A 144179-nucleotide genomic window follows, 5' to 3' on the forward strand; every position below is an offset into this window, starting at 1 on the left:
ATATAAAAAGAATAATACACCATGATCTAGTTTGATTTATTCCAGGGATGCAAGGATGGTTCAATATTTGCAAATCAATCAATGAGATACACCACATTAACAAGAGGAGAAATAAAAAAATCACACGATCATCTCAATAAACACAGAAAAGGCTTTTGACAAAATTCAATATTCATTCATGACAAAAACTCTTACCAAAGTTGGTACAGAGGAAACATATCTCAACATGATAAAGTCCTTTTATGACAAACCCACAGCTAACAACATACTCAATGATGAAAACCTGAAAGCCTTTCCTCTAAAATTAGGAACAAGACAAGGAAGGCCACTCTTGCCACTTCTATTTAACATAGTATTGGAAGTTCTAGCTACAGAAATCAGACAAGAAAAAGAAACAAAAGGCATCCAAATTGGAAGGGAAAAAATAAACCTATCACTCTGCAGATGACTTGATACTATATATAGAAAATTTGAAAGTCTGCATCAAAAAAACAATTAGAACTAATGAATGAATTCAGTAAAGTTTCAGGATACAAGATTAGTATACAGAAATCTGTTGCTTTTCTATATACTAGTAATGAAGTATCAGAAATTGAAATCAAGGTAACAATTTCAACAAGGAATAAAATACCTAGGAATAACTTAACCAGGGAAGTGAAAGACCTATACCTTGAAAACTGTAAAACATTGATGAAGGAATTTGAAAATGATACAAAGAAATGGAGCGATCTCATGTGTTCTTGGATTGTAAGAATTAATGAATATTGTAACAAGAATTAATATTGTTAAAATGTCCATAGTACCCAAAGCAATATACAGATTGAATGCAACCCCTATCAAAATATCCATGACATTTTCACAGAACCAGAACAAATAATCCTAATATTGATATGATACCACAAAAGCAATTGCCACAGCAATCTTGAGAAAAACGATTAGAGGCATCATGTTCCCTGACTTCAGACAATATTACAAAGTTACAGTAATCAAAACAGTATGATACTGGCACAAAAAAGACCTATAAATCAATGGAACAGAACAGATAGCCTAGAAATAAACCATGTGCTCATGGTCAATTAATCTTTGACAAAGGAGGCAAGAATATACAATGGGGAAAAGACAATCTCTTCAATAAGTGGTGCTGGGAAAACTAGACAGATACATGTAAAATAATGAGATTAGAATATTACCTCACACCATATACAAAAATAAGCTCAAAATGTATTAAAGACCTAAATGCAAGACCTGAAACCATAAAACTTCTAGAAGAGAACATAGGCAGAACACTCTTTCACACAAATCATAGCAGTATTTTTTTGACATGTCTCCTAAGGCAAAAGAAACAAAAGCAAAAATAGATAAATGGGACCTAATTTAACTTAAAAGCCCTCGCACAGCCAAAAAAAAATGTCAAAATGAAAAGACAACCTGCTGAATGGTAGAAAATATTTTCAAATGATATGACAGATAAGGAATTAATATTCAAAATATATAAACAGCTCATACAACTCAATATCAAAAAAACCCAAACAATCCAATCAAAAAATGGGCAGAAGATCTGAATAGACAGTTTTTCAAAGAAGAATACAGATGGCTAACACACATTTGAAAAAAATACTCAAAATTATTAATTGTCAGAGAAATGCAAATCAAAACCAGGATATCACCTCACACCTGTCAAGATGGCTGTCATCAAAAAGTTTACAAATAACAGATGTTGTTGAGGATGTGGAGAAAAGGGAACCCTAGTAAATTGTTGGTGGGACTCTAAATTGGTACAGCCACTATAGAAAACTGTATGGAGGCTCCTCAAAAAACTGATAATCGATTCATTTTTAGATACTGAACCAATATTACATACCTGGAATAAACCCAACTTGACCATGTTTGCAATTATCTGTATGCATTGCTGGATGCAATTTGCTAATATTTTGTTGGGGATTTTTACACTTAATTTCATGAGAGATAATGGTCTATCATTTCCCTTTTTCGTACTGATTAGTTTTGATATCAGAGAACTGTTGGCTTCACCTGCTATACACACACTACATTTATCCATTTTAAGAATGATGGACATTTGAGAGTTTTAGCTATTACAAAATAATGTTACTTTGTCTGTTGGTGAATATGTGAAGGCATTTCTGTTGGAATAATCACCAGAGTGAGACTACTAGGTAATGGATAATACGTATGTTTAGCTTTAATAGATACTGTCAAACAGTTTTCTAAAGTAGTGGTAACAATTTATCAATACCATGAGTTCTATTTTTTCCACCATCCTCAGCACTTGATATTTACTGTTTGTCTTTTTAATGTTAGCCATTCTTGTGAGATTTTAAATATTCCCTGTTGAATGATGTTTAGATTATTTTCTTATATTTATTTTCTTTTACAAAGTGTCTACACAATTTTTTTGCCTACTTTTCTATAGCATTATCTAAATATGTTACTGATTGCAAGTAATGAACACACACACATACACATAAGTATGCATGTATGTGTATACATATATATATACATACATATACAGTTGCCCTCAGTATCTACAGGGGATGGGTACCAGCACCCCTGTCAATACCGAAGTCCATGGATGCTCACAATCCTTATATAAAATGTCACATTACAGTCAGCCCTCCATGTCTGCAAACGTGGAGCAGATACAGAAGCCTGACTCATAAACATATACATTTATATGAAAGATACGCTTTTTGTCAAATGTTATGTATTGCAAAAATCTTCTCTCCATAGGTATCTTGTTTCTTATTCTGTAAGTGGAGTTCTTAGATGAACAGTTTTTTACTTTTAATAAAGTCCAAACTTATAAATATTTATTACATAAAGCTTTTTGTGTTCATTCAAGAATTCTTCATCTAGTTCAAGGTCATGGATAATCTGCTAATTCTTTTTCCTTACATAATTTACAAATTTACACCCCATCCCTTTATTAAAGAAATTTTTTGCCCACAGAGTACAGATTGAGAAATGTCACTTTAAATTTCAGAGTTCTTTCCCTGTAATATATATTCAACAGGGCCTTACAAACCCTTCCATGACAGATGGATTTATGGGTTTCCCTTTTCTTGCAATTAGCACAGATTCAGATGATTACACTATCCAAGTAGTTCTCTTATTTGTGAAACAATATCTATGTATAGAATAATCCCAATGCTTTGAGCAAAGGTATCGGTATAATATCTTAATTGAATCAGAATTCTGATTCTGTTTAAACCTCATTCTGGACTCTTTGTAATAATTTTTTAAAACCTGTGATTTTCATTTACGTCATTTTGGCCTACACTTAGACCATGTTATCATGAATGAAAGAGGGTACAAAAATATACATGGGCTTAAAGCTCTGAGACATAGTTTGGCATCATCTACAGAAGCTCTTGTGCTGGGCCTCCTGCTGCTCGGGGTGCCCACACAAAAAAACCAAACCAATTATCACAGTAGAGCTCAACTTCTGTTAGTATACTTTTTCTTAGAAATGAAACTAATTTAGAGAGATATAAGGGGGAAAAAGACATTCTTGATTTTAAAAAAAGCAGACAAACACAACATATGCATACATTCGTGATTACAGTTAATATACAAAAAGTGCTTGAATTTTATACATTGAGTGTGAATATTATTTGTCAAAAAATTCAGGCTGTGCATTTAAACCTCTCATCTTAAAACTCTCATTACTTCAGAGTGTCTTATTTTCTATTTCCTAAATGTAATTTTGGCAAGGTTTGAGGTATGTTTGGAGAGGGTGAAGCAATTTCAAGAATAGTGATTTCATGAATAGTGATAATCGAAACTTTTCAGTTACCCTATACATGTTACAGAAGAACAATTATAAATATACCCCTTCATTCAACTCTCCAACTATAAAAACAAATGGGAAGGCTTAGACCTACTGTAGCAGAGAGCACTCTGCAGAACAAATGGCGCTTATGACGATCTAATTGTTCAGAAAATCATTGTAAAAATTGCATAAACCATCTATCTCCAGCACTTTTATAGAGAGCTTCTGAGACAAAGAGTTTTCCCTATCTCTTGTTTATTTCACTTAACAAAATAGTTGAGATCTTCATCTTGTTTCTCCTCCTTTCTGTTCTCTAAACACTTTCACCAGTTATTTCTTTAAAAGTATATTCAGAATTATCAAGAATCTTAACTTACTAACCTAGCCTCATAGTTTCCACCAGAACTGTCCTTTCATATGTGCAGAGATTACTTTTGGGGAAGTACAGTGATTGTTTTGAACATACCAATGAAGGAAAACTAAACTTTAGGAGAGACTAATACTAGAAAACCTGACATTGGATCTGTTGCTTGTTCCAAAGTCACATTTTAGTGATCACTTTAAAAAAAAAAAAATACTGCATTTGCTTGAACAGACTTTTATTATGTATGCCTTTGGATTATAATTTAATTATGTGCTACAGACAGATGATGTTTCTATTACATTTTATTAATTTAGGGAAGTACCTAATTCTTTATTGTCTCTGAAAGCTTAAAACTTATTTCAACTGGTGTATTATTTACACAGATGGTCAAGAAGTATTTCAAGTTGCTTTCTAAGAAAATTGTTTTCTAGTTCCTTTGAATTATTGAGAAAAGTTTCAATTATTCAAACATTTATGATCACCCCTTGCAAATCTCTGATTATTCCAGTTCCATGGCATAAATAAAATGCCAATATACTTATTTAAAGTTGGCTACAAGCCATTCTCCAGGCAGTCAATAAATGTTGAATACTTTTATAAAATAAGTTTATGTGACTTATTGAGTCAAACCACAAACCACTTTCTAAAGAATTTATGATTTGTATCAGGAGAACAAATGGAAATAAATTTAGATATATGAAACATAATATACAGAAATATAGTTGGAAGAAATTTAATAGGAAAGAATTTCTTGAGAAACTGTCATCTGATCAGCTTTTTAAAAATCTTACAGAGAGTATGTAGTTAGAAGTTCCTGGGGCAGGAGGAAGGCAGATCAGTCTGCCAGATTCACCCTGAGGATGGAGTGAATGACCACAATTGGATATGCTGAAGGAGGCTTCACTAAGCTGACACTTTTTCTATCATATTCTTTAACTACCAAATACCAAGAAGATTCAGAAAATTGTGTGCCTTCACCCCGGCTTCTGAGTTGGCAGGACATTGTTTAGACACATTACACATCTCTAGCAAAATAAAAGTAAAATTAGCATAGCTACTGCTCTATGCTTCACACGTTCCCTTTACCTTTCCATTCCACGAAAAACTCCACTCTAGGATGTCTTGATATCCAAGTAATAACATAGAGTATACCCACTGCCTTAGTAAAATGGCACTTCGCAAGATTGCTGTTGTTTAATTGATTGCTGCCTGTGCACTGAGCACTGTGCTTTATATTTATCAGCTATTTAAACTTCATAATAACTCTAGAAGTTAAGTACTAGGCAACAAATCTCAGATTTAAACTGAGGCTTGCTATCTAGCACCCTGTGTTCCACTTAATAAGTGTTAATTTGACAAATTCATAACATGTATAAAACCCCTTCAACTTGTAAAACACTATTCATTTGTCAGATTACTGAAATTTTAAATAATAGGGAAAATAAAAAATGAAAAACATCACTAGAGCAAAACTCTAAATGATGCAATAGAGAAAAACTCCAAAAGTGCTACAGTAGGATCTTTAACTTTCTGATTCACAGGCAACCTGTTACATATAGTGAAACAAACAAACAAAAAACCTGACGTAATAAGTGGGTTCCAATTCTGATTCAATTGCTCAGTAACAAGCTGGCTTTGGCAAGTTACTTAGTCTCTGTGGTCTTCAATTTTCACATGTTTGATTGGCTTAATAGTAACTAAAATTTTGAGGACTGGCCATAATCTAAATACAGGGATTGGCATAGAGTAGCTCTCCCATAAAGAATAGAAAATACAATTTAAAAAATATTTCCATATTCTCAAGAGAGATGAAACAAAATACTTTTCTCCAAGAGTTATGTGAATGAAAATAAAGACCCATGTAATATATGCATATAGATAGATAGATAGATATAGATATAAACATTGATGATATAGATATAGATATTGGGAGCAAATTGCAATAAAATATAAAAATAATAGGAAAAGAAAAAATGACATATAAATAAAAATCAATCACATAATCAAAATGAAAAAAGTTAAATGGGAAAAATATTATTTTAATTTTTAAATAAGAACCAGGATTAGAGTCAGAGAATGTTAAAGCTATAATTTAAAATGTAAAGTCAAATAAATTAAAGCATTATGTTGCTTGGAATATAAACAAAGTAAATGAATTTTAGAGACAATTTAAAAAATTTACTGAAGCAGAATTTAGAGATGAAATGTAGAAAAGCACAGTGAAATATTTTGAGACTACAGAAAAATGGAAAGCATGGCTGCCCTTAAGATGAAAAATAAAGAGAAGGACTTACCCCAAAGCAACCCAAATGTTTATCTTTCTGGCTTGGCAAAAGTTGCCATATTGCTATATTAGATGGGAAGAAAAATAAAAGACTGAATTTCATTTCTTATGAATAAAAGAAAATATGTGAGGTATTGACTCCCGAACTTCCTTACCCCAAAAAGGCATTTGACTTCCTTCTTTGAATTTTGATATCTTTATGATTTTAACCTGGTCCAAGATAAATACTATTATATCATTAAAATGTCAAAGACCTTTGAAATTACTAGCCAATTTCTCACACAGTCAACTCTACTGACCATGTCTATATTATAATGCTCATATTTTTTACTTTGATTTAAAACTGAAATTCCTGTTAATGAAATTGAATGCCCCTGCCCTATTTTCCCTGTGCTAGTTTAAAAAGTTGTAGTTTGTTTATTTTAACTATATCCATCATGTTTTTACTTCTTTAGCTCGGACGTGTTGAATTCTTCTTCTTTTCACATAGTTTCATCTCGTATGGAGATTATGGGTTCTTGTTTTTTCAGCTTGATATTGGCCCATGGTCACTATTTTTTCATCATTGATTCATCCAATCTACTTTTAAAGCACCAGTATATTTACTTGGTTAGAATGTAGTTAGTACAGTAGTGAGAATGTAAAAATAAAATTCAGATAAAACTCTAAATCTGGTTTAGGGCTCATAATGATTTCAAAGTAATAGATCCTTTTGTTAATGAACTACATTTTTCATAATATTCATGGGATAAACAAAGCATTTTAACTATCTAATGACTTCAATAGCACTTACTTAGTATAGTAAGGAATTTAAATTTACACAATTACTATTCCTATTTTTTTGCTTCTAAACAATAAATGAAAAGTTTGGATATCTCAAATTTTATTTATGTCAGTCTAAGTTGTTGCTATATTTATCTTTTCCTTTACAAAACATTTTTGTATAAGTGACTCTTCTATAATGTTTATAACCAGTTTATGAGGTAAAGAGTTACTTCTGTTTTAAAGTGATAAAAACTGAAGCACGGGAAATTTAAATGGCTTGATAACATTCATGTATCTAGAATCAACTGGTGAGAATAAAAAAAATATCTCTATATATTTGCCTCTAAAAACTATTTAGCTGATTCTCACAAGTTCATATATGCCACACATTCATTACCACTCAGTTTAAAACATTTTCTAATTTCTATTGTGATATCATTTAATAATAATGGGTTATTTAGAAATGTATTGTTTCATTTGCTAATACTTTGGGATTTTTAAATTATCTTTTTTTATATTGATTTTTCACCCAATTCCACTGAGGTCAAATAAAATGCTCTCTATCAGTCCAGTTATTTGAAATGTGTTTAGACTTTCTCTATTTTCTAATATATAGTCAGTATTTGTAATTATTATTTGTACTTCTTGAAAACAATGGTATTGTACAGTTACTGAATGGCTGTTATATAAAGTTTGTTAAATTATGTTGTTTAAATCTTCCTCTGCTCATCAAAAGATATCCTTAAGAGAGTAAAGAGGGAAGCCACACAGTGAAAAAAATGTACAATAAATATGTTTAATGAAGAAATATTAGAGCTTTCCTTTAATACTGGGATAAAGACATTACTATGTAAACTAGTATTCAGACAATGCTGTTAGATATGAGGTATTAGTAAAATAAGAGTAAGACATAAGAAGTGTAAGTTAGGAATTGAGTGATAATACTACCATTCATTATATGTGACTATCATCTGTACAGAAAGAAGATCAGGAAATTAATAGCTACATAGTGTGGAAAAATAATGAGAATCCATAAAGAGTATTATTAAAATGGATTAGATATTTGGGAAAAGGTAAATTTAGATTTGTATCTCACATCTTGTACCAGAATAAATACAGATGCAGATTTAAATGTAAATTAGAAGGCTAGTGAGAGAGAGAGAGAGAGAGAGAGAGAGAGAAAGATAAACATAAAAAATAGTAGGAGGAGAAAATAAAAGATGTAGTTGTTGTGATTTAAATCTGTGAGTGTGCATGACCTTTTTTAAGTGTGACACCCCCCCCAAACCTAGAACACATAGAAAAGAAGATGGGTATATCTAACAAATTAAAGATATTTAAAATTTTTTGATAAAGTTTCTAAACTTAGGATTAGTTTCCCTGTGTCCTCTCTGTCAATTAGAAAACATAATAGAAAATAAAACACCAAAATTATAAAGTGTTCCAGATGTCTGTTTTCCCTAATAAACTTCTGAATTCCATGCAATTACACCTGTTATAGGAAATTGACTAAATAAATCTTATTTTTAAGGAGACAAAATAAAGACATAAAAATTGCTCAGGTAACTTTGAAAATGAATACCAAAGAAGTGAGATTTGCTCTGCAATTCATTGAGATATACTGTAATATTTCAAGATTTAAAAAAATATGCTAATACTTCTGGAAAAGACAAAATACAAATGGGATTAAGGGAGAGTTTAGATAGATTCATGCTATAATATAATCGCATATTATCAAAGAGAAATATATAAACTGAATAAAAACTGGTATTTAAAAACCTGACTTTCTATACTGGGAAAAATAAATTTTGTATCATTTATTTATCCAATCTGCAAATATATATTGGACACCTTATTGTAGTTGAGTTGTGTTTAGCACACATTAGGAACAGGAAGGAGGCACATGAACCTGGAGTGAGAGGACAGAAGGCACAAGGGTATAGAAGAGCCGCTCAAACTCATGGTTATCAGAGAAATGCAATGAGTTAGCATGTAAATAGCAGACGCGTGCACACACACACACACACACACACACACACACACACACAGTTTGTCTTCTAAAAAGTCTTTTTCCTTTGTTCAGCATTTAATCATATTCTAATGTTTCATTTTTCCTGTGGTCTAAATTGCTGATGTTTATTGCTATTCCAATTTATATCAAATCCTTGGAATACTGAATCTTCAAACCCTCAATTTTCTATTTCTAACACATTTTTATTTCAAGAAAAAAAGATTACAGAACATGCACTAACACAAATGTATTTTTTTAATGCTTAACACCTCAATTTTAACACCTTAGACAATTTCAAAGGCATTAATTTATGTCAAATCCTGGTAATCCTTTAAGTAAAATGATACATTTCCTAGTACTTTTATTCAATATTCATTTCATTTTAAATAAATCTAGAGAAAGCCAACAAAAGTTCATGAGTCAATAACTGGCTTAAGCCACATATATTATTTATGTGGAATAAGTCAGATTTACATAAATAAGTCCAAATTTCTGGCTCAGAATTGTATTCTATTAAACGGAACACTGCATATTGAAATGAGCAATTTTTAAATAGGATTTTTGGTGAATCTTCTAAGACTCTGTCACTAATGGTTTTTACTACATCAGCCCATGTGGTAGCTGAGATAAGTAGGTTTTATTTGGACTTGTTTTACATTCATCTGCAATTTAGTCCCTTTGAAGACCATGAAAAAGACAACAAGTTTAATGTTCTTAGGCTGAATACCACCTTGATGAGAATTCTATAAGACAAATGTTGTTCCTCATCCCTCTGCCTGACATTAGGTCATTTATGAAATAAGATATAAGGTCATGAATCCACACTTCAGTAGGCAAGCTTTGGTTAACCTTTTGATATCTGGCAAGCAATATGAGGCATGTTCTCAATAACAGGAATAATAAACAACGTTTCAAATATATAGATAATACATTAATGCATTCTCATCATAAAACTAAAAAACTAGAAATAATACTGAAGTACTTCTTGAACTCTACTAATCCTCAAAGTCCCTATCAAGGCTAACCTATGTTATCAGTTTTTTTATACTTCTAGACATTATTTTATGTATTTGCATACAATATAAATATCTGGCAGATATATAATCAAGTATATACATATCTGGTTGATTTGGAACTACATGTCAATCTGGTATGAGTATGAACTGACAATTATTTCAAGTTTCTTTCACTTTTTAAGGCTACTTTAAATATATTTTCTGCCTTTTACATCTATACAGGCAGTCTATCTAAAATAGGGAAGTTACAAAGCAGATGCAAAGACAATATACTATAGGCTTACTATTTTGTGTGAGTCTAAAATTTAAGTTTATTATATCTTCTTAATTTTAAAAGTAATGCCAAAATCAAATATCATGTTCCTTATGCATGCTTGTGCTCTGTGAGAACAAGTTTCATTTCTGTTCATCAATGTAAAACTAGCACTGAGCGCATTAACTGTCATACTAGTATGAACACAAAAGTTGCTGCATGTTTGAATGAATGCCCTGCAAAAAATTGTTATAAATCAAATGATGTGGAAATTTAGTTAGAATATCTTGAAAGTTAAACTTACACTGGTGAAGTAATGCCAAAAGTGTACCTGTAGGAAAACATCTATTGATTCATAGCTCAAAATAGATTGACAACTCTAATGAAGTATAATTTTCTTCCACTTAGGATAGAGTCGGCCAGGGTGCCAGAATCATCACTGAGACAAAGGATATCCTATTTACATCATCATCACATCATCATTAGTAGTAGTACTATTATTTTTATTTCTGCCTGCTCTTGCATTACCTTGGTTCAGTTTTTCAGTCATATTTGCTTTAGGACCTCGATTCCCTAACCCATGTATAATTTCCACTCTATTATTTAAATAGCCATTTTGGAAACACAAAAATTCCAAAAGTAAAAATAGTTAACCAGTGTTATTATTCACAAATAAGATAGCACTAATTTAAACAACTTGTAATGAAAAGTGATTAGTATATTGTTCAATATATTAATGTACTTTTCTCTTTTGCATTTGTATGTGTATTTTTTCCATACTCTCAGCAACTCTCACACCCCAAAATGAAACAGCAATCATAATACATTCAACATTGAAAATGAAGCTTCTTTATCTTCCTATTTCAATCTGATCCTTCTTACAAGCCACTATCCCATAATCATTTTTTTTTTTTTTTCCTTTGGTAAAGCTACATTGCATTCAATCCCTGTTGACAACTACATTCCCAGTCTTTGGCAAACATAGGTGGTTTTAATCCCAAACCCCAAGATACTCTGCTGTAATTCAGTCAAGGCTCCTTAAGGCCTCTACACAGCATTCAATCTGCCATCAAGTATTCAAGTTAAATATATAGTTTGGTTAGGTTGCATGGGCCAAGAGTGAGAATTGCTTGCATTGCAGTGTAGACCAGCTAGAGACTCTTTGCTCTTGACTCATTTCAAAGCTGTCAGCCTTTCAGTTATCCAAGCAATTATATCAAATCCTAGCCAAATGAGGTAGATATTTCCTACAAAGTCCAAAAGCCAAAAAAATGTATGATGCTTTTTGACGTCAACTTTTCTTTTAGTATTGAAGGGATAATCCAATATACCCCAGACTTCCACTGGCCCAGGAAGTTCAATAAATTGACAAGCCCCTTTATTTTTGTAGGATTTTTCCCCCATTGTCTAGGCATGTGTTTTACCAAATCTCTTATGATACCTGCAATTTTTACCTCCAATTTTTTTTAATATCTTTATTGGAGTATAATTGCTTTACAATGGTGTGTTAGTTTCTACTTTATAACAAAGTGAATCAGTTATACATATACATATGTTCCCATATCTCTTCCCTCTTGCATCTACCTCCCTCCCGCTCTCCCTATCCCACACCTCTAGGTGGTCACAAAGCACAGAGCTGATCTCCCTGTGCTATGCGGTTGCTTCCCACTAACTATCTATTTTATGTTTGGTAGTGTATATATGTCCATGACACTCTCTCTCTTTGTCACATCTTACCCTTCCCCCTCTCCATATCCTGAAGTCCATTCTCTAGTAGGTCTGTGTCTTTATTCCCATCTTGCCACTAGGTTCTTCATGACCTTTTTTTTTTTCCTTAGGTTCCATATATATGTGTTAGCATACTGTATTTGTTTTTCTCTTTCTGACTTACTTCACTCTGTATGACAGACTCTAACTCCATCCAACTCACTACAAATAACTCCATTTCGTTTCTTTTTATGGCTGAGTAATATTCCATTGTATATATGTGCCACATCTTCTTTATCCATTCATCCGATGATGGACACTTAGGTTGCTTCCATATCCTGGCTATTGTAAATAGAGCTGCAATGAACATTTTGGTACATGACTTTTTTTGAAGTACGGTTTTCTCAGGGTATATGCCCAGTAGTGGGATTGCTGGGTCGTATGGTAGTTCTATTTTTAGTTTTTTAAGGAACCTCCATACTGTTCTCCATAGTGGCTGTATCAATTTTCCTCCAATTTTTATTAGCATGTCAGACTGCTGTCCTTTGGGACAGTGGCAGAATAAGGTTTCTATTGATTAAATCATGTCTAAAATAAGATATTGGACCATTGAATAGCCCCAAATTGACAAATACCCATTACAATTTCTTTTTGTTTCCCTTCTTCATCATTTTAATTTCCCTTCCATACCCCCCTGCCACCTTGATTTGTCCAGGAAGAAAATTATGTATCCATAAATGCTAATTCAAAATTAATATTAATATATTTCAGTTCGCCACTTTACACAGAGACTTTCCTTTTACTTTTAGTGTTCTTCCCACAGTTACCTGCATTTATCTAATTCGATCCCTGATTTTGTTGAGGTCTCAGCTCAAATTGTCCCCTTATCCAAGAAACCTTCTCTGGCAACCCTATGTGAAACAGCGCTTACCTTCATTCTGAAATTTTCTATCTAGCAGTGCTATTGTTGGCCTTTGTATAAACATAACTTTAGTTTTAAAAACATGCATGTAATTATAGTTGTTTTTGTATATTTTAACCTTTTCTAGTGTTTTCAATAATATTTAATCACATCATTATGAAATGTATTTATGAAAGATGATTACTTATAGTGTATCAGTGAAATATGCTAATAATTAAGAACTGATAATCATTAATTAAAATATCTATATAGCACCTAAGTACTGTTCCAATAACTAAGAAGAAGCATCTTTATAAAATACCTTAAAGTCCATATATTCTAAATATTCCCGTTCATAAGTGTTTCTAACTTCCCTCTCCTTGTCAAAGAATTATCATTTTAAAAAAAATTCATTTTAACAAAATATTCATGAGTTTTGTATGTTTTGAACTTTATCAAATGGCATTATGTTAACCACAATGAGATATCACCTCACACCTGTCAGGTGGCTATTACCAAAAAGACAACAAATAACAAATGTTGGCAAGAATGTGGAGAAAAAGGAACCCTCTTGCAATGTTGTAGAGAATGTAAATTGGTGCGGCCACTGTGGAAAAAAGGAAAGAGGGTTCCTCAAAAAATTAAAAATAAAACTACCATAAGATCCAGAAATTCCATTTCTGGGTATTTTTTCAGAACAAAAAAACAAAAACAGTAATTTAAAAAGATACACTCATCCCTATGTTCATAGCAGCATTATTCACAAAAGCCATGATATGGAATCAACCTAAGTGCCCATGGATAGATGAATGGATAAAGAAAATGTTATATATATGTATACACACACACACACACACACACACACACACATAATGAAATATTAGCCATAAAGGAATAAAATCTTGCCATTTGTAACAACATGGATGAACCTAGAGGGTATTATGCTGTGTGAAATAAGTCAGACAGAGAAAGACGAATACCGTATGATTTCATTTATATGTGGAATCTAAAAACAAAACAAATAAACAAACATAACAAGACAGAAATAGAGTCAATGGATACAGAGAACTAACAGATAGTTACCAGAAGGGAGGGGAGTGGGTGATGAGTGAAACAAGTGACAGAAATTAAGAGGTACAAACTTCCAGTTACAAAATAACTGAGTCATGGAGATGAAATGTATAGCATGGGGAATATATTCAGTAATAATGTAATATCTCTGTATTGTGGTCAATGGTAACTAGAATTATAGTGATCATTTTGTAATGCATAGAAATGTTGAATCACTATGCTGTGTGCCAGGAACTAACATAGTGTTGTAGGTCAATTATGTTTCAGAAAACAAACAAACAAACAAACAAATTCATAGAAAAAGAGATCAGATTTGTGGTTACTAGAGGTAGGGTGTGAGGGGAGGGGGAATTGGATGTGATATGAAAGCTCAAAATACATCTTTAGTTGCCTAAAAGTACAGACTTCCAGTTATAAGATAAAGAAGTACTAATGATGTAATATAATTATCAAAGCTGTATGTTATATATGAAAGTTGTTAACAGAAGAAATTCTAAGAGCTCTCATTACAAGGAAAACATCTTTTTTCTTTGTCTTTTATTTTGTATTTATATGATATGATGATGATCACTAAACTTATTGTGATAATCATTTCATGATGTAAATAAAATCATGCTGTACACCTGAAACTTACACAGTGCTGTATGTCAATTATATCTCAATAAAACTGGAAGAAAAAACACAAAAACAAAAATGCATATTGTATGCATTCGTATGATTTGATTTATACTTAATATTATGTGGCTGAAATTCATGATTCTTGACACATGTACCAGTAGGTCACAGTTTTCCAATTGTTGTTTAGAAATGAATGACTTATATCACAGTTTATTCTCCCACTTTCCTGTGGATGGACACTATTGGTTTTCAAGTAAAATAGCATTCCACTATTGCAAAGAGTGTTGATGTGAGTATTCTTACACCTGTCTGCCAGTATAAGTATACAAGAGTATATCTAGGTATTATAACATTTTTAGCTGATTTTTCTAGTTGATTTTTCAGTTAATTTTTGGTGGTATTGTTGTTTTTCTACTTTTATTGCAGCCAACGTGATGCCTCTTGCTCCCATTCTCTGTTACAGCTAAGACAGTTAGTGTGTCCTATTTTTCTTTGATGGAGTTTATCCCTCTGGAATTCAGGTTATGCATTGCTTGCAAATTCAATTCTCTGATGGGTTCAAGAGAAGTTATGAATTGTTGTTTATTTGGCTTTTTCTCACTGTTAGAGAGGTAACAACATTCTTTTCAGTTTTATACATTCTGAGCAAAAGCAGAAGCTCTACATTAGATTTTAATAAACAAAATAAAAATATTAGAGAGAGAATTTTAAGATAAAGGTATTAACAAACAATGACGTGATGAACTTAGAATTTGGGATCGTGATGTTTTGGGGTTTTTTGTTTGTTTGTTTTTGTCTTATTTATTTATTTTTAACTGAGACTAAAAAATCTTTAAAGGACACCTGAGTTATACTCCCAGTGTTATATCTCTAACTTGGTGGTGGGTCCAAATCTTCTAACAGTGTTATTTTCTATATTTTTAAATTCATCCAAGTTTGTATATCTGCAATGGCTCTACCTCAAAATAAATAGAAATAAAAATTATTTATATTTGCTAATTAGATGATCACAGACTTAATCTAATTGTGCCTTAATTAGTTAATCTGCGTTTTTATTACCATTTTAGACTGTGAGCCACAAGGAGGCAAATTTTGTGCATTACTAATTATTATACCCCCATAGCAGTGTCTTTAGAATGTTTCTTGATATATTAATAAACTAAAAGTCAATTATATATGGTATATTTTTTAAACTTTTCCAGACAAGGCAATCTTCTTTTTTTTTTTTTTTTTTTTTTTTTAGAACTAGGAAAATTCTAGCTCTAGAAAACCTTCCACTCTTATGCCATTATAAGTCTGCTTAGAATTACAGTGTCAGTGACTTACCTGTACACTCTGTCCCTATAAACTGTCAAATTGCTATGGTTATTCTATTAATTATTATTATGTCCTGGTGTGATCCCCCTGAGAAATGTACTTTCGAATATTTTAATCCCTTAACTTTCTGATGGAAACATTTAGACTGCTGGAAATGGAAAATTACCAAATACTACCTTAGTAGTTCCAAGCTGTTAATTATTATTTTGCATAAAAGCATTTATTATCAGAAAGTAGTTTATCACACATGGGATCGTCACCATCAATTGCTCTTTCACAGGGTTTCTAACTTCGTAAGGAAAATATATTTTAGAAGGGTATGAGTAAGAGCTATCATTGGATTTGATATCAAAGCTTGAAAGATGTGCTTAGTTGTAGGTAAAGAGAAGTTCAAGATGAAGTTCAGTGGAGGTAATGTCAGTGATGCTAATGTTCTCAGGGATGTTGATGATTTTGCCACTAGTGTAAGAAATATATACTAGACAATATTATTATAAGGAAACTAGACATGAAGGCAATATACTCAGATATTTAAGATTTAATACTTGGTTTCCTTATAAACCTGAGCTTATAATTTCTTTCCAAGTAAATAAATAATAATAACAATAAGTAAAATTCAAAAAGATTCCTGTCCCTATTCAGGGATTGGAAGACTCACTACTGTCAAGACATCACTTCTTCCAAACTAATTTCAATGCCATACCAATAAAATCTCAGCAAGTTATTTGTGGATATCAACAAAGTATCCTAAAGTTAGACGGAGGGTCAAAAGATCCAGAATAGCCAACACAGTAGTAAAGGATAAGAACTAAGTTGGAAGACTGATATTCTGCTACTTCAACACTTACTATAAAGCTACAGTAATCAAATGGTGTGATATTGGCAGAAGAATAGACAAACAGATCAATGGAATAGAACAGAGAGGCCAGAAATAGAACCCCATAAATAAAGTCAACAGATCTTTGACAAAGGAGCTAAGACAATAAAATGGAGCAACAATAGTCCTCAGATGGTGCCTGAACAATCGGACAAAATGAATGAAATGAAAGAATCTACACACAAGTCTTACACCCTTCACAAAAATTAACTCAAACTACACCACAGGCTTAAATGTAAAATGCAAAACTATAAAACTCCTGAAAGATAAAATAGGGGAAAATCTAGATGACCTTGAATTTGGAGATGACTTTTTAGCTGCAATACCAAAGGCATGATCCATAAAAAAAGAATTGATAAGCTGGACTTCATTCAATTTTAAAATTTCTACTTTACAAAAGTGTCAAGAGAAAGAAAAGCAAGCCACAGACTGTGAGAAAATACTTGCAAAAGACAGATCTGAAAAAGGACTGTTTTCCAAAATATAAAAAGAACTCTTAGAACACAAAGAAAACAAACAATACAACTAAAAAATGGGCCGGATTCATTAACAGACCCCTCACAATAAAAGATATACAGATGGCAAATAAGCATGTGAAAAGATGTTCCATGTCATATGTCATTAGGGAAATGCAAATTAAAACAACAATGAGATACCAGTGTGTATAGGATGGCCAGAATCCGAAACAGTGACATCACCAAATGCTGGTGAGGATGTGGAGCAATGGGAACTCTCATTCATTGTTAGTAGGAATGCAAAATGGTACAGCTACTTTGGAAGACAATTTGGTGGGTTCTCACCAAACTAAACATATTTTACTATATTATCCAGGAATTGCACTCCTTAATATTTACCCAAAGGACTTGAAAACTTATGTTCACACAAAAAGCTGCACATGGATATTTATAGCAGCTTTATTATAATTGCCAAAACCTAGAAGCAACCAAGATGTACTTCAGTAGGTGAATGGATAAATAAACTCTGGTACAGCTTGGCCATAAAATATTGATCAGTACTAAAAAGAAATGGGTGATCAGTCCATCAGAAGATATGGAGAAAACTTAGATGCATGTTAGTAATATCCTCATATTACTCATTGACTACATGTTAAGTAAATGTAAACAGTTTCTAATAACTCTTAGCTAAGTGAAAGAAGCCAATCTGAAAAGGCTATATAATATGTGTTTCCAAACACACGACATTCTGGAAAAGGTAAAACTATAGAGACTGTAAAAGATCAGCAGTTGCCAGGTTTAAGGGGGTGAGAGGGATGAATAGAGCACAGATTTTTAGGGTAATGAAACTGCTCTGTATGATACTATGATGGTGGACACATGTCATTATAAATTCATCCAAACCCATAGAATGTACAACACTGAGAGTGAACCATAATGGGAACTGTGAACTTTGGGTAATTATGATGTGTCAGTGTGGGTTTATTGATTTTAACATATGTGCCTGCACCCCAATGTTCATTGCAGTGATGTTTACAATAGCCAAGACATGGAAACAACCTAAATGTCCATTGACAGAAGGATGGATAAAGAAGATGTGGTACATATATACAATGGAATGTTGCTCAGCCATTAATAAGAATGAAATAATGCCATTTGCAGCAACATGGATGGACCTAGAGATTGTCATAGTGAGTGAAGTAAGTCAGACAGAGAAAGAGAAATATCATATGATATTGCTTATATGTGGAATCTAAAAAAAAAAGATACAAATGAACTTATTTATGAAACAGAAACAGACTCACACACTTAGAGAATGAACTTATGGTTACCAGCGGGGAGGGGTAAGGGGGAGGGATAGTTAGGGAGTTTGGGAATGACATGTGTACACTGCTATATTTAAAATGGGTAACCAACAAGGACCTACTATATAGCACAGGGAACTCTACTCAGTATTCTGTAACAACCTAATTAGGAAAAGAATTTAAAATGAATAAATACATGTATATGTATAACTGAATCATTGTTATACAACTGAAACTAATACAACACTGTTAATCAACTATACTCTAGTATAAAATAAAAAGTTTAAAAAAATTATAGCAAATGTGCCCTCTGCCGGAGGATCTTGATAATGGGGGAGGCTATGCAGGTGTGAGGCGGGATATAGGAAATCTCTGTACTTTCCTCTCAATTGTGCTGTGAACCTAAAACTGCTGTAAAATATAAAGTCTATTAAAAATAGATTCCTGCAGCCATATACGCATAAAATCAATCTGATGCCTGGTTTTAAACCATTTTTACACATTGGTTTATACTCTAGATATTTCAGCAAACTGTGGAATAAAGGGGGATCAGGATAACAGGATGTTTTCATATACAGCCATCCCTCAGTGTCCATGGGGGATTGGTTCCAGTAGTCCCAGTGTACATCAAAATCTGCAGATGCTCAAGTCCTTTATATAAAATGGCACAGTACAGTTGGCCCTCCATATCCATGGGTTTCAGGTTTTACATCCACTGGACCCAACCAATTTGGGATGGAAATTTTTATTGGTGTCTGGTTGAAACCATGGATGTGAAACCTGCCAAAAAAGAGGACTGACTGTATATTTATTGAAAAAAATCCATGTATAAGGGTACCAACACAATTCAAATCCATGTAGGTCAAGGGTCAACTGTACCTATAATTCCCCTTGGCTACAAAAACAGAGCTAAAGTGGATATAAAATGGAAAAAAATCTATAAAATTTACTACTGGTATCACATACAAAATAAATATTATCTGTGATTAGGAAATGAATTGAAAATACAAAATTACAGGCAGACCTGGAGCTACTGGATTGGATTGATAAGCCCTGGGACTGCTTTCAGTCAGCATTCAAGCAGAATAAACATCAGAAGTAATTTGCCAAGGAGGATGGGGAAATAGATCAGGCCTCAAAGTTTGAAGGCAATATCAGAAGGAGAATTAGCCTTGCTTAAGGAAGATACTAAAAATACAACTACAAAAGCTGGAAAACAAAATCAATATCAAATAGTTCTGGAAGAACTTCAGCGTATTGAGGGAGATAGGGGAAGAGACAGACTTTTTCTCAGAACCAAGATCTAAGCTAAAATCTCTAATGGCTCTTGACTGTATCAGAGAAAGCCCTCAGCAAAAGAGCAGTCACTTCAAATTGCCATTCAGAAGCAGACACACACACACACACACACACACACACACACACACACACACACACAGATTATGAAAAGGGGGTGAGTAAAATGTTCCTAAACCAAGCGTTGTTGCTGTTGTTAATATGAAAGGTAAATCAAGTCATTTAAAAAGGTTTGACTACCCTGTAAAGAAAGTCCTGTTAAAGTAAGAATTTTTTATCAGTTCCTCAAGCTACTAAATTCACTCTGTTAATTTCATCAATTGATTACTATAGTCTACAGAAAACAAAATAGTTTAGTCCATATCCTATTAGGCAAAGGGTGAATAAAATATTTAGATTTTGTTTTGAAGGTATTGTAGAAAATGTGTAAAGTTAGTAAAATTCAAAATGAAGGCTCATAATCTCTGGATATTTGAAGCTTCTGGTGACTACACATTGTTACGCACTGTTCTAGGTTTTTCCCCTTACCTTTCTATTTTCTACTTCTGCATTTTTGTTTTCTCAAGTCATTTTCTCTTTTCTGCTCTTCTTAGGGAGAAAAACAGTATCCTCCCATAAAAAGTTGAATAGCAATTAGGCTGTGGACCCCACCTTCCTTTTCCAGCTGCCTAAATGATCTTCAACCTCTTATCTACTTTCTACCTCTACTGTCAATAGACAGAGATCTCTACAATCTTAAAAAATTAAATGAAATGAAAACTTTTATTGTCTTTAGACACTCTGCTTTTTGAGAAAAAACATTCTTTCGAAATGTTTCAAAATAATAATCTAAACGCATCGTCTTCAGATCCTCACCTCAGACTCTCAACCTGGTAATAGTTTACATATCTTAGAATCTTTGATGTGCTTCTGCAAACTTGGCCCGATACTGGAAACATGAGGCTGCAGAAGCACCATCCCTTATAGCTGTTGAAGTTTCATATTGGGTCATATCAATGTAATTCTGTGCCACTTCTGGATAAAATACCTGCTTCCATCATCTTTTCATATTATAATGTCAATTTAGGTGCATATCTATCAACGTACTAACATACTTTCACTAAGAACAATTTAGAATTACTGTGGAACACTTTGTGACATGAAGAAAATTATTTGAAAGGCACAACCGAACAAAAAGAAAATAACATCTTGATTATCCAATGGTCTACATTTTCAAAATACTATGAGACTTTTGAATGTGATGTGAAATCTAGAATCACCTCCCTCAAACTCTCTAGATAAAACTATTTAAAATGTGAGAAACGTAATATTTCCTTAGTGTGGAAATAATATTTCCAAAGCTCATTACACACGTTATTTTTTTCCCTCTTTACATTTCCCTTCTGTTCCTTCCCCTAAAGTGTTCATACTACTTCGATATCCCTTAAAACTATCATCTTCTAATCAAAAGGACCCACATGTTTCCTAATTTAAAAACTTTAAACCCTAATTGTGCTTAATTCTCCATACTATGGTTAAGGACTTCCTAAGTCTCAGGGTGGAAAAGGAAATTTTGTTGAAGAATTCAGTCCTGTCCTGGACATATACACTCCAGGCCTCCTTTATCTCTTCAAATCAATCACTTTTTTTTGGTCTAGGTAGAAAAACTTGTCAGTATTTTATATATAAGAAGGTCACCAGAAGTGTCATTGTTCCATTCTATCCAAAAAGACAAAAGGAACTGGAAGCCTCTGACAGATTATGAAAAGGCTTCAAGGGGTACAGTGACACTCAATTTTCAATGGTATCTGTAAAACTGCAAGGAGAACTAGTGACAACAATCTTTAGTAATAGAAGCTCAGAAACAATCTTTCAATAGAACAGGGCCTATTAGTCCAATATAATTCCTTCCATGGTCCCTTTACTACTCCCTCAGAATTATAACTAACACCCCTCAGACCTTCCTGCTGACTGAACCACTGATTATAACATTCTTTCTATCTGGCCATAGGCAGCTCTCATTTATATTCTTTTTGGCCCTTTTCTTACTGTTTCTCTCATTCTTGGAAAACTTTGGAGATGAATTCACCAAAAGCCTTTTTCTCTCATTATGTGTGTACTCAAGTTATATCTTGTCCAGGTCTAATACAACATAAACTTTGACAGAAAGAGCAAAAGTTAAACTTCAATGATTAACATATGTTGGCGCCTTGTTTTATCTTGCCAAAAGCTGCAGCTTAAAGAAAAACAAAGTTTTCACTGAGAGTTTCATAATGACTTCTATTACTGGCTTTAAAAAAAAGAACTGTTTGGCTTTCAAAGCTGTGGAATAATATTTTTTAATTTTAACAATTTGGTTTATAATTACATAGATTTATAGACTGTATTAGAAAAGAAGCCCATGTGATTTTCCTGATAAATAGATAACTCCCCAGACAAATTAGAATGAATTAATAACTTTGACTTTAAAACCATATATATGGTGAAGTAAGCTTCTACTGGAGCACCTCTCTCACAGTAGACAACTGTGAGCTCCAGAGAGCACACAGAAGTTTGCTTCTAAATGCACTGAAGAGAGACCAGAAGCAGATGATTCTGGGGCCAATATTTGGAGGAGGATAGTGGCAGCGGGTGTATTTCACATTTCTGCCTTCTGGACTGAAGCCAGGCTCCTTTTGGATTAAGGCCAGACCCCAGTTGGATAATGAGAGACTGCTGAAACTCTAAATGGCCTGAGGAAGTAAACACAATACTAGACAACCAAACTTCTTGTAGAGGTAGGGAGAATCATAAAAAGACGAGAACTAAAGAGAAGGTGTTCAAAATCTGTATATAAACTCTTCCTTAATCTCCAAGCAAACCAGAGTCATACATTAGTAGGTAATACTCTAAGCAGCCCAGTTAGAGATGGAACAGAATTGAGATTTAAGCTAATACCCACATGCTTGAGTTTACAGTTTGAGTCCAACTAATTTAATGCCTGCCTACTGAAATAAATAAGTCAACACTCTTCCAAAGAATACAACAGAATCCAGAGTCTTCACAGCATAACATTTACATTACCTTTCTGTATAATTAAAAATATCTTCTTCCCCAAGAACCCTGATTTTTGTCTATTGACTAATAAGTGTACAGTCCATCTTGATTTACTAATACATATTAATGAGGTATGTTCACAAACAAAGCTTTAACTCAAAGGTAGATTTTATTATTTAAACAGTGGAAGATTCAGAGAGGAAAGCAGTGGACATTATTTTGAGGATGGGCAGAGTCCTCTATGTTTAAAAACTTCTTTCAAAAATGACATAGATTTAGCTTTTGCCCATGAAAAGATTTGGCCATCTTTATTTTCTATAAAATGTGTGTGATTCTCCTTTCCAGAAATATATATATATCTTAACTTAAAGGACTGCAACTGTTCAGGATTTTAATATTATTTTCTCAAAATTGATCTCTCATAAAGTACCACAGATTATGTTCCTTTTCGTACTAACTTACATCTTAAACTGTGATAAAAATAATAATCCAACAGGAAAATTTTTCAACAAGTAGAGAATTTTTGTAATACCATGAAAGACTGGGTTCTCTTATTTCTGTCTGACACAAATAATTTGTCTTATTAGCTATAGCTGATTCTAAGTAATAATTCATTGAAAATTATGCATTCTTTGTGGGTGGAAAAAAAAAGTACAATCAATACTGTATCTTGGTAAGAGCATTCCAGAAGTGAAATATATTTTATCTTTCTGATGTTGGAATTTCAACAGATTAAACAGTAATTAAAAATCAAAAATAATGTTTAAATCCAGAGAGAGTCATATATTATAATTATTGTCTATTTTGCAAATAGAATTTGTGACAAGCTTATTCTGGTATATTTGGTATATTTGGGTGTAGACTAAGGTTTAAAAGTGGTCAGTAAAAGAATCCAGAATATAAGATTTCTGACAGAGATATGAAGAAGCTGAATGGGGAAGACTTGAACTATGAGGAGACTGAAAGGTAACATGAACAGAAATTTATGAATTGTTGACAAAAATATTTAAACTTACTAGAGAGCTAAAACAATAAGTACATTTGTTAAGTGCCATATCTAGCAGTTCAGTAATGGACATTATCACTCCAGTTGAGTTAATTCAGTACAAAGAGACCTGAAAATATCAATTAGTTATTTACAGATCTGATGCGGACACAAACTTATATTTCACTAAGGTACTTGAAAGCTCAACTATTAAAAAATTTATTAATTCTCCATTTAATAATTAACGACCTTCTCCTGTTGATCAAGGTAGGCACTCTGTTTGGTGCTGGGGATACAAAGGTGAACAAACTGACATATTCCGTACATTCACTCACAGGGCTTTTAATGGGGATGGAGGCTAAGGAAAAGGCAGGCACATGATTTCAGTAGTGAATGTATTACTACAAATTAAGGAAAGCAATGCCATTTGTAGGAAGCAAACGTGAAACACAGGAACAAGAATCAGTCAGGGGGAGTCAGGGAAGGCAACCCTGAGACAAAGACAGGAGCTGAGACCTGGTGGATGATGAGCAGTTACCTAAAGAAAAAGACAGGAAAGAGATGGCAGGAATTTAAGGATCCCAGATATCTTTCCAAGCACAGCAATTGCCACTGCTATATGGAAACCCTCCCTGTTATAACTGATAAAGTTAATCATTCCCTTTAGTTGTGTAACAGCTGATCCATTTCTACTGCTTCACTTTTCACACTATATAATAATGATGTTTGGCATGCTTTTTACCTCACTGAACTATGAGCTCTTTAAAGGCAGAGTCCATATGAAGGAACTTTATTTGCAAGTTTACAGAAACAAATCACTACATTTTAAAATTTGCAAGAGGTTAACTAGCAGTTTGGGAGATAGCACTGTGCCTTTTGTAGTATAATTATTACCTTTCTTGATGCTTGATTTATAACAGATGATCAATATATATTAGTTTTGCATGATTTATACGTATTTATGTCTATTTTATGAAGATTGCTATGATATGCAATAAACACTAGAAATGCACTCTTGGACAAACATACACACACATATGCACAATCACATGCACACAAGGACAGGCAAAGACACACACACCTTGGCATGGTAATTCCCGTGATAATTCTTGACCTAGAACAAACTCTGATTTGCAAATGAACACTTCTATTATGTTTGAGTAAATACTAACATCGATCTAAGTCAACCACATCCAAAACATATCATTTCATTCCATAATTAGCATTATGTTAACAGTTACATAATGTTACATATAACATTATGTAACTGTTAACATAATGTTAATTATGTAAGATTATCCAGAAATATTCTGGATTCTTTTATTGACCATTTTTAAAGCTTAATTAATTAACATAATTAACAGTTACCATCTGGTTTTGAGAAAACTTCATTTTCCTTACTGCAGTTAACTCCTTACTATTCTTCCTATTTTTACCCACTTCCCTCCTACAGACTATTTTCAAGATCAAATATACACAAACTGCTACTTCCTATTTCTGTCTTCATTGTCTCTGTCCACACTCAAAGCATCACAGTATATGTTAAGAGTTACATAGAAGGAAATGAGGCTCATGTAGAATACATAAAGCATTTTAAAAAGCAGTAATTTGTACAGTCATGCTAAGATGCTTTTAAACAAAAAAACAATTCTGGCTTACCCAGTCAGCCTCCCTGACTCTACCTATACTGAATTCATTAAGAAATTAAAGTGTATTTTAGATGAAGAGTTAGTCAACATATTGGGAGTGCTGACTTTTCTGCCCTGTTCAGAGAACAACGTCCTGAGGGAACTGGGCAAAGCATGTGTGATTTTTCATGGGAGTGGGGGTGTCTAGGGAATGAAATATTTACTTCTCAGGCTATGGACTTAGGAATGTTGGTGATGAGGACCAGGCCCAGAAACAGAGTCTGGATCTACATGTCTTCTTACACGGAACAAACTATGATGGCAGATTTTTAAAACACTGAATGAATCCAAATGTATGTTATTTATACCATATTTATTCCTAACATTTCAGCACCTTCAGTTCCCTGGGTCATAAAAATGTCCTTAAAATAAGGCCCCACCTTTCAGCATTCTAAAACTTATGACTCTCCATAATCACTTCAGTAACAACATCATTTCATTGCAGTCATAAAACAAACCACCCAAGGATAGGTTGTAATAGAAAGTAGAATATTTCATCTTACTTAACTGCATACACACTGAACTCTGAGAAAGTACATGTCAAAAAAATAGAGATGATTTATTGAAGTCCACCTGAAGTGGCTATCAAAAAGCAATATGCAACAGAAATGTGAGATTCCACAAAAAATATGTTTACCTTATGTAACATATAATGATTAATAAAATATTGAAAACTGCATAGCTTTATATCAGGCAGGTCCAGGGAGGAGAAACGTTACTGGGGCCCTGAGGACTTTGTAAATCCTCAGTTAGCCCAAGGGGGTCCTGTCCATTAGAACAGAGGAAGAAATACCTCCGCCTGTTCCATTTAACTTTGCCTCCATCATCATGGGTATCTGCCTCAAATGTTTTGGGAACTTTACAAATCAAAGCTCGGAACTATTCCTCACTCCTCTTTTAAACAAAGAGACCTCTCTTCATTATCCCAGCATCTCATATTTAAGTGATTCTCTAATTTCAGAGAGATATTGATAAATCAATTAACATATTTGAACAAAATGGGAACTAACTGCCATAGGTAGTTTCTTGCAACCAGTCAAATATTCACTTAGACTGTAAGACGACATGTATGAATCAACCAGGCACTGTGAGGTGAGCACAGCCTGCTCAAAGCCATCTGCCTCTCCCTCTGACTATCCCTGCACTGAGCAGGCAGTGAAGACTCCCCAAGGGGAGAAGAAAGTAAAGAGGCCTCAAAACCAGGTATCTGCCATTCCCCTGCTCAAAATCATCCACGGGCTTCCTACCCCATTCAGGAAATAATCCTTACCCCTTTCTAAGTTAGATGGTCTTGCAAAGTATCAACTCTAACCACATCTGCCTTCTTAGCTTTCTTGACACAGGATATCTCCAAGCTCAGTCCCTCCCCGGAACTTTGCACTTCCTCCTACCCCTGCCTGGGGGAAGGTTTTTCCTTTAGATTTCTTTATGTGTCTCCCTCATTTCAATCATGTGTATACTCAAATACTGCTTTCTCAGAGAAGCCTTCCCTGACCCTCTTCTCTACAGTAGTCTCTCACTCCCCACCACTGTGACTTTCTATTTCCTATTGCTTTACCTACCTTTAACTTTAGTCAAGGCAATTATCACTCATTAATATTATAGTCACATACAGTTGTCTGTTGTTTATCCTTGACGTAGAATATGAATCTAGGGCAAGGGTTCCTGTTGATGGCATATCCCAAATCCCAGGCACTAAGAACAATGTCTGGCACATAGTAGATATTTAATAATATTTCTGAATTAACTAATAGTTGAAAGATATGCTGAAAAGTATGAGGGTATTTGTTTTTCCATTTACCTTATAGTACTATATTTAGACTAACCTGTTTTAAATTTCATATTCTATGAGATGTGACTGTTTTCTGAAATTTCCATCTGTTTACAAAATATTATGTGGGAGAACAGACACATCTATCCATTATTAGCCCAGGGCCATCTTGCTCTGGATATGATTTCCTATTAAAAAATCAGTTCCGATTTACAGGAGATTGGTTCAAGATGGCGGAGTAGAAGGACATGTGCTCACTCCCTCTAGCAAGAGCACTGGAATCACAGCTAACTGCTGAACAATCATTGACAGGAAGACACTGGAACTCAACAAAAATATACTCCACATCCAAAGACAAAGGAGAAGCCACAATGAGACAGTAGGAGGGGCACAATCACAATAAAATCAAATCCAATAACCACTGGGTGAGTGACTGACAAACTTGAGAACAATCATACCACAGAAGTCCACCCACTGGAGTGAAGGTTCTGAGTCCCACATCAGGCTTCCCAACCTGGGGGTCCGGCAGTGGGAGGAAGAATTTCCAGAGAATCAGACTTTGAAGGCTAGTGGCATTTGACTGCAGGACTTTGATAGGACTGGGGGAAACAGAGACTCCACTCTTGGAGGGCACACAAAAAGTAGTGTGCAAATCAGGACCCAGGGGGAAGGAGCAGTGACCCCATAGGAGAGTGAACCAGATCAGACCTACTTGCTAGTACTGGAAGATCTCCTGAAGAGTCAGGGGGTGGCTGTGGCTCACTGTGGGGAAAAGGACACTGGCAGCAGAAGTTCTGGGACATACTCCTTGGTGTGAGCCTTCCTGAAGTCTGTCATTAGCCCCACCAAACAGCCGGTAGGCTCCAGTGCTGGGTCGCCTCAGGCCAAACAACCAACAGGGAGGGAACTCAGCCTCACCCATCAGCAGAAAAGTGGATTAAAGTTTTCTGAGCTTGGCCCACCAGAGCAACACCCAGCTCTACCCACCACCAGTCCCTCCCATCAGGAAGCTTGCACAAGCCTATTAGATAGCCTCATCCACCAGAGGGCAGACAGCAGAAGCAAGAAGAACTACAATCCTGCAGCTTGTGGAATGAAGTCCACATTCACAGAAAGACAGACAAAATGAAAAGGCAGAGGACTAAGTACCAGATGAAGGAACAAGATAAAACCCCAGAAAAACAACTAAATGAAGTGGAGATAGGGAACCTTCCAGAAAAAGAATTCAGAATAACGATAGTGAAGATGATCCAGGACCTCAGTAAAAGAAGGGAGGCAAAGATTCAGAAGATGCAAGAACTATTTAATAAAGACCTAGAAGAATTAAAGAACAAACAGAGATGAACAATACAATAACTGAAATGAAAAATACACTAGAAGGAATCAATAGCAGAATAACTCAGGCAGAAGAACAGATAAGTGACCTGGAAGACAGAATGGTGGAATTCACTGCTGTGGAACAGAAAAAAGAAAAAAGAATGAAAAGAAATGAAGATAGCCTAAGAGACCTCTGGGACAACATTAAACACACCTACAGTCACATTATAGGGGTCCCAGAGGAGAAGACAGAGAGAAAGGACCCAAAAACATATTTGAAGATATTATAGTTGAAAATTTCCCTAATGTGGGAAAGGTAATAGCCACCCAAGTCCAGGAATCACAGAGTCCCAGGCAGGATAAACCCAAGGAGAAACATGCTGAGACCATTGGATTCAAATTGACAAAAATTAAAGACAAAGAAAAATTATCAAAAGCAAAAAGGGAAAAACTACAAATAATTTACAAGGGAACTCCCATAAGGTTAACAGCTGATAAACAACTCTATGCCAATAAAATGGACAACCTGGAAGAAACGGACAAATTCTTAGAAAGGAATAACCTTCCAAGACTGAACCAGGAAGAAATAGAAAATATGAACAGACGAGTCACAAGTGGTGAAATTGAAACTGTAATTTAAAATCTTCCAAAAAACAAAAGCCCAGGACCAGATGGCTTCACAGGTGAATTCTATCAAACATTTAGAGAAGAGCTAACCCTCATCCTTCTCAAACTCTTCCAAAAACTGGAGAGGAAGGAACATTCTCAACCTCATTCTATGAGGCCACCGTCACACTGATACCAAAACCAGACAAAGATACTACAAAAAAGAAAATTACAGACCAATAGCACTGATGAATACAGATGCAAAAATCCTCAACAAAATATTAGCAAACAGAATCCAACAACACATTAAAAGGATCATACACTATGATCAAGTGGGATTTATCCCAGGGATGCAAGGATTCTTCAATATATGCAAATCAATCAATGTGATACACCATATTAACAAATTGAAGAAGAAAAGCCATATGAGCATCTCAATAGATGCAGAAAAAGCTTTTGACAAAATTCAACACCGATTCATGATAAAAACTCTCCAGAAAGTGGGCACAGAGGGAACCTACCTCAACATAATAAAGGCCATATATGACAAACCCACAGCAAACATCATTTTCAATGGTGAAAAACTGAAAGCATTTCCTCAAAGATCAGGAACAAGACAAGGATGTCCCCTCTCACCACTATTATTCAACATAGTTTTGGAAGTCCTAGCCATGGCAATCAGAGAAGAATAAGAAATAAGAGGAATACGAATTGGAAGAGAAGAAGTAAAACTGTCACTGTTTGCAGATGACATGATACTATACATAGAAAATCCTAAAGATGCCACCAGAAAACTACTAGAGCTTATCAATAAATTTGGTAAAGTTGCAGGACACAAAATTAATACACAGAAATATCTTGCATTCCTATAAACTAAATACGAAAGATCAGAAAGAGAAATTAAGGAAACAATCCCATTCACCACTGCAACAAACAGAATAAAATACCTAGGAATAAACATACCTAGGAGACAAAAGACCTGTATACAGAAAACTACAAGATATCGATGAAAGAAAACAAAGATGATACAAACAGATGGAGAGATATACCATGTTCGTGGATTGGAAGAATCAATATTGTGAAAATGACTATACTACCCAAAGCAATCTACAGTTTCCATGCAATCCCTGTCAAATTACCAATGGCATTTTTTTACAGAACTAGAACAAAAAATCTTAAAATTTGTATGGAGACACAAAAGACCCCGAATAGCCAAAGCAATCTTGAGAAAGAAAAATGGAGCTGGAGGAATCAGGCTTCCTGACTTCAAACTATACTACAAAGCTGCAGTCATCAAGACAGCATAGTACTGGCACAAAAACAGAAATATAGATCAATGGTATAGGATAAGAAGCCCAGAGATAAACCCACGCCCATATGGTCACCTAATTTATGACAAAGGAGGAAAGAACATACAATGGAGAAAACACAGGCTCTTCAATAAGTGGTGCTGGGAAAACTGGACAGCTACATGTAAAAGAATGAAATTAGAACACTCCTTAACACCATACACAAAAATAAACTCAAAATGGATTAGAGACCTAAATGTAAGACCAGACACTATAAAACTCTTAGAGGAAAACATAGGAAGAACACTCTTTGATATAAATCACAGCAAGATCTTTTTTGACCCACCTCCTAGAGTAATGGGATTTAAAACAAAAATAAACAAATGGAACCTAATGAAACTTAAAAGCTTTTGCACAGCAAAGGAAACTGTAAACAAGATGAAAAGACAACCCTCAGAATGGGAGAAAATATTTACAAATGAATCAATGGACAAAGGATTAATCTCCAAAATATATAAACAACTCATGCAGCTCAATATTAAAAAAAAAAAACCCAATCAAAAAATGGGCAGAAGACCTAAATAGACATTTCTCCAAAAAAGATATACAGATGGCCAAGAGGCACATGAAAAGCTGCTCAACATCACTAATTATTAGAGAAATGCAAATCAAAACTATTATGAGGTATCACCTCATACCAGTTAGAATGGGCATCATCAGAAAATCTACAAACAACAAATGCTGGAGAGGGTGTGGATTAAAGGGAACCCTCTTGCACTGTTGGTGGGAATGTAAATTGATACAGCCACTATGGAGAACAGTATGCAGGTTCCTTTAAAAAGTAAAAATAGAACTACCATGTGACCCAGCAATCCCACTCCTGGGATATACCCATAGAAAACCATAATTCAAAAAGACACATGCACCCCAATGTTCACTGCAGCACTGTTTACAATAGCCAGATCATGGAAGCAACCTAAATGCCCATCGACAGATGAATGGATAAAGAAGATGTGGTACATATATAAAATATTACTCAGCCTTAATAAGGAATGAAATTGGGTCATTTGTAGAGACATGGATGGACTTAGAGACTGACATACAGAGTGAAGTAAGTCAGAAAGAGAAAAACAAATATCGTATATTAACGCATATATGTGGAATCTAGAAAAATGTTAGAGATGAACTGGTTTCCAAGGCAGAAGTAGAGATACAGATGTAGAGAACAAACATATGGACATCAAAGGGAAAGCGGGGGGAGGGGGGGTTGTGGTGGTGGGATGAATTGGGAAATTGGTATTGACATATATGCACTAACAGATATAAAATAGATAACTAATAAGAGCCTGCTGTATAAAAAAAATAAATTAAAAAAAGTCAGTTCCAATAAAAGGTACTACAACTTCTCAAATTATTTTTTGATAGTTTTGCAAAATGAAATGTTAGAATTACAGAGAGGAATGCAGAGAATAAAGTAAACTACAAACAATTTTGGATGACAATGAAATAGACAATAACCTGATATACCAATTATTAGCACAGCGAGTCTTTAAATTGCTATTTTTAAGATACTACCTGGTTATCATAATCAACAGATAGTTACCTACTTAGTGTTTTTACGCTTAAGATACACTACTAGACACTGTGTCAAGGACAAAAGAGCTTAACAGTTTGCAATTAAATTGTGAATATAAGACATATATGAAGGTATTGAAAATACAGAAATTTCAAACATACATGATAATTGGAAAAAAATATACCAGAATGGGGTCAAGAGACAGAAAATCTAAACTATTGGCTGTGATGGTCAATGGGAAGTGGAATAAGAAGCAAACTGAAAACCATCCATGATTTAGGAAATAGATGAAAGAAGAGTAATTCATTGAGGGGAAAAAGGGAGGGAAGATCATGTACAGTTCAGAAAACAGCAAGTATGCACAGCCCTGTAACAAAGGGAAGTGTTTCTGCAGCATGAGAGGAAGAGATACATCTTCACAAGAAAGTTTGGCCACACTGCTAAAGTGGCCAGTATAAAGTTATGCATCAGAAAACATTTTTCAAAAATGTTCTAAAAGTGAAACTGTAAGTAGTATTTAACCTTGCATAAAAAGAAACAAATTCCTTTATAGATTTTCTTATAAAATTAACTTTATTTAGATAGTTTTCATAGCATTTGAATATATATTTGTCACCTCTGATAGGACCTTTTCTCCTTAATAATAATACTTAACATATTTAAAGAAAACTTTTGTGCTTTTCTTATCATGGACTTTCAGTTTCAGGCAAAAGTAGCATTAAAAAGCTAGAAATGATTTATGAACTACTTTGTCTTAGTCATAACTTAGAAAATTTTTTACATTTTAATATGAGTATAAAAATATTTCCAAAAACTTTCCAAAGCTATCATGTCTTCAGCAAGGAGAAGAAAATTTTCCTTGTAGTGTAAAATATCCTTGGCATAGTATGTTATTTGCAGTTTGAGACATACTATTGTTCTCTGACATCAAACACAACAACATTCCAGAGGCAGAATTCTGTTCCCCTATCTTCAGCATCAAACTGAAATCTAATCCCATAACTGAACGCCAGGTCAAGACTTGGCTACCATTCCTAAAACCTAGTGGTTTAGTCTCCACACTTTGCTGAATTCATATACTCAGTTGATGTAGATTGGGGCATAACCCTAAAATACATGACACAAATCTACTACTTTATCATATTGGATTTTAAAAGATCTGTTTTAAAATTTATCGTGTCAGTAAACTTCAACTATTGTCTTACACAAAAAAGAAAAAAATAATAATTCTGACATTCAGAATACTAGTTAGTAGTATTGAGACTGGAATTTCTTATTAGAAGAACAGCCAACCACCCTTGGAACGTGCATTCTTAATGAGAATGCTTGCAGTACCTAGATTATAGTTTAAACAGTAAAACATACACCATATATTACACTCTTTGCTGACATATTTTAAAGTAAATTATAGGTATCAGTATAAAAATTATACATATCTTTCAGAGTAAATACCAGAGCCTATACTCACAGGTACATATTAAATAGTGATAATTATTCTAGTAAAAAAATTTGTCCATTTCTAGATGCAAACACTAGAAAGGCTAGGATGGTCCCATCTTCCCTTTGTAAAGTGCTTATTTCTTAGGATAAAGACTAAACAATTTTATAAATGAGTATATTTCAAAGTTATATGGGAATAGAGATTTGGAGATTTAGAAGCTGAGGTGATGGAGAGACAGATTCATGGAACAGTGGAATTTAGGTGTATTTAGAAGAAAGAGCAGGCAGAGATGAAGGGTAAAAGTAATTTTTTTTTTTTTAACACAGAGAGAATGAAAGCAAAGAATAAAGTCACAGAGAATAGATCATTCATTCACTTGCTTATTCAAATATTTCTGAGTGCCATGCGCTATGTGCCAGCAACAATGATGTGAAGAGAAGAATCTCTACACTTTGTAGTTTATGGTGGAGAAAACAGTTAAAATACAGTCACAAATATAAATTAAAATATGTATTTGAAAATTCATAATTATCACTAAAACAAAAAAAATTAAGAGAGAGAGAGAATAATGTGGAACAGAGGCTAGTTTTGAGTTGGGTGATAATTTAAAATCTCTTTCAGGAAATGGCATACAAACTATGACCTGAAGGAGATATAGGATGCAACCTTGCAAAAGGGCAGGAAAAGGGTCCTTCACAGAGAGAGTAATTTCATAAAGGGGTCAATTCCTAAAGAGGATATAAGAATCCTTAATGTTAACGTATCTAATAAAAGAGCTTTAAGATTCATGATACAAATATTTAAGACGATAAACTGATAGAAATGCAAAGAGAATTAAACAAATCCATAATTATAATGAGATCTCAACATCCCTCCCTAAATAATTGCTGGAGAAAAAAGAAAATACTAAGAACATAAAACCTTGAGCAACATTATCAAACAATTTGTTTAACTGATAATTATAGAATACTCAACAATAGCACCGTATATTATTTTTTATGTGAACACAAACGATTTACCAAAATGGATCATATTCTAGTCCATAAAAAGGTCACAATAAATATAAAAAGATACACATATGCAAAGGATACTCATTGTACACAATGGAATTAAATTAGAAATCAATAACATAAAGATAAGCTAGAAATTCCCAAATAATTGCAAAGTAAATGATACACTTCTAGATAACCAGTGGGACAAAGAAGATATATAAAGGGAAGGTAGAAAGTATTTTAAACTGAATGAAAAAGGAAACTAAGCACATCAAAATCTGTGGGATGTAACTAAAGCAGTACTAAGTAGGAAATTGATAGCACTGTATTATAAAAGAAGGTCTAAAATCCATGACCTCAGTTTCTATCTTTAAAAAAAAAATTGGAAGAAGACCCCAGAAATACAAAGAAAGCAATTAAAATCAAACAATAATTATCTGAGTGGAAATTAATGAATAGAAAAAAGAAAAATAGAGAATAGTCAATGAGACAAAAAGATGGCTCTTAGATCAATAAATTGATGTACCTTTACTCAAGCTGACTGGAAATAAAAACAGAAAAAACAAAGTACCATTAACAGGAACAAGAAAGATGACATCAAGACACTCTACCAATATTACAGAATAATAAAAAATGTTTTGAATGATTTAACTGGCAAATTTGATATCTTAACTATATAAATAATGTTGATAAAGATATTCCTTAAAAGTCTCAAACTACCAAAGCTCAAGAAGAAATAATTTGAGTAGCCTTACAACTACCAAAATCTTCCCAAAAAGAAAACACCAGATAATAATAATGACTTTATTAGTGAATTAGTCCAAAAATTTAAGAAAGATATGATTCTATACAAACTCTTCTTGAAAATTAAGAGTTTATTTTCTCTTATCTGTGAGTAAAGAGAGTTTTCATAATCCCCAACTAATTCTTTAGGCCAGCCTTACCGTAGTACCAAAACCAGACACAGATATACTCAAAGAAAGGAAAACTCATAGACTGATATCCCTCAGAAATATAGATGCAAAAATTCTTAACTGGAATGTAAGTATGTTTTAACATTTAAAATCAATCAATGTTATTCACCATATTAGCAAACTGAAAAGGTAAAACAAATGGTCATCTCAACAGATACAGAAATAGTATTAGAAAAGATCTGATATCCATTTCTGATTAAAAAATAACAAACTCTCACTAAACTATAAATAGAAGGGGATTTCCTAAACCTCATCCATGGCATACCTACAGTCACAGTGATAATTAATGGTGAAAGACAATGTTTTTTCATATAAAATTGAGAAGAAAACAAGGATGTTTATTCTCCCTATTCTGCTCAACATCATTCTGGAGGTTCTGCACAACACAGTAGGCAAGAAAAAGAAGTAAAAGTCACCTAAATTGGAAAGTATAAAAGAAAAACTCTCATTACTCACAGATGGCATGACTGTCTATGTAGAAAATCCTATGAAATCTATGAAAAGCAACTAGAACAAGTAAGTACACTCTGCAAGTTTGCAAGATACAGGAACAATATAAGAACTCAATTCTATTTCTATATGTTACTGATGAGACATCAGAAATCGAAATAAAAATACCATTTACAATAACATCAAATGTGAAATAAATACAATTATTTTAAGCATAACTAAAACTCTGAATTTTAAGAATATGTTTAGTTAAATACAAAAGAGGTGGTGATGAGATAGTTTGAATGTTTCCAGAATTTCCATTTAGAATCTCCAGTTGACTTAAGTGGTTGCTGCCTTCTATCAGCCTTAGAGCTCTCATTTTTTATTCCTATTTCTAAAATTTGAGCCATATTTTTTTCATGTACGTTCATAGAGCTCTATTTCTAACTCTATCCAGCTATTTATCAGTTATACTAAGGGTTCAAATTTGATTTGTAAATGAATGAAAATGGACAGAGGCAAAGGTGAATTCCCTACATAATTTTACTAAGAGTTGAAGAGGATAAATCCTTGAATTAAATACCTGTACTTTTCAGTGAAAAGGTAGATCTGAGCAGAAATACACAGTAAGAAGAGAATTTGGATCACAGACCCAAGGACCGACCTTCAGGTAGCCCTATTGCATAGGGCTGGCTCAAGTGTTATCTGGAGTAACACTGAGAGCAAGTTGTGGAGAAATAAAAGACAATACTCAATCAGTTATTATTATCTGTTAGACATCTCCAGACGGTTCGTAACTCAAGTAGTGGCTGACTTATATTTATTTATTTTATACAGGCTCACTTATATGTACTAAGACTCTTTTGTCTTATAGTATGGATACTACAGAACTAAGTTAAGAAAAATAAATAATAAATAATAAATTTCCATACCTAGATATTTAATTTTACTTCTGTAAAACAGAGTATTCTACATCATGAATTATAAATCTTAACAGATGTCATAGAGGCCTAACTTTTTATGCCTTTTTTGTAATTACTAAAATTAGTATTTCCAAAGTGATATTATCTAAAATACATCTTATAAATGACTGTGTTGTTTTTTAACATTGATTCAGTAGCTTAAGGTGCATTACAAAGCTGCACCTGTGTAGGTGAACTTAAAATGCATATTATTCAAGAAAAGATTGTTGTAGCTTTTTCATAAAATTAGAGTTCAAAATGAAATTGTGTTTTATAAATGCACAAAAATCAAATGTGATTATTATAATAGAGAAGGAGAAAGATGCAAACTCAGTACTGTTTATCTCAGTGCTGAGATATTTTGCTGTTTGACATTAAATAATTTGTTATATAAATTGAGGTTAAATCTAATAATAAATAACTACCTGTCGGCTCTATCGTGCTTACAGCTTAATTTTAAATAACATTAATTGCTTTAATTTATATTACAAGAACATACTGAATGCTCAATTTTATTTCAGGTATACAAAAATGTACTGCTTATACTTCTCTAGTTCATAAGTCATAAAGTGTTTATGCTATTTCTAAATGTGTTTAATGTTGTTCCTCTCCTGAGCTACATTGATTACAGTGTAGAGATAAGAGTAGTTATCTCTGACATGCAGAAGATTCTCCTCTGCTTCTTTTTAGGGGTGTGGAGGAAGCAGACAGTTATACATCACCGTTATGTCTACACTAGCAGTAAAATATCTCTTATGTGAATATGATATAGTATTTTACAATCAGACCAGCAGGAATTATTTTATGTTTTTACAAAGACAATAGTCCTTATTTCAAAAGACAATAATTTCTTGCTTCAGCTGTGTTTAGCAGTTTAAATTTGACATCACTCTTTCCTTCATTTAAGTTCTGCTATATGTATATATTTTTTCAGGGTAAATTTTACTCTGTACTTACTCCTAGAGTAGTAAATAGAGTTGGCCCTAGATGTGTGCTTTAGCAGACAGTGTTTCAGATCATCTTCAGACACAGCAGATAATTTCCCTCTGACCCTATCCTAAGGGTAAATGATACCACTTTTTAGAGTGGCTGTTGTTCACCAGAACTGTTGTTTATTTAGTAAATAATTTGCCTACTTCCATTCATGCCTATTATACTATAGGAAAAGAAAAAGATGTTTTCCCTATCTGGCCACCACCCATCCCCCATCCTGTCCAATTGCACGTTATAAACACGGAAAGAGGAGAAACCGTTGTCATGGAAATCCATCCAGAGTTTCATTAACTTGCCTTTTACAAGGTATCATTTTTAACCTGTGTTGAATTTGTATGTTGCCTTAAAGATACTAAGAATTGGAATGGAAACAGGAGTAGACCTTGACTGAGCAGGCACACTTACAAGAAGAATTATGCTATGTGCTTTTCTACAGTAATAGAAATAACATGTAAATATTTTCCAAACCAAGAAATAATGCCTGAATTCAGTATTTATCCATACCAAAATATTTGCATTTCTATAATCACTGGGCCACCTGGTTATTCTTTGTACATTGTTCCTCTATTTGAATGGAATTCACTGTATGTTCTCATGGCAAATTCCTGTTAATTACTTGAGACGCAGGTCAAACATTTTTTACTCTGGGAAACTTCCTTGCCTTTTTCTTCCTGAAGAAAAGTTGGTCAATTTTTTTTTTTTTATTATTATACCACGACAGTAGTTCCATTACATTTGCCAAACTCTAAATATCTGCCCTGCCTCTTAGCACATAAGCAACTACTGGACAGGGAATATTTGTTATTCATCTTTGCTTCACTAATACCCAACAGGAACCCAGAACATGGTGGATGCTCCATCTTGTTAATGAATAAATGAATGAATGAATGAATGAATGAATTCAGCATCACTCTGAGATAAGAGAACTGGATATTAAGTCAGAATTCCATAAACACTATGAATACTCACTAAATTATGTATTATAAGCCAGAGAAATTTTATTCAATATGTAATGAATAATAATTAATAATAATAAATATGCCCTATTACATGCCTGGCTCAGTGCTAACTAAATGCATTATGTCACCTCATTACCAAACCTCATAAAGTAAATATTAAATTAACTTCCATTTTATATATGAAGATATGCAGACTGAGAGGTTAAATAACTTAAGATATTTATGTAAAGAAAAAAAAGATATTTATGTAAAGGCAACAAAATCAAAAATAGACAAGTGGGAGGACTACGTTAAACTAAAACCTTCTGTACGGCAAAGGAAACTATCACCAAATGAAAAGGCAACCTACCAAATGGGAGAAAATATTTGCAAATCATTTATCTGATAAGGGGTTAATGTATAAAATATACAAAGAACTCACACTATCCAATAACAAAAAGAAAAAAAAAATCTAATTGAAAAATGGGCAGAGGATTTGAATAGAAATTTTTCAAAAGAAGATATACAGATGACCAACAGGCACATGAGAAGAAGCGCAGCATCACTAATCATCAGGGAAATGCAAATCAAAACAACAATGAGGGCTTCCCTGGTTGCGCAGTGGTTGAGAGTCCGCCTGCCAGTGCAGGGGACACGGGTTCGAGCCCTGGTCTGGGAAGATCCCACGTGCCGCGGAGCAACTAAGCCCGTGTGCCACGACTACTGAGCCTGCGCGTCTGGAGCCTGTGCTCCGCAACGAGAGGCCGCGACAGTGAGAGGCCTGCGCACCGCGATGAGGAGTGGCCCCCCCTTGCCGCAACTAGAGAAAGCCCTCGCACAGAAACAAAGACCCAACACAGCCGTAAATAAATAAATAAATAAATAAACTCCAAAAAAAAAAAAAAAAACCAACAACACAACAATGAGATGTCACCTCACACGTGTTAGAATGGCTATTATCAAAAAGACAATAAATAACAAGTATTGACAAGGATGTAGAAAAAAGGGAATGCTGGTACCCTGTTGGTGGTAATATAAGTTGGTGCAGCCACTATGAAAACAACATGGAATTTTCTCAAAAAATTAAAAATAGAACTACCATATGATCCAACAATTCCACTTCTGGGTATTTATTCAAACAATACAAAAACACTAAGTCAAAAAGATATATGTACGCCTATTTCATTGCAGCATTATTTACAATAGCCAAGATGTGGAAACAACCTAAGTGCCCATCAGTGGATGAATGAATACACACACACACACACACACACACACACATGAATATTATTCAGTCATAAAAAGAAGGAAATATTGCCATTTGCAACAACATGAATGGATCTCGAGGGCATTATGCTAGTGAAATAAGTCAGGCAGAGAAGGACAAATACTGTATGATCTCACTTATACATGAAATATAAAGAACAAAAAACAAAAAAAAAGAAAAGAAAATGAGTTTACAGAGATTCAGAGAACTGACTGGTAGTTGCAAGAGGTGGGAGATGGGGGTTGGCCAAAATGGGTGAAGGGAGTCAAAAGGTATAAAACTTCCAGTTATAAAACGTTAGTCCTGAGGATGTAATATATAGCATTGTAACTGTAGTTAATAGCACTGTATTGCATATTTGAAAGTTGCTATGAGAGTAGATCTTATAAGTTCTCATCACAAAAAGAAATTTGTAACTATGTATGCTGATGGATGTTAACTAAACTTATTGTAGTGACCATTTTACAATGTATACAAATATCATTATGTTCTATAACTGAAGTTAGAATAATATATGCCAAGTATACCTCAAATATTCATATATATGATACACAGTAGGATATATAGCTCTTATATCATATATATACACATATATATAATTTCCTACTCTATGTACGTATGTATGTATGTATGTATCTATCTATCTACTTCTAAATTGAGCCCAGTCTGACTCCAAAGCCATTATCTAAAAACAGCAGACCAGAGTAAATGGGAATTGCATAGGACTAGCACTTTAAAATGGTTTAGGCTTGTGTAGGTTTGCATAACTTGGAAGTTATAATATTTTACGTTAACTATTATAGATATAGCCATAATATAGAGATATTGAAAGCTATAGCGTTTAATTCACATTAATAAATTAATCATGTTTTTCATCATTGATTAAAAGTCAGGTCACATGGAATATGAGCATAGCCTGAAGTAGAATCTCTCATTAGTACTAAACTAATCAATTGAGTGATTTTACTAAGCTCTTACCATACATTCTCTATTGTGCCTGGATTTAGGTATGGAGGATATGGAAGAGAATTAGGGAGAGTATCGCTACTTTATAGGCGAGTAATAATCCCACTGGTTCATTACAAGCTATTCAAATGAAACAATTAGGAATAATATAATATTTTTATATGCTTTGGACTTTTCATTCACTTCTCCCCAACCTGTCAGTTCCTAGATCTTTTATTCTGGTTATCTCTTCTTCTCTTTTAGATCTAATAGTAACTGTAACTTCTTTCAGGATATCTTAATTCTTAACGTAGGTTAGGATATATTAATATGTTTTTTTCCATAGCAATAATGTCTATAACCTAATGGTATGCTACTACGCTATAATCCTCCCTCATTTCTCTGTTTTTTCATTAAATCAGAAGTTCCATATGGAAAGGAGTAATTTGTTCAACATTGTATCCATAGTACTGAGAAAATTCTTTTAGTAAGGGAGTTTTGCATTACAGATTCATGTAGAAAATAAAAGCTATGGGAAGGGGCAAAGGAAAATATGTTTCAAGGAAAATCAGGAGTCTTGTGCAATAAAACCATGAGTCTGTTTGGGTACCTGGGAAATACAGGACTGGATTATAAAGGGTAGTGAAAGGTAGGGTTTAAACTTAGTGAGAGAGACTCTCATTGTAGAGTGTATAGTGTAGAAGTAAACAATAAATGTTCTGTTTAAATAAGAATAATCCGGTAGCCTAAAAGAAGAGTTGATGGGAGCCAAGAAAGCCTGAAGTTAGCCAGAGAAATTAGGACAAAAGGTAGGAGACACTCAGGCAATAGATGCCATCATAATTATCACAGCTGATATTTATTGAGAGCTCACTGTGTGCTACAGGTTTTACTAAGGTCAATTCATTCACTGTAAGACTAGAATTATTAGTCTAATTCTACATGCAAAGAAACGTGACACAAGCTAAATGTGGTTAGGACATTCTAAAATAACTTCAGTGATCCCTCCCTCCTAATATTCACCCCCTTCTGTAATCCCTCTCCTTGAGTTTGGGTTAGATTTGCTGACTTTCTTCTAACGATGTCAATAACAAAAATTCATGGCAGAAGTAGTTGGATGTCTGTCATTCCAGAGACTAGAATATATAGCTGTAGTTTCTGTTTTGCAAGCCCCCTTCTCTCTTTGGATTATTTACTCTTGGGAAAATCAGCTGCTATGTCATGAGGCAGCCCTGTGGAAAGGGCCATGTGAGTGACCTCGGAAGCAGATACTTTCCCCAATCCAGAGAAGCCTAAAAAAAACCGCAGCGCTAGTCAATATTACTAACTACTGACTTCTGACATATCTTGAACCAAAAACATCCAGCTAAACTGTTTCCAAATTCCTGATCCACAGAAAAACTGAGATAATACATGTTTTTTTCTGTTTTAAGTACTGGAGTGAATTGTTACACGACAATTGATAACTGACATAGTAAATGAGAAAGGATTTAAACCCAGACTCCTGAGTTTGAACTTTTCACTGTCTACCAAGATGACATTGAAATAGAATTCCTCAAGATGAGGATGTTAATTTTTTTATTTCAAAAGTTGAAATGTGAAGAAATATACATAGGATAATAAAAGAAGTGTGCCCTCTGTATAAAATTAATAAATATACGTATTTTTATTTTATTTAGATAATTTTTAAAATTAGAGAAATGCAATATCACCAATAAGTTATGCTGAGTTTACTATATACTGCCTTTATGGTATTTCCAACACAGCAGTTACAACTTCAGTATTCTCTACCTTCAGCAGAACAAGAGGAAGAATGAGAATGCTGACACTTTCAGGGTCATATTAGTGATACGGGAATTGAATAGAAAACAAAGAACTTGTTCCTTGAAATGAATCGTTAATAAAGAAAATTCTTTAGCAACTGCTACAATGTGACTACCCAAACTCTTTTAAAAGGCAGATTTTTGTCCACAGTGCAAGACCTGATGACTCAACCAAATCTTGCCTTATTTGTTTGACTCGAGCCACACATATTGACTTTGAGTGAATTGTACAGGCGGTGTACGCAATGTGTTTGTGTGTCCATGTATTTGTTGTGTAGGATTGTGGTAATCTGAAAATATATGTAGATACTGCTTGCATTCAAATTACCCAGTCTAACTAACCTACAGAGGCTTCTTGACAACCTCATTTTCCTGACATGGACAATTCCCTTTTTTTTTTATGAAAAGCAAGTGTCTTAGATCTCACTTAGGTGTGTATATCTTTATTTGTTATAGTTATATTCCTCTTATTTAAATGCCTTCTTTAAATGTCATCATATGTAAATTATATTAGTTTATGATATGATTACCATATTATGTTTATGTGCATAAATATTTTTATCTTCATAATTACATGTTAGTTATCAAAACAGAAATGGGTTTTTAGAAGCTAGACAGCTGCTTTAGTTTGTAAAACAAGCGAAACTTGACAATAAACTATGTGCTTTAATTTCCTTGGTTTGCAGTCCTGTTTACTAGGGCCGCAGCACTGTTCTTCTTTACTTATGTTTATTTTTTTATTGTGGTAAAAGATACATACCAATAGACCTATCCTCTTAACAAATTTTTAAGTGTACAGTACAGAATTGTCAACTATAAGCACAATGTTGAACAGCAGATCTCTAGATCCTTTTCGTTTTGCTTGACTGAGGCTCTGTACAAATTGAATTATAGCCCTTCAGTTCCATCTCCCCTCAGCCCTAGGCAACCACCATTCTACTTTCCATTTCTATGAGTTTGACTACATTAGATACTTCATTTAAGTGGATGAATCTTGAGGACATTATGCTAAGTGAAATTAGCCAGTAACATAAGTACAAATCCTTCAAGATTATCATCATCTTTGAATCAACAAATTCCTTCTAATATTTTACTATAAACACAAAGTGGCACATACATTCTGAAACCAAACACTCATACACAGGCAAACTTTAAAGAGCCCCTGTTTATTATCTTATACCAAGCACTGAAAAAGTCAGGATAAAAGCAGCATCAAGCCTTTCTATGTGACAGCTGTGTACCTACAATCTGAATGAATTAATTTAGATTGTCCAGTCATTGTATATTTTTTAAAGGTCTGATTCAGACCCATTTCAGAGTTCACCACTCCTCATTTTACTGATTAACCAAACAGCTAAGCCCGCACTGTTCCATCCTGTCTTACAGCTCAGTAGAGATGAAGGCCTGAACTGGCATTGGATGGACAGGTACCCTTAGGCATTTCAATAATATACTGAAGAATATCAATGTAACTTCAGAAATATTTATTTGAAAATTGAATGGAACAGAGATCCAAAGCTTTATTTTATTATAACTTAAGCTACTAAAACACTAAACAAAGGGCAGAGGCTAGAGAAAAGATACAAATGCTACTGCACACTTGAAACCTACACAGTTAGACAGTACCCCTCCCCTCCCGTGCAGCATTGCACCCAGTTAATAAAAATAAAATCAAGCTGGCACAAAAGCAACCCAAAATGCACCACTGTCTGTCGTTTCTAACCTTTGCTACTGCATGGTATTTTTCCAACTGCTAGAAGGACATACTAAAAACTAATTTTAAGACACATATACAAATAAGAAAAACACAGCTGTTTCCTTACCTTGCTAGGTCCTCTGGTCTGTATATTCTCCTTTTCTCCAAAACCTATCACCAATCGCACATCTAGAAAAAGAGAAAAAGAAAGAAAAAAATGGGCAAAGCCTCAGAAGCTTTTTATTCTTTCTAAAGAAAGTATTATGAAAAATTTTGTTTGTTTGTTCTCTTTAATACACTCAAGCATGCAAGCACAAAATTAGTTTCAGAAGATTGACTATTTGAAAAACTGACTGCTATGGACTGAACTGTGTCCTCCCAAATTCATACATTGAAGGCTTCCCTCTCAAGGTGATGGTATTTGGAGATGGAGCCTTTGGGAGATAATCAGGTTTAGATGAGACCATGAGGGTAGGGCCCACTCAAGGGAATCACTATCTTTTTAAGAAGAGGAAGAGACACTAGAGTTCTACCTCTTCACCAGATGAAGACAGTGAAAATGCCACACCATCTCCAAGCCAGGAAGAGAGTCCTCACCAGGAGCCAAACTGGCTAGAACTTTGGACCTCCAGCCTCCAGAACTGTGAGAAATAGATGTGTATTGTTTAAGCCACACAGTTCATGGTATTTTATTATAATGTCAGAGCTGACTTAGAAATTGCCGCATACTTTAGTGAAAAACGTAGATTAGAGCATTACCCCAAAGTAACTTACGTAGTTTACCATCTTTTGGTAAAGCTTAATTTTAGTGTATTTAGTCAGAAAACAAAATGAAAACACCTATGATAGTACCCGTGTTCTAGGTTCAATAGTTTTATTGTTATAATTTCTTCCATACTACCAAAATTAAAAGTAAAAAACATATTCATTAAAACATCATCTTCTGTTTTCCTTACTTTATTCAATTTCCCAGTAAAAATCGAATCAGTTAAGTAGCAGAAACAATTACATAAGAATATTTTCCCCATCTCATTTATTCAAAATAAAATAAAAATAATTTTGTTCAAATCTTTCTAATTATCTCAAATAGAATAGTTTATCATTGTTCTAAAATTCAACAGTACTAACATAATAAAGACTATGACTTAACACAATTAACTGATACCTGGAAATAGAAATAATGCCAATTTCCATTTTTTCTAGGAAATAATGTATAATAGTATTTTTACTTCATGGTATCAATAGCTAACTATATTTTATTACAATTCTGACTTGTGATTTCTCGAGTCTAAATTTTTCTCTACTTAAATTCTTAATCTCCTTAGTTTTTTATATTAAAATATTGTTATCCTCTTTCATAACTTTGGTACAAATAATTTAGGTGATGTTTTAATTCTTTCCATAATTTTATATTTATTGTCTTTGCCAAATGCAAAGATGATCACTCCAAATAAAACTTAATATCTCATATACTTATTTTGGATGAATCAAATAAATTATTATAAAACCATGGAAATAAAAGATCATTGAAATTTATCATATGATTCATAATATAAGTGGTAAGTATTCAGATCAGTTCTAATAAGAATAGCTGAAATTTCCAATAATATAAATACTGATCACCATTTCCTCTAATCTTTCTGCTTTTTGCTTTTTCCTTTTTGTTTCTTTGTTCCTTCTTTTCTCCAAGAAAGACGGATCACATTAATCCTAGCAGAAGGTCCTGGACAAATCTATCCACCAAGTCATTAGTTCAACTACAAAACAGTCAGGGTAAATGATGCCTTCACAGGGGCATTTGTTACAAAGTCAGTTAGCTACATTGATTAGCAAAGCACAGACAGGGACATTCTCATAAAATTCCAGCAGAAAATAGAACAACAGAAGGACATCTGGTATGATATTTTTAAAACTTGCTTCTCTATTTGTACAGGGAGAGAACCTTAAAAATTACTTCAGTTATTTGAGACATTAATGTTAATCATGGCTCACAGTGAATGATTTTAAGCTTGAACATATACTTATTCAAGTGTGAACATATCTATGTACATAGATATCACATGTCATCAAAAGATATTTTCTGTCAAAAATTACTTTCCATTAATCTTTATTACAAACATGATATATCAGTATCGCTTTAAAAATGGGCAACCTGAATGTTTGGCAGAAGGATAAATCCTTAAGTGCAAATACTTTCTGTATGTTTTAATTATCATAACTTTGATAACCTGAAATACATATTAATTATAAAATACTTGACGATTTTTACCTACACTACTTAAGTAGTAGTTAAATGTTGCTCATGTTCCTTCTTCTGGCTTTGGAGGCAACAGTGTCAAACCCAGAAGGCGATAATTTTTGAAATCCAAACACTAAAAGACACGCCTTTGTATGTATCTAAGATAGAATGTCATGTGGAAAGCAAAAGAGGGAAAGACAGGGTGGAAATTGAACTGCTTTCTAGTCTTTATGAACAAAATGTACACATTGTGACTATTAGATTGGATTTAAATTAACGTTCAAAGAACCAAATGCCTATTCAAACATAACCTTATAAACATTCAGAAGGCTCTTTCAGACTGCTTAGAGACAATAATAGCCACAGACTTAAAAATGAATGAATTTTGTTAGGTCTCCACTCTATACAAGTTTGAGTTATTAAAAGTAGATTTTAAGACATGCTTACATGTGGAAGAAATTTGTTGGAGATGGGAGCAGGAGAGAGCTTTCAAACCATGATGCAAGTCTGACACCTACAGAAGGAAAGAGAGAAGAAAGAGGAGCGAATAGAAAAAATTTTCAGACTGCAGAAACCAAGTTTCAAGAAATTTTTGGCTAATGCAATGAGTTTTCTTCCCAGAGTTAGCTACTGGAGGAGTCCACATCTTGCTGTAATGAGCCTGCTTAATACCTCTGTCATGTTCAGTCATGGCTTGTGAGCTGCCTGGGGAATGTGTGTCCACAGTGTGAAGGCAACAATGGACTCAGAGGTGTGCAGGTAGGGTGAGTAAATTATGCTCCCCACTAGGAGATTGGAGGAACACATTGCCATGGTCATCATAAGGCCCGACATATTATTAATCACCTATTGTTTCAAAATATTGTCTATAATATGCCAGCCCTATTGTAATACTTTGCTCTTTTGCTCATTCTCTGTAACTGGGAAAATATTCCAAGAAATAGTGAGATGAATAAAACATCATTTCTCCTGAAATTATTCTGCAATTTTACTGCAGTTGTAATCAAAGACCTATCCAGATATTTTAGTGATAGCAATCAGATTATTCTAAAATGTATTAGGAGAAAAGAATGTGCAAAAGATTCATGAATATTATGGGAAAATATAGAAAATACAAAAAGTAAATACAAAATGCTGCATGAATATGTACAATAAAAAGGTTAGTGACAAATTGTCTAGTATTACTAAGTATTAAACAAGTATGTTAATGTAAAATTTAAAAGTACAAAATTTGTATTTAGAATATAAGAAAAGTTGGCATTTCAAATTTGTGTGAAAAGAATGTGCAAGATAACTAGTGGTATCACATATCCCAATAGTACACTTGGAATAAAATTGATGTATTGAATCTAAAAATCAATTCATACCTGATTGAAGCATTTAGTATAATTAGCTAGAAATACATTACAGAAAAAAAAGATAATACATATGTATAAGTAAGGGGTTGTGAAAATCTTCTTGAACATGACACAAAACAACAAACCCTGCTCTTTCCTATGAAAAATATTACTACATCAAAATTAATAGCTTATTTGTAAAAAAAAAAAAAATTGTCTTCCTACAAGAGTTTTTTTGTTTTTTGTTTTATTTATGGCTGTGTTGGGTCTTCGTTTCTGTGCGAGGGGTTTCTCCAGTTGCGGCAAGTGGGGGCCACTCTTCATCGCGGTGCGCGGGCCTCTCACTATCACGGCCTCTCTTGTTGTGGAGCACAGGCTCCACACGCGCAGGCTCAGTAATCGTGGCTCACGGGCCCAGTTGCTGCGCGGCATGTGGGATCCTCCCAGACTAGGGCTCGAACCCGTGTCCCCTGCATCGGCAGGCAGACTCTCAACCACTGCGCCACCAGGGAAGCCACCTACAAGAGTTTTAAAGACCTCTCCCCATTGCAATTTTCCCTGGAGAAGCAATGCACCTCTCTATCCACTGATATCAGGCTTAGCCATGCAACTGGCTTTAACCACTGCATCTGAGCAGTAGTAATGTATGTCTCAACAAAGCAAGAGATGCATGCAGTAGTTGGAGGCTTTGTTTTCAGTCTGGCTCCTGGAATAGGAAACATACACACACAGAAAGAGCTGCAGAAAACTCACCCTGTATAGCTAAGCAGAAAGATGAGGAAGAAATAAATGTTTATTTTTGTAAGCTACCATTTTGGGTTTGTTTGTACTATGTTACAAAGCAAAAGAATTCTGGTGCTTATGGTATGGAAGAGATAATCCTATCCGTACAGTTTCTCAAGACAAAATTATCTCTTCCTTATGACTCAGAATTCTTTTGTCTCAATCAGATGGTTGATAAAGAGTGCCTGAACACAAAGATCTAAAAAATTTTTGAAAAATTTAAAAGTTTGATGGCCTGGCAACTCCATAATCTTGGCTCTTAAGGGAATAAACTGGTGAGATTACAAAACTAGCACATTTCTTTGTATTTTAAAAAGCATAATATTTATCTGGTAACTAAAGGATCTGGAACACAACTTAATTAACAATACAGAGCATTCATATTTGGGCCACAACCATGACTTTATTGTAATTTAGCATTTAGGGAAAAATCATAATGAATATGATGCTAAATTTCTAGGTTCCCTATGTTCTACCACAGCTTTAAATTAGATCTTTACTTTCCAAAGTAGATTCCCAAAAGTCGCTCCATGATACATGTTGTAGGATCAAATCATCTTGGAAAATACTTCACACCACAATTACCTCCTGATAATTTAAGCATCTGCTATCACAACTAAAGATCTGATCACCATGAAGTAAATAAAGCTATTTAGTTTGACTCAGAATTTCCAAGCTTATTTATCTTGGAATGTTTCTTAACTGATAACCCCTTTTATCCTTCTGCTAAATTGGGTTTCCTGTAGCACATTTTAGAAAATGTGGAATTAGATGGTCTAAAGACATAAGATGAGGTCATGTAATCTTAACTTCCCCAGAACTAGCTTCTCTGATTTTTATCTTGGACTCTCAATTTTTACATCTAGACAAAAAGTAAACACATATTTTAATAATACATCTTTTGGCAAAATTACAGTAGATGCCTTTTTTTATGTTCTCAATGTTCTCCCTATAAATAATAAAACAAAAATAATAAAATACTCCTGTAATTTAATATTAGAAATATTTTTCTATGCGTAAGCTTGTATAATTTCTTTTAACATAAGTGTGTTGTTTAGCATTCAGAAAACTGAAAACCTAAGTAAATGCAGTTTTTCAGTAATATCCCTGGCAGTTTATATATATATATTTTCTAAATAATAACTGCTCACTTAGAGCTGTGTCTTTATATACTCAATGATTAAAAAAAATTCTATTATATAAAGTTAAGAACAACTTGGACTGTTCTGTCAAGAGAACGAAATTCTAGATATAAAAATAATTTGTATGTAACTTTAAAATTTTCTTTTAACAGAAAATAGCCTCTAATTCCTCACTTGCAAAACTGCAGTAATAATGAGACCTAATTATTACTACTCATAAGTAGTAATAATTAAAGAACACAAACTGATATCATTGTCAGTGCACCCCAGTTCCCAGTTTTCCTGTCAACAAGAAAACATATACTTTCTTCTTTCTTTCTTATACCCTGTTATAATGTTCAACTCTGGCAAAATGTCATGATATAATCAACAAATTTAATTTAAAATTTTTTCTCAATTCTCTTTTTTTGTTGTTATTAATTCTCCTAACACCTTTTGTTGCTGCTATTGTTAGAAGATTGGATGGGTATGGGCAATCTATAAATGAAGGAATGAAAATAATAATAGAAACTTTAAGTCAATAAACTATGCCAATTTTAGTAATCATACTGAAACAGGAGGGAAGGGAGCAGGGCACAACCTTTAAAAGAATGACATAGCCCAAGGACATGACATAAACTGATTAGAACCAAATAGGTCCAAGATGGCAGATGAGTCAACTTCCACTAGACCTTGAGCCTCAGTATACACTCATTGTAAACATCAGCAAGCTAAATGACACACTCACAGGTGCCGTGACAGTTCCAAGGCAGACCATAAGGGTCTAAAAGTAGGTGTTGACCCAATTCCTGGAAATCCCTACCCCTTCCCCCAAATAGCTGGAATACTCCTTTCACTCATTATCCTATGAAATTACCCACCCCTATAAAAATTGGCAACCCTGGTGTCACTCTTGCCTTCTGAGATGGCCCACACTCCTTGGAGAATGTTTCTCTCTAAATAAACCCACTTCTTACCTATCACTTTGTCTCTCACTGAATTCTTTCTGTGATGAGACATCAAGAACCTGAGCTTCATTAAGTCCAGAGACCAGGTGTGTGATCTCAGTTACAAGACGGTGGGTTCAAGTCCCAAACTGGGTTTTGGCTGGGTTCAAGTCCTGGTGCATGGGTTCAAGTCCCAATCTGCATTACACAGTTTCAATACCTTTCCTAATGTATTTTCAGACTCTTGTGTTCAAAGTTCTGTTTTCCTCACTCCTTTAGATGACAGTCCCAGAGATCTAAATTTACATACCATTCATACTATTATGAGTCAGTGACTTTTTACATAAGAAACTAAAACCTACTTCCCTCACCACTGTTCTCCTGTCCACTTAGTGGAAGATATCCAATTCTCAATCCTGCCTTTCTGGAAGGAATAAAAAGGGCACAGAATCATTAAAGAACGTGCAGAAATGACCTTTTAAGTCAAAAGAAGGATCAAGAATGGAGTCCAAAGCTCCTGAAATCCATTGCTTTCTCAACCTGCCTATTTTTCAGAGAAATTTTTCTGGTTTGGCTAAGCTGAAGTACAATGAGGCTTAAGGGAGTCACTGCTTATGATTTCTCCTAACTGTTCTAATATGCATCTGGCATATTTGGAAACTTTTTAGAATCTCTTCCCTTTGAGTGCTATTACTTATTAAAGTGAAAATCTTGCCAACTAGACATCCTTAGTAGTTTATTTACCCCTGAGACACATGGTTGATGAGGCTGTATGTGGCAAAGCCTGTGTTCCACTTAAAAAGAATAGAGAATTTACATGGTTGGGATACATAACTCTTTCTGAGCATATAAACCCCCTGTTTCTATGTGTGGAAGCTCATAAAGAACATGTGGAAATTGAGCGAATTGGACCCAATGGTGCTCTGTTGCTCTGTCATGCATAGTAATACAACATCATTTTTCTTGGTTGTTCCTTACAACGGAAGCAATATATTTAAGAGACACATGGGGATACAAAAAGAAATTAGATTTATGTTTGCATGTGTTTGGAATACTGACAATTAAAAGCTAAACTGAGGAAAATAAATCTTGGGAATTTTTAAAGGCAAATATTATTCTTCCTAATAAGCTATTAAAATAATACATACTTTTATTGTTTTAAAAATATATTATTGAGGGAAAACTATGTGAATTTAGAGGGCTATACCCACAAATTAAAAACATAAAAATTACTTGTTAAGAATGTACTTTGAGCAAAAACTCTTTCCAATGGCATTCTTTGGAACACAGAGATAATCCTGATATATTTATGATCATCAAGGACTTCATACTCTAACAGAAGACATGAGATATGTAGATAACAACTATGACCCAAGACAGAGTGTGATAAGCGTTTTATTCAAAATTTAAATATGAGAGGGATTGAAGAGGAGAGGATTCTGATAAGGCCATTTTTATTTAATTTTACCAGTTTTCTTAGGTTTATTTGACACAAACTTGATTTGCAAATAGTCAGTCTAAATTTGAGAGAGTAACGAGGGAACATAGTCAACACCATAAGTGCTCACAAGTCCCAGGCACAACATCAGCCAAGCTCATAATTACTGTGCTCTTTGATTCTTGCAACAAACCTTTGAAGACGTTATTACTGGCTGCATTTTACAGATGAGGAAACATTCACAGTAATCAAGCAGTTGGTCCATGATTACTAAATGACAACATTTAAAAAAGTAAGCCAGGATTCTTGGACCTGAAATCTTTTTCACTGTCTTGCCTCCTTACCATGGATTTTTATTTAGGAAAAATAGAACAATTTTATATTTTTCCTCCAAAGATTGACAGTTTCTGTTAAAGGAGCCCACATTTAGAGTGAAGATGCTGTCAAAGTTAATTATAAGGAAATGCAAAATTTTATTGTATTCATAAAAAAATTATGAAATCAATAAGCCCAAAAGAAGCAACAGAAAGTAACTGACATATGTATGGAAGATAGATTCTTAATCTTTTCTTAGTTTTTTCATAGGAAACATATATACATATATGTGTATATATATATATGTGTGTGTGTATATATACAGATATAGATACATAATTTTCTTTCCTTAATGGAAACAAGAATTTTAGTTCATTTGGTTCACTAGTGTAGCCAAATTACTAGACTGACACAAGATAGACACTTTGTTGAAAGAAATAGCAAAATAGCAATTGGCAAATGCAGGTGAACAGTACATGGCCCCTGCCTTTCTTGTTAGTTGTACAATACATCAATGTTCTAAATATTTCTGAAAATTGTATGCAATATTTATTTAAAGTAAAACTAAAACTTATATACCTATTTAAAATGAGTACATCTGGAGAACCACAATTTTACACAGTGAATTAATGGAATTTAAGACAGAAAGAGAAAGAGCAAGCAAGCAAAAGATATCTATACCATCATAAATAAAGTATTACAGAACCCAGCTGAAACCTCAACTAGAAATCAGACATGTCTGAGTATGGTCAAGAAAACGTATGGGTTTTTCAGTCAGAAATCTGTGTGCATGAGCATCTAAATGGGACTCTCGGAATGAACTCATCCCAAAAGAAGAGAGAGCCAGATGTGACAAGCATAACACACTCAGAAAGCCTCAAGGATAGACAGAGAAGAGAAATGCTGAGAAGGGCAGTCAATATAATGTGCATTCCATCATGGACTTTTCTGTGGGTCCTAATGAGAAGAACCACTAACAAATATGGATAAAATTTTTACTCACAACTCTGGAACACATAAAAGCACATGCCACAAAAGGTTCATAATCTTCTAAAAATAATTTTATGCAAAAAGAAGAACAAGAATCACAAATCCCAGTTCATTAGAAATATCACCTTGAGAGTATTAGTACATTATTATCAAGCCCTGGTTAAGACCACACTGCCTGGGTGTAATAGTAGGGGTACGCAGCAGATGTTGAATAGCCTGGAATGTGCAGTAAAATCCAGCTGAGGTGAAAGTATAATCAATGGCAGAAGTTGTGTAAAAAAAACTGATAAGATGGCTGACCAGACTTGTACATGAGCACATCTGAGACAATGCTGAACTTTTCCAAAAGTACATAGTACGGAGAGTACCAATAAAAGAGAGGTAAAGAGTCATGAAATGTGATCTCATTTGTAACTACTGGCTAATTTGGCATGGGGAGTTGGGAAACTACAGTAAATAATATAGGAGAGAAAAGGTCATTTTATATATTTTCTACTGTGAACACATTATTACATAACTTTAAATATAAAAGTGTGAAGTAATAGTGTAGCTATTTTTTAATTTGCATTGGGAATTTTAGGATTATGATGGTTCTTACAACTTTAATTGTTTTAGAGAGCAATTTCAAAGGAGAATCATAAAAGTGTGTCCTGTCTTGCTCTGCTTTTCAATGAACTGTCAAATTGAAAACAGAGAGATAGTAAAAATATTAGTTTAGTCCAGTTCCTGAGAAGATATGTTTTTCTACTGATCTGGCAATGCATACATTTCAAACTTAATACTGTGAAGGTGTCCAGAAAATTTCACGCTCAACAACTCTGGTAATATTTTGTGCCCAAGACAGCCTTAATCTTCCTCTCAGCTTGACTAAACTTTAGACAGTCTTCTTCCTGACTCTAGACCCCTGACCTCCCTTTTCTTAGAAAATTTACTTTAGAAAACATTTAATTGTAAAACCTTTCAGTGCACCTCTAGATGTAAATCGTTTTTTTAAGATTTCTTGCAAGTTTTACAACCCAGACATGTCTTTCTCAAGGACCTGGGAGCCCTTTCTTTAAAATGTAATCATCAAGAAACATAAGAACTCCTACCTCCCAGTTTCTGTGGGAAGATTGGGAGCCTAACTTTGGCAGAATGACTTGCTCCAAGTTGTAAAATTACCTCCTGTCACGAAAATAAGAGAGAGTTTACTTTTCTTCTAAGCAAAGCCAATTATCAAAAAGCGATGTCCTATGATATCCCAACCTAGCTTTTAAAAACTCTGCAGTCCTACATTTTAAGTAGAGTTGAGCTCAGACTGAGTTCTGGCCTCTCCACCCTACTGCAGTAACCTTGAATAAAGTCTTCCTTGTTTAACTTTGTCCAGTTTATCTTTAGCAGTTTCTGTTGTGACATCTGTTAAAATATCAACTTTACCTCTTTTCATATTTTTAAATCAGCATTCTTGATCATCTGAAATAATTAGGATCAAATTCCACCTATGGAATTTTGAAAACTTTTGTTTCATTTATCCCATTTCCTAGCTTTCAGCCATGTACAGCACTTATTTTTTCTAAATCCTAGTAGGGAAGCGTAAGAAAGGAGAATAGATACTGCCCACTTTACAAATGATTACCATTTCTTAGAAGATGTTTGTTATGTAAGGAAGTGTAAAGAAAATGTATAAAAGATGTTTTAAAAATAATCTATAAATTTAATTGTGCATGCTATCTTTCCCTACCAGCTGCCAAGTTAAATTAAGAACTGCCTAGTTTTGTAAATACTCAAGGGAAGCACATTAAAAATGAACACAAATAGCCAAAGATAAACTAAATGATGACTTAACTCAAATTTTTAAACCATATTATTTCCCAAGGAGTCTGAAAATAATTGAGAAATTCAATGACTTCAAGTCAGTATATCCAAAATCTGTTTCAGGAAACACTAGCTCTCCAAAGTGCTATAGGAAAATATACTTCATTTGTCAAATAATTGTGAAAAACAATGCATAATATATCACCATATGAAGATTCAAATTGCACATTAGTTTATAAAATCTGAGCATTTTTCAGTAAAATATGAGAATGTGTTTAACGCAATAATTCCCAATATGTTTTCCTAAGGAATTTTCCCAATTGGTTTATGATTCTCTTTCCTGAGTTCACTTAATACAGAGAGCTAAAAGTACATATTAACTATCAAATGTCTATATTGAGTTTTTAGGCTTTTGTTGTTGTTGTTGTTTTTTAAATTATATCTTGGTCATTATGACATTCAGGCCTGGCACAAAGATATGCTGAGCATTCTTTCTACACTAAAACCTGGATTTCATGCTGGGAAGCTACAATATACATGAGTACATCAAGATCCCTGTAGGAACATTAAAAAACCATTAAAACTTCTTTGATCTTTAATATCTCAACTGTGTTTTTTTAAAAGCAGGATTCAGCTCTTTTTTCATTTTAAAAGTGTTTCCCCTAAAGCAAAACCCAGTTACTATACTCAAAATCTTTCCATTCCCCCACTCACCCAAACATTTTCCAGCCACCCAATTAATTCAGGCTTCTCAAAAATAATTCCAATTTGTTTTCATTTATTTTCTTTCTTTACTGTTGCAAACATTGTTTCCTCTGTCTAAAATCTCCTCCCAGTTTCCCCTCCTGGCACATTCCTATTTGTTCTATTAAGGCCCAGTGCCTACATGATGATACTGTCTATGGTGAAATGGTGCCAACCATCCATCCCAACCTCCTTCTAATGGAAAAGCCTCCTCCACAGAGACTGGGAAGGTAAAAACTACATTTTCTAGACTTTTGCAGCCTGGGTTGGCTGAAGAGATCAGCCATATGTGCTCTAAATGTGGAAGTCAGAAGGGAGACAGGGCTTCCCTGGTGGCACAGCGGTTGAGAATCTACCTGCCAATGCAGGGGTCACGGGTTCGAGCCCTGGTCCGGGAAGATCCCACATGCCATGGAGCAACTAGGCCCGTGAGCCACAACTACTGAGCCTGCGCGTCTGGAGCCTGTGCTCCGCAACAAGAGAGGCCGCGATAGTGAGAGGCCCGCGCACTGCGATGAAGAGTGGCCCCCGCTCGCCGCAACTGGAGAAAGCCCGCGCACAGAAACGAAGACCCAACACAGCCAAAAATAAATAAATAAATACATTTAAATAAAAAAAAAAAAGAAGGGAGACAGAGAATTTATTTCTGCTGTTGTCTTCACTGGCAAATAAGGTCTGGGTGGAGTTTCCTGGGGAAATACTAGCAGCAGTTGCCATGTACAGTCACTGGCTTCATGGATATCACAGGTATGGGGCATTTGATCCGCTGGTGAGGATGATGGTATGCATGTAATTGCTCCAATGCAGGCTGCGATAACAGTCAATTCCTGTCTGCTTCTTGACTGCAGAGTGGTGACTTGGTTCTAGCTCCAGATATTGCTGAAACTTTCAGATTGATCAGGCAGATTCATGATCATAAGAGAAGACGCAGTTCCTCAGTAGGTGAGGACTGGAGTGTGGCTTTGGAACCGTTCCTAAAAGCCCACCTTAACTTGTTTCCTCAGCTCTCCTAAAGATTTAGTATGTGACCTAAGTACACGGTAAATAAAGTTCTTGGTGTTTAAACTAGCCAGAGTAGATTCTGTTCTCTGCAACTGAGTCCTGACCTTTAAAAATGTCATATACTCTGTGAATCCTCTCTAATTTCCTGAGCTTTTTACTGTTTTCTCACAGAACCTCATGCACATTAATAGCTTTTATTAAAGTGTACTTTCACACCTCTTCCCAGCAGTGATGTCTTACTGCCTTGTATGACTGCCTCCTCTTCTTCTGTGCTCTCCAAAAGACACATTTTTCTTGTGTCCTGTCCTTTCTCTGAGAGGCCTGCCATCTTTTCAAATGCTCCTGGTTATCTTGTGACTCAGCTCCTTGATGGGCTTTATCAGAGTATGTGTTTTGTTGTTGTTTTGTGGCTGTGCAGCGAGGCTTGTGGGATCTTAATTCTGAGACTAGGGATCAAACCCGGGCCCCTGCAGTGAAAGTACCGAGTCCTAACTACTGGACTGCCAGGGAATTCCCCAGACTATATATTTAAATTCTGTGTCTTTTCCTCGTTGTTAGGATGGAAGCAATTTTCTCCTGTCAACGTCTATATTCTGAATGGGCATAAACTACTTTTGCTTTTGTGATTAGAAAGTTATTTTTCCATAATGATCAGATAAATATTTCCAATGTGCTATTACATTCATTTATAAGTGTATAATCATATGTATAATTTACCTGGAATTTAATATGTGACAGAAAATCATGAATTTTTGTTAAATAAAGCTCTCTCATTGATTTGAGATGCCAAATTTATCATTCACCACAAATGACAACTACCCTGGACATTCTTTTCTGCTCCAATGAGCATCCACTCTTCAGATCTTACCATCTTGTTGTTTTTATTGTAATTTGATAATGTGTTTGATGTCTGAGAGTACATGTTCACCAATCTTATTCTTTTTTTTAAAAAAAAAGTCCCATGTATTCTCAGTTTTTTTTTTTACTTTTTTCAGTTGGATTCTTGAATTCATTTTTTAACAAATCTCATTGGAATTATATTTATTCCTGAAATTAATATCAAGATTATGCCATCACCACATTCAGAGAGTATGTATTAGAAGTCACAAAACAATTTATATGTCTGATATCCTTAAATTTTTCATAATTAGGTCCAAGAAGCAAAATATAAATATATATATATTTCACTTTAAAATACACACTTGTACACAAGCAAAATCAAGTAGTTAACTGAACTGCAAGTTTCTACTTTTCCTTCAATGATTTCTTCATTTCCCTAACTCACAAAATAATAGCTATATTCTGGTTTCAATATATTCATGTAGAAAAAAATAGTAACTATTTTGGATTCTAGATCAGAGTAGTAGTATAGAATTACTTTCAATGATTTATATCAACCACCATTAAACAGTTGAAAAATTACCTTCCATGAATCAAGAACAATTAACAATATTCCGAATTAGACTAACTGTATTTTACTTTAAAAAGAGACAAGAATGCATTTCATATTTTTTAAGAGGCTTTGGTATCAAATAGTGGTGGACTGGAGTCTCAACTTCCTGCTTATTATCTATGTAATTCTGTGAAATTTACTTAATCTCTGGTGCCCCTTAAAAGGGTTAACTATAGTTGCTACCTCATGGAGTTGCTGTGAAGAGTTACATAATTAGTGAACAAAAACATTTATCATAGTGCCTGGTGTAGATTGTCACTCAATAAATGTAAACTGAAGATTGGATGCCTATTTTGGCTGATTTATACTTTTAAATACAGTTGACCCATGAACTGAGCAGGCCCACTTACACGTGGAGTTTTTTGATAAATACAGTGGTACAATACCACATGATCCATGGTTGGCTGGATCAAAAACAAAGACATAGGATACGGAGCCAAGGACACAGAGGGCCCACTATAAACTATACATGGATTTTCAACTTGGGGGAGGATCAGTGCACCTAACACCTGTGTTGTTCAAGGGTCAACTGTAGTGAAAATACATCTATGGAGCTATTTGTTATGTATTATATGAAGAGTTGATATTCTAAATATATACAGACCAGAACAGTATGTGTAATAGCTATAGGTACATAACAGTCACCTGACCAATAAGAAGTCCATTATGCCCTACTATAATACTCACTTGTTAAATATCAGTGACATATGAAATGTGAAATTTTAAAACTATTTGCTGAGAGGGAGCTTCATGCATAGATCATTCTGCAGTTGTTCTCATGTTATTGTGTTTTGTGTCCTTACAAATTAAGAAGTACAAGCCTCAACAAATTTAAGAGGATAGAAATTATTTCAAGCATCTTTTCTGACCACAATGGTACGAAACTAGAAATCAACCACAGAAAAAACGGGAAAAGAACAAACACATGGAGACTAAACAATAACCTACTAAAAAAAAAAAAAATCAATGGATCAATGATGAAATCAAAGAAGAAATCAGTAAATACCTTGAGACAAATGAAAATGGACACAACCTCACAAAATCTATTGGATGCAGCAAAAGCAGTTCTAAGAGGGAAGTTCACAGCAACACAGGCCTTTTTCAAGAGATAAGAAAATTTTCAAATAAACAACCTAACCAACCACCTAAAAGAACTAGAAAAAGAACAAAACCCAGAGTCAGCAGCAGAAAGGAAATAAAAAAGATCAGAGAGGAAATAGAAATAAAAAAAAAAAGAAAGAAAGAAAAGATCAATAAAACCAAGAGCTGTTTCTTTTTTAAAGATAAACAAAATCAATAAACCTCTAGCCAGACTCACCAAGAAGAAAAGAGAGAGGACCCAAATAAATAAAATTAGAAATGAAAGAGGAGAAATAACAACTAATACCACAGAAACACAAACAATCATAAGAGAATACTATGAAAAGTTATATGCCAACAAATTAGACAACCTAGAAGAAACTGACAAGTCTCTAGAAACATACAGCCTCCCAAAACTGAGTCAAGAAGAAACAGATAATTTGAACAGACTCATCACTAGAAGTGTAATTGAATCTGTAATAATAATAATAATAAACCAAAACTCCCTGCAAACAAAAGTCTAGGACTGGGCAGCTTCAATGGGGAATTCTACCAAACATACAAAGAAGAACTTATACTTATCCTTTTCAAACTATTCCAAAAATTGAAGAAGAGGGAACATTCCCAAATTCATTCTATGAGGCCACCATTACCCTGATACCAAAACAAGACAAAGACTCTACAGAAAAAGATTACAGGCTAATATCTTTGATGAATATAGCTGCAAAAATCCTCAACAAAATATCAGCAAACTGAATCCAACAATATGTATAAACATCATACATCATGATCAAGTGGGATTTATTCCAGGGTCACAAGAATGGTTCAACATATGCCAGTCAATCAATGTGATATACTACATTAACAAAAGGAAAGACAAAAACCACACGATCATCTCAAAAGACTCAGAAAAAGCATTTGACAAAATTCAACATCTATTCATAATAAAAATTTTCACCAAGTGGGTGTAGAGGGAACATATCTCAATATAATAAAAACAATTTACAACAAACCCACAGCCAACATGATATTCAACAGTGAAAAGCTGAAAGCCTTCCCACTAAATTCAGGAACAAGACAAGGATGCCCATTCTCACCACTTCTACTCTGGGCAAAATATTCTCAGACGTAAATTGTAGCAATATTTTCTTATATCAGTCTCCCTATGTGAAAGAAATAAAAGCAAAATTAGACAAATGGAACCTAATCAAACTTAGAAGCTTTTGCACAGCAAACGAAACCATCAACACAAAGAATGGCAAAATTCAGAATGGGAGAAAATATTTGCAAATGATGTGACTAACAAGTGGTTAATATCCAAAATGTACAAATCGATTATATAGCTCAATATCAAAAACACAAAAAGAAAATCCCATCAAGAAATGGGCAGAAGACCTAAATAGACATTTTTCCAAAGAAGACATACAGATGGTCAATAGGCACATGAAAAGATGTTCAACATTGTTAATTATCAGAGAAATGCAAATCAACCACAGTGAGGTATCACCTCACACTGGCCAGAATGACTATGGCTATCACCAAAAAGTCTACAAATGATTAATGCTGGAGAGGGTGTGGAGAAAAGGGAACCCTCCTACACTGTTGGGAGGATGTAAATTGGTGTATCAATTATGGAAAACTGTATGGGGGGGTTGTTAAAAAACTAAAAATAGAGCTACCATATGGTCAAACAATCCCACTCCTGGGTATATATCCAGAAAAAACGAAGAATCTAATCAAAAAGATACATGCACCTCAATGTTCATAGCAGCACGGTTTACAATAGCCAAGACATGGTAACAACCCAAGTGCCCATCAACAGATAACTGACCTAAGAAGATGTAACAACCCAAGTGGCCATCAACAGATGACTGGCCTAAGAATACATATATATATATATATCTACACACACACACATACACACACACACACAGTGGAATGTTACTCAGCCATAAAAGATAATGAAACATTGCTATTTGCAGCAATATGGATGTGGATGGACCTAGAGAATGTTATAATTAGTGAAGTAAAACAGAGAAAGACAAATATTATATGAGATCACTTATATATGGATTCTAAAAAAATAATACAAATGAATCTATATACCGAACAGAAACAGACTCATAGACATAGAAAACAAACACGGTTACTAAAGGGGAGAGGGAGGGACAATTTATGAGCATAGAATTAACAGATACAAACCACTATTCATAAAATAGATAAGCAACAAGGATTTATTCTATAGCATATACCATAGGGGATTATATTCAATATTTTGTATAACCTATAATGGAAAATAATCTGGAAAATTATATAACTCACTTTGCTGTATACCTGAAATTAACATAATATTGTAAATCGACTATACTTCAATTTAAAAAAAGTGTATGTAAAGAAACAGTACTTTTTTTTGTTTCCTGAGGAAACAAAACACAGTCAGATTTTGAATAAATTACCATATTAAATAGAGCAGGATAAATAAGCCAACACAGAAGTGACTAATTGATAACACAAGTTATTAAATATTATTTTTTTTTAATGTTACTTTGTAATAGTAAAAACTACAAAAGGAAGAAATAATATGATTTTTAAATTAGTTTTTAAGTTGAACTATAGAATTGAGGAAATTATAGTTTAAATTACCCACTATAAGAAAAAAAATTAATATAATTTTATATATTGAGGGCATCTGGCTTTCTGAAAATGTAATGGGTAGGTTTGTTTTCCTTCATTTCTGCACAGTTCTCTACAAATTTTCTGTTATCTCTTGAGTTTAGTGGTTGCATAATTAGGCTTTGACACCAAAAGGATCTAGATACAACTCCTAATTTCGTCAATTACAAATTACCTAGACTTGAATACAGTTCTTAAATGTCGACATTACTGACCTGAAATTTGAATAAAATAATTCATATAAGAAGTTTAGCATAGTTTTTGGGACATATTCCCTTAAATTAATGATGGCAAGTTCTTATTATGTACAAGATGTTTCCCATTTTCTATTTACCTAGAACCAAGGATGTATTATTCAAATCATTGGCTAATTTGTGTTTTGTCTTTCTGTTTGACTGTACAAATACTTAATGGACTGATTATAAGTGTAAAAAATTAAAACAAAATAGAATGAATATTAAAGTCTAACTTGATATTTCTATAACCAGATGCATCTCCCTAGAGGCCAAACCTTCAGTTCTTTTTATCATACATTTGTACAATATCCATTATATTTATGTAAAAGAATACACAATATAATTCTACCACAAAAATCATGCACATAATTGTTTAATGAATATTAGATGATATCATCATTACTTTTATGATTAATGCTACTATTAGCATTAGCAATAAAAGTAATGTTACAATTTATAAAATAATTAGTCCTTAAACATCCTTAGGGGGGGGAGATCCAAGAAGGTCAAACAAGGAAGACTGCAGAAAGAATTCCATGTATTAGGATGTACTTGATTAAATAATATTTATATAAAATTGTAAGTGTAAAGAAAAGTCTAATAAGAGCCTTGTATGACATTGTGAGTCAAAAGAATCTCATTCAATAGATAGTTACTAAGAATTAAACATGTAATATGTTTCACCTACTACGTGCCAGATGCTATGCTCAGCTCTGGATATAAAATCATGAATTCTGGGCTCAGGAAACACCTAAAGGATGTGCACAAGCTGGCCAGATGACTTTGGGGAGGAGAATAAACACAGAATGGGAGTAAAGCTCAGTGCCAAAGGAAGCATAGCAGCTCAAAACCCTGAAAGTTGTTTAGTTGGCTAGAGTAGACAAAGTGAGAGTGAGCACGGAGATAGAGAATCTAAAGAGGTGGGTAGACTACATCAAGCCCTGGAAGCCATGTCCAAGAGGTGTAATTATCCTACATGTATGGAAGTACCACTGAAGGAAGCACTTTAAAGCCAGGGAGTGATAAAATCAGATTTTATTTTACTTCATCTTTTGGGGAGAGTGATGTGTCTGCAGATTATAGGTGAGAGATAAGAGCACATTTTAATATTTAAGGCTGGTATTAGCATGATGATTACAGAAATAGGAAATAAAAACATGGAGTCTAGGGATATTTAGGGGATAAATGATAGGTGGAACAACTGACTGGATATAAGATGATTGGAGCCTGGCTGGGGGTAAAAAGCAGTTAGGAGAGATGCCCAAGATTCTGATTTGGGTTACTAGTTGAATGGTAGGGCCATACACTAAAATAGGGAACACTAGAGTAAAAGCAGTTTGGGAAGAGGGAGGAGAATTTGAAATACTCAAATCAAGGCTCCCCATGAATATTCCAGTGAAAATTTTACCTCACAAGAGGATACATATATATAACTCAAAAGATGTACATATTTAGATTTATCAGTATAGAGGTTGTATTGGAAACTAGATAGTTGAAAAAACTTCCCAGAGGTTGAAAACTTCCCAGAGGTAGAAAAAGGAAGATTCCCTATGACTGATGCATGAGCATGACAGCATTTAAGGGCTGTAAAAAAAAAAAAAAAAAAAAAAAAACCTGAAAAATACCTATTCAGATATTTTGCCCCTATCTATCCATCTATCTATTTTTATTGACTATTTTTAAGAGCAGCTTAAAGTTCATAGCAAAATTAAGGGGAAGGTACAGAAATATCCTGTATATCTTCTGTCTCCAAACATGCATAGCCTTCCCCATTATAAAAAAATCCCCCATCAAAGTGGTATATTTGTTACAATGGATAAACCTACACTGACCCACCATTATCACCCCAAGTCCATAGTTAACTTTATAGTTCACCCTTGGTGTTATACATTCTGTGGGACTGGAAAAATATATAATGATATTTATTCATAATTATGATATCATATAGAGAATTTTCACTGTTTTAAGAATTCTCTATTCTGTACCCATTTATCCCTACTCTACCTTCTCAACCCCTGGCAACCACAGATCTTTTTTACTATCTCCTTAGTTTTGCTTTTTCCAGAATATCATATAGTTGGAATTGTACAGTGCATAGTCTTTTCAGATTATCTTCTTTCACTTAGTAATATGCATTTAAAGTTTCTCCATGTCTTGTTATGGCTTGATAGCACATTTATTTTTAGTGACAAATAATATTCTATTTTCTGGATAGACCACAATTTACTTATTCACTCACCTACCTCTTGGTAGCTCCAAGTTTTGGCAGTTATAAATAAAGCTATTATAAACATCCGTGTGCAGGTTTTTGTGTGGACATAACTTTTCAACTTCCTTATGTCACTACCAAGGAGCACAATTGCTGGATCACATGTTAAGCGTATATTTAGTTTGATAGAAAAAATAAGTTAAATAAAATAAAATTTAAATTTAAAAAACCATCAAACTGTCTGCAAAGTGGCTGTACCATTTTTCATTCCCACCAACAATGAATGGGAGTTCTTGTTGCTCCACATCCTCAACAGCATTTGGTGTTGTCAGATGTTGGTTATCCTAAAACGACTGTAGTGTTCTCATTGTTTACATGTTTGTTTTTTCTGATAACATGGTTTTCATATGTCTATTTGCCATCTGATTTTCTTCTTTGTGAGGTGTTTGTTAAGATTTTTGGACCATTTTTAATTGGCTTGTTTTTTTATTGTTGAATTTTTATAGTTCTTTGTATATTTTTGATAATAGTCCTTTATCAGATGTCTTTTGCAAACATGAGTAAAAGTATAAAGGTTAGAAAGAAAAGGTCATCTCCATGGAGCGGTGAGTAGCTCCATTCAGTTAAGAGGGTGGCAACAAGGACCTACTGTACAGCACAAGGAACTCTGCTCAATATTATGTAACAACCTAAACGGGAAAAGAATTTGAAAAAGAATAGACACATGTATATGTATAACTGAATCACTTTGCTGTACACCTGAAACTAACACAACATTGTTAATTAACTATACTCCAATATAAAATAAAACGTTTAAAAAAAGAATAAACCACATGATACTGGAAAAAAATAAAGTGGCAAGCAAATGAAAAATAATCATTGTTAAGAGTGGAATGGGATGAAGAAGTGTGTATGTATGGGAGAGTTGGGAGGAGGTGTGTGAACTGAACGCCGAACTAAGGACTTAAGATTTTATTCAGCAAGCGACAGAGAGCAAAACAGGTACTCAAGTGGGACAGTGACTCAATTAGAGCTGATTCCACCATTCCATTTAGAAGTACAATTAACTCTTGATTACATTGTGCCTTGTTAACATAATTAAGCTTTTAAACCTGGGTTGCTGAGCTCCAACAATTACATAATTGTTGGAACGACTGCCACAAAAATGTATGTTCCCCAACTTGGGCAGTATCATCAGGAGAAGATCAGCACTGCTCGGAAGTCCTTTATATATCCCTGGTCAACAACTGTTTTTTTTCCCCCCCAAAGGCTATATGAAACCCTCATCATTAAGCTGTAGTCCGTTATACAGAAATTATAGAGCTTCATGTTTTGTTTAACAAAGGTCTAAATTCAGGTAAAATAAAAATAGATTTTATAATAATGCACCTATACAACATCAACTGTACCTTAACAAACCAGTGATCAAAGCAGTTTTGACTACCACCTCAAATATGTTATTTTGAAGTAAAAATTGATCCTAGTGAATATGATATATGAGCAGAGCTGTTGCTTAAGTGCTTTGGCTTTTCTATGTTTTATGTATAAGACCTGTTTCTATTCATCAAGCATCATAAATAAAGGAATTAAAAAATAAAACAGAACAGCAAAACCACTGTTGCCTCCTAGGTCTAGAATCATCAGTTTAAGCAGTGAACTGTCACCAGTGATTTCAATTATGCAGTCTAGGCACCAAATGAATGATGAAGATTTGCTATATCTCCACTATACAGTGGGTGACGCATTATAGCATTTTACTGAATATTATACAATTAGCTAAGCACCTTACAAAACCACAGTGTATTCTCCAATATATACCAACATTGCAAAAATTATCCTGAAGTATTAGCCTAAATAGGTTCATTTTTTATCTTTCCAAGATGAAGAGGCAAAGGCAGGTGACATTTTAACTGTAGATTTGCAGTTTTATCACTGAATGAGATCTAAGCAATGACTAAAGAAATACCCTTCATTTGTAGAAGACATATATACTGCAGTCTTCAAATACTAAAATATTTCAAACTATACAAGAGGCGAAGGAACCTAAAATTCTGGTAAATTCTTGGGAATGTAACTCACTTTTCTTCTTCAGCATCACCTCAGTCAGTCACAGTAGCTTGAATCTTATATGGTGTGATATGATGGGGCCAATTAATACCAGAATATCCTTTGCTCCTGCTTACCTGCAATCAAGTCTATCTTGTTTACAAGAGGAATACTTATTCTACCTAAATCACTATTCCTTTAGAAGCCTTCACTTAAAATATAAGGACCATATTACTTGAAAATGACTCATAAACTGATAAGCATCTACTAATTCATATAATTCAGGAGCTGTCATCTAGTTTAGCAATACTTAAATAACTTGAGAAATAGGACGGGAAATGATTTTTATTAGAACCTACTTCATGGAAGGTGCTTGACATCCTCAGAACTCTCTAAATTAGTATTATTAACCACAGAAGGAGAAGCCTCCCAAGCAGCCCAGCTCCCCTCCTCCACTCAGCAGCTAGAGCACTCACTCATAATCAGCACAAATGTAATAATCCCTCTTCCTCTCAGGATAAAGTGTGTCTTGGTTCTTTTGTATTCCTAGCTGAGAGTAAGACAAATACTAGGACAAAGTGTATGTAACTCGGCCTGTGAAAAGGAAAGAACAAGGAGGGACTAAGGGTGCAAAATTTGCAACCCTAGAATCTCTAGTATTCATCATCTCCAGGTGGGGAAGGGGAAAGATAATAATGTATGGGTTAGAATAAATTCCAGCCCCTAGGAAGCAGTTTGATTCTAATGAGGAAAATTTGGTGATATCTACACTTTGAAAAGTTCTAATTTATTAGGTAACATAATGAAAAAAAAATCATGTGGTTACAAAGTTAGAGCATTTCATATTGGGTAAATATGATACTGATTTATTATATTCCCCAAGTAAGTAATTGTCAAAATATGGAAAATAGAAATTGTGGACTATTAACCACTCAGAAAAAAGTAAACAACAATGAATTACTGAATTCATCATTTCATTTCCAAGGGAATATTTTATCTTTTCTAGTAAGGTTTTCAATCGGTCTGCTAGGAAATGTTTAAGTTGTCTCACAGCTATAAGAACTGCTCTCTCACCAAGGAGGCTTTAAACTTCACTCCATTAAATAGCTAGACAGTCTTTTGAAAGACTCCCTACTAGTGATCTATGTAAATAGTATCACACAGTAGACTTAGGATCACCATGACCATGATAAATAGTGTATGCAACATAATATTTAAATAATTTATTAGTGTTTGAGTCTATTTTGGAAAAACAATGAATATTTTTATATGCAATAAAGATCTTATCAATCAGAGAGGCTATATAAAATTATTTGAGATTTACAATGAATAGCTAGATCCTAGAAGATGAACAGCATTGTCTATACTTAAGATGAAAAACAACGTAACTTCTGCTTAGGCAACACTTTTTCCGGTTTATGTAGTTCAAAATCTTTAAAAAAACCTATGTAACAATTACAAAAGTGGTCAATATTAAAACATATAAAGTAAAATGTCTACCTGAGCATATGTTGTGAAATACATCTTCAGCAAAGAAATCTTCCAAATCAAGTACACAATTATTTGCCAATTTTTGGCCAAAATGTTTGAGTATTTTTTTTTTTTATTAGAACCTGCTAATACTCAATTATCTGAATTTTGCACTAAGTAATAATCCAGTACCAGACAACATAAGATGTAACAACTATATAGAAACCTATATATGCATATATATTATTCATACTTTATTAATATAAAAGATTAATAGATTTAAGGTCTTTATAACTAGAGTTTCTTCTAAATAACTTCTTTGTGTATTAATATTAATTCTTGCTTTGATTTGTATTTCTATTCACCCTTCACATTAGTCTAGATCAATCTGCTGTTGTCTGAAAAATACATTATTCTAATAAATTATTTTTTAAAAATCAGTTTCTGTGCTACTCAAGATGTTTGTTCTCGGAGTCTGGAATTGTAGATCTTTATATACAATGCCACTGGTGATTCTTTAGGATATTATAACCTGGATTGATCACCTGTTTTTGTAAATAGACACAGCTGTAAGGATTAGAAAAAGGTCCATTTAAAATCATTTAGAGGACACCTTCAAGATGGTGGAGGAGTAAGACGTGGAGATCACCTTCCTCCCCACAAATACAACAGAAATACATCTACATGTGGAACAACTCCTACAGGACACCTACTGAATGCTGGCAGAAGACCTCAAACTTCCCAAAAGGCAAGAAACTCCTCACGTACCCGGGTGGGGCAAAAGAAAAAAGGAAAAAAAGAGACAAAAGAATAGGGACGGGATCTGTACCTCAGGGAGGGAGCTGTGAAGGAGGAAAGTTTCCACACACTAGGAAGCCCCTTCATTGGTGGAGATGGCGGGGGGGAAGCTTGTGAGCCATGGAGGAGAGCGCAGCAACATGGGTACAGAGGGCAAAGCAGAGAGATTCTTGCACAGAGGATCAGTGCCGACCAGCACTCACCAGCCCAAGACGCTTGTCTGCTCACCCGCCAGGGCGGGTGGGGGCTGGGAGCTGAGGCTTGGGCTTTGGAGGTCAGATCCCAGGGAGAGGACTGGTGTTGGCTGCATGAACACAGCCTGAAGGGGGGACTAGCATGCCACAGCTAGCTGGGAGGGAATCTGAGAAAAAGTCTGGAACAGCCTAAGAGGAAAGAGACCATTGTTTCAGAGTGCGCGAGGAGAGGGGATTCAGAGCACTCCTTAAACAAGCTCCAGACACGGGTGCGAGCCGCAGCTTTCAGCGCGGACACCAGAGGCTGGCATGAAATGCTAGGCTACTGCTGCAGCCACCAAGGAGCCTGTGGGCAAGCACAGGTCACTATCCACAACTCCCCTCCTGGGAGCCTGTGCAGCCCACCACTGTCAGGGTCCCATGATCCAGGGACAACTTCTCCGGGAAAACACATTGTGCACCTCAGGCTGTTGCAACATCATGCCAGCCTCTGCTGCCGAAGGCTGGTCCCACATTCTGTACCCCTCCCTCTGCCCGGCCTGAGTGAGCCAGAGCCCCCTAATAAGCCGCTCCTTTATCCCCCTCTTATCTGGGTGGGGAAAAGACACCCTCATGTGACCTACACACAGAGGCAGAGCCAAATACAAAGCTGAACCCCAGGAGCTGTGCGAACAAAGAAGAGAAAAGGAAATCCCTCCCAGTACTGTCAGGAGCAGGGGATTAGATCTCCACAATCAAACTGATGTACCCAGCATCTCTGTAATACCTGAATAGACAACGAATCATCCCAAAATTGAGGCGGTGGAACCTGGGAGCAACTGTAGACTTGGGGTTTGCTTTCTGCATCTAATTTGTTTCTGGTTTCATGTTTATCTTACTTTCGTATTTAGAGTTTATTATCATTGGTAGAGTTGTTTATTGATTTGGATACTCTCTTTCTTTTTTCTTTGATATATATATTGTTTTTCCTTTTTCTTTTTTTGTGAGTGTTTATGTATATGCTTCTTTGTGTAATCTGTTTGTATAGCTTTCCTTTTACCATCTGTCCTAGGGTTCTGTCTTCTGCTTCTTTTTTTCAAGTATAGTTTTTAGTGCTTGTTGTCATTGGTGGATCTCTTTTTTGGTTTGGCTGCTCTATTCTTTCTTTCTTTCCTCTTTTTATTACTTTTTAATATTTTTTAATTTTAATTTTAAATTTTTATTGTAAAACTATATTTTATATTATTTTTTTCTTTCTTTGTTTATTTTTTTCTCCCTTAACTTCTGAGCTGTGTGGCTGACAGGGTCTTTGCACTCTGGCTGGGGGTCAGGCTTGTACCTCTGAGGTGGGAGAGGTGAGTTCAGGACATTGGTCCACCAGAGACCTCCTGGTTCCATGTAATATAAAATGGCAAAAGCTCTCCAAGAGATCTCCATCACAACGCTAAAACCCAGCTCCACTCAACGACCAGTAAGCTACAGTGCTGGACACACTATGCCAAACAACTAGCAAGACAGGAACACAACACCATCCATTAGGAGAGACGGCTGCCTAAAATGATAATAAGGTCACAGACACCCCAAAACACACCACCGGACACAGTCCTGCCCACCAGAAAGACAGGATCCAGCCTCATCCACCATAACACAGGCACCAGTCCCCTCCACCAGGAAGCCTACAAAACTCACTGAACCAACCTTAGACACTGGGGGCAGACACCAAAAACAGCAGAAACTACAAACCTGCAGCCTGTGAAAGGAGAGCCAAAACACAGTAAGTTAACCAAAATGAGAAGACAGAAATATGCAGCAGATGAAGGAGCAAGGTAAAAATCCACCAGACCAAACAAATGAAGAGGAAATAGGTGGTCTATCTGAAAAAGAATTCTGAGTAATGATAGTAAAGATGATCCAAAATATGGGAAATAGAATGGAGAAAATACAAGAAACATTTAACAAGGACCTATAAGAACTAAGGAGCAAACAATGATGAACAACACAATAAATGAAATTAATAATTCTCTAGAAGGAAGCAATACAGAATAACTGAGGCAGAAGAACGGATAAGTGAGCTGGAAGATAAAACAGTGGAAATAACTCCCACAGAGCAGAAAAAAGAAAAAAGAATGACAAGAATTGAGGACAGTCTCAGAGACCTCTGGGACAACATTAAATGAACCAACATTCAAATTATAGGGGTCCCAGAAGAAGAAGAGAAGAAGAAGGGTACTGCAAAAATATTTGAAGAGATTATAGTTGAAAACTTCCATAATATGGGAAAGGAAGAGTCAATCAAGTCCAGGAAGTGCAGAGGGTCCCATACAGCATAAAATCAAGGAGAAACACAACAAGAAACATATTAATTAAACTATTAAAAATTAAAAACAAAGAAAAAATATTAAAAGCACCAAGGGAAAAACAACAAATAATATACAAGGGAATCCCCACATAAGGTTAACAGCTGATCTTTCAGCAGAAACTCTGTAAGCCAGAAGGGAGTGGCAGGATATACTTAAAGTGATGAAGGAGAAAAACCTACAACCAAGATTACTCTACCCAGCAAGGATCTCATTCAGATTCGACGGAGAAATAAAAACCTTTACAGACAAGCAAAAGCTAAGAGAATTCAGCACCACCAAACCAGCTTTACAACAAATGCTAAAGAAAGTTCTCTATGCAGGAAACACAACAGAAGGAAAAGACCTACAAAAACAAACCCAAAACAATCAAGAAAATGGTAATAGGAACATACATATCGATAACTACCTTAAATGTAAATGGATTAAATGCTCCAACCACAAGACATAGACTGGCTGAATGGATACAAAAACAAGACCCATATAAATGCTGTCTACAAGAGACACACTTCAGACCTAGGGACACATACAGACTGAAAGTGAGGGGGTGGAAAAAGATATTCCATGCAAATGGAAATCAAAAGAAAGCTGGAATAGCAATTCTCATATCAGACAAAACAGACTTTAAAATAAAGACTATTACAAGAGACAAAGAAGGACACTGAATAATGATCAAAGGATGAATCCAAGAAGAAGATGTAACAACTGTAAATATTTATGCACTCACCAGAGGCGCATATCAATACATAAGACAAACGCTAACAGCCATAAAAAGGGAAATAACAGTAGCACAATAATAGTAGGGGACTTTAACTCTCCACTTTCACCAATGGACAGATCATCCAAAATGAATATAAAGAAGGAAACACAAGCTTTAAATGACACATTAAACAAGATGTACTTAATTGATAGTTATAGGACATTCCATCCAAAAACAACAGAATACACTTTCTTCTCAAGTGCTCATGGAACATCCTCCAGGATAGATCATATCTTTGGTCAAAAATCAAGCCTTGGTAAATTTAAGAAAATTGAAATCATATCAAGTATCTTTTCTGACCAAAATGCTATGGGACTAGATATCAACTACAGGAAAAAAACAGTAAAAAATACAAACACATGGAGGCTAAACAATACACTACTAAATAACCAAGAGATCACTGAAGAAATCAAAGAGGAAATCAAAAACTACATAGAGACAAATGACAGTGAAAACACGATGACCCAAAACCTATGGGATGCAAAAAAACCTGTTCTAAGAGGGAAGTTTATAGCAATACGATCCTACATCAAAAAAACAAGAAACATCTCAAATAAACAACCTAACCTTACACCTAAAGCAATTAGAGAAAGAACAAAAAACCCAACAAAGTTAGCAGAAGGAAAGAAATCATAAAGATCAGATCAGAAATAAAGGAAAAAGAAATGAAGGAAACAACAGCAAAGATCAATAAAACTAAAAGCACGTTCTTTGAGAAGATAAACAAAATAGATAAACCATTAGCCAGACTTATGAAGAAAAAAAGAAAGAAGACTCAAATCAATAGAATTAGAAATGAAAAAGGAGAAGTAACAACTGACACTGCAGAAATACAAAGGATCATGAGAGATTAGTACAAGCAACTCTATGCCAATAAAATGGACAACCTGGAAGAAATGGACAAATTCTTAGAAATGCACAACCTTCCGAGACTGAACCAGGAAGAAATAGAAAATATGAACAGCCCAATCTCAAGCACTGAAATTGAAACTGTGATTAAAAATCTTCCAACAAACTAAAGCCCAGGACCAGATGGCTTCACAGGCGAATTCTATCAAACATTTAGAGAAGAGCTAACACCCATCCTTCTCAAACTCTTCCAAAATATAGCAGAGGGAGGAACACTCCCAAACTCATTCTATGAGGCCACCATCACTCTGATACTAAAACCAGACAAAAATGTCACAAAGAAAGAAATCTACAGGCCAATATCACTGATGAACATAGATGCAAAAATCCTCAACAAAATACTAGCAAACAGAATCCAACAGCACATTAAAAGGATCATACACTATGATCAAGTGGAGTTTATCCCAGAAATGCAAGGATTCTTCAATATACGCAAATCAATCAATGTGATACATCATATTAAGAAATTGAAGGAGAAAAACCATATGATCATCTCAATAGATGCAGAGAAAGCTTTTGAAAAAATTCAACAACCATTTATGATAAAAACCCTCCAGAAAGTAGGCATAGAGGGAACTTTCCTCAACATATTAAAGGCCATATATGACAAACCCACAGCCAACAACATCCTCAATGGTGAAAAACTGAAACCATTTCCACTAAGGTCAGGAACAAGACAAGGTTGCCCACTCTCACCACTGTTATTCAACATAGTTTTGCACGTTTTAGCCACAGCAATCAGAGAAGAAAAAGAAATAAAAGGAATCCAAATCACGAAAGAAGAAGTAAACTGTCACTGTTTGCAGATGACATGATACTATACACAGAGAATCCTAAAGATGCTACCAGAAAACTACTAGAGTTAATCAATGAATTTGGTAAAGTAGCAGGATACAAAATTAATACACAGAAATCTCTTGCATTCCTATACACTAAGGATGAAAAATCTGAAAAAGAAATTAAGGAAACACTCCCATTTACCACTGCAACAAAAAGAATAAAATACCTAGGAATAAACCTACCTAAGGAGACAAAAGACCTGTATGCAGAAAACTATAAGACACTGATGAAAGAAATTAAAGATGATACAAACAGATGGAGAGATATACCATGTTCTTGGATTGGAAGCATCAACATTGTGAAAATGACTCTACTACCCAAAGCAATCTAAAGATTCAACACCATCCCCAGCAAAGTACCACTGGTATTTTTTTACCACTAGAACAAAAAATTTCACAATTTGTATACAAACACAAAAGACCCTGAATAGCCAAGGCAATCCTGAGAAAGAAAAATGGAGCTGGAGGAATCAGGCTCCCCGACTTCAGACTATACTACAAAGCTACAGTAATCAAGACAGTATGGTACTGGCATGAAAACAGAAATATAGATTGATGGAACAGGATAGAAAGCCCAGAGGTAAACTCACACACATAGTCAACTTATTTTTGATAAAGGAGGCAAGAATATACAATGGAGAAAAGACAGCCTCTTCAATAAGTGGTGCTGGGAAAACTGGACAGCTACATGTAAAACAATGAAATTAGAACACTCCCTAACACCATACACAAAAATAAACTCAAAATGGATTAAAGACCTAAATGTAAGGCCAGACACTATAAAACTCTTAGAGGAAAACATAGGCAGAAGACTCTATGACATAAATCACAGGTAGATCCTATTTGACCCACCTCCTACAGAAATGGAAATAAAAACAAAAATAAACAAATGGGACCTAATGAAACTTAAAAGCTTTTGCATAGCAAAGGAGACCATAAACAAGAAGAAAAGACAACCCTCAGAATGGGAGAAAATATTTGCACATGAAGCAACTGACAAAGGCTTGATCTCCAAAATGTACAAGCAGCTCATGTAGCTCAATATCAAAATAACAAACCACCCAATTCAAAAATGGGCAGAAGACCTAAATAGACATTTCTCCAAAGAAGATATACAGATTGTCACAAATATATGAAAGGATGCTCAACATCACTAATCATTAGAGAAATGCAAATCAAAACTACTATGAGGTATCACCTCACACCAGTCGGAATGGCCATCATCAAAAAATCCACTAACAATAAATGCTGGAGAGGGTGTGGAGAAAAGGGAACTCTCTTGCACTCTTGGTGGGAATGTAAATTGATACAGCCACTCACTATGGAGAACAGTATGGAGGTTCGTTAATAAACTAAAAATAGAACTGCCATATGACCCAGCAATCCCACTACTGGGCATATACCCTGAGAAAACCATAACTGAAAAAGAGTCATGTACCACAGTGTTCACTGCAGCTCCATTTACAATACCCAGGACATTGAAGCAACCTAAGCATCCATCGACATATGAATGGATAAAGAAGATGTGGCACATATATACAATGGATTATTACTCAGCCATAAAAAGAAACGAAATTGAGTTATTTGTAGTGAGGTGGATGGACCTAGAGACTGTCACACAGAGTGAAGTAAGTCAGAAAGAGAAAAAAGCATATACACGGAATCTAAAAAAAAAAAAAAGGTTCTGAAGAACCTACGGGCAGGACAGGAATAAACACGCAGACGTAGAGAATGGACATGAGGACACAGGGAGGGGGAAGTGTAAGCTGGGACAAAGTGAGAAAGTGGCATGGACATATATACAGTACCAAATGTAAAATAGATAGCTAGGGGGAAGCAGCTGCATAGCAGATGGAGATCAGCTCGGTTCTTTGTGACCACCTAGAGGGGTGGGATAGGGAGGATGTGAGGGAGACGCAAGAGGGTGGAGATATGGGGATATATGTACATGTACAGCCAACTCACTTTGTTATAAAACAGAAACTAACACACCATTGTAAAGCAATTATACTCCAGTAAAGATGTTAAAAAAAAAATCATTTAGGTAATTGTTTATGCTATCCAGTATGTATGATTATACGTATATAACATAGTAGCTACCTGTCTATCAATTTAACTGTATCTACTTATATATATCAATTTTTGAAATTGTTCCGAGTTTAATTCTGTCATGCAAAACATCGAATGAAAAACATGGTTTAGAAATATTCCCGAGTACATATATAACAGTTGAAAAAGGGAAGTTGCTGATACTTATGAGACTTCAATCTGAAGACTTTCTTCTCTCCCTTGAAACGTAACTAATGGAATAAGAATGAGTTTTTTTTTTTTTAATTTAGCAGCACTGTCCTTTGATTGCATATTTTTTGTAATGCTGTTGAAATTAGGGTGGGACACATGACCAATGGAAATATCACTGTAGTTATAATTTCAGATGCTTTTTACCAATATTTCTAGTTATTAAATTTGGTTCTGAGTTTAAGTCATGCTGAAAAATAAAGATTAATTGGCAAATATATGAACATATGTAGATATGATTATCTTTGATTAAGATAAAAAGAGGAAAAAGCACCAGTGGATTCAATTCTTCATCCCATCTCTCTGTTGTTTACCTCAATTTCACAGAAAATCAAGCACACCACCCTCCCACAGCATACACATACACAAATGAACACACATTTCCATACACAACTCATATGACTTAAAAGTTGTTTGTTCATTAAAACTCGTCCCCCTGTTAAAATAACAATACCCCAGTTCTGACTGTTTCTCATACGATTCAGTTTCTCGGCATAAATCAAAAAGAGTTATATGTATTAAGATTATTAAACTTAGAAAATAAAATTTCTTCAAAATTTAATATTGAGGCAGGAAAAATAAATTATAGTCATCTTTTGATTATTCTAGTGATTAATTTTATAGATAATTTTTGTCACATTAGCTTTAATTGTTCACCATCTTGCTAATACATTAATGGGGAAAAATGAAAGATTCAAAGTAAACTAATATCAATTATGTTTTATATATTCTAGCAACTCTAATAAAAGATTATCATAAAGGATAATATTAAAACCAATAAATGACAAATTTTATTCTTTTTATTCTCTATCTCAATTCCCTGAACTATAGAATGGAAGATACCTGTTTTTTTCCTCAAAAGATAGAGATATTCAACTGCATATAATGCGTGAGAACATATTTCTCTTTGTCCATCCTGGTAAGTTGGCATCTGTTCTTCTTTCAAAATATGTTGTTTCTTTACTATTTATTGTACAATCTTATAAGAAGTGCCTTAGACAAGGAAGACATGAAGTAAAAAAAAAAGAATATAGAAAGTGAAGGAAGGAAAAAAAATGGAGAAAAAATATGTATTCATGTGTTCATTGAGCATTATAAAGTGCTTGCCATGTACCTGTCCCTGTTCTAGGTGTTTGGACACAGGTCTTGAAGAGTAGACTGATTATCAATATTAATTAATATTAATTAGTAAAAATATACACTATTAGGTATTGATAGTATATTTGAAGATGCTTTTCTATTATGTGTTAAGTACTATATTAGGAAGTTTCACATATATTTTATTAAAATATACTAAGATGAAATTTTGTAAGTATTTATGGCAAACCAAAACCTCCCCCCTCAAAAAAAAATGAACACTTTTAGGACCTAAAGGGAAATATAAAATAGCATTCATTTCATGGCTTAAGTGAAAATAGAGGAGAAAAGGGCACATTTTGACCTTCTGACCTTCACATCTGAAGGAGACTCAGATTGTGCTTCATCACCACTTTTTTTCCCATTCTGTTGCAAACTTCAAGCTTGAGCAGTGAAGCCTGCTTCCTCCACCTCTCCGAAGCTCACAGGCTTTACCCCTGCTTAGCTGTGCCCCATTCTTCTCAACTTCACCCTGACGTACAGGTACCCAAGAGGCTGCCCAGTGCACCGTGGGGGAGTTTGCCCATGACTGGAAAACCATGGAGTCTGTATTGTCAGTAGTAATGTATTGGGTTAGCCAAACTGTCCGTTCAGATTTTTCCATAACATCTTAATGGAAAAACCCGAACAAATATTTTGGCCAACACAATACTTATCAATAATCCAAAGAAATTTCTTATTTGGTAAAACCACCACTGCTGTGTCTTGGGAGGAGGAAATTTCCAAGCATCTCCAAGCAGGTGAATGTAGGCATTGATGATTGTTAGATAATAGGCTGTTCCTTCCTGGGACCTATGCTTCTTTAACACAGTAATGAAGAGATGCACAGAGTATAAGATTTTTTCAAAATTGAAAAGAGTATGAACCTCTATTGTTCTAGGCAGTTTCGTAACCAGACTGATCCTGAGGACCCACCTGGCTGTGCTTCTTTCAACCTAAACTCTCTTGCCTCTTGTACTTTTTTCTGGCCTGGTTCTCTACTGTTCTGTAAGAAATCTTATTTAAAGAATTTGTATTTCTGCTTAGCTTGTTGCAATAAACAATCCCAACTAAAGCATTCCTTCTTATCCAGAGAGAGGGGTGAGGGAGAGACCCAGGATGGATGGCTAAGGAAAGAGAGTCAAGTGGTCATGACCTGTTTTTAATGATACATTAAAGTATAAATAGAGTGTATTTGGGAAGACAGATAATCCAACAGTACAAGTAAATAATTACACTACATAAATCCTGACTCATATGGTACAGAGTACATGTAATACAGGTGTACAGAAAAAGGGAACAATTGTCATGAAAAACCTGTTAGCTTTTTTTTCATTCCTAGATTCACCATTCTAATTAAAAAAAAAGAAATTCTATCTCTGTCTCTGTCAGTCTGTCTCTATATGTGTGTGTATGTAATACACATATGTATGTGTATGTGTGTGTATTTATATATGTATGTATATAATTTTGAAAACAGACATATAAATTAAAGCATAAACTATAGCCATGAAGAATAGCTATTATTTGATTCTTAGCCATGGCATAAAAATAAAAGTTAATTATGGAGGTTCCTTAAAAAACTAAAAATAGAACTACCATATGACCCAACAATCCCACTCCTAGGCATATACCCAGAGAAAAACATAATTTGAAAAGATACATGCACCCCAGTGTTCACTGCAGCACTATTTACAATAGCCAGGACATGGAAGCAACCTAAATGTCCATCAACAGAGGAATGGATAAAGAAGATGTGGTACATATATACAATGGAATATTACTCAGCCATGAAAGGAAAAAAAATAATGCCATTTGCAGCAACATGGATGGACCTAGAGACTGTCATACTGAGTGAAGTAAGTCAGACACGGAAAGACAAATATTTTATGATATCGCTTATATGTGGGAATCTTTTTTTTTTAAAAAGGGTACAAATGAACTTATTTACAAAACAGAAGTAGAGTCACAGATGTAGAAAACAAACTTATGGTTACCAGGGGATAAGAGTGGCAGGGATAAATTAGGAGATTGGGATTGACATATACACACACACTGCAGTATATAAAATAAATAACAAATATGAACCTGCTGTATAGCACAGGGAACTCTATTCAGTACTCTGTAATGGCCTATATGGGAAAAGAATCTAAAAAAAAAAAAAAAGAGTGGATACATATATATGTGTAACTGAGTAACTGATCCACTTTACTGTACACGTGAAACTAACACAGCATTGTAAATCAAGTATATGCCAATAAAAATTTAAAATATATATATATATGTATTAGGTAAAAAAAAATAAAAGTTAATTTATTTGGTAGACTTTTAAGTTGAATTTATATTAGATAATAAAAATAATTTCTATTCTGATGTATTAACAAAGCTGATTTTATTCCTCACTATGCCCAGAAACACTGTAGTCTCCCAAGAATCCTATTTTCAGCATGACATTTTCCCATGAAAATATTTTTGACGTGTGGTTGTAAAGACACTGACTGCAACTATTTGCCAAGTAAACAGCATCCCAGAAATATTCTGCGATTTTGTCAGCTGTGCTTACTAAGGACTCCCAAACAGATGTGGGAGACTGTTCAAACAAACTCCCCAGTGAAAACAGTGTGATCCACGGGTTAGAGACTTCATTCTCATTCACTCTTTGGTTATTTACCCTCTTACCATTACCCAGAAGGAAACATGCAACATTAAAATAGACAATAAACACTAAGTTCACCAGAACTAGTAATTTAACACAAAAAACCCACTCAGAAGTAATAGAAGATTGAGTTTGTTGTATGTTAATAAGATGTAGACACTATGAGCTGTAAACAAGCTTTGTTATGTCACCTGCCCTTGGTAGAAGGTTATAATTCAATCCTTTAAAGAAAAATACAGGGATATTGAATAACCATGTATTTTTCAGCATGACTGTCTGGTTTATGAATAAATTGAGGGCTCAGTATCCAGAGGTCCACAGATGTACTTTGAGTCTTTTTTTTTTTTGCTTTAAAGTTTCCAGTACCTAACTACCTAACTTACTTATACAGCTTCTTAGAGAGTGGACCAGACACAAGCCGTCTTAATTTATGCTAGTCTAACACCAAGAGGATGGCTTTTTTAAATAAAGCAATGCTTCTAAGCAGGTAGCTATATCAGAGGAAAAATAGTTTTAATTTCACAAAATACTGTATCTAGAACAACTCACTAATCATGAAAAATTAAAAAATAATATAGAGAAAATGATAAATGATATATTTCATCAAAATTTAAAACATGTGCTTTTTGGAAGAATATTTTATGAAAAAGCAAGCCACAGGCTGGAAGAAAATATTTCCAATACATATATATGACAAAATGTTTATATACAGAAAATATGAAGAATGCTGATAGTTCAATAATAAAAATAAAAAGATTTAAAGAGACTTTACACAAGAAGATATATGAAAGGTAAATAAACACATGAAAAAGTGCTTGATATAGCTAGTTGTATGAAAAATACAAATTAAAGTACAATGTACCAAAACACACTCCTTGGAAAGATTACATGTTAAGTTTGACAATATTAAGTGCTGACAAGGATGTAAAGTGACTGAACTCCCATGAATAACTACTGAGAGTAAAATATTTTATAATTATTTTCAAAAAGGACTTTGCAGTTTCTAATAGTTTAACATATTTTACCATATAACCTCGTAATTTAACTCCTAGTAATTCATTCAACAGTAATAAAAACACGTGGCCACACAAAGACTTATATTGTACAATATGTTTATAGTAGCTTTACTCTTAATGGCCCCAAACTGGACACTACTCAAAAGTCTATAAAAAGATGTACAACAATGTTCATTCTGAGTGAAAGAAGCCAGTTACAAAATGTTACATCCTGTTTTATTTCATTTAAGTTATGGAATAGCTAAAACTATTTAATAGTGACTGAAAGCATATCAGCATCTTCCTGGTTTTGGTGTTGGCTTTGTGAATTTAATACAAAGGGGTACTAGGGAACTCCTGTGATAAAAATGTTATGTATCTTGATTGACATGGTGGTTAAATGAATATATTTGTCAAAATGTATTCAATAGTACATTTTAAATGATTGCATTTTATTTCATGTAATTTATACTACATAAAAGTTGATTATTAAAAGTTAAAGTAATAAATAGTAACAGTATATATTTAAAATTATCCAAGAAATTTAATAAGCTGTCATGCAGCTAGAACTGAATACTCAGTTTTTAAAAGAGCAGCATACTCAAGAGAGTCAAGCAAGATATAACACTGGATCATGAGTGAGGAATAATATTTCTTCTCACCAAAAATGGTTAATGTTAATTATTTATTTTAGAGTAATAACTACTATTGTTTAATTAAAACTTGGTTCATATTCATTTTTAAAAACATTAACTCTAAAAAAATTAACATAAATACTTTTTCTTAGGCCCAAGCTTAAACCAATTAAATTTAAAATATCTGGTAGTGGGGGCTTCACTGGTGGCGCAGTGGTTGGGAGTCTGCCTGCCAATGCAGGGGACACGGGTTCGGGCCCTGGTCTGGGAGGATCCCACATGCCGCGGAGCGACTGGGCCCGTGAGCCACAATTACTGAGCCTGCGCGTCTGGAGCCTGTGCTCCGCAACAAGAGAGGCCGCGATAGTGAGAGGCCCGCGCACCGCGATGAAGAGTGGCCCCCACTTGCCGCAACTAGAGAAAGCCCTCGCACAGAAACGAAGACCCGACACAGCCATAAATAAATAAATAAAAATTGTATAACTTTAAAATATCTGGTAGTAAAGACCGGAATTGAGTTTTTAAAAATTTTAATAGTTGTATTTTGAAACAGTTTTAGATTTATAGAAGAGTTGCAGAGAGTTCTTGTATAACATCTAATATAACTATGCTTTATTTATTGAAACTGACAAATTAACACTGATTTTGATATTAACTCAACCAGACATTTTATTTGGATTCCACCATTTTTTCAACTAACGTCCTTTTCCTGCTCCAGGATCCAATTAAGGCCACTATACTGCATTTAGTCCTCATGATTCCTTAGGCAACTCTAATCCATAAAGTTTCTCAGTCTTTCCCTGTTTTTACTACCTTGGATACTTTTTTGAAGAGTTCTGATTAGAATATCCATCTACCTGTAGACTATCCATCTATTTGGGTTTTTCTGTTTTCTCATAATTAGACTGAGGTTGGAAACTTTTGGAAAGAATATCACAGAAGTGATGTGCCCTTCTCATTGCATTATATCATGGACTATGTGCTATCAATATGACTTATTATTAGTGATGCTAACTTGATACTTGGTTAAGGTGATGCCAGCTGAATTTCTCCTCTGTCAAGTTTTCCTTTTTTATACTGTGTTAGTTAGGACTGATTAAATATGCTCTATTCATATTAAAGAACAGGGAATTAAGATCTACCTCCAAAAGGGAAGAGTATCTGAGAAATTGTGGACATAAGCTAAAACCACCATACTAATTAATAAATGTCTTGGGGGAGATTTTTTGAAACCGCAAATATCCTGTTTCTCCTTAAAGTTTCACCCACTAATTTTAGCAACTTAATTTAGCATTAATCAGCTATTTTTACTGTGGTGTTCTAACGGTGATTTTCTATTTCCTTTTTTTTTTTTTTTTTTTGCATGCTTTATTGGGAAATTTTCTCTCCGTTTATTTACTTATATCAGTATGGATTCATGGATATTTATTTGATTCTTTGGTTATAATCCTTTTTTTTTTTGCCCCAATTTTTCATCTTTGGCCACTAGGGGTGCTTTCAGATTATCTCCTGTCTCCTTTTGAAATACCCTATTTTTTGTTTTTGTACATTATGTGGCACTACAAGATGCAACAGGTTTATTTTACCTTTTCCTGTCTTAGACTTTGAATCAGACATTTCTTCAAGGGCCCAAGCTTCTTTAGGAAACAAGATCTAGATGAATTCATTGCTACTGGGATGGTACTGCTTCTAGGCAACCACAGAGAGAATACATGTATGTATACTAACTCATGTATATGTACATAAGTATACCTATCTCTGTATCTATTAATAAGTATATTAAAATAAATATGCATTCATAGCTATATCTCTGATTGATCCAGCACCACAGATTTCATAACAGCCTTTCTCTTGATTATTTTTAAATTCTCTGGCAGTGGGAAACCTGGCTCCCATTATGTACAATTTACTTGCTTATTTGTTCAATCCTAGTGTGCATGTAAAGTTGTTTCCAGACTGTTAAGCCATACTCTTGTGAAAAACAAATTTACCAACACAAATCAGTGTTTACGTATAGTTATTTTTATACTTAGCCTTACTGTATCTAGACAAGATCCTCTTTCTAGGGATTTAGCTCTGCCCCTTTCTTTTTTATCCTTTTCAGGGAGATTACATCATACATTTGTAATAAAAATAGCTTCGTTTGCTACACTTTACACTCCATTGTGGGCCTCACCTATATGCTTGTTGATATATTTTCAAATGGGTATAGATTAAAAGTTTATCTTTGTGATGTATTCTTCTATGGGTTTTGACAAATGCATGGTCATGTATCCACCATCACAGTGCAATATAGACTAGTTCCATCATCCTAAATATTCCCTTGTGCAAACACCTTAACTCATCATCAAACACAAGGTCACACAAGTTTTTGTCCTAGATTTTTTATAGTTTCCCATTCTACATTTAAGTATATAGTGTGATTTGAGTTAAAATTTGTCTAAGCGTGAGGTTAATTTATTAGCATATGCATATCCTTGCAAAGTCTAGCATTTCTCCATTAAAATGACTTTGAATCATTGTCAAAAAGAGTTGACTATATTTTTTTAAGTCTATAAATGTCAGTTAGGTAAAGTTGGTTGATAGTGCTGTTCAGATCATCTATATCCTAACTCATTTCTATCCTCTTATTCTATCAACTACTGACAGAGATGTGCTCAAGTATGTAAATACAGTTGTATGTTTGGCCTCACGTAATTTTGAAACCCTATTAAGTGCATACACAATTGGTATTGCTTTTTCTTTTTTAATTACACTTCTATTTATATGTCACCTACCTCTTTATTGCTGATAGTGTTCCTTGTTCTGGTATCTACTTGCCAGAAATCAATGTAGCTGCTCTTTTTTTTTTTTTTTCTGGTTATACATTGAAAGTGGTTATTGGTAAGACTGAATTAATATTCTCCTTCTAGACCTTGTCTGTTTGTTCCTTTTGTCATTTTAGCTCTTTTCCATTTGTTCTGTTTGTTGTATATTTATATTTTTTCCACTTTGTATGTTTTCTATGTATTTAATTTTTTGTTTTATATTCCACTTCATCTCCTTTTTTGAATTATTCCACATACCTCTTCAAAAACACTTTTTAGGAGTTTTCAATGTGTTTATAAGACACTTTTAAATAATCTACTACCATCGATTACACTACTTCATGCTTTTGTAAGAACTTTACAAAACATCCCAAATTCCTCTCTCTCATCCTTTCTATTATTGTAAAATATGTTTACATATGCTATAAGTACACAACGAATGCCACTACTTTGCTTTAAATAGTCATCTTTTAGAGCAATACCAAATAAGAGAAAAATTAATTTATCTTTTAAAATTTTTATTTGTAATGCTTTTTATTTCTTTGAGTAGACTCATTTATTGCCTGGGTCTGGGATTCCTATTAAGCATATGTTAAACTTTCTGATATTGTTCCACAATTTTTGAATGCTCTGCTGTCTATTTTGTTTGTTTCCTTTCTTGTTTGTCTTTCACACTTTGCATTCTTTGCATTTCAGTTGGGCTAAGTTCTGTTGACCTATCTTCAAGTTCACTTATTTTTCTTTGCCTGTGTCTTGTCTAATGCTGAGCCCATGAAAAGCATTCTTTACCTCTATTACTCTGTTTTTTACTTAAAGCACTGTGTTTGCTGTGTTTTCTCTTACCTTATATTGCACCAGTTATTTATTGAAAGATGGACAAATTGTATGGGCCAGTGGATACTGAGTTAAATATATTTTATTTTCTAAGTGAGCAAATATTTTCCTCTGTTAAGTCTCTGGTATGAGTGTTTGTGTTACTCTCATCAGGAAATGGGATGAAACTGAGGCTTACTGTTTTTATGGTTACACTCAGTACACCAAATTTCTTTAGTGACATCTTGTTTTTCAGATGGTTCCTCTTAATATCTTACTCCACTCTTTGACCTGAGTTCTCTCCCTGCTCTGTTCCCTGGGGTGATTTGTGGAGGAAAAGCCTGATAGAGTTCAACTCCCCTTGTATCAGTGGCCCCCAGGGCTTCACATTCATGTCAGCCCACACTCAGCCTTTGTTAATGTTTTTTAACTGAGTCTTCTCCATAGCTTAAACCTATCCAGCAACATCTGCCCCAGGTATACAGATGCTTGGGTTTTATTTCTTCCAGCAGGCTCCTTTCTTTTCCCATACTGGAGCTTAGTTTTTGCTCTATGCTCTCCATTCTCTCATGGGTTAAAGAAAAGTCATTTATTTTTCAGTTTTCCCATCTTTTTCTTTGTCTTATCATAAAGGTGGAAGTAATAGTCTTTCCAGCTCTATGTATCTCTGAGCTGAATTTAGACAATGATATTTTTGAAATAATTCAGGTGATAATCTTGTACAGCCCTGATTGAGAACTACATTTACACTATGCATTTCAATCAGCAAAGGGTAAAACTCTGTAGCATGATTTAGATGGTCCTACATAATCTGGGCCCCAGCCATATTTCTTGCATTTTATCTCCTCCCATGTTTATCCGTGCTCTGAGTTTTCTAGTCACACTGAGCACTTCTTTCTGGGAAGACACTATTCATGCTCCAGTCTATGAGCCTTTACTCTGACTATGCATTATACCTGCAGTGCTGGTCCTTAACCTTCTTATGACTTGCCCCCACACTTCTGCAAGAACTGCCTATTCCTTCATTCAAGAGGGTGCAATGAACTCCTCTGTTAAGACACTAATGCTGTACTGAATCATTCTTTAATCTCTCTTTTTTTTTTTTTTTTTTTTCAGAATTTAATGGGAAAGAACTCAGAAGTTTCTAGGTTGTGAGACTGGAAGAAAATACTATTTTAAGACATAGGTTTTAAAATAAGGAAATACAGAAGTATATGACTGATAAATTTTCCATGGTTCTTTTATTTATATCTATTCATTATCGCCACTAGAACTATTTTATCTTCATTTCTTTATGTATCAATTATCTCCACTCATTGGAACTAAAATTTGATGAAGCCAAGGATTTTAGCTTATTTGTTTATGATTCATTGGTTTATCCTTCATTCTTAGAATAGCATCAAGTACATAGCTGGAAGGTGGTATTCACTTAAAATATAAGTGGCGCATTTCATTATTTTTAGATGTGCCTCCTGAATGCCAGATACTATGCCAAGTAAGGACTAATTATTAAAATTCAAGGTACAGTCTGTAACATTAAGTTTAGTGTCTAATTTATAATGTGAATAACATAACTGAATGTATAATCCTAGGCTGGGAGAAATTTGGGTAGAATTTATGAAACTTTCCCTGAAAGGAGTCCTGAGGTGAGCCTAAGGCATTAGTGATCATATGATGGATATTCTTCCTGTGATGTTTCTACACATGCAGATCAGGCTAAAATGACTATGTGAGCAAGATTATAAATCCTAAACCATAGGATTTTATGGTGGGGGCAAGTGTCACTTTCAAAGCACATAGGAAATGGAAATCTAAATTGTTACTCTAGCTCACTGAACAAAGTGAGATTAACCCAATGTAAATTTCATCTCAATAAAACTAAGTAAAATCCCTCACAGACTCCTTCCAAATCCAGAAGTATCATACTCCTCAATTATGAACTTTCTCATTCAGGCACTCTCTCTGTATTATGCTGCTTTCTCGATGACCTCCCCACCTATGACATGAATGCTTGAGAATAACACTCTTGCTTCCTGGTGCCCACTGCCTCAAAACCACCATCCCATAGCACCAGGGGAAGGGAGTCTCTCTTCCAATCTCACAGCTTTGTCAGCTGAATCCTAAGTTCCAAGATTACAATATTTTGTTTTTCTTTCTTCTTGTTTGAAGATCTGTTTCCCCTTTTCCATTCTCTCACCTTGCCTTCAGTCTCTGATTCTGTAGTTCCTTGCTCTATACCCTCACTCTGTTTCAAAATGAGCCCAGACAACAGTCATCTGAGAATTCTCAGAGGAGAGAGCAAAAGTAAAAGTTAATACATGTTTTTGAATTATTTGATAAGACAAGGCATAAGAACATGAACTCAACGTGACAAGCCATTAGGGGATTTTGCTGGTTTACGAGAAAGATTAGCACAGCAAAAGTAGTGTTTTAGGAGGATCAGTCTGGCATCAGAGGGCTCAGTGTGTTAGAGGAGGAAACACTCTATTCACAGAGAGTGCTAAGCAGCTACCATGGATCCCATGGCAGGCAGTGAGGGTAGTGAGACAATCTGATGACAGAGAAAGAACTACAAGGTTTCTATGCCATGAGACTGGAAGGATGAAAACACTGTTTTAAGAAACGCATTTTAGAATAACAAAGTACATGAGTGATACATTTTCCGTTGTTCTTCTACTTATATCTATTTGCTTTCCTCTGTGATAGCAGAGGGTCCCTGTAATGACTTAATTTTTTAATGTTATCTTTAATAAAGCATAACAATAATTATCATGTTAGTGGGATAACTGTAAATGTGTACAGTGTGACGTCTGTTAATTTAAGTGATCCGCAGGCACGTTGGTAGCCATGAGAACAAATATTACTTCTGTTTAACATATTTTGCTATATCCCTAAGATCTACAAGGCTTAATATAAATTTGTTAGACAAGATTGTGAAATCCAGCTTGAGGAGATTAAATATTCAGAGAAATTTCATGGGATACGATATAGCTTATAAGTTACTAGTGATACATTATATGTAATGAAAAGAGCTAATAGTAGGTTAGATGGCTGCTAGATATAAATAAAATTCTGTGAATTACATATTGGTGAAATCTGCCAGGAAAGTAGACATGCTTGTTGTTCTCTGCCCATCCCACCCCAAAATACTTAGATCTCAAAGTTAACCTATTTGCACTATCCAAATAAAGTTTTTAGGTGTCATATTTTTAAAATAATTCCCACTGTAATAAATAATTTAATATCCTGTCAAGTTAGAAATATTTTCTAAAAGTCTCTAATATACCTTAGTGTTTGGAATAATGAAATACTGCAATAATTTTTTAATGATCTGTATTTTTAAAGACATCAAAATAAATTAAAATTCAACAGAAATTCCCTGTATTTTTTCACTTATATATTCTCATCTATCTATACATACATTTTTCTTTATACTATTCAAACTAAGATGATAAATTCAGTCAATGGATTATAAACATTTCATAATGGATATGACAAAAGTAATTATATTTTAAACTTACTATTTGGTAACACTATATACGTGTATGTATTTTTGCATATATGGATAACAAGATATAATAATACATAAAATTATGTATATTATGAAAGAGAGACAAGTATAGTTTAGAAAGATACAATTGGCCCCAGGTTTGTAGTCTGGTCTTAACATGAAGTAGCAGAATATTTTTCTTGTTTTGTGTATATGTATTAGGAGTAGTTGATTGCACTTAAACAAGTGTCCACAGTTGCCTATTTCTTACTCTCTGCTTTGCCTTGGCTAAAGTTTAGTCAGGCTTCTCTCCTCCACGCAGGCCCCTGAACTTTATCTTGCCTCCAAATCTGAGCCAGCACTGAAACGCAGAACACCCTCCCTTACGAGCTCATTCCAAGAATGTGGTCACCTTAGCAAGAAATGTTTCCTATCAAACTCCCTGATCATGCTATCTGGTCAAGACCCCTGCTTCCCCAATTTTCCCTTATAAGTACCTGATAGCTCTGCTTATCCCTTCCTATAAAAGAAAATATATATTTTTTGGTTTGATTTTGAGGTGCTACAGATTCTAAGATCAAAGTGTTCTTCACATTGCAATAGTCTTTTTGAAAAAAAAAAAATCTCTCCTTATCTAATTCCGGATTTGTTTTTATTTGACACACTCAAGCATGCACTCTTAATATTTAAAATCTGTTCATATTTGTACTGTCTCTCATGCTTTTAGACAATTAATGACTATGAATAAACATTGTCTTTATACTACAGTCTGCTGCAACTTTTAAAATATGGTCTATTTACTAATAATGCAGTCAAAGATACAGCTGTTTCTTCTTCTCACATCTTTTTTTCTCTTAATACAATCAAGTAACAAGTTGATTTTAAATGTTACCATTTACAAGGTCAGGCTCCAAAGTGAGAAAAGAACTGTTAAGACTGGCAGGGTGAATAGTGTACCCAGAGTGTTACTGTACCTTGGTAGCAGAAAAATTACTATTAATCAGAATTTTCCTGTAATCCAGGATATGATACACACGGAAAATGAGGCAACCATGAGAAGGTTTCTGCATGATTATCTTACTACTAATTTTTTCCAATATTATAAGATCTCCCCTAGTTTTTCAGTTCCCTAGGGAGGGAGCAGCCATTCTTTCCTTTGAAAATTATTTGTTAAATTTGCATTAATTTTATTCAAATGAAGATTTTCTAATGATTTGAATATTAGGTAATAATTGTATGTATCTCAGATTAGCAATGTATGGCAAATGACTGTGAGCAAAAACTCCTAAATGATTATACCTAGCTTGTTATATCAATACTACTAAAGACAAGAGGATAACACACGAGAGACATTGAAAAGTCAATTTGTAAAGACTGACTAACATAGCTGCACCTTTCCTAAACACATCTTTGGAAACTGGGGCTCAAAAATCTGTGGAGATACAGCACAAAATCATCCACATGAATTGCCCTAGTTTTTATGGATTTGAGAGCTAACGCAAAAAGAAGGCTGCGACTCATCCCTTGTACAATGTTAAGAGGCACGTTTATAAGCTTCTGTTACTCTTCCAATAGTTATCTGATGTAAGCATCCATACACTAACTGAAGCTGTTAGACTGTTCTTGGGATTCAGGATGATGTCGTGTGTCAGAGCAATCTACTCACCCTTATGAAATTCCTATTCAGTAGACCCCAACACGCAGTGTCATCGCGGCCACTATAAGTACAAACTCCCAGAATCCTTATGCCTTAGGAAAGGGCTATCTTTCCACAAATATAATGTTAAGAACCATGTATCATTTATTTCTTAGAAGTAAGAATTCTATCAAAGAAAATCGTTCTGTAAATTTATATAAAATCATATTTAACCATTGAATTTCAAATATGTTCGAACAGCATAATTATATTTAATAAAATTAAACAAAATAACATAAAATTCAACATTTAATCATAATTAGGGACTCGGTTATTTATAATACATAAAATAATTATGTCTTGCTTTTATAGGAGCCAATTCATTATGATATTCTGATGCTTACATTTTCTGATATCTTATTTTCTATGGAAATGGCAACCATATTGGGATGTATTTATTTTGACATTGTGTTCCTCAAATATTTATGAGTAAATTTTAATTTTTAGAAGCTACATTTTCTAATTACAACTATTTTGGATAATATTAAACATATCTTTTAAGCTAAAGAGTAAATCTCAAATGTGTTCATCTATTTATGCTGCAAATATATTACAGTACTTCACTGAGAATCTTATTATATTTTAGGGAAAGAAACAAAGCTACTTACTTTCTTAAATATCTACATCTCATCAATATATCACTCATTGAAATATTGCTTAATTTAAATTTTAGGTTTTTTAGAGTTTGAGTAGTCTTGGCCCTTGTAATTTATTAAATTATATGTGTTGTCTACAACACAAAATGCCTCACAATAATCTTTCACTATGTAACTCTTATTTTAAGTATGACTTTCTTATACTGGATGGATAAGAAAGGTAAATGGCTTTTTAATTTAGATTTAAATTTCAGATAATCTGAACATAGGATTTATAGTCAAAAACAGCCTCCTTGATGTTATTCCAATTTTCTACATTGAAGAACTGGCAACAAATTTCTGGAGACGCTGAAATTTCTTTTCTATCAATAATAAATTTTTCATAGTTATCATCACTTCTGCTTTATTCAAATAAGGTTTCAATCACCTAAACACTGTAAGAACATTGTACATTGTACATACATGAGTTTTTAAATTTTTATTGGAGTATAGTTGCTTTACAATGTTGTGTTAGCACATACATGAGTTTTAATTCCTGAATAATTAATCATATATATTTAGCTAACATGTAAGATAAATGTAAATATAATGATTTAGTTTATAATATTAATGTTTCCTAATAAGTCATACCCAGTTAGTATATAAATCATGTTATTTTTTAATGCCCATTAGATATTTATGTTTATTGATGAACAGTAGATTTACATTGTTGTATTATTTCAGGTGTACAACACAGTGATTGAATATTTTTATAAAGTTATTATAAAAGATTGGTTATATTATCTGTGCTTCACATTACATCCTTGTATCTTATTTTATACTTAAGTTTGTACCTCTTAATTCTCTTCCTCTATCTTGCTCTTCCCCTCACCACTCTCCCATTGATAAACAGTAGTTTGTTCTCTATGAGTCTGTCTCTTTTTTGTTATATTCACTCATTTGTTTTTTTTAGATTCCATCTATAAGTGAAAAAATACAGTATTTGTCTGTCCCTGGTTGACTTACTTCACTAAACATAATACCTTCCAGGCCCATCCATATTTCTGCAATATCTCATTCTTTTTTCTTTTTTTTTTTTAACACCTGAGTGCTATTCCATTGTGTGTGTTTATATATATCACATCTCCTTTAACCATTCATCTGTTAATGGACACTTAGGTTGTTTCCATATATTGGCTACTGTAAATAATGCTGCTATAAACATTGGGGTGCATATATCTTTTTGAATTAGTGTTTTCAGGGTTTTTTTTGGATATATATTCCAGGAGTGGAATTGCTGGATTATATGGTAGTTCTATTTTTAATTTTTGGAGGAACCTTCATACTGTCTTTCATAGTGGTTGTACCAATTTACATTCCCACCAATAGTGAGTGGCTCCCCTTTCCCCATATCCTCGCCAACATTTATTATTTGTTGGCAGAATAACTATCATCAAAAAGACAAGTGTTAGGTAGTATCACATTGTGGTTTCGACTTGCATCTCCCTCATGATCAGTGATATTGAGCATCTTTTCATATGCCTCTTGGCCATCTGTATGTCTTCTTTGGAAAAGTATTGCTATCTATTCAGGTTTTCTGCCCATTTTTTAATTGGGTTGTTTGATTTTGATATTAAGTTGTATGAACTCTTTATATATTTTGAATATTAATCCCTTTTCAGACATATTATTTGCAAAAATTTCTGTTATTCAGTAGGTTGTCTTTTCATTTGTCAATGGTTTCCTTTGTTGTGTAAAAGCATTTAAGTTTAATTAGGTCCTATTTGTTTATTTTTGCTTTTGTTTCCCTTGCCTGAGGAGACAGATTCTTAAAACATTGCTAAGACTTATGTCAGAGGGTGTCCTGCATATATTCTCTTTTAGGAGTTTTACAGTTTCAGGTCTTAAGCATATAGGTCTTTAATCCATTGTGAGTTTATTTTTGAAGATGGTGTGAGAAAATTTTCTAATTTCACTTTTTCTTACATGTAGCTGTTTTCCCAACACTACTTACTGAAGAGACTGTCTTTTCCTCATTGTATACTTTTGCCTCTTTTGTCATAGATTTATTGACCATATGTGTGTGAATTTATTTCTGGACTCTTTATACTGTTCTATTTATTTATGTGTCTATTTCTGTGTCAATACCATATTGTTTTTATAACTGTAGCTCTGTAGTATAGTCCAAGTCAGGGAACACAATACCTCCAGCTTTCTTCTTTTTTCTCAAGATTGCTTTGACTATTCAGGATTTATTGTGGTTCCATACAAATTTTAGAATTATTTGTCCCAGTTTTGTGAAAAAATGTCATGGGTATTTTGATAGGGATTGCATTAAATCTGTAGATTGATTTGGGTAGTATGGACAATTTAACAGTATTAAAAACTATGGGACTCAGCAAAAGCACTTCTAAGAAGGAAGTTTATAGCAATACAGGCATACCTCAAGAAACAAGAAAAATCTCAAATAAACAACCTAACCTACCATCTAAAGGGATTAGAAAAAGATTAACAAGCAAAGACCAAAGTCAGCAGAAGGAAGAAATTAATAGAGATCAGAGAAAAAATAAACAAAATAGAGACTATAAAAAAAACAAATCAATGAAAACCAAGAGGTGATTTTTTGAAAAGATAAACAAAATTGATAAGCCTTTAACCAGGCTCATTAAGAAAAAAAAGAGAACCCAAATAAACAAATTAAAAAATGAAAGAGGACAAATTACAACCGATATCACAGAAATACAAACAATCAAAACAGAATACTATGAACAGTTATATGTCAACCAACTGGACAACGTAGAAGAAATGGACAAATTCCTAGAAACATGCAATCTTACAAGACTGAATCAGGAAGCTATAGATAATCTGAACAGACCAATTACTAGTATTAAAACTGAATCAGTAGTCAAAAAACTCCCTGCAAACAAAAATTCAGGACTGGATGGCTTCACAGAGAAATCCTACCAAAAATATAGGTAGGAATAGGTTAACACCTATTCTTCTCAAACTATTCCAAAAAATTTGAAAAGGAGAGAACACTCTCAAATTCATTCTATGAGAATACCATGATTCAGATACAAAAAATTGGCAAAGACACTACAAAAAAAAAATTACAGTCCAATATCTCTGATGAATATAAACACAAAAATCCTCACCAAAATATCAGCAAACCAAATTCAAAATACATAAAAAATATCATATACTGTGATCACGTGGGATTTGCTCCAGGGATACAAGGAGGGTTCAATATCTACAAATCAATGTGATATACCACATTAACAAAAGGATAAAAATCAGATGATTATCATAGATGCAGAAAAAGCATGACAAAGTTCAACACTCATTCGTGATAAAAACTTTCAGCAAAGTGGATATGGAGGGAACATACTTCAACATAAGTCCATGTATGACAAACCCACAACTAACATCATACTCAATGGTGAAAAACTGAAAGCTTTTTAGTCTAAAATCAGGAATAATACAAGGATGCCCACTCTCACCACTTCTATTTAACACTGTATTGGAAATTCTGGTCATAGTACAAGAAATAAAAGGCATGCAAATTAGAAATGAAAAACTAAACTGTCACTATTTGCAGATGACAGGATACTATATATCAAAAACCCTAAAGTCGCCACCACGAAACTATTAGAACAAATGAATTCAGTAAAGTTGCAGAATGTAAGATTAATATACAGAAATCTGTTGCTTTTCTATCCACTAATTATTAACTATCAAAAAGAGAAAGGAAGAAAACAATCCCATTTACAATTGCATCAAAAAAGAATAAAATACCTAGGAATAAACTTAAGAGAGTGAAAGATCTATACTCTGAAAACTTTAAGACACTGATGAAAAAAAAACAATATGATACAAATAAATGCAAAGTTATTCCATGTTCATATTTTTTATCAATTCTCAGGATCATTTCCATGGCTTTGTCCCTTTCCACATACAGCCTATACTCTATATTGTTATAAAAGGGTTGCTTTATAAAATGCATTATGCATTCATTATAAAATAAAGAATGTTAATTTAAAAGTAAATATTTTTAGAAGTATTATTGGTTTGATTACTAGTATTTATGACTATTTTAAGAGTTTAATTAGACTTATCGTAAGAATTTACTTAGAACTCTATAAAAGTTTACCTAGAATTCCTTTAAGAACATTGAAATTTCCTTCCAACTGAATTTCCCAACTTTTTATACAAATTTGAAAACAATAAAAACTATAGAAATAAAGAAAACAAACACAATTTGGTATTTGGTACCATGTAGCTTTTTTAGGATTTATTCATCTGTATAATCCTTTTTTGCTGATAAATGAGAAAATAACCCACGGATCTTGGGACACTTGACTCCTAAAGATTTCAGCATGAAACTACTAAAAATAAGAATAGTGTTCTGTGTAACTTTTTAAGTTACCATATAAGTTAACAATATTTTTCTAAAGTCACTTACTGCATAGTCTACATTCAAATCTCCACAATTGTCCCTAAATTGTCCTGTGTCATTTCAAAACATGAACCAGAATTCAAACAAGGTTCACATATTGAATTATAATGTATTTGTAGATCCTCCAGATATCCACATAGCTGCATTATAGAGCTTTATAATGCATTATAATCTCTTATGCAAGAGATAAGACAGACTAATAGACCAAAACAGAAATTCAAAAAAAAAAATGCTCATACAAATATTTCATTTATGACAAAAGTACAACAATAGGAAAGGTTTTTTTTTAAATAAGTGTTTCCGGGTCAATTGGGTAGTCATATGCAGACAATCAATCTTGACCTGTATCTCACACTATATACTAACATCAATTTTAGATGAATTATAGATATAAATGGAATGGTGAACAGTAAAGCCGTTGGACTCAAACATAAGAAAATTCCTTACAGTGTTACAGTATACAAGGTTCTATAAGTAAAATCCCAAACAATAACACTACCATACAAAAATTGATAAAATTTACCACATTAAATGTAACAACTTTTATTTACCAAAAGACACCAAGAAGAGAGTCAAGTGTAAAGTGAGAGTAAATATTTGCAATACATATATCTAAATGTAGTAGATTCTGTAGTGTGCAGGCCACCAGCATTCACTTTACCAACTGCTGAGAGTGCTAAATGGTTGACACTGTCCAGCTTAGTCTCCCCTCCTGGCAACTGTCCTAAGCTTAAGACAACAATCTTGTCTAATATCAGACCTCCTCCTAGAGGTAGCATGCATCTAGTGACTTGATACCATGGTGTAAAGTTTTGGCTCACATGTCCCAATTTGTTAATATTCTGCAGAGACATTGCAGTGCCAGCAGTCCAGAGGGATTAGTTGAGGCCTTTTCTGTGACTTCGTCAGAGCACACCTTCCTTTCATTTCTCCTCAATCCTGCTTCCTTCATTCCCCCAAAGTTTTTGATCCTGAGACCATTCCACCATAAATTTCCTCCCTGCACCTCTACCCCAGGGTCTGTTTCCCAAGGAATCAGACTTGTCGCTATGACAAAGGACTTAAAGGATATGTAAAGACTTTGAAATCAGTAAGAAAAAGATCATACTCTAGTAGAAAAATGAGCAATAGACTGGAAAAGGCACTTCATAAAAGGAGATATTCAAACAGCTAAGGAAAATGCCCAGGATTTTTAGTCATCAGAGAAATTCAAATTAAACTTTGATAAGATATTCCTTAAAATACACCAACATGGCTACTATGAAAAAGACAAACAATACAGTATTAGAGAGTCTGTGTAACAAGTGGAGCTCTCATACAGTGCTGGATAGGGTATATAATCGTATAACTATTTTGGAAACTGGTATCATCTACTAAAGCTGTAACCCAGCAATTCTTCTTTTGGAATAAACTCAACAGAACTGTGGGCACTGAAAGAAATGTTCAATGAAAAGAATGTTCCTACCAACATTAAACACAATAGCAAATCCCAGTGATACTCACTGAGAAGAATGGGTAAATAACATAGGGTGTTTCCATATAATACGATACTATACAGCAAGAATAAAAAAATACTGTCACATGTAACAACATGAATGAATTCAGACACAAAATAATAAAGTCTATGTTTCTGTTTATACATAAATTTTAAAAGCATACAGAACTAATCTATAAACTTAGACATCAATAGAAAAAAACTTTATTTGGTATGATCTCATAAATCTAGGAGGAAAATCAGCAGCCTTACTACCAGAGGAGGAAGAATTAATTTGGAGTGGAGAGCGAAACCCACAGCAGCACTGTCAGTATAAACAGCAAATTCATTAGGAAAGGAACGAGGGAAACATGCAACTCTGACATGGGGTCACCACTGAACTTGGGATACAAATGACAAATGGGGTGACACAGCATACAGAATTTTAGTGGGGTTTCCAATAAAGGAGAGAATCTATGAAAGGCAAAGTAAGCCCCTCTCATATACCTTGCTGGGAAACTCTTCACCTATGCAAGGAAGATCTGGGAGGGTCTAGCACAGAGTAAAAGCTAAGACAGATTCAAATATGGCTGAACTCTGGGTTCAGTCTCCAAGCGTCTCAGAGATCCAACAGCAGACTGTGGAATCCTTCCAGGTTCAAAAAATATAAACATAACTTCTACCCAAATAATTGGCTGACCTCTATGATATCCAGACACAGGGCTAACTCCTGAGAAGCTAAGAAAAAAATAAAAGTAATAATTTAAAACATAAAGCATAGACATGAGCAACTGCACACCAAGGAGGAGATAGATTTCATAGAATGAGTCCAGGAAATACACTATAGAAAATTCAGAAAAAAATTCAGAATCCACAATTGCCACAATACATTATCTAAAATGTAGAGTCTTAAACAAAAATTAAAATGTTGTCAGAAAAATTATGACCCATACTCACGGAGTCTCACTAGAGAAATAAAAACTCTCTCATTCTAACAGCGAGAACAAGATACATTACCTACAAAATCCTGTTTATTTTAGGCCCAAAGAGCTGATGTTGTAAAGTAACCTAATAAACTAAAATCCAATAGGTAATATCTCCCCCAGCTGTGATGGACACAAGCTGCTTTCTTCTGATTGATCAGAGAAAGGAGGAGGAAACCATCATAGATGCAGAAAATAAGACGTGATGAAGTTTCAGTGAATTAGAAAAGGCTGAGCTAGAGCTCCCTTGAGAGTTTAAAATCCCCGGGTGCCTCAGATACAAAGCGAATTTGCACCCACTTGCCAACTTTTTTTTTTTTCACAGGCTTCAGTGAAGCTCAAAAATTGTGGGAAGGGGAAGAGAACCAAGAAAGCATCCCTGTGAGGCACAGGTGCACTGGTGAGATATAGCCTGAGGGTGGAACAAGAAAACCAAGCAAATTTTTAAACATTCACGGTATGGCAGATAACTGAGAGAAACCTCCACTGAGAGTCAAACAAACAGCTCCTTTTGTATGTCATGTGAGGGCAGAGCAAGAACATGGAAACACTCCACACTCTATGTCTTACATTTTGTGTGAGGTATCGACAATCTGCAATGAGAAGGGCAACCAGTTTGCGATGTTTGAGTGACAACTGTTTGACATAAGGCCTTTTTGAGCCAAGTTCCCTCACTTCCCAATTCCCTCCATCATTAACTTACATCTCAAATAACCCCACGTATAAGCAATCCTTATGGCATGCTGTAACAAATTTAGAAAAAGAAGTTCCCTTTTTGGCAGACCTTCAAGGGCCAGTTACAGTTCAAATATAACAAATTGGTTGACAACTCATATGCAATGTAATCCCTCCCTAATTAATGTATAAATACTTTCACTTCTGTAGTCCTGCCTTTTCTCCAATTACCCTGTCACCACCAACTTCAGGATGGTGAAGTCCCTCCTCTGGGAGTCTCTGCTGATGTGAAATACTAATACATTTTTATTGTTTATGTTTGGTGTTTGCCATGTCATTAGCACAGTCATCTGGTAAATTCCCAGATTACGAGGGGATAGGTGACTTTGGGGAGGTCCCTTTAGGGTCAATCAAAATACCATCTACCATTGGAGAAAAGGTAGGAGAACAGGGAGTGACACTCCTAAGGTGAAGGTACGGGGTTGGGGGGAGGTGGTTAAAATAGGAATATAGGGCAGAAAATCTGAGACAAAAGTTCTAGCCCTCAGAGCTCAAATGCTGTTAAAAGGGAGCTTATGATCCTACCCTCAAAAATAAACTGAACTGCATAAACTGAATATAACTAAAGCAATAAAAAAATCCAGACCCAGTTAAATTACAGAATGTGACTCAAATCCCCACTCTAATGGTCTGAAAGAAGAATAAGCATGACTTTGGGGCATAAGTATTACTTATCTCACTCCTGTTTTTATTTTCTACACACAATGTCCAATATGTAATCAAAAAGTATAAGACGTGAAAAAAGCAAGAAAATGTGACCCCTTGTTAAGAGAATAAGTAGTCAATGCAAAGAGAATAGTCAACACAACCAGACTCGGAGATGGCCCAGATTTAGAATTATTAGATCAGATTAAAACAGCTCGTGGAAAACGTAGACAATATATGTGAACAGTTGGGAAATTCAGTTAGGATAGAAATCATAAAGAAAAGAACCAAACAGAAATGCTAGATGTGAAATTATGATTATCAGGGATAAAAAGTTCATTCAATGGGCATATAATTATGTTAGACATAAGAGAAAATAGTGACTTTTAGGACATGTGCATAGAAATTACCCAAACTGAAACATAATGTGGAAAAAGTGCAAAAAATTTTAAAAAGTCTGAGATCTGCAAGATAATATCAGACAATCTAACATGGGTTAATGAAGGGCCAACAACAAAAAAATGTGGCAGAAGAAATACTTGAAAAGATAATAAATTAATGCAAGATGTCAACACACATATCTAAGCAGCTCATGGCTCTCCAAGCAGGATAAATGCAAATAACAGCAATAGTAATAACAACAAATTAAAAAAAAAAAAAAAAAAAAAACTCAACACAGCCGAAAATAAATAAATAAATAAATTTATAAAAAAACAAAAAACAAAAAACAAACTATACCTAGCACAGCTTAATCAAACTGCTAAAAAATAAGTAAAATCTTGAGAACAGCCAGAAAGAGAAAGAAAAGCACATTAGATTCAGTGAAAAAAATATATCAGATACAATGAAGGAATCTTAAAAATTATGGCTAAGGCAAGAAGACAAAAGAATTAAAACTTTTAAGTAATGCAAGAAGTATAATGCCTGTCAATCAAGAATTCTATGCTAGCAGAAATTGTCATCAAAAGGAAAATATTTGAAATTATATAAATGCATTCAATAAAGGCATTCAAAAACTTAAAAATACTTGCACTATAAGAAATGCTAAAGAATTTTTTATTGTGTTGGAGGGAAAAAAAACACTAGCTAAAAATCAAGTTTTATGGTAATAAATGGAGAACACAAAAATGAATAGATATGCTGATAAACATAAAAGACTTTTAAAAAACTTCTTTAAACATTACTGATTTTTAACATAAAGATAACAACAATGTCTATATTGGGTTTATAGTGTATGTGGAAGTGAATTATATGATAGCAATAGCACAAAGGGTGAGAGGGTGATAATTTAAGCACCAATATCAATCGAATCGACCTAATTGACATTTATAGAACACTGGACCCAACATCAGAATACATATTATTTTCAAGTACACACAGAACATGCCGGGACTTTTTAGGGTTTAATCTAACCAGATATTTTAAATTCTTCTCTTTAAAATATTCTTAGCTTTAAAAATTGAGTGTGCAGTATTCTTGGGTTAGCTAGCAACATAGAATATCTTCTTTAGCATTTCTTAATATCTCTGTTCCCAGATGTATTAATGTAACACATTTTGGATCATTGGCACTTTTGAAATTCTCATTTGATTTTTCCTAGAAGTTACAAAGGGACATAGGAACACCCTGACACACATAATCACAGAAACATACACATTGCCTTCAATGAACCCTAGAATAGAAATTCACTCTATTGAACATAAATAGCTGAAGACACACCCTGGAAAATCTGCCAACAATTTTTCCAGAGCTTGCATTTCCTTCCCCATCCCCCAGGCATCACTATCAAAATCTTGGAAGGTACAGGAGGTTAATTACATCTCAAAGTGATTATTTCTCTCCTCTTCTGTCTTTCCCTTTGGCTAATGCCTCATGATTCTTTTACAAGACTCTGCTGACATCATGAATGTTAAACAGTCTAGACATCAGTTTGAAACTTCATTAAATGAAGAGTTTAGAATCAAAAGTTATTTTTGAAGTATCCAAAGCTTTTAATGTTTACAAACAAAATTTGTAGAACAATGTGCTGGAGAATAACATCAAGCAGATCAGTTGTTTTAAAATAATTTACAACTTTTTTGAAAATACAAGAACACATTATTTGTACTAAAAGTTGCTGGAATATATGAAAGACATTTACCAAACACAGCAATTTTCAGAGAGCTACATATTTTGTGCTTCATGGCCTATCTTTATATTCACTTGCTTAGGTGAAAAATTGTGCAACCAGTGCCACATTACTGCTAAAACCTTGGAAAGTATTCCCACCAGTGAGAGTGAGAAATGGAAACTAATATAAAAAAATGCACACAGGAAATATGGACACATATTGAGTTGAAAGTAACAGTCTAGATTTTAGCTATCATTATATCCTTTAATGTTCTTAAATAAGGATGCAGCAGTTTTCTATAATTATGCATTTGTTCCTCAGGATACTTATAATAATTGGCAAAACGCACATAACCTTTTTAAGAACATCAGTAATTAATCTCAAGATTGCCATAAAAATCACTGTAATTACTTTACTTTGGATCAGATGGTTCTGAGTTTTCCTCAAAAATCACTGAGCAACTCACAGAAGGATGACCTAACCATTTATTGTATGTTAAGAGTTGACCCACTGCTGATCTTTCTCTGTTGAGGAGGATTAGTACACAGTCTAGGTCATCCATCGTTCAGAAAAAAAGTGAGATGTAAATAAAGAACTAGCACCAGTTAGTGTAGCAATACTAAGTTGATAGCATTGACCTTCCTTAAATATCACAACTGAAAACATCTTTTTCCTTAAAAAAGAGTAAATATACTATGTCATAACATATCTTAAGCCACAGTTATATTTATTCATCAACTAAGCACATATTTATAACATAATTTACCTTTGTCACAAAACTGTAATTTATTCTGCCCTTCAAATATAATACAGAACTTAAATAAAAAATACTGTCAATACAGACAATGTTAAATAATTTCCCAGAATTACAAAAGTAATTTTTGATTTAAGGAGAACTGCATAGTTTTTAGACAACAAAAAAGACATATAGTCTATACTATATAACACAAAAACACAAGTTTTATATATTAAGTCATTCAGTGGGTTAAACGAAACAACGCCAAAATACCAGAAAGTCTTTTCGTGACAACTGGATAGCTAGCTAAGGGACTAAGAATCAGCTTCTGCCAACCACCTACAAATAGAGCAACAACAAAAAAAATGTTTCTGCTCTTTTTAATTTCCCTTTATATTTACTAATAAACATAGTAGCAAATGAATCCTTTAAAGCAGGAGACCACTAATGGGAAATATTTTATACTGGTGATCTAGTTCCCAAAGTAGGGGATTTATGTACAAACAGAGACAAGATGAACCTTGTGTTAGTACATTCCGGCGATTGTAAATTTCCAGTACATCAAGGGATCACAGAAGCAGAAAATAGAAGCAAAAAAGAACCTAGATACTTAGTCCATTAGGGATAGAATAGAGCTTGCTAGACAAAGAACAAGATAATGGAGTGATGGCCAACAGCAAGGTTACATATCTCAATGTTGTATATCTCAAGTAAAAAGTAACACAAGTACCACCCAGCCTAAGGATTCTTTACATATTAACAATCAACAAACTGTTATATTCTTTATCTCATCCAAAGATGAAGGTATTTTAAAAAACAATTTAAAAATCAAGATGCACCAGAAAACATATTACAAGCTAAGCAACAAGAAACATTTTCATGAAGAAGTAAGGATTTTACCTGTTAAAAAACGAGTACTGAAACCGAGCAGGACCCTGTGGGGCTCCTGGGCACAGGGAGATTTTCTGTTCAGCCTCCATGACCTTCCCTGTGCTCCAAAGGGCAGGTTCAAACAGTTGCTAATTAGGGAAGGGAGGGGATGCAGAGACAAGGCAGGAGCAGCCAAGAAACAACAGTGCAGCCTTGGGACAGAATCCTGGTTCTGCCTCAACGGGTACACATAACAATAGTTTTGAGCTCTTCTGAAGAACTAAAACCCCCAACAAGTGGAAGATGGTAACTACTTGATGAAGCATTATTCAGAGAAGATCAGGAGACTACCTGAGGCCAGAGTCAAGGAACCACAGAAGCTCATCAGATGACCTGAGTCCAGATTAAAGGAATGCAAGCCCTTTACACACCTGATCCTTATCAGCAACTCCACCCTTGAACCGCTGCTATAAAACTGCTCACCAGATCCCCCCGTGTTGGGACACACAGTTTTTGAAAAGCACAAGACCACTGTGTCCCACTTACTTAGCAGAGCAATAAAGCTATTCTTTTCTACTTCACCCAAAACTCTGTCTCCAAGATTTGATTCGGCACCAGTGAACAGAGACCAGGTTTACAGCATCAGTTCTACCTCAGTGCAAAACAAACACAAAAGCTATGAAAATATCAGTGAATCACAAACAGAGTGAAATAAGGATATCCTACTTGTTTCTCATAGAAATAGCAACTCTATTTTACACTTGATTGTGAATATAATACTTGGAATATGAAAATATAAATTGTCATATACTTAAGTAAATGTATCATATAATTACAAGTCCTACAGGCATAAAAGTTTTTAGGAAAAAAAAAATATTTAGTATGGATAAACACGCAGCTCAAATACTGCAGTGGAAGTGCCCAGATATGCTGAAGAATCGACTATAAGCCATGAGTTATCAGCGTGTTGTAGGCATTAGTCAGCGTGTTTTATAGAGGAAGTGAGGAATGCCATTTTATCTGATTGGCCTTTTAGAAAAAGCCTACTTAAAAGAGTTTCTCTCTCTCTCGCTCTCTTGCTCTCTCGCTCTCTCACACACACGTTTTATATATACATATATATCTTATATTTATGTTGTACTTGTGTGTTTATTTGTGGCTTATACAGTGGGATAAGAAGTGAGGATAAGAAGAGAGGAAAGGGGCCAGGAGTGGTCTTATGTGACCAGGACTGTGGTAGAATCTCATCACAGAGACCTCTCACCTGTAGTTCCCTAACATGACTCATTATGCTAAATATTGTACCACTTACACCTTCTCCCTAAGTCCCTGAACTATTTCTTACTCTCACCAATATCTTTCTTCTGCCATTTCTTTACCCTTCCAGGCAACCTTCTTATGGAAGGAAAGATGTAATAAAATTCCACAATGGCTCTTAGATCCCCTAGCCCACACGTGGTCTTACCAGATGTATCTTATGCCAGTGCACTAATACCCATCCACAGCTTTAAATGATTTAAAGAGGTGTTCCCATTACTCAGCAAAAATTTTGCATAACCTATTTACCTTGAGAATTGCTGAGTTACTTAGGAGTTTCTTTTTAAAACATATATTTGATCACTTTAGACTACTTTTTCTACTTCAAATTATGTAAGACACCACTAAAATATTCCAAGTTGCAATCTATCTCAGTAACTAGAATAAATTAAAAATTGCAGGATTCTCAAACTTGGTAAAAAAATTTTGCAACTCGACACCAGTAGGTAGGGATTAAATGTAAACCAAAAGTCTGCTTAATCGAGGGCAAAAAAAAAAAAGCAAAATAACTGGAATAAGCATAGTCTTTTTCATTAGTCACATGCATAATGCAGAGTACTTATAAAAAACCAATACTTATAAAAGAGAAAAGACTCTGACAAGGATGATGTTGGGTTATGATTTTGTTTAATGGTAATGAGTAGGCTGTATGAATGAAAGTCATCAAACTAATATACTTCTGGTTACTAAAAGTGTAACCTTATATTTCAACAGTGGATCACCAGCATGTTTTTCAACTTTGTTGAAATATTTTTATCCTCTGTCAGGTCCTGCAGATAGCATTTGTTACACCGGATCCCTGGTCCTCCATTACAAAATCCCATTATTGAAACATTTTTACCATTCCCTCATTTTGTACCCCAAACACCCTCCCGCCAAACTCATCTATATTAACCTACCTTTTTTATCTACCATCCTCATAAAACACTAAATACGCTGCCATAAGAATTATGTGATATATTTAACTAAATTAAGTATATCTGCTTTGGTACATTATCAATCTCATTTATTTATTAAGTTCTGCTTTAAATGTGTGATAAATCGAGGCAATAAATATGAAAGCTGTTTCTCTTACCTGTGTAAAGGAACACTGTGCATTTGGTTCTGGAGGCGTGGATTTCACGGCTACCCCACAGGCAGCCTTTTGACCACAGCCGGCTGACCCCACACGCTGAGATGTATTAAAGGCAACAGGGACGCTGGGAGCTTCTCTCCTTACATTCACCTAGGTCTGCACGAGTCCACGCCCTCTCCGCTCATTTTTCTTAATTGCAGATTCCTGACACCTTACTTCATATGTTGACAGCTGCTTCTGTTGCCTTCACTTTGGGCAAACATTTTCAAATTCTTTTTGGTCTATGATACTTCAGTTTCTCACTCAGCTCTTGACTCAGCTTTCCCTGACTTTGGACTGTCTCCTCATTACAGGTTTTATCTCCAATCTCATCCTCGAGTTCTGTTACAAAGAAAGAAGTTCACCAGACAGGATAGAGAGGGAAAAGTACTCAGAAATGCAGCAAAATTATTGACACTATGCCTCAAATATCCCCCTTTTTTTCCCTTTCAAAGCTCTCTCAGACAACCCCTAGACACACACACACACACACACACAGGACATCTAGTTAACAATGCAACACTGCCTCCTAAACACTCAGCCACTCTGCATTGTAGTTGATTTTTATGTGTTTGCAGGTGGGGGTGGGAGGGCTGCCTCACGAGATCGTGAGTTCCTAAAGGACAGAAGCTTCTTCAGTTTTCGCCCCCGTACAGTATTATCTGCCTAAGTGTTACTATGTATATGTGGAATTCAGTTGAAGAAAAAGTCTGACCTTTTAGGGAGATGGCAGAATCTGTGTTTTCACAAGATATGCCTTCCCACCCAGATAGAACAAACAATTCCCAAAACACAGCTGAATGAATGAAGGATTCCGATACAAAAATACACATCCTTATGGGCCCAAACACACATTCTTGGTGTGCAACCTGTTATCCTATCACTGGTACCAAATCTATTCACTCTTGTGTACTTTTCCTGATTCTACTCACTGAAAAATCTCTGCCTCACTGAGAGTTGGGAATTTTCACTGTTGCTACCACTCTGCAAAGAACAAAATAACATATTTCAGAAACTGTTGCCACATGGCCCCCTTTCCAGTTCACTACTCTTCAGCCTGGTATTGTATGATGCCACATGTATAATACTTCACCTGTCACAGTCGATCCCCACTGGAAATGTTTCACTATATATGAAAAAGTTCAGGAGTGAACTAAATCATTGTAACTGGTGTGTGTGTGTGTCTGTAGTCACCTGGTGCTCATATTTACAAGTGCCCAGGATAGTTTCTAAACATCCTTTTTATAAGAGCACTTCACAGCCCTTAAAAAATCCCATCCCTATCCCATGTATTCTTGGAGCATGATTAACCTTAGTGTTGCATTCGTCCCTACTGTAGGGGCACAGGTGTAATCCAGGCTGGGTCATTTGGAGTCATTCCCATAATGACCAAATTGAAAATGAATGGAAGGTTTCCCATCTTCTTGGAACTTGAATGTAAGATTATAAGGCTCTCACTAGTCATTTCTCACAATGCAGAGAAGCTTAATGTAAAAATGAAATCCAGTAAAAACTAGCAGAGGAAAGAGAAAGCGTTCTGTTAGTACTGCATCCTAGTGTCAATGTCAGAGTTCTCAATTTTGTTTTCTCCTTTGGTTTTGTGAGTGTTTTTTGTGGCTACTGAGAAGCAAGGATGAGCTAGGCAAAAATTTGTTACTCAACAGATAATTAAAGGGCAAAAGAAACTCCAAAATCTTCAAGAGGGTGCAACTATAGTAAGGAGAAAAGAAGGGAAAATCTGAATTTCAAAATGAAGGGATTGAGGTCCAGCCTGAGACGTGTTGGTCTTGGTCTGACATGGGCAGTATGGGTTTTTCCTGCCTGTTTTTTCTCTTACTCAAAAGATGGGCATTCCATAAGTCATACTAATTCTTCTAAATTTCTACCATGTGATTTTGGAAAGTGCCTTTATAAGTCGTTTTTCTTCCTGCTAATTCTGAGCTATCTTTGGAGACCCACATCCCAATAATATTTAAACTGCATATAGGAAAACATTATTTTTTGGTGTATCTGGAACAGAGACCATAAATATACTAGATGTTAAATAAATATGAAATGGAAAACTAGGCAGACATTCCAGGTTTCTTTTCTTCTTTAAAAGAATATTTTTTAAAATATGAACTCTATCTTTTATAAACTTGCTTTTCTTTTCAGAAACATTTGAAATTCTGGAAAAAACAGTTTGTTTAAGAACAATGTGTGAGTATTTTTCTACTTTGTTTTAATGCTGTACTCATGGGAAAAGCACTAGACAAAACTCATTCTCAAAAGCAGACTGAGTTGTAAGCTTAGATTGAATTTAAAAGAGTATGTGAGAGACCTTCAAGATAGCAGAGGAGTAAGATGTGGACATCACCTTCTTCACCACAAATACATCAGAAATACATCTACATGTGGAACAACTCCTACAGAACACCTACTGAACGCTGGCAGAAGACCTCAGACTTCCCAAAAGGCAAGAAACTCCCCCACGTACCTCCGTAGGGCAAAAGAAAAAAGAAAAAACAGAGACAAAAGAATAGGGACAGGACCTGCACCAGTGAGAGGGAGCTGTAAAGGAGGAAAGGTTTCCACGCACTAGGAAGCCCCTTCACGGGCAGAGACTGCGGGTGGCAGAGGGGGGAGCTTCGGAGCCACAGAGGAGAGCGCAGCCACAGGGGTGCGGAGGGCAAAGCAGAGAGATTCCCGCACAGAGGATCGGTGCCGACCAGCACTCACCAGCCTGAGAGGCTTGTCTGCTCACCCGCCGGGGCGGGCGGGGGCTGGGAGCTGAGGCTCGGGCTTCGGAGGTCGGATCCCAGGGAGAGGACTGGGGTTGGCTGTGTGATCACAGCCTGAAGGGGTTAGTGCACCACGGCTAGCCGGGAGGGAGTCCGGGAAAAAGTCTGGACCTGCCGAAGAGGCAAGAGACCATTGTTCCGGGGTGCGCGAGGAGAGGAGATTCAGAGCACTGCCCAAATGAGCTCCAGAGACGGGCGCGAGCCACGGCTATCAGCGCGGACCACAGAGACGGGCATGAGATGCTAAGGCTGCTGCTGCCGCCACCAAGAAGCCTGTGTGCAAGCACAGGTCACTATCCACACCTCCCCTCCCGGGAGCCTGTGCAGCCCACCACTGCCAGGGTCCCGTGATCCAGGGGCAACTTCCCAGGGAGAACACATGGCACACTTCAGGCTCTCGCAACATCACACCAGCCTCTGCCGCCACAGGCTCGCCCGGCATTCCGTACCCCACCCTTCCCCCGGCCTGAATGAGCCGGAGCCCCCGAATCAGCTGGTACTTTAACCCCATCCTGTCTGAGCGGGAACAGACATCCTCAGGCAACCTATGTGCAGAGGCAGGGCCAAATCCAAAGCTGAACCCTGGGAGCTGTGCGAACAAAGAAGAGAAAGGGAAATCTCTCCCAGCAGCTCAGGAGCAGCGGATTAAATCTCCACAATCAACTTGATGTACCCTGCATCTGTGGAATACCTGAAGAGACAACGAATCATCCCAAAATTGAGGCAGTGGACTTTGGGAGCAAATGTAGACTTGGGGTTTGCTTTCTGTATCTAATTTGTTTCTGGTCTTATGTTTATCTTAGTTTAGTATATAGAGTTTATTATCATTGGTAAATTTGTTTATTCATTTGGTTGCTCTCCTTTTTCTCTTTATATATACAGATATATATATATATTTTTCATTTTTCTCTTTTTGTGAGTGTGTATGTATATGCTTCTTTGTGTGATTTTGTCTGTATAGCTTTGCTTTTACCATTTGTCCTAGGGTTCTCTCTGTCTTTTTTTTTTTTTTTTCCTTAGTATGGTTTTTAGTGCTTGTTATCATTGGTGGATTTGTTTTTTGGTTTGGTTGCTCTCTTCTTTCTTTCTTTTTTAATTACATTTTAATTTTTTTTATTTTTAATAATTTTTTATTTTCTATTTTAATAACTTTTATTTTATTTTATTTTTTTCTGCTTTTCTTTTTTTCTACCTTTTCTTCTGAGTGTGTGGCTGACAGGGTATTGGTGCTCTGGCCAAGTGTCAGGCCTGTTCCTTTGAGGTAGGAGAGCCACATTCAGGACATTGGTCCACCAGAGAACTCCTGGCTCCACATAATATCAAATGGTGAAAGCTCTCCCTGAGATCTCCATCTCAACACTAAGACCCAGCTCCACTCAACGACCAGCAAGCTACAGGGCTGGACACCGTATGCCAAACAACTAGCAAGACAGGAACACAACCCCACCAATCTTTGATAGGGGAGGCAAGAATATACAATGGAGAAAAGACAGCCTCTTCAATAAGTGGTGCTGGGAAAACTGGACAGCTACATGTAAAAGAATGAAATTAGAACACTCCCTAACACCATACACAAAAATAAACTCAAAATGGATTAAAGACCTAAATGTAAGGCCAGGCACTATAAAACTCTTAGGGGAAAACATAGGCAGAACACTCTATGACTTAAATCACAGCAAGATCCTTTTGGACGCACCTCCTAGAGAAATGGAAATAAAAACAAAAATAAACAAATGGGACATAATGAAACTTAAAAGCTTTTGCACAGCAAAGGAAACCATAAACAAGACAAAAAGACAACCCTCAGAATGGGAGAAAATTTTTACAAACAAAGCAACTGACAAAGGATTAATCTCCAAACTATACAAGCAGTTCATGCAGCTCAGTATCAAAAAAACAAACAACCCTATGCAAAGATGGGCAGAAAACCTAAATAGACATTTCTCCAAAGAAGATATACAGATTGTTGAAGATATCAACAAACACATGAAAGGATGCTCAACATCACTAATCATTAGGGAAATGCAAATCAAAACTACAATGAGGTATCATGTCACACCAGTCAGAATGTCCATCATCAAAAACTCTACAAACAATAAATGCTGGAGAGGGTGTGGAGAACAGGGAACCATCTTGCACTGTTGGTGGGAATGTAAATTAATACAGCCACTATGGAGAACAGTATGGAGGTTCCTTTAAAAAACTAAAAATAGAACTACCATACGACCCAGCAATCCCACTACTCGGCACATACCCTGAGAAAACCATAATTCAGAAAGGGTCATGTACCACAATGTTCATTGCAGCTCTCTTTACAATAGCCAGGACATGGAAGCAACCTAAGTGTCCATCGACAGATGAATGGATAAAGAAGATGTGGCACATATATACAATGGAATATTACTCAGACATAAAAAGAAACAAAATTGAGTCATTTGTAGTGAGGTGGATGGACCTAGAGTCTGTCATACAGAGTGAAGTAAGTCAGAAAGAAACAAATACCGTATGCTAACACATATATATGGAATCTAAAAAAAAAAAAGAAAAAAAAATGGTTCTGAAGAACCTAGGGGCAGGATGGGAATAAAGACACAGACGTAGAGAATGGACTTGAGGACATGGGGAGGGGGAAGGGTAAGCTGGGACGAAGTGAGAGAGTGGCATGGACATATATATACTACCAAATGTAAAACAGATAGCTAGTGGGAAGCAGCCACATAGCACAGGGAGATGAGCTCGGTGCTTTGTGTCCCGCTAGAGCGGTGGGATATGGAGGGTGGGAGAGAGACGCAAGAGGCAGGAGATATGGGGATATATGTATATGTATAGCTGATTCACTTTGTTATACAGCAGAAACTAAGACACCATTGTAAAGCAATTATACTCCAATAAAGATGTTAAAAAAAAAAGTTATAGTTATTTCAGTACTTGGATCTATTTCAATAGGAATTTCTGGTGAAAAAAAGCAAAATGTAAAGGCCTGAAGAGTATGATCCCATTTTATGAAACAAATAACACCCCTTGTATATGTCTATGTAAAAAAAAGGGTATGTGAATTGAATTTAAACTGAAGTATGTGAATTTCTTTTTTTCTTACATAAGGGATTTTTTTTTAAACCAATGGAAAGAACTAGGTAAGTTATTAACTAGAGTACTCCACACTTGCCAATGGATATGGCAAGTCAACATTTTAACATACTGTGTTAGAAATGGCACTGTCATGAATAGTTTCTAATATTTATAGTTAAAGTACTCAATTCATTTTACTTTAGCTCTGACACTTATAAGAACAGACACCTAGAAAATAGAGTACCTCATTTCATTTCATTAGTTAAAGGAAATGGCTCATTCCACTTGATTTCTATAATTTACTCTTAAATTAGAATTATTGATCCCCTGCCGACATTCATATTTCATTTGGGAATATGTTTTGATCATACATTTTGATCTGAATATAAAGAAAGCCTGTCATTTAAATAGGCATGGCTGCTGGAGGAACAAAACAACATATTAACAAGGACAACAGCAACAAGTACTCATAAAAATTCTAGTCTTTTCACTTATTGAGTTTTGGTTTCAATATTATTTATTACAATGTATATTGGATATTATTATTTACTATCATTATATGATAAAATAATTACTCAATATTGATAAGAAAACAAATGAAGACTCAACTTGAAAATGCTGATAGTCGAAAATTGAATATTCAAAAATGACATTAAATTTTTAAAAACTAATATAACTTCTAAAACTATGAAGACAACTTTGTATGTCATGACAAGCTTATGTTGGTGTTTAGGCTTTTTAATTAAATTAGCTTTCACCAACAAGAGAGTAGTAATATGTATGCATTGTGGCCATGTTTGTGTATTCTTATGAAGGCTTATTTGATATACTCTACTATTAATTCAACAAATATCTATGAGTATCTACTTTCCTTTCTGTGGTAAAAGAGCTCAGAATTCAGAAAGGGAAAGGCATGGAATTTTAAAACTGTAATTCAACATAGAATGTAAGAATTATGGAACCTGGAATTCAGACACAGCATGGTACAGGGGAAGCAGTTCATGCTTTGAGTCCAGATCTGTCTTTTAAACTGACTCCATCCCTTGATAATGGAAGGTTGGTGAATAAAGTAATGTATGTCCTTCAGTTTGTATTTCTATGAAACAGAGATCAAAACAAATTTTACAGGGCTACTGTGAATAAGCTTTCAACATATATTGATTGGGTGTTATTTCCAACTAAGTACGTGAAAGACAAAACTCAGGAAAGGAGTACAAATATTTTCCTAAACATTAAGAAAATGCATAAACACACAATTCAAAAACAGGTACATATGTACCAAATAATTTCTACCATTTGTTCTTTACATATTTCACAGGTGCTATGCCATAAAACCATCCAGATGAAATTAATTTATTTCGTAAAGTATTTTAAAACTAAACAAAATTTACTTATGAAATCTAAAACTTAAAAAATAATTCTTATCCATGTTTTACCAGGTTATATAACAATTATTATATTTTCCATCACATGCTTTCTTTTTTTCCATGCTTTCTTTAATAAAATTAAAATTGAAAAGAGCTAGTTTTTTTTATTTTTGCCTTTTTTAATTGGGCTACAGTTGCTTTACAATGTTGGGTTAGTTTCTACTGTACAGCAAAGTGAATCAGCTATACGTATACATATATCCCCTCTTTTTTGGATTTCCTTCCCATTTAGGTCACCACAGAGCATTGAGTACAGTTCCCTGTGCCATACAGCAGGTTCTCATTAGTTACTTATTTTATGCAGAGTAGTGTACATATGTCAATCCCAATCTCCAAATTCATCCCACCCCCGCTTTTCCCCCTTGGTGTCCATATGTTTGTTCTCTATGTCTGTGTCTCTATTTCTGCCTTGTAGACAGGTTCATCTGTACCATATTTCTAGATTCCCAATATATGTGTTAATATACTATATTTGTTTTTCTCTTTCTGACTTACTTCGCTCTTTATGACACTCTCTATGTCCATCCACGTCTCTACAAATGACCCAATTTTGTTCCTTTTTATGGCTGAGTAATATTCCATTGAATATATGTACCACATCTTCTTTATCCATTCATCTATCGATGGACATTTAGATTGCTTCCATGACTGGCTATTGTAAATAGTGTTTCAGTGAACATTGGGGTGCATGTGTCTTTTTGAATTATGCTTTTCTCAGGGTATATGCCCAGTAGTAGAAAAAGAAGGAGAGAACTAAATTTAGAAATGAAAAAGCAGAAGTTACAATGGACACCACAGAAATACAAAGAGCTAGTTTTAAGTGACAAAAATAATTTACTTTTAAACTTTTTGACGAGTTCTAACAGATATAATGAAAGGTGAACAAATCACAAGCATACAGCTGATGAACTATTATTAAGGGAGGTCACCTCCATGACAACCATCCAGATTAAAAAAAAGAGCCATACCCAGCACTCCAGCACTTCTTCTTATGTTTTTTAGTCACTTATTCCATTTCCCTGCCCAGAGGTACCACTACCTTAACCTCTAAGACTCTAGATTAATTTTGCCTGTTTTTGAACTCTACATAAGTAGAATCATACAGAGACATTCTTTTGTTATCTGGTTCATTTTGCTAAACATTATATTTGAGTGATCTATCCATACTATCACAATAGTTGGTTCATTTTCATTGATACATAGTATTCAGTATTATGATTAGTCCACAATGCATTTATTCATTCTCTTGTTGATGGATATTTGTGTTGCTCTCACTTTGAAGCTATGATAAATAATACTGCTATATGTATTACTGACATGTATTTTGGGGAACACACACTCTATTTGAGCATATATCTTGAACTCAAATTTCTGTATTCATACATTGATCTGAAATACTTGTCGTTAACACATTTTCCATTATCATACTAATTTATACTCCCACAAACCAGATACGAAGAAAGCCCAGTTTCTTTATAACCTCAAAAACACTTGATGTTGCCTTTTTAAATGTGTACTAGTAATTCACTATGAGTTTTTTTAAGTTTTTTTAAAATTTTTGATGCGGACCAATTTTAGTCTTTATTGAATTTGTTACAATATTGCTTCTGTTTGTGCTTTTTTCTGTTTTTTTTTTAAAATATTTTTTTGGCTGTGAGGCTTGTGGGATCTTAGCTCCCTGATCAGGGATTGAACCTGAACTCCCTGCGTTGGAAACCGAAGTCTTAACCACTGGACCGCCAGGGAAGTACCCACTATGATTTTGATTTTAATTTTCTTAATAACTGTAATGGCTTGAATTGTGTTCCCCCAACCCCCAAATTCATATGTTGAAATCCTAACCACCAGTATGGCAGAATATGACCTTATTTGGAAATAGGGTCATTGTACATGTAATTAGTTAAATAAAAATGAGGTCATACTGGAGTAGGATGAGGGGGAGGGATAAATTGGGAGATTGGGATTAATGTATATACATTACTATATATAAAATAGATAACTAATAAGGACCTACTGTATAGCACAGGGAACTCTACTCAATACTCTGTAATGGCCTATATGGGAAAAATATAAAAAATCACAGATGTATGTATATATATAACTGATTCCCTTTGGTGTACACCTGAAACTAACACAACATTTTAAATCAACTATACTCCAATTAAAAAAAAAAAAAAAGAATACTAACAAACCAATAGAAGCTACAAGAGAAACATGGAACAGATACTCCCTTATGCTCCTTATAAGAGGTCAACATTGCTGACACCTTAATTTTGGACGTCTGGACTCTGGAGTGTGAGGCAATAAATTTCTGTTGTTTAAGTCACAAATTTTGTGGTCCTTTGTCCTGACAGTTCTAGTAAACTAATTAATGACTAATGTTAATTTGAATTTTCTTGTTTACTGATGTTGCCATTTGGATATTCTTCTTTGTGAAGTACCCATTCTAAGTGCACTGTTTGTCTTTTTCCTGATTGAGTATATTAGCTATTGGGTTATAAGCTAACTTTCAGTTACACATGTAAATATCTTCTTCACAGTGTAGTTTTTTAACTCACTTAATGATGTCTTTTGATAAGCACAAGTTCCTAATTTTGATTTAGTGTGATTTATTAGTGTTTTCCCTTATGTTTCTTTTTATAGTCTAATTGTTATACCTTTCATATCTAGTTCTGCAATGTTTCTAGAATTGATTTGTGCATGGTATGTGATAGGGTACAAGATTCATTTTTTAAATCAAATGTATTCATAACTACCCATGGTCTTCCTTTATGAAGCTTAGTCTCCTTTGTTATTTGTTTATAGAATCAAACCGTGTTATTTGCTTTATTAAATCAAAGTTTGTAGCTTGTAATGGAGACACAAAACCCTAAAGGAAAACTATCCCTATAAAAAGTTAATTAATTTTGTTTAAAGGTAAATTTCCAGGAGAAATGTGTTCATGTTTACATGTATAAAAAAAGCAAATTAGAGCAGTAGTTTGATATCTATTGCATTGGTCAAAATGTGTCTTTGGCTTTTAAGTAAAAATAAAAGACACATTCATTTTCACCAAGAACTTTATTGAACAACGTATTCACCCTTTTGTTTTACTACCTTCTGTCATTTTTCTGGCAACTTCATAATTCCATCTTCCCAACTTTTTATCTTGTTGAGCAAAGAACTGTTCCAAATGCCTTTTACAGTCTTCCAGGGAAATGAAATTTTTTCCATTAAGAGAAATTTATAAAGACTGAAATAAATGGAAATCCGAAGGTGCAATGTCTGGTGAATATGGCAGATGAATCAGAATTTCCCAGCCGAGCTGTAACAGTTTTTGCCTGGTCATCAAAGAAACATGCGGTCTTGTGTTATCCTGATGGAAGATTATGAGTTTTCTGTTGACTAATTCTGGATGCTTTTCTTCGAGTGCTGCTTTTAGTTGGTCTAACTGGGAACAGTACTTGTTGGAGTTAATCATTTGGTTTTCCAGAAGGAGCTCATAATAGAGGACTGTCTTCCAATCCCACCATACACACAACATCACCTTCTTTGGATGAAGACCGGCTTTTGGTGTGGTTGGTGGTGGTTCATTTAGCTTGCCCCACGATCTCTTCCATTCCACATTATTGTACAATATCCACTTTTCATCACCCGTCACAATTTGTTTTAAAAACGTAACATTTTCGTTACGTTTCAGTAGAGAATCGCATGTGGAAATACAGTCAAGAAGGTTTTTCTCGCTTAACTTATGTGGAACCCAAACATCAAAGCGATGAACATAACCAAGCTGGTGCAAATGATTTTCTGGTCTTCATTTGGATATTTTGAGTATGTTAGCTATCTCCCACGTGGTATAATGTTGATTTTTCTCAATTAATGTCTCGATTTGATCGCTGTCAGCTTCAACTGGTCTACCCAACCGTGGAGCATCATCCAGTGAGAAATCTCCAGCAAGAAACTTTGCAAACCACTTTTGACACACTTGATCAGTCACAGCACCTTCTCCATACACTGTACAAATCATTTTTTGCCTTTCAGTTGCGTTTTTACCTTTCTTGAAATAATAAAGCATAATATGCCGAACACGTTACTTTTTTTTCTTCCATCTTCAATATTAAAATGGCTACACAAAAATTCACCAATTTTGATGTCTTTTTTTAAATGCACACTGATATGACAGCTGTCACAATACAATCCAACAAAATTGTCTTAAATGAAGTTAAAGACAGCTAAGTGCTACTAAAGCCATCTTACGGAAAAAAACGAACCTTTTGGCCAGCCCGACAGTTTTTTTTTTTTTTTAATGGCCATGAGTTCTAGACACCATTATTCAGAGATCTATATAGATCTACATTTTCCATTTTCCATATTTGCTTTGCCGGGTGAGGTAGAACTTGTGTCCAAAAATGCCAGAATTCCTAGTAGCCCTTCCTCTTTGAATCTTGGTTAGTGTGAGAGCTCCTTTTGAAAATGAGTATGGGTTTTGTCTCTTACAGTTTTGAATTAATGACCACAAAGTTGGTAGACCTGGAGCATTTATCTGCCTATGGGAAGAGGGGAATTAGAATGTTACAGAAGAGAGAAAATAGAAGTAATTTTGCAATTAATAGTATTACATTGAGAATGATTTTCTAAATTCCTTGATTTTGTTAAGGACAAGGCCTGAAAAGCTAGACAAGAAATAACCAAGACAGAAAAGGAAGCCAGAATTCTTGCCCATTTGACCCAAGAAAAATTGTAGGAACAATGTGGGGGAGAGGCAGTGTGCTGATTCTTAAATCAGTTCACAACCCAATTTCTCTTCTTTTGACTTTACCTTGGAAGGGGGACTTTGATAGATAAGTAAGTGTAATTAAAGGAGAAAGTAGCTCTTGTACCTACCCACATCTATTTGGGTCTCTGGTAGGAGATTACCTTATGACTTCTCTGTATAATCTTTGGTGGCAGCCTTGGCAGTGCAAAAGGGTCAGGAGAGGGAAGTTTTGAGGTTGATTTTTTCCCCCTAATTACTCATGTGATACAAAATATTCTCAGAAATAGCCAAGTAATTGTCTGAGAAGTGTGACAGAGAGGACCACTGCACTGAGAATGAACTCACTCTGTATCTAGTGCTGTAGAAAGAACCACCAGAGCTGGGGTTGGAAGGACATCAAGTGGGGTATCAGATCACAGCTCTAGAGTACTTTCCAAGTTGAACACAGGCTGAGTCAACATTTCCTGACAGGGCAGTAAAGACCAGTTCATGAATTAAACCAGATCAAACATCCAGCAGAAACCAGGGCAACAAACAACATTGTCCTAGAGATCATAACAGAAAGGAGAGAATCCCAGCTTTTCACTTCCTTTCTAATGTCATTTAAAAAGGGTCTGAGGGAAGGAAGAATGGGAGATTGGTTTCCTGAGTCACTGAATACTTTCATCCAGCAGCCTGAAGCAAGAACACAAAGTTTCATCAATATTTTCAAAGTTGGATAAGACTAAAATCAGAATAGAATTTCAGTTTTGTGTATTTATTTATTTATTTTTCTGTTAACCAGAATATAAGGTTTGGAGAAATTCAGACTGGATATAGTTTAAACAAGGCAATTTTATTTTCTCTATTTATCTGATTTGAAGAGAAATGTATGACTCTTTCAAACATGTTAAATGTCAGGCCATTGCCCTTTTTTCCAAAATAAAAGAGATTATTTCAGTAAGCACACAAAAAATGGATGAATTGACTGTGGATATTTGTCACTTCTTCCTAAGAACAATGGGAAAATACTGAACTTCTGAAAGTAGAAGGGTGGTAGGGGCACTGAGCCAGCATTGCTGTGAGATGTTAAAAAATCACATTTCTATCCCTTGAAATCCTGAAATTGCACACAGTTAGATCACAGATTGCTAATATAATTTTATATTTTCTATTATTATAATTTTCAGTATACCTAGCCAAAAAAACCCCCTCAAATGTGTGGTATGGTGTTACCAGTTCCATGGTCCTGGATTTCTGAGGCATCCATGTATCTATACAGTTAGAATTTAGTGATTCTTCTAACAGATCAAGTCAAGTTCCCTCATTACTAAACATATTCCATGTGAGCTATCTGTTCATAAGACAAATGTAGTGAGGTCTGTACTTGTTCTCACTCTGCAAGACGAAAGGCCATCTTTTCAATGTTGAGAATCAGAGAAAGGTCCTTCTTCAGAGAATTTGAATAACTGAAGGAATCTACAAGTTCATTTGTAAGAGCACATAACAAGGTGTTAGTTGTAAGCTTAATGTAAAAGAACCAGTTGCATTTTATTCAACAGTAAACAATTAGAAGAGTAATTAAAATAAAATGCTATCAGGGAAAAGAATAGTATCTAGGCATGAATCAAAGTATAAGACCTTCTATAGGTAAAATTCTGAATCCTGATGATGACATTTTAGAGTAGACTTAAATAAAATGACATACTATATTCACAGATAAAAACATAAAATCACAAATATGTCAATTATCTCCCAACATACTAACCTACATAATCAGTGCAATTCCAATTAAAATCTCAATAGAGATTTAAATGGAATGTAAAATTCTACATTTACATGTAAGATTAAAGAGTTGAGATCCACCATGATAATTGTGAAGGATAAGGACCTAGGCGGGACTTCACCTTAAAAATAACAGGTCTTATGAAGAAATTCAAAATTAGATTTTGTGGTATTATCCCAAGATAGACAAATTCATCAATATAGTAGAAGAGAAAGTCTAAGTACAGAACCATGTATCTGTGGAACATATGAAAAGGTAGGACAACAGATCGTTGAAAAACTGAGGGAGTACCTACAAAGCAGAGCTCTAAGAAATGGATATGCATAGGGTAAAGAATACATACATAAATAAGACATACTACATACACAGTTCAACTCAAGGTCAATTAAGAATGTTAAGGTCAAAAATAAAACTTAAAATTTCAGTTGAAAATTTAGGTCCTTATATTTTGGGCTTTGGAGTAGGGCAGGCTAGGGTTTTTGTTTGTTTGTTTGTTTGTTTAATTGCGGTAACATGGACTTATAACATTCTATCAGTTTCATGTGTACAGCATTGTATTTCCAATTCCGTATACAAATGGGGGAAGAGAGTTACAGTCCCCACAGCTGACAAAGGAATATTATCAAGAATATTTTTAAAATAACATAATAAAATAACATAATGACAAATCAGTAAGAAAATGGAAAAATCCAACTTAAAAAAAGGCAAAATACATGATGTTATATATCTTCTTATAGATCATAGGTAGGTTTTAAAATTATGAAGACAGTCATTTTGATGGAGTAACAAAATAAAATGCTTCCTGGAAATGAACCTGAAAGCAATATTTCTGGTGAGGGAGTATATCTTCATCTGTTATGCAAATAAGATCTTCTCACAAATATCTGAGAATGTAATATGCTACTATTTTTGAAGAGTAGCCTAGAGAATCATTTCTCTCTTCAGACTCTCCGTTTATTAGAGCTCTCCTTAATTAACCCAGTATTGTTCCCATCCCTTTCAGAATTGCATTCTCTATCACTCAAACACCATAAGTGTCACACCACCCTGAATAACTTGCAGTTGTTTCCTCTGTTGTTCTCTAACTGAAATGGGGCTTTCGGCAGAGATAATTTAGTGGAGTAGCATGTAAGTGGCTGGTGACATCTATAGACACGCTGAAGAGTAAAAGAAAGGACCTAGAAAGGACTGGAGAAGAGAAACCATGGAAAAGAAAACAACTGCATAGGTACAGCCAAAAATGATGAAAGTAACACCATCGCTGACTTCAAAACAATATAATAGTTAATGGGAATGGAAGCTACACATCCCAGGTAATAACAGTCCCATTGGCTCATTTATTTCTTTGCAAGGGCTTAAAACTCTGACTTACATTTTTTTACATAGTATTACTATCTCACCCTATCTAATTCCTAGGTCCTCCTTAATGAAATCTAATAATGGGTGTTTCAAACTAGGGTTTCTGTCTTAAATATATGTACAGAGTAATGTGAAATGATCTATAAGTTTTTTTAGGTTATATATGGAAAAGACAAGAACAATTAAGTTATTAGGAAAATCTTAAATATTATGAGGAAAGACAAAACATTGTAACCATAAACCAGATCAGAACTCACACTCTCTGTTCCGATTCACTCCTTCTTTATTCATAAATGCATCATTAAATTCTCCAGGATCGTAAACTCTACATTTATTATTTAAGTAAAGAAGTTCTGTAAGGAGAAGACAAATGGGAGGCAAAAGGCAAAAGAAATAAAAAAAAGAGTTCAGGTGATAAAGACCTATTCAAACATGAAGGTAAAAATGCCTTCTCACAGAACAGTAGTGCAGAGATAAAACCGCAACGACACTCGAAAAGACGCCAGCGCTAAATCATAAATGAATAAGGCAATGAGAGATGTAGATGAGCTTGGGAGTAACAAAATACTCTGTAAATGTAATTTTTTAAAGACATCAATTTCAAATTTAAAACCTGGAAGTTTGGGGAAGCTAAGCCTTTTGTGGGAAAAGGTGATTTTCCTGCCAGCACACAGATTAAGATATGTACCCACATGTAAAAAATTACAGTGACTTGTAGGTAAGGATTTTAATAAAAATATTTATTACAGTCTTAAAACAAAGAACAGAGGTAATGTTTCTTTTAAACAGGCAAGAGACCCTTACTGAAATGACAACAGCTAGCAGAGAAGAAGCCAAGTTTGAAGTAAAGTGGGCCAAGAATCACTTGTTTCTAAAGCAACCTCAACTACATTTCCATGTAGTGGGTAAGTGATAATTATGAAATACTAATGACATAGGAAAAGTGTAAGGAATGAGTTCTAAACTGAGGTTTGGAAGAAGTGAAGTAAATCATTTTATATAGAAGAAAAATAAATAAAAAGAAATACTTAACTCCCAATAAATAATACATTATTTTAATGTATCAAATATGTAAATCTATAAAGTTAAATAAAATAGAAAAGAACACATATAAAAAATGACCAAAGATCAGAATACCTTAGAATAAGTAGCAGTCTCAGAATTATTATTTTTTAGTGTTGTCTTTGAATAGGGAACACTTGAAGGTTAATGTATGTAATCCAATTTGACAAAAACTTCTATGATTAATGAAATAAATTTATGTAATAAAAATGAAAGTACTCTAAAATAGTATTATATTTTCACGGAATAAAATGATGTGTGAAACATCTGACATAGTAATTTTACCAGTCAATAAGCAAAAGAGAATACTATGACATATAGATTTGGTGAATTAATAATAATATATAATAAAAATTCTGGGTATGTACACTCACTCATAAAGGTGAATTGTGCAACCAAATAACAACTCTTTTTTAAAAAAATTTAATAGATCTTACTTCTAGAGTAGTTTTAGATTTACAGCAAAATGAAACAGAAGGTACAGTAATTTCTCAAATACTCCCTGTCCCCACACATGCATAGCCTCAACCATTATCAATATCCCCCCTCAGACTGGTGCATTTATTACAACTGATGACCCTACACTGACACATCATTATCACCGAAGTCCATAGTTGACATCAGAGTTCATGCTTGGTGTTGTATGCACATTCTATGGGTTTGAGCAAATGTATAATGACATGTATTCACCATGATTGTATCGCATGGAGTAGTTTCACTGTCCTACAAATCCTCTGTTCTCTGCCTATTTATCTCTCCCTCCGTTCAACCCCTGTCAATCACTGATATTTTTACTGTCTCCATAATGTTGCTTTTTCCAGAAATCATAGAGTTGAAATTAAACAGGATGCAGCCTTTTCAGATTGGCTTCTTTCACTTCATAATAGGCATATACATCTTTTCATAATTTAATAGTTCATTTCTTTTTAGTGCTGAATAATATTTCATTTTCCTGATACTATGGTTTATTTATGCATTCACCTACCAAAGGACATCTTGGTTGCTTCCCAGTTTGGACAATTATGAAGAAAGCTGTTTTAAACATACATGTGCAAGTTTCACTATGGATGTAAGTTTTCAACTCTTTTGAATAAATACTATGGAGTGTGATTTTATGGTATGAGCATGTTTAGTTTTGTAAGATACCACCAGCTTTGTAAGATGTCTCCCAAAGTGAGAACTGTTTTTTTTAAAATAACTTCAGAATATCCCAAACATCTCCAAGTTTCATTAGAATGAATCCTGGCAATTAATATAAAAAGTCTCTTATAATATGTCACATGTATTTCATTATATAATTATTTTTATAAAGAAGACTAATCATAGAGATCAGAAAGTAACATTGTACTTCCCCAGAAAATAAATAAACCATTTCAAAAAGTGGTGGAATAGTTCATTTCACTCAGGCAGAGATTTCTAAAATTTAGAATTTTACCTTTCTTGGTTAAAACTCATAGATCTATTAACTCAAAACAACTTTCTTGAGGAATGTAAAGAAGCTGCATCTATATGAACAACATGAAGAAGACAAATGAATTTCACAAATTACTGACAAGTATTATGTTGACTTAATGAGAAGTTACAGTTTGACTCATGACTGAGATTCTGTAACTTGTTGAAAGGGTTTAATACAAATCGTGAATTAATTGCTTTCATTTGTTTCATTATTGTTACACGTGATATGTATCCTGGGAGCAGAATGGACTGAGTAAGGTGTGATTAAAGCAGATTACCCTTTGCCTGCCTGACGAACTCATTTTCATCCTAAAAGACAACTCAGGGGGCTTCCCTGGTGGCGCAGTGGTTGAGAATCTGCCTGCCAATGCAGGGAACATGGGTTCGAGCCCTGGTCTGGGAAGATCCCACATGCCGCGGAGCAACTAGGCCCATGCGCCACAACTACTGAGCCTGCGCGTCTGGAGCCTGTGCTTCGCAACAAGAGAGGCCGCGATAGTGAGAGGCCCGCGCACCGCGATGAAGAGTGGCCCCCACTTGCCACAACTAGAGAAAGCCCTCGCACAGAAACTTAGACCCACCACAGCCCAAAATAAATATAAGAATAAATAAATAAAATAAATAAATAAAAGACAACTCAAATACTACCTCCTCAGTGAAGACTTCTGAGATCTTTTTATCTTACTCACATTGTCCTTCATCTGTTCTTTAAGAATCCTTAATACATCCATCCATTTGGACTTGTCACGTTGCTGTGGTTCTTTGAATGCTTGTCCCTCTGTGCTCCTTGAGCTTATCTTTGCGACGGAAATCTTTGTGAAATGCCTGTGAAATGAATAGAGAGAAAAGTGTGTTTTTCTGGGTTATGATCTGACAAATAAATTGTAAAGAGTCCAAAAAGCATCAACTACTTTGCTGGTTTTCTGATTATAAAAATTCTTAACTTTATGAATGAACAGTAACTGAAAATGACTCCTTACGACCTATTCATCAGACTGATTGTTCCTATTTACAGCCTTTAAATTCTTTAGTATCAACTTAAATACATCAATCATTATAAAACATTCTCCGTTTGCTCCACTGCTTTATGACAGCCCATTAACAGTCTATCTCTCTCATGGAATACTTCTAAAACTTTTCCCAGTCTCACTTCTTTTCTGACTAAATTTTGATATCCTAGAAGGCACTGTCTGTCTCTGTAAGAAAGGGTTCTATTCGTCACAAATTAGGCCTAGTGCTGTACCCAGAACTCAGTAATTGTCAGTTGTTATTCATTTGAATAAATTGACTATATATTTAACATTCAGAAAAATCAAAGAACATTATTTCAAAAGAAAATATTTGTGCAAGAACTCATAACTCTCTTAAGTGTATGTGTGGGTGTGTATGGAAAGAAACATTAAAAAATGCTTTCTGTTCATTTTCTTTTGTTACTTTAAGAAATGTAGAAATATTTTCTTCTAATGAAGTTGGGTATGAGATAAGGTTTACCAGGAGACACGTTTGTTTCTGGTGGGAGTTATTTCCTGTTAGTGCCCCAGACTAAGTCTGTGGTAAGAAGCAGTCTGAGTTCTATCTTCACTGGAAAATTGGGGTCAAAATCTACCTAGACCTCCTCTGGATATATATCACTAAGCCCTGCGATTATATTTAGACTTAGCAGCCACTGGGAATTTACTGTGCAGCATGAAAAACTCTTTCAGATGCTTGCTGCACATCACATTTTGCAGTTAAAAAACAACAGTCTCTTGTGAGATCCAGGTATATAGGTGACCCTTAAATATTAAACCAAATTGTGGAGGTTTCACTCTAGAAATTGCTTTGATTTTCTATACAAGATATTACTTTTGCCAACTGATTTATTTTAAGTGACACAAAACTAAGGTGAGCAAGTAGTTTGTTACCACAGAAACTGACGCACAGAGTGCTATTTTCCAAAATCAGAATATAAAGGTTATCATCTGTGAAGACTTAAAAAGAAAAAGTTGACAGAGTCAGACATAGGCAAAAGAAAAGACAGACATGGAAAAAGAAAAGATTGTTTTGTTTTGTCACTAGCATAGAAGCAGAAAATCAGAACTGGAAGGATTCTTCGAAAGAATGAAGTACCAGCCTTTCATTTATAGATTAAAAACACTGAGGACAATGAAAATTAAGAATTTCCCCAGGGGCATATGGGTAGAAATTAAAGGGCAAGAATTTAACACTTTGAAATCAGTATCAACTGTAAATACAATTACTGTGCCTGGCGCAGGTGTGAGCAAAGCACAGGCCTCTAGAACACTTTAATTCTCTTTTTTCTTCCCTTTGTCTTTTCACTGCTATAAAAGGTGTCATGACACGGTGATTAAGAATGTGATTTTACAAGCCAGAATTCTTGAGTCCATAATCAATATTCTGTCACCTGGCAGCTGGGTTACCGTAGGCAAATTGCAGAACCTCTCTGTGCCTTGGATTCTTTATGTGTAAATAAGGACAGTAGCATAACTTTTATCATACATTACTGGAAAAATTGAATAAATTAATACACACAAAAGTGCTTAGAAGAGTCCCTGGCCCATAATATATGCTAATGAAGGTTACCTATTAATATTAAAATAATTATTATTATGATTGTGGTGAGGTACTATTCCTTGGCATTTGCCTATTGTAAAGTGTCCAGTGCCCTTTTTTGCTACCTTGTTTCTCACACTGAGATAAATATTAAAGATATATATCTGTTACCATAACATGTCAGAGATATAATCTAAGCTGTCAAACAGCAATAAAAACCTGAAGATATTCCAATAAATTAATTCATATTTATAGTTGCTAATGGCTTAATATATTTCACTTGCCAGATACAGGTTTCACTTTAACAGTAATTCTTTTAATTATTTAAATTGTAAGAGAAATGTATAGAGAAATACAGGATACTATATAGGATCAATACGGTCTATGTATATGTTAGCGTCTTGCCGAGGTGATAGGTTGCTTTTTCCATCTGCAAGTAAAAATAAAACTAAGCATTATGAGAAGACAAAAATCAATTTTAACTGAAGATTCTAATGTGGGACTTCTAATATGGCCACATATGACCAATCTCAAAATTATAGAAAACCTATTCAATATGATCAACCAATTGGTCTATAAAATAAAAGTAATTTTTAATTGGAAGCACAAAATTGATTCAAAAGGTCTCATTGTATATTTTGTATATTTTAATATGTGTACGTGAGTGTGTGTGTGTGTGTGTGTGTGTGTGTGTGTGCATGCATGTAATCAAACACATACATATCATCATATAATCAAACACAGAAGAGGGTTTTTCTTCATCTAACACGCAAAAGTAAAACTATCAAAGCTAATTCATTCTGGGGACTTCACTTTAAAGCATACGTATTTTTCCAGGCACAGCAATATGAAAGTTCATAATATTTATATTTTAATGGACTTTCATTGAAATTGCTTTTTCAGAAACATTCTCTTATTTTCTCTGAAAGCAGTAGGGAAACAACTGTTATAAAATAATGAAAATCTAGGCTGCATTTCTAATAATTTCAGAGTCATTTGAATTTTTTCTTATATACCATTAAAAACATTTTCTTTATCTTCAAATTGAAAAAGCAAAATAAATGGAAGTGCTTACTTGTTTCTTCCATTTAGGTACTTACCATCTGTGACCAATGTTGTCTCTGTATGCAAAGTACTGAGTGAGAGTAAGAGTAGGACTCCCTTTGAAATATTACTAGCTTTAGAAATCACATCAAATAATTTAAGTGATAAATCCCAAGTTATATTAAAGTGACAGGACTGAGAGTTTCTGTTTATAACCTAACTGTATACATGAACAAGTCTTTCAAAAAATGACTATATGCTTTGGCGTAGGAAGCAGGGAGAGAGGTGATTAGCTGAGTGACTAAAGCAAATAATGGCAGTGTCTATTTAATCATAATCTAGAAGAAAGGGAATTTTAGACAATGGATAATGACGATTTCCATCTCATTGGCAAAACGATTACTCTCAAACTAGAAGCTATTCAAATTTGTAATCGTAAAACTCCCATATTTTCAAATACAGTTTTCACTAAGCTTGGAATTTAATTAGACCTGATGTCCCATAATCTGATATGTTGGTTAGGCAAAGACTGGTATCCCAGACTGTATGAGAGTTATATTTTTCATTGTATATTCTAAAGTGGCATTTGCTTTTCTTCATAATTCTTGAGAAATTGGTTACTGTGACCAGACCTCTGGGAATGTGCTCAGTTTGCAGACAAACATGTGTTTTGAGCCAGAACCAAACTTATGGCACATTCACTAAGGTGATATAGCCATCAATTTTTAAAAATAGTAACTTTAATTTTTGCAATCTTGCATGTTACATACTCTTTTAAAGTGCCATTTTTTCTCAATATGTACATAAGATATAAATAAAGTCAGGTGCCAGAATATTACTTACAATTTGTCAAATGATTTGATCACAAAGTTCTAATCAATCTAAACTCCCTAACTTCATCCTTTGCAATAGCTGTGAATTCTTCTCTGAGGCATTTAGACAAATTTTCCATGATGCTTTCTAAAATTCTTACCAAAGGATGAAAAATTTCATGATCAGAGGCCACCTATAAACTCTGGGGCTTCACTCTCATTTGGTAGATGTTAATTCTGACAGAGAAGGGTAGAGAAGGAAGGAGAGTCTGTCATTTGCAGTCAGAAAGATGTGTTTCTGAGACATCTTGGTGAGCTAAGCATGTTATATCCAGGCTGAAAACTACGTTTACGTCAGACAAATTTGAAATAGAAGCAAAGTTCTTCATGGCATGGCTACCAGTACTCATTGGTACTCACAAGCAGGTCAGATGAAATAATGACACAGTATTCAGATCACCTTTGGTTTTGCAATCACATGCTTTCTTATGGTACTAGACTCAGTATTGCCACTGTCATATCCAACAACCATTAATAAAAACCAAATATTCAAAATGTATCTGCTATTTTTTAATTTGTAGTCATGGTGGTGGGGAGTGAGTCACAAGAAGAGGTATCTACAGGGGCCAGATAGGTAATGAAATAAGTAAGCTTGGCAGAATTTGTCTGTGGTTAAATGGAAAGCATTCAGGTTAAAATTTATCTTAGGGTGACTGATGCCATCTGGAAATAAGAACCCTAACATGGTTGATTATCCTGCCAGAAATATGCCAATTTTTAAAAGATGTCAAATAATTTTAAAAGTATTTTAAAAATTAAAGTGCTATGCAGGCCAAAGAAAACAGCCTGCCAGTCTGTGAATTTTCATTTAAAATGTATATAAATACCCCAAAGGACAGCTTGTGTTTTTTAAATAAAACCTAGAACATTTTGAAAATAGCACTTGGATTTAAACTGCATAGCAAATCATAAAGAGCTTAAAATATGGGTGTAGCCATACATACATTCAATAATTCATTAGGTTACACAAATCTATGCAATGTTGGAGGAAAGAGTGAAAATCAACTACTCTGGAGAATATTGAAAAATTATCTGATAATTATGATGATGTAAGAGTACATGTTAAAAAAGATATTTAAGCTAATTGAGCATATTCTAAAGAGAATGATGATTAAAGTATATACTGATCTTGATTAAAGCTTAGATGTTTCACTCAATGAAAGCAGAAAAATAATTAGTAATTGGGAGTGGTAGTTATTGTATCTGGTGTCATTTTGGGGTATATGTTACTAATTTTCACATGACTAGGAAATCTATCCCCAACTAACCAGATGAGTATATCCAGATTCCACTTTACCACTTTAGCTCTGTCCAAAATAAAATCATATGTTGACTGTGTTCAATTATTTTCATTGCCTGATACTGCTATATGTCATGCTACATTAGACAAGTTAACTTCCACATTTGAATGCTATTTATTAGGAAATGCAAATGCTGTGAAAATGAGGTTTCTTTATCATTACTGTTTAATTCATTCATTTTTTTAACCGCACCTTGTTTTAAGAATTATTCTCAACAGTATGGAGGTTACTTAAAAAAACAAAAATAGAGTTAACATATGATCCTGCAATCCCACTCCTGTGCATATATCTGGAGAAAATAATTCAAAAAGATTCATGCACCCCAATGTTCACTGCAGCACTGTTTACAATAGCCAAGACACAGAAGCAACCTAAATGTCCATTGACAGATGAATGGATAAAGAAGATGTGGTACATATATACAATGGAATATTACTCAGCTATGAAAAAGAATGAAATAATGCCATTTGCAGCAACATGGATGGACCTAGAGATTATCATACTAAGTGAAGTAAGCCAAAGACAAATATCATATGATATCACTTATATGTGGAATCTTAAAAAATGACACAAATGAAGTTATTTACAAAACAGAAAGAGACTCACAGACATAGAAAACAAACTTATGGTTACCGAAGGGTGGGGGAGGGATAAATTATGAGGATGGGAGTAACATATACACACTACTATATGTAAAATAGATAAACAACAAGGATCTACTGTATAGCACAGGAACTATACTCAGTATTTTATAATAACCTATAACAGAAAATAATCTGAAAAATAGACATACACTTATAACTTAATCACTGTACACCTGAAACTAACAAGACATTGTAAATCAACAATACTTCAATAAAAAATAAATTTAAAAAAGGAAAAAAAAAAAAAAAAGAACTTTTCTCAAAAATATATAAACAGGGCTTCCCTGGTGGCACAGTGGTTAAGAATCCACCTGCCAATGCAGTGGACACAGGTTCGAGCCCTCGTCTGGGAAGATCCCACATGCCACGGAGCTACTAAGCCCATGCGCCACAACTACTGAGCCCTCATGCTGCAACTACTGAAGCCCACGCACCTAGAATCCATGCTCCACAACAAGAGAAGCCACTGCAATGAGAAGCCCGTGCACCGCAGCGAAGACTAGCCCCCGCTTGCCACAACTAGAGAAAGCCTGCGTATAGCAACAGACCCAACACAGCCAAAAATAAATATAAATAATAAATAAATTTTAAAAAGAAATGTTAGTTAAAAAAATATGTATATAAACAATATAACACAATAAAATATATTTAAAAGAAAATTGATTTAAAGTAACAAAAATGTTTGGAAGGTAATGTGAACCTAGGTGTGTAGTAAGCATATACACACACACACACACACACACACACACACACACACACACAGAAAAGGTTGGAAAAATAGCAAGTGAGTAAACACATATAATATTCACACATCATGACTCCTCCTGCCATTCAAAGGTTGGTCACATATTTGGCTCTAACCTTTCTAATGGACAAGACAAATGGTGAAATATGATTAATTATAGGAGTGTCTATAAAACAAGAAATTAATGTCTCTGATTTTACTTTTGATACTCATAAAAGAGAGAGATCTTTGCTACAACTCCTCAAAGAATTAACACTATGTAATACACCTCCCTTATAATAAATATACAGATGAACTGCATAATTTCTTGTAACATCTGCCCGTACAATCTAAAGGACTCACATTAGCATATAAACCATTGAGTAATCAATATAGTAGAGTATATACAATATACTAATGTACTATAATAAGATCCACTTACACATTCCTAATGACATAGCTTCACTTTGAGTGAACAGCCTAGAATATATAGAGCAGGGTTTCTCAACCTCAGTACTATTAACATATTGAGCTTGATATTTATTTGTTGTGAAAAGCTGTCCTGTGCATTAGATGATGTTTATCAGCATTTCTGGCCTCAACCCACTAGATGCCAGCAGCCCCACTCTCCCAGTTGTGACAACCTAAAATATACCTAAACATTGCCAAATGTCTCCTGTGGAGAAAGGCAAAATTATCCCTGAGACGTAGCCCTAGAGGAATGGAATGACTGCACAAAATCCTCCATAAATAGTATTTCTTTCAGTTGAGGCTTTGAAAGCTATTAAGTGGCTGTCAACTCAAGCTTAGTCTGTCTCAGAAGTACCTAGAGTACAGGTATTTGTCAGAGAGAATAGTATCAATACGTGCAGAGATTTAGACATGAAAAATGAACTGCCCTGATGCTGGCTGAGGGAGAAACTCCTAGCTATCTATCACAAATTCACCTTCTCTTCTTGGACATCCAATTAAAGGTATTTACAGCTTCCCTTGTAGATAAACTTGGCTGCGTGGCAGAACACTAGCCAACGTGATGTGAGCACAAGTGACGAGTATGATTTCTGGGCAAGACTTATAAGAAGCAGGTCTGAGCCCTCCTTACTTTTCTCACCATCCTTCTTATTATATCTCCTTCAGCATTGCCTTCATTTGGAAATTTGGGAGAAGTTCACAGTAAACCTCTCAGCAGTTTGTAAACTGAAGTACCTGCAGAAACCATAGCTATTTGGTGAATACCAAAATACACAGACTGGGTGCATAGTATCATGGAAATTATCAAAATTTGGTAAAACAAAACAACACAAATGCACACAGTTATGTGTACTCTATTTTAAGTAACATCTACAGGTACAGCTTTGATTTTGAACAGAATTCCAAATAATTTGCTGTTGTACCCATCAGATGTATAAAATGTGAATTAAGCTAAATGTTTCGGCAAAAATATTTTATTAATAAATTTCCTCTTATCTATATCTATACATCCACCTCCTATTGGTTCTGTTTCTCTGGAACACTGATTAATAAAGTTATTGTTTATGTAATGCTTATGATGTTTGAAAATGATGATCACCCAGGAGATGATGAAAGCACATGATGGAAGGAGCCTTTGTTCTTGAAAGACAAGTGTAGAAAAGCTAACAGTCAACTAGGGATACCTGTGCTAGACTGTGCTGCAAATTTGAAACTTCTAGTGTGTTTGAGCCCATAAACAATTTGGGTCTATATATCACAATGGTTTAGCTTATGCTATATAACACAACAGTTTTAATAGTCTCTTTCGAGCATATGAAATATAGACCTTTTTGTGTCTTTTCACTGTTTTTACACATCAGTTTATCACATGGAAATTTTTATGTAGTGTCATGTGAAAATAAGTTTCATAAATAAGATTTTTATCCTCAAGGGTATTATTTTGGAATGCAGATGACACAACTAGACAATATAGGACATGAACACAACAGAATAGAAGAGTAAATAAGCAAAGAAACAGATTATCTGGCACAAGGATTCTAGAGATAAAAGTTACAATACTACTCAATTCCATTATTATTACTACTCAAAGTTAAAGCAATTGGCCTTTAATTCTTAGATTTCATCTCCTCTGTGAAGCCTTTATAAACTGATCCCTCTGCCCATATCAGTTACTGACCAGTGTTTGTCACTGACCATGTATCAATCATGACCTTGTATTTTTAACTATCTTCTGTCTCCTAAAATCAAGAGAAAGACTGTCAGCCCCTTGAGGTTAGAGCCAGGATCACAGGTAGTTTGTTTTGTCTGAAAGTCTATGAGCTTCAATTTGGAGATTAGAAAAAAAAAAATAGAACAAAACCAGAGAAGCTGGCCCACGTGTGTGTTTGGTGGGAAGGGAAGTAGGAGGGCATAAGTTTAGATGAAAAATATTGCTGAAGTGAAGAGTTCCACGGGCTCTTCCTGATAAGCCCTGAGAAACTGAAGCCAAAATTTCCCAGTCTCCTAAAGGGAAAATCTAATGGTGCCTTCTGAAGTTGGCAGTAAATGGGCAATGGTTAAAACCACAAGAAAGCTAAGGAATACATGTGCTAATAGAATATGCACAATAAAATCTCTACTAACCCAAACTAATAGTTGAGATAAATTTCTTGAAAATCACACAAAGTACAGACTCTTTCTCCAAATTCTACCCGCCCCCCCATCAAGGATTTTGGAAATAAATTACTAGAAACCAACCAGTTTGGATTTGGTAAAACCAAATCCAATATTTGGATATTGGTAAAACCAAATCCAATATTTGGATATTGGTAAAACTGTAGTCCTTTTATAGGGATCTTACTGAACTTTATGGGCCAAGTAATCTAGAGAAAATGCCCTTGTGTTGGGGATAAGGACACGACATGTTTAATTCATAAAAAAAAATGTAGATAATTGTACTGAATATATCTATAGTTTCCTAAATATGTATGTGTTATGTAAAAAACGAAGTCTCTGAGTATTATCTAAAACCCCAAATTCCTAACTAATAGGAATTAAGGATCACCAATGATAACACAAATAATAACTTATCCCTAAAGTTAACCAACTGAAATTTTTTTGTGTCTACCATGATTTGGTTCTTGTGGATTCTGGATCAACAGTCATCCAACTTTTCTGTAGACAGCTACATGGTCAATATTTCAGGTGTTGCAGGCCATTTGTTCTTCATCATGACTACTTAACTCTGCCATTCCAGTGTAAAAGCAGCCGTAGATAATAAGTAACTAATGAGTGTGTGGCTCTATTCCAATAAAATTCTGTTTACAGAAACCCATGGTGGGCTAGATTTGGCCTGTGGGCCATAGTTTGCTAACACTAAATCTATATCATATTCTGCAACTTTCTGTATCCATTTGAGTTTTGTCTTATTCTTTTCCTTTCTTCTTCTGGAACAATTAATCATTTTATTTTAGACAGCATTACTCTTTTTTTCTTAACAAAAATACATTCTGTATTCCTTGCATACCCTTTATATAAATATACATCCCATTTTCTTCCCATACCTTGTATAAAAGTTGTTTCCCTTCACTCTTATTATTTCTAGTAATTGTATTTTTATATTGATTACATATTTTAACTACACTTTACTTTCCAGAGAAAGCTAGGAAGCAGGCACTTGTGAACTATCATATATTCACATCCTATAGTAGATTAGCAAATTTATAAATACATAATTTTAAAACTTATATTTTTAGAGACATGTTTGTTATAATATAACTTTAAATGTGGCAAAAACATATGTATTAATAGATCCACACATCTTTTGTTTCTCTGTAAAAAATCAAGAAGCCAAGAGTAGACAAATTTAAACTTATGTTCAGCAATCAATGCCTCAGTATATTATCTTATTTGGAAATAATTTAGACATTCAGTGAAAATCCATTATTTAGTTTAACTTAGTATAAACTTTTACCTTTTTTACATTTATTTACACTACTTATTTTTAACAGCAATGCTTATATTAGATGTCAAACAGTTAACCATCATCGTAAGTTATTTTTCTTGTTGACAAATTTTGTAACATATAGTATGAGCTTATTTGACTAGTAAACCCAAGTAGAAAAAGTTGATGTTTGTATTACATTTAATATTGAGAATTTTGAGAATGAGTGTGATTATTAAATCAACAGACTTAAATTAGCTTTTATTTATCAAAGATTATTCCAGATCATGTGAACTTGAAAAACATTTGGGTTAGTTTCTATATTTCTGAGTTTTAGGAATACTTAATTTACATAGGTACTTATTTTTTAAGCCAATTAAATAGAACTGATTTTGAAATATCATTTATACGTGACATACATACATACATAAATACATATAAACACAGACAGACATAAACAGAGATCTTATAGCTTTCATTTTAAAATTTTTGTCATGTCTCAGGTACAATAATACAAAACTCAAAAGAATAGCTGGATCTAAGTTGTACTTTTGGCTGATGGACTAAGTTAAGATTACCTACTCAGATGGTCAAAGTGTTGTTTTCTTTTAATTTTTATTTTATATTGGACTATAGTTGATTTGCAATGTTTCAGATGTACAGCAAAGTGATTCAATTATACATATACATATATCTATTCTTTTTCAAATTCTTTTCCCATTTACGTTATTGCAGAATACCAAGCAGAGTTCCCTGTGTTATACAGTGTCCTTTTTGGTTATCTGTCTTATATATAGCAGTGTGTGTATGTCGATGGCCAAAGTTTTTTACTGAAGATTTTTTATTTGCATGATGTAAGGATTCTTTTAGAGAGAAACTATTTTTGGAGTCATTTGTCTTTTAGAAACTTCTGCATACCAATCAAAGATTGCATTCCACACTGTCTTCTAGAGGTCTGAGATCTCTCTTTACAAGTGTGCCCCTTAAGGTGGACTTATCTAAGTTAAAGTTTCCCAAAATTGGCCAGTACAATTCCAAATTATCCAGAAGTTCACCCATTTTCCAAAAAGGCACAAGATCCTGGTCCATAGAAGTTATACCTCCAGGAAATGGTTGTTTTTGAAAGAGATGGAAAAATAGTTTTAGACTAGGTGGAACCCATCTTTGCCTTTAGAGTCCCTAGACATCTTCACTATGAGGGGCCACGTTTTCCAATAGCTGTCCCCAGACACATGGAATCACGTGTTTCCCACACCCCCTTTAGGACAGAATAGGATGGCACAGCAAGAAGCTTCAACAAACAAAATACAAGTTGTACAATAAAGTCAGAGAGCTCTAAACACAAGGAGAGTGGAGCTCAGATTGAAGAGACACTTACCCTCAAATTCCAGGGTTAGTGAGAAAGCAGTGAGAGGAATGGGCTCTGTGGGTACAGGCACTTGCTTGCTCACTGTTCTCAGAGTTGTTGGGGGTCTTCTTTAAATCCCATTTCTGATGCCGGAAACTGTCAAAAATCCAGAAATGGAAAAATTAAAACCACCAAATTAAGGAATCTTATTTAGTGAAAGTTTATTGTGCATATAAGGACAGTTTGTGAACTGGGAGCCTTCAAAAATAAAAACTGATATGACCTCAGGGGCATGAAGTTACAAGATGGTTTATAAAGTTGTTTACCCTTTACAATGATTGGTTATTACAATGGGGCTTTCCAGACAGCAGGGGATCAGTTAAAAGTGATCATCTCTTACCAGTTTTAGGAAGATGACATAAGTCTGTTTTATGATTTTCAGAGGCTTTTACAAGGAATAACCTAAGATAAGTATCATTTCTGTTCATGAAATAAGATAGATTTAGTTTCACGTATGTGGCTAAAATGGTTTTGTCTCTTCAAGGAATTCTCAAGTTCAGTTTCCATTTTGTATTCAATTTTAACATCAGCAATCCAAAGTATATTAAAATACTGTTCTTTGATTCAATGTTCTTGTGTTTATCTTTGTTATTCTTAATATTCCTAAAAAAATTTTGTAGACATTTCCTTTAGATAGGTCTCTCTTGTTTTCCTTGAAAACATATTGCCAAAGTCCATGATTCAATTATAAAGTCAAAGATAAAGCTAATGCTTCACACAAATAATACCTTACTGTACTTATTAATATCTTCATGTAATCATGGGAAATAGGTATCCTTAATGATTCCTATTTGTGGAAAGCCATATATTACATGTCACTTTAGAATTTATTAAATTAATTTGCATTCAGGTATATGCTTAACCTCAGAACAAGGTAGTTTATTATATAGTTTATATGTTGCAGATACTTCTCAGTATTAAAATAGAGAACACAATTCACAGTTGATATATGGAAACATTGTTGTAAATATATTCCAATCAAATCATGTCAAAATCATTAGCTTTCTTTTGAGATACATCTGTGAGTTAGATTTGCCATGGTCTCATAAATAAAAGTCTATACCATTGGCATATTTGTGTCTATACTTTTGTGTTTGCTTCTGAGAAGACAAGCTGGTGAAATAATTTCACACTTTAAATTGCATTTCACAGATATAACATTGTTACGTTTTAAATTTGTCCATATCCTATCTATGCTTTAGAGTTGACAGCTAGTTCCCTGGTCGCCAATAAAAAAGAGAAAAAGGGTACCAAAAATGATTGTATGAAGGTTTCTTCCCAATCATTTAAAAATAAATCTAAGAAAATAAACCAAAGTCATGCTTATTATTTTTCTTTTTTTCTGTTTTATTAATAGACATTGTTTACATACAGTACTACTCTTCTTTAAGTCATAATTAATTTTAGGGAGATAGGAGCTTATGAAAATTGTTTTCATATTTGATGTAAATTGCTTTTTAAACAATATCAAATCAAGTAAGCTTACCTGAGAAGAAAAACTAAGTGACAAAAAATGATAACTTGTCTCTTTTTGCTCACAGTAGCAATCAAATGTGGGTGAATGAGAACACTGCATGTAAATATATAAAATATATGTTCTGCATTCCAATAACTACTATCTGTGAAGCCACTAAAGAACCATCTCTTCCACATAGAGTTTTTGTTTTCCAGTCAGTCCAGTCTTTGTATTTGCTCCAGGAAGTCTTATTAGTTATGTGATTATACAAAAACAGAAGGGAAAAAATTTTAAAAATGACTCCAAGGTTTTAGGCTAAATAACTAGTGGAGTGACTATATTCTTGTTTAAAATATAGAAGGTGAGATACAAGCTATGTAAAAGAAAATATAAGTTAAATTTTGAAATGAAGAGTTTGAACTAATGGTGTTACATCCTTGTGTAAATCTATGCACAACATAAATATGGAACTACTGTTTCAGTAGGAAGTTGGGACTCCTCACTATAAAGGAAGAGCTCAGACTTAATACCAATGGGGAGGATGTAGAAAAAGAATAACTGTAATTCAAAAACTCAGCTTGGTATATGCATATAATTAAGGAATGAGATCTGGAGCCAGCAAGAGGAAAAAAAATTGTATCTAGAGAAAAGCTGAAAACAATAATGAAATTAATATTAAAATATAATACTAAACTATTCTGTCCCCAATATTCAAAAATAATGCATTGACCTCACTATCAATGGAGCATACACTTTCAAGAATTTGTTTTATTCTCGTTGTCATGAGGAATATATACTTATTTTCACTCATGATCCAGAAGCAAGGTTCATAAAAAAGATGTCCCAGGTTACAAGTGAAGGTGAGGTCCAGGGTAAGAAATAAACCATCTGGCTTTATTATCCCCACATCAATTTGGTTCTACAATTGCTGACTAAATATTCAATTTATGGACTGTACAGAATAGAGGAGCAACGGACCCAGTGACTAGTCTAAACATACTACAAGCTCATGCAGTAAGGAGACACAGTGTCATATTGGTCCTATAGTGAGACAAAGCTCTATATTAGAAGGGCTGAAATTAAGGGCATGGAAATTAAGTTGGGATTTGAAAAATCAATGAAAGTGTTTAAGACTGTATGAGGAAGATTTCTTTTAAAAGGAAGAACTAGAACTGAGCATAAAGGATGTGTGGCTAAAGAATGCATGGATGTTTTAATCACTTCCAATTCACACGTTTGGTGAGGGAGGGATACTCACCCTAGGGTGATGGGGATGACCAAACACACAACATCCAACACTGGACAGAAGAGATCAACAGCAGCTTATAACCACATTTACTTAGAGCGTGGGGGAGAGGAACACAGATGTGTCCACACCATGTCGCCACACAAGGGTTACACTTGGGAACAGAGTGCACAAGCAGGGGCTGTGGGAAGCAGGTTTTGCAGCATCAAGAGGACGGGGTGAGCCTGGTTCCGGTGGGAGGATGTGGTTGATTTATTTGAATAATTCTGTGGGTTTGCAGAAAAATTAACCCCACTGCTTTGGAGTAACTAAAAATTGTGCCTGGTCTCTTTGATAAGAAGGTTGTTTGACTACAGGTCTTTACATGTGGGAGCATAATGGAGAGATAAACATGCAGTTAGACCATTTGAAGCCTTCCTGGTTTCACCAGATGTCAAGGCAGCACATAAAGTTGAGCATCACCTTTTGTCCTTACACCACTATGGAAAGAGAAAACAGGACCACAATGTGGAGATGGAAACATGCATGTCAAGTGAAGGAAAGAGCAAGGCAATGCCATCTGACACAGATTTAGGAAAACCCAAAGAACAATGGAACAATAGAGTGGGGTAAGGCTACAGAATTCCTGACAGCCTCAGTGATGGGTACGGATTTTCTGTTAGTGATTTAACACCTTGTTCATCTTTATGATGGAATAAAATTTCTTCAAACAATTTTAACCAATTTTTTTTGTGCTGGTATTCAAGTAAACAGTTGGCATCCTAATTACAGTCCAGATTAATTTATTGTGTTTTAAGTTTTATAAAATGATATTAAATTGGTCTATGCCAGTATACTTCAACTTAGTATTTTTCTTTATATAATTTTCAAAATACATACATTAGATTATCTTTTCATTCAACTGATCTGAATTTATGAATTTATTGTACTAAATACTTATGTAGCTCAAATTAAAGATTTTAATCTTCAATTAATCTATAATTAAATATAATTTAATTATATTATAATATAAAATTATTGTCTCGGAAATTCTGATTTAAATAAAAACAATTGTCTACATTACCTCGGATTATTTATAATGCTATTGTAACCAAAATCAAGTTACCTATAAATCTAATTTGGTTTTCTTTGTCTAAAATTGTGAGGCAGAAAACAATTTTTTTTGCAATCAATTTTTAGAAATAATCTTTACTAAGAAAAAAAAAAATACATGCAGTGTTACTACAGTTGGTGCTTCTCTGACAGCCGTGAAGATGAACAAAATCCTCAGGGCTTCTGTATACTGGGGCACGCCTGCTCCTGATTGATTCCAGGGCTGAGATGATAGCACTGGTTTCCATCAGATGTCCCAGAAAACAATCCTGAGCATTGAGGAGCCTGTCCTTCTATCCAGGCCCATCTGGAGAGCAGTAGGAAAGAGCAACACGAACCAGGTGAAGAGAGCAGAATGCCTAAGGATCCTCAGTCAGTGGGATGAGACTTCCCTCAACTGCCTTGTCATTTAGCTACAGCAGCAAGCCAGGCTCTGTCAGTTTGGAAAGGGGTCTCATTCCACAGCCGCAGAGTTATAAGCTCCCTGCCACTCTCAGTAATAGCAAGAGTAAATGGTTGAGAGGCTGCCACTTAATCTGTCAGACATTACCACCTGTTATTTACCTAATGACAAAGGAACTCCCCAATCCCTGTCTTTAAAAGCCCTTGAGGGCTGGTTTACAGTGACTGGAGTGCCAAATTTATTCTGTAGTAAAAGACCCTGGACACCTGGAAAGTGTCTTCGGAAAAGTGTGAAGGACTCCCATGAGCCAGCATTTTCCTTGCAAAGGTAGAATTAAATTCTGGGATATATTTTTTTCTGTTAATAGATGATATGATCATTATCTATAATCTACATTTAATCATTGTAGAGTTTTGTTACTACATTTCTCATTAAAAATAGTACTCTATGTGCAGTGTGTATTTAAACCTCATCTTTTGTGCTAAATAGAAAGTTTCAATACCCATGCTCTAGAATCATGAGAGAAAAACAAAAAAACTCTGAAGATTCTTGTCTTTAAGATTCCCTATGTATTTAATAAAATATGTCCCATGTGTTATAAATTATATTTTCAAATCCTCTTCATTCCATATCAAAGAAGTGAAATCATTTTGTAGAAGCCAATTCCCTGACATAACTCTAAACTTAATGCTCACAGATAAAACTCTTAGATGCTCAGGCTTTTATGCTTAGTATTAAAGACTCCCTTTTGTCTTTGAATAAATGAGAAACCTAAGTTTATTCTCACAAAAGACATATGCCTGCAAGAAATTTATTTTAAATATTCATATTATTACCTCCTGGCCTCATCTTTGGCCCATGTCAGTTAATTCTACCCACTTATTCAGCTGAGAATCTGCAATAGTTTTATTTTTAATTTGATTCTAATTTACTAGTCACAGATAATAATGGCAAAACTTAATAACTACAACAGTATCCACGTATAAGACTTCAATTATTTATGAAGTAGAGACCATTAGTTTAAAAAGAAAACTTTGTATGTAAAAGAATACACTAAAGGTAGATTTTCATACGGAAGAGTTCATGGACTCTACCCTTCACATATTCACATTATCACCTCTTGGTCTCATTGGCCAATGTCAATTCTACCCACATACTCAGCAGAGAATCTGTGGCGCTGGGAGAGCTAAAGTAGGACAGAGGGACTATGGAGAAGAAAGATGTCTAATGAGAAAGCTTATGATCATCCCTGCAAAATGTATGATAGTTCTCCCTCTCCAGTTTCCCCTTGAAACTGTCAGTAAAGACAATACTGAGGAGTTTTTTCCATAAATATTATGTACTAGATATAGTTGAGAAACATCCTAAAATAAAATAGCTGTAAGCCTAGATAAAATATCAGAAACATTTTTTACAGTGCATGGGTGAGTTGGGGGCAACTAAGAGAAACACTAGAGTACCGAAACCATGAGAAAATAGGAATTCCAAGATAGCAGTGGAGCTGGCATTCATTCCAGGGAACCTAGGATTTGGACTTAATAGGACTAAAATGTTATCATAAGCTAGGAGATAGACTGTGACACACCCAAGAAAATTTGTCCAGCTAAGGAATTCACCATGAAGAACAGATCTACAGAGATGACTACATCATGGAGTGAAATTGACAGCTAACTCACAGTTAATGGACATACTCACTTGTCTCAGACCCAGCTCCAATAGAGCACAGCAAAAGGAAAAAAATGTCTTGACTGAGAAAACCCAACCACAAATTTACTCTCACTCCTAGAGTTAAGGGCTAGAATTCACTCCATATGTATTTAAAACAAACAAAACAAAACAAGGCAAAAGAGAGCAAAAAAAGCCAAAACAGAAAGGATGGAACAATTTCAACTGACCTATGCTGGCAGTGTCCCTAGGTAGTTGGCAGAGATGTAAATCATATTTGGAGAAATGGAGCCTAAATCCTGAAATAATTCTCACATATTAAGTTCTAGAGCAAATAAATTCTGATCATGAGCTCAGAAACTGTCAAAAAGTAGTAAACACATGAAGAAACACAGCTCACTGTCACAATATTAGCAAAACAAATATCAGATTTTTATGCAGGAAACTGCATATATATATATATATATATATATATATATATATATATATATAGAAATGATCAGATATATCTTTGAAAAGGCTTTTAAATATGTTAAGAAAAATAAAAGAAGATTCAGAATGTCTCATGAGTGAACAAGCATCAAAGATAAGCAATCCAGTTTGAGAAAGAACCCAATGGAAATTGTAAAAATTAAATATCTAATATTTAAATTAGAAACCCAATGAACCAGAAAGTAGCAGAGGATAAACAACTTAGACTACCTGTGAATTTCTTAACAAATCTGAGGTTATCTAGATAGAGGCACAAAGAGAGATGAAACCTAATAAGAGAGGGAAATAGATCTGAGAGAGAGTCTGAGACATTCTGCCATATGTCTAATAAGGTTTTCAGGGAAATAAAAGGAACGGAAAAAAAGCAATGTTTAGAATAATACCTGAAATATACTTAGAATTGCTGAAAGACACCCAGCCTTAGATTCGATAAGTCTGATACATCCCAAATGAGATAATAAAATAAAATAAACACTTAGTTTGAAACAAAACTACAAGCACTAACTGTAGGGAGAAAACATTAAATGCTATCAGATAGAAAAGACAGGCAATCCACAAAAGGACCAGTAGGCTGATAGCAGATATTCTAAAGTAAAACATAAATCCAGAATACACAGGACTGTCGTCTTAAACACAGTTTTCAGTACAGAACTACATTCCTAGTGAAGCAATTTGAGAAATGACTGTTAAGCAACTATATCTTTAGACAAACAAAAGCTAAAGAAGTTTACTGCCAAGAGATCTTAGCTAAAAGAACTTCCAAATTTGTACTTAAATAAGAAGAAAAATCATTTGATAAAGTTCTGAGATACAGGAAGAAAATGTGAGCCAAGAAACTATATCCATGCAAACTATGATTGTAAAAGATAGATAGCAAGATAGAAGTAAAATATAAAACATAAACATTATTAGACATAACTCAATTACGGATTAAATAAAACAAGTGAGTGATCAGAATTAAAGCTTTCATAGGGCCTGATGTATTGATATTTTAAGAAGATTGTAAATATGTTGATCAAATTTAGACATGGTTAAGTGTTTAATTTTAAATACTAAATTAAAATGCACATTTAAATTTCAAGAATAACTACTAACGTGATAGAAAGTATAACTTCTAAACCAATATAAGGGGAAAAAAGAATGAGAAAAAGAAATTCAAAAAAAGCCATAATGCCCAATAGGAAAAGCAAAAAGTAAACTACAAAAACTGATAAAAACAATTGGAAAAAGTAGCTCTGAGTATAAATAGTAACAGTGTTGATTTTTTGTCCTTCTCCTGTTTTTCACTTTTTTTCCTTTTCATTGTCTTATTGAACTGTTTATGCTCTTCAGTATAACTGTGAACAAAAATGCTCAGAGAAAGTATCCTTTTATTTGCCTTATTATTTGAAGGAATGATTTTAGATATCACAAAAGTAAAGAATAAGCACTTGTAGGTACCTTTTTTTGGATTGGAGAAGTTTTCTTACATTGATAGTTTAAAAAATAAGTATATAAAAAGGTTTTGTTCGAGTATGTATGATTTATTTTCTTTAATTTGTTAACACAGCTGGTTATATTCTAACATAATCTAGTGATAACACATGAACTGGCTGCACATATAAAAATGAATAAATCTCAAGAAGTTAACTTTTCATGAAAAAGCAATTTGTATAACTATAGTATGATTATGTCTAACAAAATCTAATGAAAAGCAAGGAAATGATAAACATTGAAATAAGTAGTGGTTGTTTCAGTAGTACTTGTAATATTTTCTTTC

The 144179-nt window shown here is 34.4% G+C and overlaps 1 long non-coding RNA gene across 1 annotated transcript; it reads right to left on the minus strand.

Moving 5' to 3' along the window:
* Nucleotides 1-14682: 14682 nt before the first annotated feature.
* LOC309658884 lies at nucleotides 14683-73841 on the minus strand. The gene is made up of 2 exons (XR_014262438.1): nucleotides 39943-73841; nucleotides 14683-39618 (listed from the first exon to the last, which is right to left on the minus strand). It is a non-coding gene; the product is annotated as an uncharacterized lncRNA (long non-coding RNA).
* Nucleotides 73842-144179: the final 70338 nt, after the last annotated feature.

The sequence above is a fragment of the Balaenoptera physalus genome (assembly GCF_965194825.1).
Source record: "Balaenoptera physalus genome assembly, chromosome: 3".
Taxonomy (NCBI): Eukaryota; Metazoa; Chordata; class Mammalia; order Artiodactyla; family Balaenopteridae; genus Balaenoptera; species Balaenoptera physalus.